General features: G+C 39.2%; 2 protein-coding genes across 9 annotated transcripts; one reads left to right on the plus strand and one right to left on the minus strand.

Annotated features, from left to right (window-relative positions):
- The first annotated feature begins 11134 nt into the window (after positions 1-11134).
- On the plus strand, positions 11135-61538 carry EZH2 (enhancer of zeste 2 polycomb repressive complex 2 subunit). 8 transcript variants are annotated; one of them, XM_064703382.1, is made up of 20 exons: positions 11135-11197; positions 31892-32015; positions 32506-32634; positions 35431-35547; positions 36939-37077; positions 39281-39412; positions 39976-40078; positions 40695-40858; positions 47422-47513; positions 48442-48682; positions 49774-49943; positions 50322-50416; positions 55996-56036; positions 57190-57315; positions 57678-57856; positions 58693-58788; positions 59377-59458; positions 60201-60281; positions 60394-60478; positions 61214-61538. In XM_064703382.1, the coding sequence occupies exons 2-20, from the start codon at positions 31899-31901 to the stop codon at positions 61272-61274; spliced, it is 2250 nt and encodes a 749-aa protein (XP_064559452.1). In that variant the 5' UTR covers positions 11135-11197; positions 31892-31898; the 3' UTR covers positions 61275-61538. The 8 variants fall into 8 exon arrangements, with proteins under 8 accessions (XP_064559452.1, XP_064559454.1, XP_064559449.1 ...); XM_064703384.1 differs by having other exon boundaries at positions 11136-11197; positions 32506-32607; positions 39281-39424; XM_064703379.1 differs by having other exon boundaries at positions 11137-11197; positions 39281-39424.
- A 2012-nt stretch (positions 61539-63550) lies between these two features.
- CUL1 (cullin 1) lies at positions 63551-115571 on the minus strand. Its single transcript, XM_064704985.1, has 22 exons — positions 115483-115571; positions 100326-100618; positions 87837-88011; positions 86992-87159; positions 85861-85911; positions 84847-84937; positions 83984-84147; positions 80579-80741; positions 76869-76999; positions 74063-74170; positions 73853-73959; positions 72694-72742; positions 72168-72299; positions 71517-71634; positions 70506-70582; positions 69628-69759; positions 68734-68826; positions 67511-67558; positions 67333-67415; positions 65889-65994; positions 65021-65134; positions 63551-64090 (listed from the first exon to the last, which is right to left on the minus strand). The coding sequence occupies exons 2-22, from the start codon at positions 100463-100465 to the stop codon at positions 64010-64012; spliced, it is 2331 nt and encodes a 776-aa protein (XP_064561055.1). The 5' UTR covers positions 100466-100618; positions 115483-115571; the 3' UTR covers positions 63551-64009.
- Positions 115572-144179: the final 28608 nt, after the last annotated feature.

The raw sequence follows: 144179 nt of genomic DNA on the forward strand, positions 1-144179 counted from the left end.
TGTCACCCACAGATGGCTCATGACTGAGGGGTGGAACTCATCCATGGACACTCTCACAAAGGTTATCCATGAATGTGAAACATGAGCTGCAATCAAGCAGGACAAGCTTGTGTGGAGGATGGTGTGTGCAGTGTAACCATGGCAGGTTGGTGTAACACACTCCCACCAACCCTCCAGGGCCAGGGCCAGGGCTTACAGCGGTGAAAGCAGCCACTGGATGGCCAGACACAGATCCTGTGCCCCAAGCCACTACTCAGAACACTGTCCTGGGCCTTGAAAAGCAAGGCTTAGGGGTGGCATGATACTCCAGAAAAAAAGAGAGACAATGGGACTCATTTCTGAAAGAACTTCATGGGCACCTGGGCTAAAGAGCATGGCATGGAGTGGCTGTAACACATTGCTATAATGCACCGGCCTCCAAGAAAATCTACTGATACACTGGACTGTTAAAGATGAAACATGGCAACGGATGGTGGGGCTTTCAAACATTGGGACCCACTGATCACTGCTGGGAGATGTGCTGGACATCAACCAAGAGGCGCTGAGCAACTATGTTGAGCATCATTTGTTTCTCTTGGGTTTTACTCCCTACTATCTCTCTCTCTCTATCCTTTTCATTACTATATTATTATTACATCATCATCATCATCACCATTATTATCAGCTTTATTTCAATTCTTTAATTGCTATTGACCCTTGGGGTTAATCTTTTCTTTCCAATTCTCCTCCCCATTCCACCAGAGAGGCAGGAGAGAGTGAGTGAGTGGCTGGGTGGTATTTAGCTGCTGGCTGAGGTTAATCCATGACATAACTTCGTGAAGCAAATGCTCTTCAGCAAACCTCCATGATCCGTGGTAGATGTCAAGCCATGGCCCCACTGCAATCTTTTGGAGATCTGCAAGAATTACATGCAGACAAAGCATTTGCTTGCTCTGTGGTGTAACATTGCCCTTCCTTATCTGAAAAGTTGATCCAGCTGTGGGCAAGGTTTCTGACTCCACATATTTGGCCATCCAAAATAAATATGGCATGAATTAACTCCTACTTATCTTCCAATACTGTATTTCAGTATTGCATTCTGATCATCCAATATGGAATGTACTTTGAAAATAATTTAACTGTTTCACAAGCAAGTTTCCACATATCCTGAGATCTAAAGCCTCCTTTTCTCTTGGCATGAAAAGCACTTTATTAACATTCATTAATCCCATCCTTATTTTGAAAATGTGAGAATTAGCACATGCAAATGTAGTTGCAAAAAACCACAAAATAAACTAAAGGAAGAGTAAATCACATCTGTTCCCTGGACCATCTACTCCTCACACCTCAAGTTCCCAGCAGTTAATCATAAACTGAGGAACTAGACTGAAATAACCTATAAACCCTGTTCTTTGAAACACAGTACATTTCATAGAAATGTTGTTCAGCCTTCTCTATTCAGTAGCACTGTTTGGAATTGTTAGAGGGAGACTCAGAGTCAATTTTCAGTTCTTAATAAAGTGGCTGCTACCAGTGGCCTTAGATAGGAGTACGTGTTTTGATTGAAGAAGAATTTTAAAACATTTTAACCATCAGTTTAAAGCATAGACTGATACTTTACTGTTTTCTATAAAACAGTATTGCCATTTAATACTTTTTCAATAATTTAAACCTTTGTTTGTTCCTGAGTTTGATCACTTTTGTCATGAGACCTGAATGAAATTCTACCCTAGTTTTACCACTGCCTGGATAACTAGGACATACTTATGTGACTTCCATCAGAGCATAAGTCACAAAGTTTTACCTTTGGCACTGGGCTTGAACACACATCAGTGACAATTTTGCTTGTAAAACCAGATAGCTTTTTAGCTAGGAAAACCCAGAAGAATCCTAAAACTATTACTCTCTGTAAAGCTAGCCATGTAGTCTAAGGCATTCATTTCAAGACCAAATACACTTGGAAAAGATGGCAGCATATGCAGAACATCAGCATTTTGCTAAATCACTTTGTTTGCCAAATCATGTCCTTCTCTGGAGGACTGCCATCCAAACCTGGAGGATGCAAAAAGCAAAGGATTCATGCTTTTTAAAGAATGGCAAAATGTTGTCAGATCATAAGATATATGAAAAAATACTACCAGCTGCTCAGTTTACTGAAACATTCTGAGAGAGTGTAGTGCAGATGAGAGGGCAGAAATTGGCTTAAGATCAGGAAATATCTTGTACTGGAACAATCAGCCAACATGCAAGAAAGAGCCTACAAAAACTGTAGGATTAATTATGTAATATACATATGTTTCCTATAAACTTGACTTTCAAATTCAGAATAATTTACAATAATTAAAAGCATTCTCCAACTCAGGTCAAGACATCAGAGTTGTTGAAATATTGGTAGCAACTCGTGCCTGGTATATTTTCTTTGACCTTTTCTGCTACTGGAATTTACATTTTTTCTTTTTTTAATTTTTTTTTTTTTTTTTAGAAAAATAGAAGGATAAGCAAGTCTTCAGGAAGAACAAAAAAACCATTAGGGGAAAAACCACTAAGTTTTTCAAAATTCTACACCATTTCTTTATATCTCCACATCACACCTATAATTTGATTGAATTTCAGCATGGTGTTGACTCCTGTTCTCTTAATTGCATGCAGCTATTGAATGAAAAGTGACAACAGAACATGATTTATATATGACATAAGAGAACAAGGTTTTATTCTGCTTCTGTTTGTGCTATTTGAAGGAATAAGCTTTTAGGGTGCCAAAATTATTGCTAGCCTTGTTAACTACTTTGGAAGCAAAATAGTTGACATAAGGACAGCCAAATCTGTTCTTTTATGAAAGTGTAATAAGACAGAAAATCATTTCATTGTCAGATAATGCTTCAGTTTATACGACACAATTAGATTTGCAATAAACTACAAACAGATTTGATAATGTCACTTACAACAATAATCCTGGAAGAGGCAATAGTGTAGCATTCAGCTCCCTGACACCAACGAGCTGGAAGCAACCTGCCAGGGAGCAGCTGATTACCCCATCCGGAGTTACATGTATGAAACTGAAAACAGACTTTGACAGGCTATGGATCATATTTTTTTTAATTTGTCTCCCAAGTACATAACAAGTTTAGCTCTTGTCTACATGCATTAATATTCCAAACACTCGGCTCATTAGTCTAATCAAGGGATGGGAAGACCACACAAATGTACGGATTGTTCAGCAAGCCTGACCCGCTCATTCACACACATGTAATAGCCCTGCCATTCACTCATGCATAGAAAGGATCACAAAAGCAAACAATGCCGTGCTCACTCATTCACTTAATTAGTTAGTCACTGTTTCACTCACTTGGTTGACTCAGTCCTTCTTACTTACAGCCTTAGAATCTCATCTCACTTTCCCAGTGAGTAATGCCAATTAAAATTCACTTAAGGCCCACATAGATTGAGAAAATCAGAATTACACCCTCAGTCTGACAGATACTAAACTTCATGAAGTAATCCTTCAATGTGACTTGGAGTATTTTAAGATCTTCAGCAGAAATTTAGTGCAGCACAGGCCTTGCCTAGTCTTCTCCTTTTCTCATCTCCAACTCTCTTGCTTTGAAAGCAAAAGATGGGTTTCTGCCCTCAGTATTATTTAAGCACTATTGAGAGCAAAATCTGACTTTTTAAATGTAAATTATAGACAAGGTTTCAACACTTATGTAGTTGTCAGCCATCTATCCTTCAGAAAACATTTCCCAGCATCAGTCTGCATAGACACTCTGCTATTTCATAATTTTCTTGGCTAAGGTCCAGTTCCTTTAATTTCTCTTAGTTGTATGTTTCATACTCATCATGAAGGCTTCAGAGAGGAAAGTTATATGTAACATTTCTAAATTATTAAACCAATGACCTTTTTTGTTCTATGATACAAGATGGATACAAATTCAAATTGGTCATTCTTTCCATTAGATATCTGCCCAGCATTTTCAGCTGACACATAAAATGTAATGTTGTCTGTCAGTCTCTTCACCAAGTCTTGCATCACTGCAGGACAGAATTTAATGTACAGGTCTGTCTGTATTTGTACATGCATATGAATCACTGCAATGGCGATCCTTTCATAAAGCATGGTCATAAAGCATGAAAAGCTTATCATCTTCTGATTCTAGAAATAGATTATTTTGCCAGTAACAGCTTTCTCAGACCACAGAGTATAGTTTTTTTTACCATTTTGATCTTCAGAGATGTCTGTATTACAAAGAACTGCATATTTGGCAAAAAATTATTTAGAAATAATTGGAAATCCTTATACCTAGGAAGTAAACTCACTGACACAATGTTACAATAGTGAATGGGTCTGGGTAATCCCTTTTCTAAATTTGCATTGATTTGTGGAGGTTTTTATCAAGGGCTAAGATTGGAAAAGAAAAAGCCTGGGGTACAAACGTGATAGATATTATGTACTTTGTACATCTCCATAAACTATTGTGAACATTTTAGTTTTATGAATTGCATTATTTTACTAAATGGGTGGATGAGTATCATTATCTTTTTACTTTCACTGTAAAGTCTTTACAGTGAAAGTAAAAAGATACATCTTCTTATACTGATTTTTGATGATATAACTTACCATTCCTGGCTAGATTTAATAGTTTATCAAATCCACTTTCAGACTATAGGCATTCCTAGTTTTCTACCATAAAGGCATTCAGTTTTTCATTGTCTAATCAAGTCTATGTTGATAAACATTATTTTCATGTTTACATTTATGAATTTACCAACTTTGAATATGTCAGATCTTATGCGTATATACATAATATAATGTCCATTATTTCAAAACAGGCATGTAGGTTTGCCTTAAGTGCAAACACCTCCTACTATTTTAGATGTCAGGATTGTGCAATTCTAGGACAGAACAGGACAGGACAGTACCTTTACAAAGAAGGAGCTGAAAGCAGACGTGACATAAATATCAAAGAGAAAACGAGGAGGGGTAAATGATTTCACAACTGCATTTGCTTTTGCAAATAGTCTGACTTATCTCTACATGTATGTTGCGCATGGCTGTTGGAAGAAGTACATTCTGCAGCCAAACATGAAGATTTGATTCTAGCCAGTGAACTCAGTCCATCTGCTAGGGTAATTTAGCCACTGCCTCTGGAGAACTTGGACATATCAGAAACACAATATTCAAATAGAGCTCAGGCTTTTAATCTCGGATTTGGCCTGATGGGAGACCATCATCCATCAACACTTATTGAATACCCACTTGAACCTTTAAATTTGCAGCAAAATTCTCCCCTGTGAATGGCACACTCAGCAGTATCATACAGCTACACTGCCAAAACCACCTGGAAATGGGGCCAGGGCTTTGCAATTTAAGTTCTCAGGCATATGTCTTTGTGGCAATTTTGTGATATTATACCATTTAGGCCTTTAAGTGGTTTGAATATAAGAGTAAATGCAGGTCAGGTAAGGAATAAAAAAGAAAAGGAAAATGCAAGCAGAAAAGAAAAGGAAGAGAAAGTATTTTCCTCACACAACTTAATCAGCTCCTGTGACCACAAAATAATCAGAAGTAGATTATTTGAGGTGAAAGAATTTCCTACAGATAGTCTTAAAAACATTTCCAGTTGAAGGCAGGGGAAGTCAATTAATCCCTTTCACAAACTGAAATGGATGATCACATGCAATAAGCTTCATCTCTGCGTGTTAGAAAAGTTGACGGGAAATCACTTATGCTGCTCAAGTTATTGCATAAAAACTACAAGGGAGCTTTCCTTTCAGTGAAATTTCTGTTTAGCCAAAAGGATACTGTCTTGCATTTAATATAGAACCATAGTTTGTGTCAGCTGTTTGCATCACTCTTACTCCCACTTTTATTTGTCTTGCATCCCCTGTAAAACCTTGAACACAGTATGACAGAGCTGAGGTGGCGAAGCATAGTGAAAACACTTATACCCAGTAAAAAATGTATTACATACCTTTACCATGACACACAAGGCAAACACTCAGTGGAAGGACAGGTAGCTTTCTGTTACTTGGGGATGTGTGGGAGGGGTGTGTATGCTACTGGTGCATTTGCAGAGCTAGGAACCGGCTGCATGCATCACCATTCACAGTATCAGATGCAGGCAGGCCATAAATGGCACAGAAATCTGTGCATTTTCCTCTAATAGTGCTGCATCAAATCCTGGCTCTGTTTAGCAAGGTACTCCCTGTTACACCTTTTTTTCCATGCATGCAGACTGTTTAATTGTCATTGTTAGACAATATGTCCACACTTGCCACCAAACATGTTTGGCACTGAGAACCTCTCCTTTGGTTGGGTGAGTTTCCAGGTACTGGAGCTTGTGAAAAGTGTATCAATTGGACTGGCAGCCACTCCTTTAGTTGCACAGCAGGCAAAGAGTCCACAGCAGGAGTAACCTCTGCTAGCAGGGACCCTTAGAGCATGGTGTGGTGCTTCTTTCAGGGGCCTGCCTTTGGCAGTGGGTCTGTGCTGCTGTCCTTTCCAGGCCCCAGGCCCTGTGCCTTCGGGCCACAGCACCCTACTTTTCCAGGAAGGACTTTTCCTCAGCACCATTGCTGAGACATGGCAGCTCTGACAGACACTGTTGTATATGTCATATCTTGCAATGACTCGTCTCCTCCTCATTTAGCCTAATGAGCACCATACCCATAGTTATGTTGGCCTATTTTCTGATTATTAAATTCAATTCTGCAGAGAAGCATATGGCAAATGGGGAAAAAAAAGAGGTCAGAAAGGATGTGCAAAACCGTTCATAAGGTTGCATTTCTTTCAGGGAAATTGGTCCATAAGTACCAGTAAGATATTAATGTAAAATATTTAAAAATATAGCTGATCTTAAAGTGGCTAGTTACAAAACATAGTCGTTAATTGCTTGTTAAAAGTTAATATAAACTCCCTGCTTTTTTATAATAATGTTACAAGAGGCCAATACTTTAAAAAGGTCTCTGATATGCCATTTTATGATATGCCACTTTATATGCTGATTTCTGTGTAATCATTGCTGTGCATAAGAGATAAATGCCATTACAGATTTAGACTCTACTTACTTTAGATTTTAGATTGTACTTACATTTCCATGTACGTAAATATTTTGTAAAATCTCATCAAATTCACATGGGCCAAAATGCAGAATTTCAGGCACACAACAAGCTGTGGTCTCTAGAAAAGTACAAGGTTAGGAAAACACAAAGAAACAAAGATCACTCTCCTAAACGTTCTACGGGATGAAACACTACTCGCAGCGCTACCGGCTTTGATTGTAGGGCTAGGTGTAACCAGGACAGGGTGTGCATCCTCCTTCCCTCCCCTCCAGCGAGCAAGGAGCTCAGACACGAGCAGGCTGAAGCTCTGGGGGCTGTGTGACCGATCCGTGGGGCCGCCAGCCCGCGGCACGGAGGAGAGGCAGCCCGAAGCTGCTCGCAGCTTTGTTACGCTGCCATTCCGGAGCACAAAGGAAAGCGACGCTGCCATCAGCAAGCCACCAGCTTATCTACAAGAATTACACATGCAGCTACCGGCGTGTCTGCTCCGAGCTGCCGGTGCTGGGGGCAGCCTCGCTGTGCCTCTCCTGAAAAAAAATTGGTGGGCAAGGGGAAAACTGGCAAACATCTCTGGTTGTTCCAGGCCAAGGTAGTTCCCAGACAGGTCTTGCTTGGTTCCCTCAGCCTGATGCAAAAAACCCCATATGATTACGACTACAGGGAAATCTTAGGATAATAGTGCATGAAGAATAATCTATGCTTCGGAAATACCACCTTACTTGAGATATTAAAAATATCTACAATAAACCGCTTAACTGTTAATTTTGCTTTGTAGCCAAATTTTGTTTGTAGCTTTTTTTTCCCTGGTCTCAAACTTCACTCCTTAAAGGGGGAAAAGAGGCACATAAGTACTCCCCCCAGAAGCAATCTTAGTTAGGAGCATCCTCTGATGCTGTCAAACAGTTTTTTTTTAACGTCTAATTGATGCTGGTGATTTAGCACTGACAAATCCTTATTCTACTATTTTAGTCATACATACAATATGAACGAACATGTTACATTCATGCGTTGGAACATAGAAGAAGCTCTTTTACAGTGTGTTAGCTATAAAAAAAGGGCAAATGCTTCCAATAGTTCCAGAAGGGTCTAAAATTAATACTTTTTTCTTGACCCTGATTTTATTTCATTGTCTTATAACACATGAATATTTCTTCAATGTTAGCCAGTTTTCTCAAAAGCACTGTTCCATGCTGCCTCCAGAATTCACTCCTTTGAGAAGGACTCCTCAAAATACCAGGTTTTGTAATTCTTTCAAAAACTGTTGCACTATTTTTGCCTAAAGATCCAATCTGAATGTCTCTGCATAATACAGATCCTTGTTCAAATAGTTGCTCTTTAATCACAGAAATACACCAGAAACAGAAAACTACTTGGCTGGTTTACTCTGTGAAAACAGAAAGTCTGTGAGGAGCTCGTTGCAACATTATCCTGTGTAGAGAATCAAACTCTTACTAAAATTCTCCACGATGTTTGAGGCAGCCTGAACTATGGATCAGGAAACCAGCACCTCATGGGGTTTCTTGACAGGAGTTCATTGCTTTAAGAGCCTAGAATGGAGCCTTGGTGGAGAGGTTGTTTTGTACAGTGCAAAGAAGAAAGAGCAACTCAGTTCAAAACATGTACGGTTTTCTAGTGAGCATCAGTTTCAGGTGTGAATAATCTCCTGTGCAAGAGAGGAAAAGGATGTGATCAGTGCTGAGGTTTAGTTCACAGGGTAGGTTCTGTGATGCAGATCTTTCTACCTTGTGGCTGAGTGTACCTGTTACATTAAGTTACCCCACCCTTATCTAGCAATTGTTATTTTTCTGGTTGTCCAAAACCAGATCTCATGAAATGCAACTTGAAGGATCAAAATAAATTACAAAACCTAAAATGTGAAGGGACTGGGTAGCCATTTTGGTGGTGGCAGCCATCTTGGGGCAGAATAGATTCAAAATAGCTGAATTTCCAGAAATGACTAATATTTTTCAAATGTAATATTTTTGTCAATTGTCAGCCACTCCATTAGAATTACAGGAAGGTTATAGCTATCTACCATGATATGACTTGTAACTGTAACAGGAACTAATTTCTGCTGTATGTTTTTTGCTTGTAACTCATGAAACCCCAGAGATTTAAAAAAAAAAAAAGAAAAAAAAGAAGAGCTACTATTAGAAACTCCTTTTCAAGGCCATGAGGTAAATCAAGAACATACCATGTAGGAATGCCCACACTTGAGACCTCGCTCCAAGTTTAATACACACTGAAGTCTGGAAATTTTAAGCACTTTCACATAGAAAGAGACTATAAAAACACACAAGTACATTGCCTTTAAGTAGAAGAACATCGAGCCTCACTTGGCACATAAACCAACTGCATTATTTGGGGATGAAGGTGCATTTGTGATTTATTTCCCTGCAAGAGATTTTTATCACTTAGGACCTCAATACAATGGCCACTGCTCATTTTTTGGACTTTGACCCTGAAGAAGCACTAAGGTAGCGGCGCTAGGAAGCACAAGGAAAAGGGAAGCTGATATTTGGTGAGGAAGAATGACCGAAACAAGGATGTGTCGATTGCTCCAGCGCACATCGGAATTGGCACTCGATGTGGGACGCATGGGAAAGGGATCTGGTCTCAAGGGAGGTGGAAAGTATCACTGGAAAAGTTATCCTGGCAATTTTATTTTTTCCTGCTGAAGGCGAGTAAAGGTGCACGAACCCTCAAGGTTTAACTACAACCTCGGCAAAAAGATTGATGAGCACGGCTCATGGATTAGAAACGAGGGAAAACGACAGCAACCTTAGAGGCTGGAGACAGCACGTAGCGAGCAACAGGATGCGAGCCCGATGCGGAGTGAGCACTTTGCTGCTGGGATTGATGACATTCCCCACGCCAGGGGGAATCCGCGCTGGATGCGGAGCGGCGAGGCAGAGGAAGCCGCCGGAGCGATGTCCTGAAGGAGGGTTGGCGGCGGTGAAGTTTGGGCGAGCAAAGGTCACACAGGCGAGGCAGCAGCGCTGCGAAGTGACTCAGCCGGCAGAGACATCCGCCGGGAGCGGCGGGGCTGCCCCGCGGGCGTGGGCTGTGCCCAGCCTCCAGGGCTGATACATCCTCGTCCTCCCGACGTGTCACATCTGTGAGCCACGCAAGCCCACGGCGTGATTTGGCAACGTGGGCGCGTTTGTGATTTATTTCCTCCGCGAGAGACTTGTCTTAGTCAGAACCCCCTTACAGTGGCCGTCGCTCGTTTCTGCCCCTGAAGATACACTGAGGCAGCCACAAGGAAGAGGGGAGGTGATATCTGGTAAGGAAGGATGGATGACGGCACTTGTGGAAGTGAGGGTACGGCTCCAGCATATCTCGGAAGTGGCACGGGATGCGGTCACACGGGAAGGGCTAAGTACCCGCCACGAAAACTTATCTGGGCAATTTCATTTTTCCCCGCGGAGGGTGGGGAAAGGCGGGAGTGACCTCCGGCGGCTGAGCTCCCGCGCCGGGGCAGCCACAGGCGGAGCGGCGGCGGGCACGGAGGGCCCGCTCCGGACATTCCCGCCCCCCGGGACCGTTAGGGCCGTTACGCCTCTCCCGCTCTCGGACCGATTCAAACTCGGCAGCGGCGCCGAGCGGGAGCGGGAGCGCGGCCCCTCCCGGTGCCCGCCAATCCTCTCGCCTGCCTCCGCGCGCTGTCCCCTCCCTCTGCCCCTCTCCACGTGAGGGGACCGGAGGGTTTCGGAGCCTCCCCGGCGCGGCGCGGCCCCGGGCCCGGCCCCGCCGCACGGCGCGAGGGGGGCGGGCGCGCGGGGGGCGGGGGGCGGTGGGCGCGGGGGGAGCGCGAGCCCCCCGTCCCCCCGCGCGGGCAGCGCGAGAACAAAGAGTTCTCCCCACCCCTCCCTGCCCCCCCCGCACGTGGGGAGCGAGGCCGCGCCCCCCGCCCCGCCCCCCGCCGCGCCCGATTGGCCCGGCGGGGCCCCGGCCGCGTCCGTCCGGCCAATGGGGGCGGCGCTCGGCGCTCGCCAATGAGCGCGATGGCGATTGGGCCGGCGTGTTTGGCGCTCGGTCCGGGAGGGTGAATCCGGCAGCCGGAGGCGGAGGGAGGCAGAGCGGGAGCGCCGAGCGGAGCTGGCGGCGGCACCGGCGGGAGCGGCGGCGGCGAGGAGCCGGGGCGGCGGGGGGGCGGGTGAGTGAGCGGGCGAGCGAGCGACACCTCGCGGGCTTGAGGCGGCGGCGGCGCCGGGAGCGGCTATTTATACCCGGGTCCTTTGTCATGGGGGAGGGGAGGAGGGGAGGGGGCGGCAGGGAGGAAGGGAGGGGAGGATGGGGGCGGTGGCGGCGGCTCCCGGGGAGCAGCCGCGTCCCCTTCCCGCGGGGCGCCGGCGGGCAGACACGCGGGCTCCCGGCCGGTGACAGCTGGAGGGGGGAGACATGGAGTCTGGAGTGCCCTTTGTCTAAGTTGGCTCCGTCCAGCCCGGCCGGCGATTCCGATCCCCGCCCGGCGGGGCGCACACCGGGGCTGGGGGCGAGCTCGCCGTCGCTCCTCTGAAGGGCGGGGGGCGGCGGGCGGGAGGCAGAACGGGGGCAGACCCGGCTGCGATTCCCTTCCCCTCGTCTCCGCTCCAGCCGGCGGCACGCGGCGGCGGCTCCGGCGCGGGCAGAGGGAGGTGTGCGTGTCTCCGTGTGTGTGTGTCTGTGAGAGTGTGTGTGTGTGTGAAATGAGGGGAGATCCGTGTGCCCGCCGTGGGCAGCGCGGCACGCAGCTCGTCCCTGTGCTCCCGGGAGGAGGGCGGCTGGGACAGGTCCGCCCGGGCTCCCGGAAGCCGGGCCGGCCGGGCGGGGAGGCTGAGCGCGCCCCGGGCGGGCCGGCGGCGCTGGGCTGGGCTGGGGGCTCCCGCCCCGGCTGTGGGGCGCCCCGGGCTCGGCAGGGAGCTCGGCAGGGGCCGGGGGGAAGCTCAGTCTGGCGGCGGCTCCGGCCAACTTGGCGATCGTGCAGAACGCCGTGCGATCCCGATCTTCCCGAGCGCCGCGAGAAAGTTCATCAGTAGCTGGAAATTGTGGGGGTTTGGGTCCCGTAGCGCCAAGCACGGCGACACGGAGCGCTGTTTAAAGCTAGGGTGTCTGGGGAGGTGCGAAGGAGAGTACCGGGCTGAGCAGTCCGTGAGCAGCAAATGTGTGGTTGGATAAAGAAATCGGTGTGTTGTGGCATCATGCACGTGTATTTAACATAACCAGGTCTTCGTGGCGATTCCAAATTTGTTATTCATGCACCAAAGAAAGGCAGCGTGTGCACAAATGTGCGGCAGGAATGGGACAGCAGACTTGTACATTACTCGAGATACTTATTTCTAACTTACAAAGCACCACACTGATTTTATTGGAGCAGGAGAAAAGTTTTTCATTTTTAAAGCTGGAAGTTCAGATTCTTTTTCTCTGTGATGAGAAGCATTTAACAGTTTGGAGAAGCTACTTTAGTTGTAGCAGGATAGGTTTGTCTTTGCTTAAGTCTAGCAACTCCAGTTTCAGCTATTGTGAGTTTGGTTCTTACTAATACAGATTTCAGGGAAGAGTTTTTACCAGCACGTTTAGTGTAATCTTCACATCTAAGTGGGGATTTTTCTCAAAGATAGGTTAATATTTTTTTAGGGTTGGCACATTCAGATTCTTTACCCAATTCATAAAAATTTAAAGGTCATTGTTTGTCCCCAGTGTCTATATCAAATTGAGAGTCTGGGGAATGTTTTTTTTGTGGTAACAATAAAGCATCTGCAGAAGGGTGAGTATTACTAGTACATAGTATAGCATAACTAGTCTCACTAGTGATTATTAAAATGTGAATATTTGAAAGCTACTAAGTCTTTCAGAAAACACACTGCCCGTATTTTAGGAGATGTGGCTCAAAAGTTTTCTGTGATGCGTTGAATGTTTTTAGGAGCTAGTACTTTACAAAGTACTGGATAGAAAAGTCACATTTCATGTTCAGGAGTTTCCTTTACAAGAAAAAAAGAAAAAGGAAAAATATTTTTTTCCTTCCTCCGCCTCCATGAGAAATGAAAGTAACAATTAAAGTTAAACAACCTGTGCAGAAATCTGTGACAGTCGAACGTTCCATGAGATGCCAACTGCTATTTTTGTCTGGGACTTTGGAAGGATTCAAGACTTTAATTTAGAAGGAAAATTGGGAAAAACTTTCAGGTTCTTTCAGAGATTTTTTAAATATGTAATTCACCTTGAAAAGTGGCAGACACTGGAAATCTGCACCTTCAAATAGTCAGAGAATGTCACCTCTCAGTTTAAAATGAGCTGAAGTGGTGGTGTGTAAGCTTAGGCCAGAGACTTGAAATTCAAGCTCAACTTTTTTCCCCCCTGCTGTTTTTTTCCTTTCTTCCTAAAACTGCCAACAAGCTGAAATATGGTGATTTCTTTGAAGACATGCTTTCAAATTGGTTTTTGTTTGTTCTGTAACACTGCAGCCTTCATGGGTGAGATGTAAATGTTCCTGTGCTCCTTCTTACCTGCAAGGAAGCTTTGGCTTAGGGAGAAGGGAATTTTTGTAGTGTATTAATTGTGTGCATGGGCTGTATTAGATATGGAGTGAGTGCAAGCCCCTTTCTGTAAAGAAGCTTATGTCAGAATAAACTATATCTAGAATCCAGTGCAGGCCAACAGTGCTCCCAGGAAAGTTGGTGTGCTCTAAAATTCCTCATGCAATTAGTCAAAAGAAGTGTTCTGTCACCATTCACGAGACAGTTCAGCTTCTGTAGCTGTAGAGATCATGGATGCCTTTTAGTAAGTTCACAGCTGTAATGGTAAAACTGAATAGCAGTTTTAGATGATGGTTCTATATTCATGTGATCGAACAGTGAGAGTTGTTTTTAAAAATGGCTGCAATACTGACAGGAGGCACATTTAATAAATGTCTGCTTTTCGTTTTGTTTGAGGATAAGTGCTGTGGAAAAACTGTAGTGTTGTCTGTCATCTGGAAGTTCTGTAATTCTACTGTTAATACTTACAGATGGATCTTAGCTGACTTGAGGAAAAGTATCCGTGAAGCTTTAGGGGGAATAACGTTTTCCCCAGCAGGGATGCTGAAAAATTTCAGGAACAGAACCAGAACCTGGCCTTTGCTAATCAAGGAAGTTCACTGAGTCGATAAAGTAATTTTGGCAGTATGACTTATCCAAGCAAAATTCACTTTACCCGATTTTTTAAAGAGTGAAGGAAATGGGCTGCATACGGTAAATACAATTCTTAATGATTTGATGGAGGCATTTGCATAACACTTACATTAACAAACGAGACCACTGTTAACATGAGCTGTAGGACAGTAACAGGAGGTTTATTTTAAAGTTGAAGCTGCTTCCAGCCTTCTGTTCCTTCCGTCAGCAAGGTCCATGGAGAGCTGTGCTGGGCCTGTTGAAGTGGTGTCTGATTGAAGACAGCATCTGTAAATGTATCTCTCTATAAATGTATCTACACATTTAACACCTAAGTGTACGACTTGTACAACTGTTCTGGAGTGGCTAAGTCAGTCTTTAAATGCATGAGTTACTCCTGCACTGACATAGTTTAAGGAATAATTTTAGTTAAAGTAGCTATGTCTGTGAGGAGAACAGTGAGGTAAACTAAAATCTTGTATCAAGTGTACCCAAACCAGCAAAATCTTGTATGAATTGTATGCAGAAAAGAGAGGGGTGCTTCACAGGGGAATGGTGACAACACCTGTTACAAGTTAGTCAAAAGCTCAGGTTTATTTTTTAGCTGAGTATATGCCCAAGGGTTTTGTTGAGCTAAAGATTAAAAGGAAAACAATGCACAGAATTACTAAGCAGGTATTCTATCTGTTCTCGCAGAAATCAGTTAAAGACTTTGGGATGATAGTGTGTAGGTCTATTTATGGATGAGGTGAAACTAAAAATAAAATTTATTGAGGGAAGGTTCTATTGTGCTCCAAGCAAGAAACAGGGAAGTTTTCTAAAACATGCTGCTTTCTGTAAGTGATAGTAATAGGCAGTTTGGTTATACACCTAGATTTCCACTAAGATTGAGTCAGGCTGTGGACTTGGTTCTGAATTAAAAGGTAAAGTAATGCTACTAAACTTGAGTAGAGGCAACTATTCAGAAGAAGAGTGAAATGTGTAATTTGCATATAAAATTGACAAATTAAGCTTTCTTAAAAATACTAAAAAATAAAGGAAATTTAAAATATATAATTATTTAGCCACAGGTTTGTAAATTGGTTGTAATTTTAAAATATTGGGAGAGAAGAGGATGTCTATTAATGTCCTTGTTGTGTCCACAAAAAAAAAACAACCAATGACCAAACAACACTCACCGTCAAATTAGTGTGGGTCGTACTCTTATTTAAGAAAGCTTTTGACTACCTGGCTGAAGCTTGGACATAGGATTTTTCATTTATTGTGCCTCTGCTCTGTTTGTAAAAACTGCTGTTGACTTGGAATGATTTATAATGCATTCTCTGCTTCCTATCTAGTGGTAAAATCAGTAGTACTCTTAAAGTAAGAAGGCCATTTGGACATTTAGATACATACTGTGCGTGATCTGAATGCTGTGGATAAAAATAACAGTGTAACGATGTGAGGGGATCAGCACAGTGTTGTCATTTGCTTGAAAATGTGATGTAGTACTTCCAAAGCTTCTAATTGGGGTATATATATGATATCATTAGCAAATGAGGTAAAACTGGTGTCTTACTGTGTGCAAATAAAGACTTCCTTGATACACAATTACAGAATACTCCAGAATTTGCTATTAGTTTTCTTTTTTTGTATATACATATGGTGCCTGCTTGAATAACATTGTATGTGTAATTATGCCAGCAAAGTAGTACAAATTGCAGTTCACATCCTAGGCTTTTTTGGATATGAACTGAAAATAAATCTTTACAGGAGGGTATGATTTCTTTATATTTTTAAATTGTTTTTTGATCTAGAACCAGGCCTATTTCCCTTGTCAGTTATTTGTTGTATCTGGCTCCTTTCCATTCTGCCTTTTACATGGTTAGTTCAGTTTTTCCTGCCATGCATTCTCTATTCACAGCCTGCATGTTCAGTTTAAATCCCAAAGCCATCAGATGTAATTTAAAGAAACAAAGTATTTGAAAGGAAGGAAATTCAAATCTTATAACTCTTATATAATTTTAATTTTTTTTAATGTGTGCTGGTTTCCTTTCTGTGTTTCTTAGCATGAGTGGATCTGGCAAGCTTTATATTTTTGGTGTGTAGTCTGATTTTGTTTTTACTAATAAGAAAAAATTCTAGAGCTGGAATTAATTTTGCTGCTTCTGTAAGAAGTCATATGGATGTGTGTTACAGAGACTTGATTTACCCGTGGAACTGTACCATGGCAAATTAAAGGATTAAAGTCGGTATTGTCATCTTTTTTAGTGTTACAGTATATAACCAGGACAGTGTAAATTGTGTCCTTTGTGCTAACTTCTTCCTGTTGTATGGCCACTAGTTTGTGCCACGTTTCTAGTGAGTTTTTATTGCCAATGTGTTTAGTGAGGAAGAGGTCGACATACATTGTTTTATTCTTAACCTAGTTTAACCATTCATGGTGGTTAAACTATGTTAAGAATAAAACAATGTATGTACACAGTTGCTTTGAAGTGGGGAGATACAAGGTCCCAAGACCTTATTTAGTATTTGCAGTTCTCTTCCACAGCCTAAGGGAAATGTTTTCTTTTTCACTGAAGGGTGATGAAGGTTTTGGGGGTTGCCTGTTGGGTTTTTTTCTTTTACCTTTTTCTGTGTTTTTTTTCCAAGATAAACTGTTTCTAATTCGTTTTCTTTATTAAATCAAGCTTCTGAAAAAGTAGTATCTGTGGGTTTTTTCCTTTCTAAGCAACATCTAATATAATGTGCAGGTGGATTTATTGCTGTATACCTTACAGAATAAGAATGCCATACATTAGATGCAATTATTTTGGGAAATTTTAAATTTTTGTTGTTTAAAATAACTCTTATGATTACTTTCATCATTTGAAGCTCATTTTGGAATTATACAGGCAAATGGCAAATACTAGTTCAGCTTCAATTTGCCAGACTGTTCTACAGTAAATTCTGCATACATGGAAGTATAATGTCTTTCAAAGTTAAGCTTTTAGGCTATTTGCCTAAGCAGGGAAGGAGTATGGAATAACTATTGAACCTGAATTGTTGTGCATCAGGGTTTTTCCTGTGTGGTGTGGTGTTGCTTTTGCAAGTATGGGTTGAACAGAAGAACCTGTGGCTATTTTAGTTTACAGAGTATAAAAGGTGTGTCCACAAAACAAGTTCAGGTGGAATAGACTATGCTCTTCAAATTCTCATCATAAATTATTTTGCCTGTGGAGACATGTCTTAAGTGTTCCTAGCAAGTGTTACTTTTTCTGCCGGATTTATCCAAGATATCAAAAAGCTAAATTTTTAAGAGTTGGAGGTGTTAGGCAACAGAGGTTAATTGGAATGTGTGTGGGAGTCATCTAACTCCTCTGGGTGTCTGTGAATGAGTGTGAAAAGAGAAATTCTGGAGGTATGCATTTGAGCAACTCAAAGGTGAAGCTCAAGTTTTATACATAAAAACTCTTTCTCCTGACAAATAGCCAGGCTTGGTTTGCTGTGAGGAACGTGGGGTAGTTTTAATTGTGACTTGTAAAAAGTATGATCAAATTCGGGCTTGAAACTTTTTGTTGCTGCGGTGCTGCTTGAGTTTTAATATGTTTTATTTGTTTTTTGAGCCAAATAATCTTACTCATCCATGCAAATGTTAGAAATATTTATAGATGCAGATATCCAAGTGAAAAGCAAGTAGTTGCATTACCTGATGCATGGTGTAAGGCTCGTGTTGCCCAAAGTGAAGTGAGATATCTTACTGCCAATTTGGTTCAGTTTTTAATATAAAATATTTGGTTATGGTCTCCCTGTTCTCTCTTTCCCCTCCCCCCACCCGAGTGGACAAGTACTTGAACTTCTTGTTTTTATTTCCAAACCGGTATTTTTCTAAAAGTATCAAATGTTGAAATATGCTGGAAGAAAGTGGTAATGGAGGGAATTCAGAAGTTTTTTTCTTTTAAATGGGTTACTCTTACTCTTTAAGTGGTATTCAGTAATGATTTAATGTCTGTTTTTACTTCTCTAAATCCTGAAGTGGGGACACAAAGATTTTTTTGAAGTGAAGAATAGCTTTGAAAGTTGCAGGCTTGCTTATACAGATAGAACACTCCAGTACGGATTTATGCTTTTCTTTTAAGGACTATCTGAAAACAAATTATGTTCTGTTACTTTTTGTATTCTGCTGTTGGATTTATTTAGGGAAATGTATTGAAAAACTAATTATTTGTATTGAAATCTTGTTTTCTTATAAACAGACGTAACATTTTTGTTTTTCTCTACTGAAGAGAATGAAACTGGGAAGAATCCATACCAGCGTTTCTTAAAGAGTAAATGTTCTAAATGAAGAACTCCCACAAAATGAGATAATGTCAAAATAAATCCGAAGGCAGTGTGCTATTTGGAAAAAAGAAGTCATCAAATTGATGCTCTTCTTCCTTGTCTCATAGATAATCTGAAATAAACTTGATTTCTAGACCAGTGCTGTTGTGGGATCTTGCTCAGGCACTTCATGTTTAATCAACCTATAATTAGTTACAAAAACTTTTAAAATTGTTGAGGGGTTTTGTCATGATCAGATGAGTTCTTGTGGGTTTTCTTAATGATTGTTATTTGAATTTCTGAAGCTGATTGTTTAAGATTATTTTATATGTTAAGGAACATGAATTTGATTATTTTCTGAAGTGCTTCTGGAAGATCAAGAGTTACTTGTAAACTCTGAGCTGTAAAGTTTTTAACATGCTGGCAGATAGAGTAAGGGATGTTGAATACTGGAAGTTGCTTTGCTTTGTTAGTTTTCTAATGCAGAAAAATAGAAGATTCGCATTTAAAAAGAGCAAGAAATTAAATTAAGATTTCTCATGTTTTTCCAGGAAGCAAAAGGGAGTGAAGGACCATTTCTTTCTATTTAATATCCAAGAGCTTATTGACACTTCATTCTTTCCTTTCTTTCTTCCTTGTCTGAGGGAGTTTTTAGTATCTGCCCTGCCAGTATATAGTAATGGTAGAAACTCCTGAGAGGATTTTAATGCAACATAGTGTTAAACTGTGTTAGGGGAGAAAGCAGGAAACAAAATGCTGTAGCAGGCAAACTAATATTTATAATTAAAAAAAAAATCAGATGGGGAGCATCACTGAAGAAAACGTGAATTCTGTGAGCCTTCGAGCTGACATGTTTCCCTCCTGTCTTGTGTGTCAGTAAAACTAAGTGAGGAGAGCACTTACAAAAATAAGTAGTATGAACTGAGCACATCCAGAAACTGATCTGCAGACGTAGGCATTTAGTACTGTCACAAGGAGCTGAAAATTGGAAGGCCTAAGGCCATGGCTCTGTGTCCTTAGGTGGGGCCAGAATGGCTGGATGCTCACTTTCTGCAGTCAAAAGCAGCAAGATATTTTCAGCCAAAGAACTTCCTTGCTTCTGTCAATGGCTGCAAAAATGCTCCTGCTGTCAGGAGGGAAATGATAGCACAGGTGCAAGTAAAAGGGCTTCTTTTTGTAGCAATGCCAGCATAAAGTAGGGGTGATGCTTGAAAGTCAAAGCTGGCGGTTTTTGTCTGATAGGTTTGGGCAGTAATGAGGAGCTGTGTTTGGAGAGATTACTTCAGCTGTTAAAAACAGACTGGAAACAGTAATTGATGAAGGAAAATGTGTGTTGTGATCTAGGCAAGCCTAAGTCAGGAGTTAAATACGTGGAGGGCAAACAGGTGCTCCTACCAAATCTGAACTAATATCTAAGAGAGGAGCATTCTCTAGCAACATCTAGGTGTACAGTGCAGGATTGTAGCTGCTGTGAAATACTGTATGTAATTGTGTTACATACTGGAGCAGAGAGCAGTGACAGCCAGTCTTTGGAATGGTGGTTGGCTGCAGTGGCATTGCTTGGTAGGGGCTGCTCTCTGTTGGCACATCAGTGTCTGCAGCCCTAAGTGGTGTTTCTTCCTAGAATTTGCTTTTTAAAGACTTTCCCAATCTCTTTAAGGTTTTTATTTTTCATAGAATATATGTCCACTCTGAAGTTTTTCATTATGCCAGAGCACTTGTAGTCCTTCATGAAACTGTTGCAGAACATATATGTAACTTAGTGGACAGTAAATCATGTCACATTTGTTTCATGTTTACCATTTGTATCAGAAGTTCTTGTAGAGTATGTATGCAGAAGGGTTCATCAGCCTTGTTCTCACAAGAAGGCTAAAAATCAACCATTTAGAGGAAATTCTGACACGCTGCTTAGCTCAGATTCAAGGTATTACCTATGTTATAATATTTTAATAACCCCTCCAGTGGTAACTAGTTTTGGTTTGGGAAATAATCCTGCTAGTTAAAATATAGCCATTAATATAGTTAATAAGTTAGTTTCATAATAGTACTACTGCAAATAAGTAGTTTAATTGGATTAAATATGCCATGAAACTGTACTCTTAGTTCACTGAGATAGCCACTTGTACATAGCTGTAAGAGAAAAGGCTGTGCACAGTCATTTTGTATATCATAGATGAAGGCAGCACATCATGACCAGGTGTGAAATTGCCACAAAATGGTTTTTTTTTTTTTTTTTTTTTTCTTTAAGCTTGTTTTAAAATTAGCTGAAATTCTTACTCAAAAGATACAGGAAATCATCTCATTAGTATCCTGAAATATGAATTGGTGGCTATTAACTTAAAGAGCTAGTGGGGTAGTAACAAGGCCCAAAAAACACTGTGTTTGGGAAGAAATAATTGAGGTGGTACACATTTCAACATATTTTGGGGAAGCAAATCATAGAATAGTTGCTTATTGTGAATGTGTCTACCACTTGACTCACTTAGTGATTTCTTCTAGAATATATTTAAATTAAAAAAAAAAAGGCGGAAAAAAGCCAAAACAAACCCTGAACCAGAAGACAACCAACCATTTAATATACCAGGATAGAGATCAGCCTTCTGATCTTAAGTATGTCAAGTGAAAGCTAAGGCTGTAGTCACTTTAAATGGCAGAAAGTAAAAGGTCTGAAAAAAGTGACACTTCAAAGGCACAAAGATTGGGCTGTAAGAGAAGCAGAACCCCATTAGGATATGAAGACAACTAATTTGAAAATAACAGCCCTTATATGTGGTCTTTTATTTATTTTAAACATAATATTCAGTTTAAGCATTCTAGTTAGACTGCTTTCTTAATTAGTGAAGAGTTTTCCAATCTTTTTAAATTACAGTTTCAGAGAGAGAGCTGAAAGTTCTAACTGTACTGTTAACCAGATAAGGCATCTTTGAAATGAACCAACACATGGAATAGTAGTGGGAAGGAGTGTGTGAACTAGCTAATTGATGGAGTTTTTAAAGGAGACTAATGTTTCTACTGATTATAAGAATCAGTGATTGTACACCAAACCCAAGAGTTTAGTCTAATTAAGCTCTTAAGCATTTTAATTCACAAATTACTGTTCCTTTAATGGTAGTGTTTTTCACATTGTGTCTGTAACAGATTGAAATACTGAGAGTGTTAGTGCTCATTGTTTTAATCTTTTGAATATTAACTGAAATTTAAAAGGCAAACAAACTCCCTAGCATGAGCTTTAGAAATAGTGTGGTCCTGGTTTTGAGATGGTGGGCCCAGCTGAGAGATATATTGACTTGTAGAATAGTTTTAGATCTAGAAGTCCTCTGATCTAGTCTCCAACTTGGGGTACGCCAACACTGAAATAATATTTTCCAGACCACTTTTAAAATGTTTTCAAGAGTGGAGATTCTGTCACCTCTGTTTAATACATTTCTATGCTGGACCACACTCACCGGGAAGAATTTTCTTGCTATATTAAAATGAAATCCCTTACTGAGTCCTGTCTGTTGTCTCTTGTATTTTCATTTTAGCATAGATTAGCATGTTTCAGTAGAAAAACTAGAACAGTGCTCAAATTCTGTGATTGTCTGGGTTTAGCTCTGATTTGTGTAGGAAAGCAAGTTATGCAGGGAGTTAATTCCATTATGTAGTGGTTGAAATTCTCAGAGTGACTTGTTCAATTTTGATAAGGCCCAGAAACAGACAGAAGCATGACACATTCTTAAGAGTGTGCTCAGGAGTTTGGGGAGCTTACATGTGATATTCTGAAAGAATATTTGTAGGAATAAATAGAATGTGCCTTGAAGCCTTTGCCTTGTGCTAATACTCGTTGAGTGGCTGTAGTGGGATGTGGAATGTACGTGGCAGAATGCAATTGAAGGAACCTACACTAGCTTTTCATCTGTCTTGCACTGGCAAGTGATGTAGACAAGTTTGCTGCTATTGTTTGCCACTGACTACATCTTTTCAGAGCAATCTTTCGTTGATCAAGAGATAGCAGGAAGCAGCTTCTTGAAAGCTACTCCTGCAGAAGTAGTTAACACATTAACTGCATTGATTGTACAAAGTGCTGTAAAGAACAAAAAACTACACAGTGTGAATGATAGGTTTTACATGGTGTGGAAGATAAATCTTCTAGTCTAAGACAAGTGGATGATATGTTGGAATGGTTTGCTTACTTTGAAGAGGAGAGGTTTTTCTCTGCTTTCCTTTGACTCTGGTTTCATGGTTCCGCTTCTTCCTTGCCAGTTTGGATATTTATGATGCCAGCATGAACAGCTTTGGTCCAGTTAGAAAACTGTGCTTTTGAGTGCAGAAAATATGTAATTTGAAGTAACTGATCAGCACAATCAAACTTACCATATTTGCTATGTAAAGTCTGTCTGAGATGCTGAGGTAGTGTAGACAGACAATGAAGAGAGGAAATAAATGCCATTTTAAGATCCCACTTCCTTTTCTGCTTCTAGTTGAGCAGTACACTAGGATGTATTTGTTACCAGCTTCCAAAAGCAAACAGGTAAGTGTATGTGTAAGTGTATGTGCTGTTTAGTTTTGGTTGAAATGTTGTTCTTCAAAGTGAAATTATGTTAGGTAATTACTAATAAGCTAGTAACCATTGTTTATATCAGGAAGGAAAAAGTACACTGGCCTTGGATTAACAGCAATTTCAATGGAGGCAAAATCTTCAGGTTGGTGGTACATAACCCCACAATATTGTAGTGACAGAGTATTGTAAAAGGGATTCTACTAATTGAAGTGTATTTTAGTGTTGCAAATAGTAATTACAAATAAATAGCTGTCACAAGAATAGGAGCTTATTTGTAATGAGACTGCTTATAATAAAAGCAGGACTATTTATAGCAGCAGACCTTCTGCTTTTGGAGCTGCCATATTACCTGGAAAGCCTATAGCCAGCATCAGTCTGTGTTGGTGTGAGGGCTGACACTAAAATGTCTTGGATGTGGTTGTTACCCATGCTGCAGAACAGGTTTTTAATTCTGCTTGCAAGCCAGGGGTTTTCTGCTAATTTGAGGAGGAAAAAGAGGAAATATTCTGAATTTTTACACAGTCATTGCTCCTCAGTTTGGGGTTGGCATTGGTATGTCTGAGGCTGTTGATGTTCTCCTCCTTCCATCAGATTAGTTAGTTAATAGTTTTGTCTTTGATAGTAGCCTGTAGAGGTTTCCATCTCCTGAGTGATCAAGAACATTCTTGCAGAAAGTGTGATCTTGTCAGAACTGATCATGAGTGCTTTGTTAACCTACACCATCCACAGCCACTGATGTCTGTCAGAGTGAGGAAAACGAGATGACATGTGTGGAGTTACCTGCTTAGGTCAGTTAACTGATTTCTTTTAGATACTCCCAAAGAGAACCTGTACTGGTTAAGCCTTTGTAGGCAGACGCAAGCTGCTGGCCTTTATCTGCCCAAAGAGTGGCACGGCTGGCATGGATGGCTTAATAAATCCTTCCTGTTTCTGTTTTTTAAGAGTAATTTTTCTGTCCCAGTAAAACTGAGTATCAGAGGGATGGCATGGTTTCATAAACGCTTGTGTTGAAGCCTGAGCTGTTGCCCTCTCCTGTTTTAGTTCCTTGCATCTTGTTTCTGCCCCTATGTTGCCCCTCTGTCCCTCGTGTGGATTCAAGAATTCATGGCTTGAACACATTGAACAAATCCGTGGCTGCTGAACAAACCGGCATGTGGAGCTGGTTTTGTTGGAAAAATGTATTTAAAAACCAAGTATGTTCATTTTCTGGACTGTTCAGACAGATTTTTTTTTTTTTCCCTGCCTGACCTAGTTTGATTACAGAATCATAAGCACTTAAGCATTCACAGCAGAGAAGGCTGTGTAGAAGTAGCAATGAGTGACCATTGATACAGTGGACAGATGATGTCTTTTCCAGGTCAAACTGACACCAAATAGCATTTGAGGAAGTTGAACTGATGGTAGCATTTGATGTAAGTTATTTCTTGAAATTTAAACTGCCTTTAATGACATAGTACTTCAGCATATGGAATAACAACATGATATAAATTTAATACATAATTATATTTAGGTATTTCTTATTTAAAAATAGGTTGAACTGTACTACAGACTTAAAATACCACATTTCTGTGATATAAAATAGTAAAAACACACTACAGTTTATTCCCATCTATTTCTCTGATTATTTCTGTAAAAGATTAAATGTGCTGTAGTTATTTTTATAAAATATTATTAATAAACTGTATTAATCCTTCCTATGTTGTATTTCAGAGATTTTTCTTAGTTGGTCTAGTTCGGGCTCTGAAATACCCAAGCTGACAGTGGCCTTGGGAATATTTTTCTTCCCATGGAAATGAGAATGTGGTATTTTACATAGATAGGTTTGAAAGAAAACCATGTTTTATTTTGCTTTAGAAAATCCAGAAAGCAGAGTGGCAACTATAAAACTTGTGGTCATATCTTTTTTTGTGTTTGCTGTAATAGCACAGGTAAAAAGCCCTTTGAGTTTCTGTGAGTGTCATTTCCCCCTCACCCACCTACAGCTTGCATAACTTAATGTGGAAAGACTTAGCAGCTCTGAAATCACAACTGAACAGTTTTTCTTATTTAATCCAAAAAAAGAATATATTGGGATTTGAACATATTTTTTTTTCTATGAATCTTGCTGTGGTTATAAAAAAGTTTGATATAACTGTAGAAGACAGATCTGATAGATTAAAGCATTAATTTATAATTTATTTTCAAGTTAGTTTTTTTTTTTTAAGTCTGGCTATATGTATGTGTTTTATTGGTTTGTTTTTTGGTTTTTTTTCAGGTGCTTGGTAGATGTAGCTAGAGTGTTGGAAACTGTTTATTCTGGAAAGATTTAGGACAGGTTCATGGACTGTATTATCTTGTTTTGGCATTTAGGGTACTTGAAACAGAATAGTAAAAGGAAATTTGTAAGTTTCTAAGCGGTAAAGTTTAGTTTAACATATCTGAAAAATAGTTAGCTGCATTTGAACAATCATTTTATTGTGTTGTGCTCTGTAAAATCCTGTAACAAAAAGATTATATTAGTACTTTATGAGGTGGTTTGGTAAAGTTAAAAACTCCAGGTCTAAGCTTAACTCATTGAATTTTGATACTTGAAATGCATTCTTAATGGGGGTATTTGGGTTTTTTCCTTTTTTCTAGCAAGTACTGAATTTTTCTGCAGGCTTGTGGAAAAATGTTGTTAATCCCGTCTGTTGCTAAAATTCTGCATTTTTGGGTTGAATGGGAAAATTCAACCCAAATGTCCTAAATTCTGCTGCCCAAGTAAAAATTTTTTCTGGTTTGTGAATAAGCATAGAAGGGTGTGATGGGGTGCGGTTGGTTTTCTTTGGTTTGTTTTTTTTCCCTTTACGTTCTTTAGTTGCTTGAAAGAGTTATGTATTGGCTTCAGGTAGGGTTTATTATATAATAATTTGTCCATTAGTAAGGTTGCATAAGCTCAGGCTGAAAGACTTGTATGCTGTCTGGATCTGATAACAGCTTACAGCTAAAGAGCATGCCTGCCACTCCAGAGCACACTGATGTATGAAACCAGTGCCCGTTTGTGGTTTCACTGCCTGCTCTAGTTTTTCTCTACTGTTGGCCTGATTTTCTATAAAATTCTTCCTGCTTTATAGTTGTGCACAGGATGTCACATCTGTGGATGGGATCGTGAAACTCATCTGTGTTTCTGAAAACAAGTGAAATCGTGAGTTTTTGTTTATCCTTAGTTGTATCAAGTTAATGAGCTGTACTGGGGTGAAAGTAAAGAGTTGGGAAGGGTGGGATGATGGTAAGGTGCCATTGCTGCTGAGGAAGTTACTTTGTGAGGAACCTTCGTGGTGTAGTGTTAACTCTAGATTAGTGAGGGTGTAGCATTTGAGATGCCAGCTCCTGGAGCCAGTGCAGGCTTTTCCAGCCAGTGGCAGTAGGTCACTGTGCACAGGGCTCCAGGGGGCAGTGCCGAAGGAGGGCTGGAAGGGACATGAAGCAGCACTGTGGTGTCATCCATTGAGCTGGGTCCTGCACTAAAATACATTCCTTTGGACCTCAGCTTCTGAGTGTGGATGCTTTTGGCTTTGTGGGAGATAGAAGCAGTACTTCTCCCCTGCCTGCCCATGCCCCATCTGAATTATTTTATACCTTTATTACTCTCCTACTACTCCAGGCATCAAACAACCCCATAATTACTTATTTCATTATTCTATTTGCATCAGATTTCAAATACAGTTTCTCCACTGGGTTTTATGTTCTCCTTCAACCCCAGTGTCCCCTCACCTCCTGCACTGAAACTGGTGGTTAAGAGTGCTCTGAAGTACTGTATTATATTACCATATATTTAAAGTATGTAAATAACCTTATGAGTGTAGATTAATTCACAAAAAAAGAACTTGTAAATTATACTGTACTGTGCAAAAGATGTTTTGATTCATAAATATCTCCAAATAGGGATCCTGAGTAGTGGGAAGATAATGTAATATTCCCACAGTTTAAAATACTGTGTAATATTAAGCACAATTACAAACTAATAGTGTTCTTTTAAAAGGGCAGGCCCCCTCATTTGTTCTCCCATGCTTCTTAGTTGAAAATTTTCATTAATTTATCTCTTTTCCTGAAATTTGGCATGGTAGCCAGAGGAGCTTAAATATAGTTTTTGACAGCTGTATGACTGTTTGAATAGACTGCCTAATTTAGAGAATTATCTGTGTGCTTGTCTGTCACTGATGGATATTGCCAAAATGATCAAAGAAAAATAGGACGTTGTCTTTAAATAAGGCTATTTCTATGTTCTGTAGGCAAAACAGGAGCAATTTGAGCTGAAATTGTTCTACACTTCTTTGTCTCATTGTGAATCCTAGATGTATTGTACACAATTTGTCTGCTGAAAGTAAAGGTTGCCTGATTTAAGCTTATAGGCATGAATTTTCTTAAAAACTTACTGTAAAGATGTGGGTCTTGTACAGAATTATGAAATGCTCAGCAGGGTTTCTTTAAAAAACAAATGTATATGCTTTAGGATGCTGCCATTTTTTTGATTTTCATTTCCAGTATGCAAGTATGAGTAGAAACTGAAAAGAACACCTATGTCTTTGTTTCTATTTTCTTGTAGGTTTTTCTTTTAAATTTGTGTTTAGCTGGCTTTAGTAAGTCTCATTCCTAGCACCCCCTTATTGTTCTCCTTAAGAGAACAATTGTTATATTTTGTACTTGGTGGGGGTCTGGAATAGCATTGGTCCTCTTGTTAGTGTAATTCTCTCCTTTTCTGTCATAGCATTGGGGTGATTGCCCAGTTGGAATGAGACAGCCCACAGCATTCTCTCTTCTGCAGAGAGGGTCCAGGGAGTTATGGCAGTGTTTCCCTCCTTACTGTGAGTGATGCCAGGTGAGATCTGTCTGGGTTAGCTGAGGTTGTGCGTGGAAGTCATGGAGCACTTTGGGAGAAGAGCTTTCTTTAGAAACAGTATCGCTGCTGTGGAGTTGTGCTTGCTTTCTTTGTATCTCTTCTGCAGAGGCATTGCTCTGCCCGTGAATAACTAACTTGGCTGCTACATAGTTTTTTCTTTTCTGTTTTTTGCATAGAACTTCTCAGGACTTGGCTCTTTGGCAGTTAGATGGTTTCTCTGGACCATTTTAATCAAAATGATTTAAAAAAATTGGGAAAGAATAAGATTTTTAAACAATACAAACAACTGATGGGATTCAGAAGGGGAAATGGGAATGGAGAAGAGGGACAAGGCCTAAGGGCTCTCAGAGTCGGACCATTGCACTAAGAGAATCAGTATCATGTTTTATTTATTAAATGGAAACTGTTTCAAACTGTGCTGTCTTTAGGCAGACTTAACTATTCTCAGACAGATGGGATTTAGTAGCTTGTGCCACTTCGGCTCCTGTAGGGAGTATTCTGAAACTTTATGTGGAAGGTTGGCTAGTTCTGACAAATTGATCTCAACATTCACTAGCTTCTCTGCTCTGCAGTCCTAGCTGTGACTCCCATACAGTGTAGTTTAAGGAAAATGTGCAGGTTTTCTGTCTTACCTAGCAAAGTGGGAATGGTGTAGTCTGTTCCAGTTCAGAGTACTTTCACCAGTTCCACTGGTGTTTATGTGCACAAGAAAGGGATTTGGGAGAGGTTCGTCTTGCACACAGGCTCTAGGCAAGCAGACCACTGGTGGGCTTGAGACAGCATCTACGACCCTGAACTTGCCTCAGAGATTATGTTGGGGTTTCCCTGAAGTCTTTTAATTCTCCAAATTACTTTTGCTTTCGGGGATGGGAAGTAGGGTATAGCACCCTGCTTTCATATTTCCTGGTTTTTGTTCCCCAACACTGGCTGTCCTTGCCTGTGAAATTTCTTATCCCTGTTTCTCAGGTCTAGCTTCTTAAATTTAAAGTTTTGGGGACGACCTTTGAACTGACATGAGAAATCATCAAAGGCATTTGTCTGTAGTCCTCATGTGAAGATTATCAATAGCAGCATGAGAATTAACTCTGTGAATATGCTCTTCCTGCCCTGCCCCCTGCCTTGGTTTATTTTTATTTTGTATTTTCTTCTGAGATTTGGGACACAAAACCAATTGCCTCCTACCACAGTACATATGTTAGCAACACAGTAATTCTACTTTGGTTATGTTAGACTGCCAAAAACATGCAAACACGGTTCACTTGGTTCTCTGCTGCTCAGAGACTGGTAATATATTAATTTTGACAATCTCTGAACATTTTTTACAAACATGCATCCAAGACTTTTTTCCACCTAGATATCATTTTTCTATACTCTCTGTACATATGCTTCTTTCCACCAAGTGCTTTTTCTCTTAATATGGACTTACCATTCAAGATGTAGTTTCTAATTTGTTTATACACATTGGACTTTAATGTATGATGTATGTCCCACTGACTGTTGCACATTAACATTTTGGCTTTATGTAGGAGGACTTTTTCTTCCTGTAACTTGATGTAAGCAACAGTGCAGATTTTTTCATTTTCTATCACATGTTATTTGGTGCCTTGACCATTAGGTTGTCTGTGCTGTACCCCAGACAGCAACTTGAAACTAGTGCAAGAGGAGAGTATTCTTAAAAGTTATGTTTGTTTTCAGATGAATAATCTGAGTGTAAGTTAGGCTGTTTTGAAAGGAAGTACTAATCTTAAGAAGTATTATTTTGTTACCATTTTAATACAACATGTAGCAATGATGTTCATTATTGGGAAATTGAATAGATTGTTTTTGTTTTTGTCATGGGGTTGTATTTCTCTCAGGTCTTCTTGGGACTGTACTTAAGTTGTGTGAAAGAAAGATGGAAATTCTGTTGGGTTTGTCTGTTTGTTGTTCTTTAATCCAATTAAATGTGACTTCTGTATAGATCTGCTTCTGATGAGCAGGGCTTATCTGGCAATCTAATTTCAGTTAAGAAAGCTTTTTTGTAAAGCTGGAGTCATGTGTTATTATCCAGGAAACTAGAATAAGAAGAGCTGTGGTTGGGGCAGTATTAGAGTAAGTAAATGTAATTTGTGTTTCAGTTTTATGGCCTATATTATTTCAGTATCATCAGCTGAGCTTTCATTTATCTTTTGAGTTCATTGATGTTTTTTCCATGTCTTTTGGCTAAATCACAACTGAAGCAATTTTGATGTTCTGTAGTGTTACAAATTGAGATTGTCTGTTATTTAATGGTACTTATTTGATGTCTAATTTATTTCCAGTTAACGGGTTGTTTTTCAGTATTTTTACTTTGCCTAGTTTAATATATGATACAGTGTTTTTTCTATACTTCAGAATGTTTTTATGCTGCTCTTTAATCAGTATCATAGTGCACTTTGAATTACTGATTCTCTTGTCCGTGTTCAAACATGAATGGCCTAGGATTATTTTTTTAAAGTATAATTTTATTTTTTTATCTTTTGTAACTGCTAGGGTTGTGGTGAATGAGGTACAGGTGGGTTTTACTTGCTGTCTTGTACATGGAAGCAGGGTAACTGTGTTTGATGTTTTGTTCTAGATTAATCTCCCCATGGTGAGATAAATGTCCTCACCCTCTGTCTAGTCAGGTGCATCATGTAGGTATATGTATACTGTGTCTTCTTTCCTCAAAGGATGTTTTCCATGATTTGGGTTGGAATTTCTGCTATCTGTCAATTATTTTTTCATCCTAAATCTAAAACCCCAGCATTTTTTCTTGCAAAATATTATTTTAAATCTTATTAAGTCTTGCATGAAAATTAGTTCAGGCTTTTATAGACTTACTACCTTTTTGTTCACTGTAAATGAATGCATAGTCTTGAGAATAAACAGGTTCTGTATTGATTTCTCCCTCTCATCATCATCATGAAGTCTGGTAGAACTCAACTCTGACCTCTACAGAACCGCTGAAGATAGAGCAGTAAGCTTCCAGTAACTTGGACAGAGCAGTGCTTAGGGGAGCTCTAGTGTGTGCCATGAAGGTAGCACTGGGCATTGCATTTGAGGCCAAAGATGACACCTCTGTTCATGTTGATCTGCCTTAATAATTAGAAGGGCTGTAATTGTTTCTGCCCAAACTGATTATGCTTGTTTGAGAATGTTTTAGCCCTGGGCAACTGGATGTTTCAGCCTTTCAGTCCATGTGAATGATATTTTGAGCTATTCAGTGAAATATTGTAGTTTTACAATGCAGCTCTTGAGAAGAAGCCAGTTTTTGATGTAGTGGTTTGGTTTCAGGATGCTGTCAAAATAGTCATTGCCAGCATAGCTGTAGCATACGGTCCTTGATTTTGAAAAATACAGAGCAGATTGGCATATTCTAGCAAGGCATTTGGATTATAACATAAAAATACAACTTCATTGCCAACAGTCCTGTAATGTAAAAATGAACCACTTGGCACTAGGAGGGCGATCAGTAAAGTGGAATCAGTGGGCAGCTTGTGGTCTTATAGAATACTTGAGAAAAGAGCAAAGTCTCTTATTCTGGCTGTTTCAGAACTCGTTTCCTGAATTTCTACAATTTTTTCATGCTTGACTGGCTGACTGGGGGGGACTGAGTACTCCTTGGGGTACCTCTGTACTTGAGGTCAACTCCAGAAGTCTGTTGTAGGAGTTGGTGTCTTAGTAAAGACGACCCTTCCTGCAAGGAGGAAAAGGTTTGTCTGCTGTGAACGTGGTTCTCCAGAAGTTAATTTACAAGGCTGCTTGGAATCTGGATTTGTTCCCTTCACCCTTTTAAATCCATCAGATACCTTTTTGTATAGAGGCATTAGAAGTGCAAATGTGAAGGGTCCACTGATTTGCAATTAAAATTACTGTCTTCTGGTGCCTATCACTTAGATATGTTTTCCTTTTTTTCTCTTGGATTGCAAGTGTGTGATTGAAAGGAATTAGATATGAAAGATATGAAAGGAATGTTGCTTTCCTATCTAATTTCTGTAAGCAGTGGTGTCAGATTTGGTAATACAAACATGCTGGTGTGTCTTGTAGGATAATCATGGGTCAGACCGGAAAAAAATCTGAGAAGGGACCAATTTGTTGGAGAAAACGTGTAAAATCAGAATATATGAGACTGAGGCAGCTCAAGAGGTTCCGACGTGCCGATGAAGTAAAGGTACTTTATCTTTTTCTTCTATTGCTTATTAAGTTTTACAAGTATTGATTATTTTCTCTAGTATGTGTCCTACAGTTAACACTTGCTATAACAATTTCATTGAGTACTTTGTCAACCTACTGAGAGCTTGTCTTCACTCTGTGGTCCTATAAACATGTATGATACATTTATATGTGATTGGGTTGAGAATGTTAAGTATCAGAAGAGGTTGTGGAGAGCTAATATGGCAACTTCTTTAGCTGCATACTCTTTCAAATTTAGAATTTAGTTCTATGCTAAATGTGTGACTCTCTAGTTGTGAGAGCATGGTACGAATTGAAGAAAGAGATAATGAACTATATTGAACTTTGCTGATGTTTAAATTAAATTTATATGTTTTGTGCACTTTTGTTTGTCTTAACGTGTCTGGTTAAATGTCAGAATGCCTTAAGATGCTAGCAGATGAATTTAGAGTCTTTAATTTATTTATAATGCTGTGGTTAATTTTTAGAGTATGTTTAATTCTAATCGTCAGAAGATACTGGAAAGAACTGAAATCTTAAATCAAGAATGGAAACAACGTAGGATACAGCCTGTCCACATCATGACTTCTGTGAGCTCATTGCGCGGGACCAGGGAGGTTGGTTAACATGTGTTGTGGTAATTCCACTTACAAGGTTGTTAGCACGTTTTCATTTTATTACTGCAAAGTTGGCTGTTCTTTATATATATTTTTTTCAGCATGATATGATTTGGCAGCTCAATGTGTTTTGTATGAGTGTCTTAAAGGATTTATTTATTGTGTACTTTGATCATATGACTTCTGCAAAGGAATAAATATGTAGCAGGCTACCTGGCTTTGAATGACACAAAAAAGTGAAACTTCTTTATTTCTGATAATGATTGGACCATACCTCAGCATCCTTTGATAAAGCTATTCTGTCTCTGTGGTACTGGGAGTTTACTCTTGCTCCTCTTGGAGTTAGATTAATGAATTCTTGTGTTGCACAAGCAGACTAGGTGCTAAATTTGGGAAAAATATTTCCATAGTTGTGGCATAATTTGAGCTAAATGCCTAAACCTAAAATGGTTTCCACAGAATTGGTAAGGTTGAAAGGGACCACTGGATGTCATCTAGTGCTGCCTTCCTGGTCAAGCAGGGTCGTCCTAGAGCTTGTTATTCAGGATTGTGTTCTGTGTTGTGGTAACTTCAACAGTGATTTAAGCCCATTCCAGCTCTCTATATTCATCCCAGTTTAATTTACCTTATTTTTAAGTTGCTCTTTAGGCACTTCTTCACACTTAAAATGTTTAAAGATGTTTGTAATAATCTAAAAAACGAATTCTTTTCAGTAGGATGAGAAAGAAAAGACTTTTCTGTGAATAGGTTAAAAAAAGCAAGCCAAAGAACTTCATCTGCAAATAAATTTGCAGTTTCTTTTCCTTAAAATTTCAGTGGAGAACTGGGGAGTGGGAGTGTGTCACAGAGGTGCATTTGTGTGCATGCATGTTCAAATGCAAGGAGGAGAGGACCTTGGTGTGTTATCTTTTAAATGTGCTTGAATATGCAATTGCTCATGTACAGCTCTATAGCTATTGTGTGGGATCAGAACTGATAATAATTGACACAGGTACACATCCAATTTTCACTTTTTTTTTGTTAGTAGAAGATTGTTCCTTTTTCTTTTTTCTTTTCTTTCAAGCGTGGTGTTCACTATTCTTTATGTTAATTTCCTGCCTGTATTGATAGAGCACACTAATTACTACATTCAATCCAGCCTCTGTCTCATGAATCAGAACTCTAATGCTTCATTTAAGGTTACCATAATTTATAGTGAGAGAAGTGAGATGAAAAAATGCTGGGGACTTTAAAATATTACTTTAAAATCTTCTTTTCTTAATATACTGAATTTCTTCAGAGTTGCATAAGACACTGGCTAGAAATAGAAAGGTTGTGTGAGAGCCTTCCCGTGTTTGGTGAAGAGTGCAGGGCATTGCTGGTGACAGTCAACATCAAGTGGAGACCACCACATGCCCTGTGCAGGCCCACCAGACATCAGCCTGAGTTCCATACCAGGACAACAGAGCAGTGTAACTGAGGCTTAGTACCAAACTGAGGCACTTTGACATAGCCCATTTGTCAGCCTGAGACTTCTAGTTCCAAAGATAAAAGTAATTAATTCTTCTACTTTTGTATTTTGCTTTAAAAATACATGAAAAATATGCTAGCTAGAAAATTAAACATTAACCTGAAATGGGAATGAAGCAGTAGCATAGGATGGTGTCTAGAATATTAATATACACAGCAGAAATCTAATTTCATTTGCTGCAGATGAAAAAGAAAAGAAATAAATCTGGCTTGTGTCATTCTGCCGGGGTACTGTCTCTGTATATTGTTTGTTACATTACTTTGTGTATTTCTTTAGAAATGTGAAGCTCTGTTCATCTTTCCCTTCTGGAAAGGAGAAAGATCTTTTGTCTCCACTTCCTTTTTTCCTTTCAGGTAGCTATGATAGCTGTTCTAAACTTTGTTTTACCTACCTCCAAATCTTCTCTGTTGTACTTCCCCAAGCCTTTTCTGTTCCTGTCTGCTTTTACTTGTAACTTTTTTCCCAGAGCTCTTCATACTGCAGTCCAAGTATTTGAGAAAAGTTGATCTATGTCTGTTAGCCGTTGATTATTAGATGCAAGAATAACCTAATTGTTGTCTGTATTTCTATGGATTGTTTATCCTTAGAAGGCTACATAAATCTCTCACTATCCAAAACAGAAGTCCTGTAGCTGAAAAATTCATTGATGTATCCAGAGTTACCTACTAAGAATTAATTTTCATTTTTCCTTTGCAAGCAGTGAGCATAATGAAAGACTTGAGGATAGGATAAACAGACAATAATTGGGAAACAAGACAGAAATTAAAAAGACATATGGAGTTTTTATTTATATCACATGTCTTGCTAGCATTAAAGTAAAATTTTATTTATTTTTATAACATAAATAATACATGATTTCTGCAGTGTATCGATCTGAAGCTGGGGGAATTAACTTGCCCCTCAGATGGTCTGAGTGAATACACTAAGATCAGTGTAGCAGCAGCAACAGGTACTAAATCTGTTTTGAGATACCAAACCTAATTTGTATTGTAGGTTGAATAGTCTGAGTGAAATACTATCACAGCCACTTAATAATAAGTGGAAGAATGCCGTCATGATCTATTAATGAATGTATTGACATAGAAATAATTATTGAGGTTCTTTTCTCTTGCTAAAACCATTTTTCCTATTATGCCTTGAAAAATGGATGTATTTTTCAAAGGCTGTTATGGCTAATTTTGATAAACTCTTTGAATTTTATACATTGTAGAGTGTTCTGTGATTTATTTTTGTTTGGTTTTTTCCTGATGTTGCTATGTAAGTGTAACTTCAACTTCTTATTTCAGTGCTCTGTTACCAGTGACATTGATTTTCCAAAACAAGTCATCCCACTGAAGACTCTCAATGCTGTTGCTTCTGTGCCTATAATGTACTCTTGGTCTCCCCTTCAACAGAATTTTATGGTAAGTTTAAGCAAGTGTAGGGATAAGAAAGGTATGGAGAAAAGGAAGGTGTTAATTTTAGAAGTATGCTAGCAAAATCTATTCCCAATTACCCTCCCTACTTGAGGTGTTGCTAATAGGGCAGTAATCATCAGAAATAAGCTCCTCTAAATAAAAAAAATAGAAAGGTAACTTTGCCAATTGAATATCTGTCCTCAATGTACCTAAGTATCTCCAAAATCTTGCTTTAAAGTTTATTTATCTTTGCTGTAAAAAAGTTATTTAATTCAGGTGACCTATTGTCTTTTGTGACCATTAACAAATGTGGTTTTATTTGAACGTATCAAATTAGTGTAGTGAGAAATGTTTTCTGAGGGATATGAATGTTTTACTGTAAGGCAGTCAACCAACGTATTTGTAACAGAATAGTAATTATTGTGGAATAAAGGGAACTAAGTCCTGAAATAGTCCCCCCACATCTTGGTCATTCTCATATCTGAGTATGCCCTTTTTTTTTTCAGATTAATTTAATTGTGTGCAGAAGCCATAGCATTAGATTTCTGATATAGATATTTGACTTTTTGAAAAGCTTAGCTTATTGCAAGTCCTTGTCACACCATTTTGTATGTGACCACCTTTGCTGACTAGTTATTTTGGTAATAATTATTATGAAGTGGTTTAAACAACAGTTTTTTTGTCAGTGTACATACACAGTTTTTTCACACCTTTTTCTCCTTGCTTTCAATTCAATAGTGTTTGGATATTTTGAGTGGGTACAGAGTCATGATCAGCAGGAAAATTTTTTTTTTAACAATAGAAGGTTCTTTTGTAGTATTGGAAGATGCAGCTGAGTATCAAAGTTCATAAATTCTATTGATTAAACGTGGGAGTATTAATGCATTTAGTCTATATGCCGTCAAAAAAAGGGACAGTGGCATTCAGATTAAATTTTCAGGCATGTTTCTCTGTTTGCTCTTTAGACAACTTTAATTTAGAGTCTTTTTGTACCATATTTTCTTATCTCTGGCCAAACAATGAAAGGGTGGTTCCCATTGTGCTTTCCTACGTTACTGTAAGAGAGAACTGAGAGAGGACAAATGAATTTACCAAATGCAAGCTTCCCAAAGCCAGATAACTTAATGAGTTTCTATATTAGAAACTTCTTGGAAATGCTCTGCTAACCTTAAGATTAGGAGCTAGTGTTAATATTTTGAGCCAGCCACCAAGAATGCAAAAAATTGTTGAAAGTCATTGAGGGTTTTGTTTTGTTTTTCTAGTTAATGGTAAATGTGCTAAAGCAGTGAAGCTAATTTACTGTTGTAGGCAGATTCCTCTAGATAGTGAAAAACAATGCAGAAATGGTCACTTGACAACACAATTTAAAGCGGTTTGATTATCACTGTTGTTCCTAGGTAGAGGATGAAACTGTTTTACATAACATTCCATATATGGGAGATGAAGTGCTTGACCAGGATGGTACTTTTATTGAAGAACTGATCAAGAATTATGATGGGAAAGTGCATGGAGACAGAGGTGAGCCCAAACACTCAGGTATACTAATCATTTCTTCCTATATAAATTATTGCTATAGTGTTGCTTAAGGCCTGATGTGTGATTGTTGCAGTAGTTGTAGAGATACTACTGTATTGTATAAACATTCCTTATTTAAATGTATTGTTCTGCATTTTCATTAGGCTGAAAAGTTTTGAGCAGTAGTGTGGAGAAAGTAAGCATATTAGCTTTTTCCTTATTCCACACAGTGATTCTTAGTATTCAATTGTGGGCTCAGAGCATTGGAATATGATATTGTGATGTGTGTATGTATCCTGCTTAGCAGAAAGTGGCAGGATGATTATGCAAAACTCTGATAATGGCAACATTTGCAAATGTGATTCGACAGAGTAACCTCTTGTTGGTTTGTGGGGTTTTATTTCCTTCTTTTCTTTAAGGAACTTGCTAGTTATTTAAAAACCCCTTCTCTGTAAATCAGCTTATAGAGCAAAGTTGTATCTTTCTGTTGGTACAGAAGTATTACATGTATTTATTCTGAAGGGTAGTTTATCTGTTCTGTGTGGGAGCTGGGCTACCTGCAGTGTAATATCTGTCCCTCACTTTGCTCAAGTCTCAGTGAAGTGGTGACTTTTCACTTGCTCTGGGCTCCCTCAGAACTGGCTTATACAAGCCTCACCTTCCCTTGTAGAGCCTTCTCTTGACTACTGTGATTCCCCCTTCTTAGAGATATTACCCACACACTCCACCCTTCTCTCAAACAGAGAGTAACTTCTTAAAATGAGTCATATTCCTGTTAATGCTGACGCATTTGAGAAAGGGGACCACACTTTTTGAGTTGATTGTGTACCATTCATGAAGTTAAACCTGTGATTCAATAATAAATGCTACTCAGCCCTACTAGACTTGATAATGTCCTCAGTATAGCTAGTGCCTTTGTACTTCATAAAAAACATGGAATGTTTCATGGGTTTTGGCCTTTGGATATTTTTAAACGTTTCCTGATTGCTGATTTCCCTTTCAGAACACTGGTTATGTCAAAATGATGGCATTACTACTAAATGTCTTCTATTATTGATTTAATTTATTATTAAAGGAGTTTAGCTTTAAAATTAATCCTGTTTGAGCATCCTGAGATGCAAGTTTATGATGGCAATTACTGTTATTATGGGTTCTCCATAATAAGTAAAATATATTAGAGGTAAAGGGACTAAAAGAAGTCTCCCAATAACTACTATTGTGTGACTGTAATTAAATGTAAATACTGTGGGAATCTGTAATCCAGAGGCATTCCCATGTAAGAGTCAGAATTCTAAACTAGCTCTGTAATTGCACTTTTGGGAGACAATTTATACTAAGCTGTGTCTGTATATTAAGAGTCTGTTTAAAACATCCGAGTGGTATTTTCATTGTCTTCATAGTAATAAAATTCTTATTTTTTGTCAAGTTATTTTGACATGCAAACCCAGTCCAGGTTCAAAAGGACGGTAATAAGCACTACAGTTCCCACACAGTTCATGTTTGTTGCCTTTTTTTTTTTTTTTTTTTTTTTGGTAAAAATAGTCTCTTGTCAGCACTAACTGTGATTTTTCCTTTGTACAGAAATGCCTTATTGTTTAATCTGTTTTGCAATCTGAGTGTCAAAACAGAATATAATCTAATAAATACATATATGCAGAATATAATCTAATAAATAGATATATAAAATTCAGTTTTCTCTTGAAGTTTTTGTATATAAATGTATTCTTTTTTTATCACCCAGTCAGGGGGGGTCTATTGTGGGAAGTAGATGCTAAGGAACAATAAACCAAAAATCTCTCTGGAGATTCCTTAGCTGGCTAAGGATTAGTTTATAGACTGTCAGCATGCATTTCCAGACTGGCTTAACCCTAACCATGTTGGAACTGGGATTCTGGCATAACATCTCTTAAATAATGGAGCTGGTAGTATTTTTTTATCTTACAAGGAAGAGAGCTTTATATATGTATGTAGCACATGGAGTTGGGAAAAAAAATGTGATAATTTTTCTTGTTTCATTCCCTCTTGTTAGTCTAAGGAATGAATAATGAGCTTTTTTTAACTGGTCTTGGTTTATACACTGTTATTTAAGAGGGGAAAACTATGAAATTGCTTTTCATAAATGACAGCCTTTGCCTTAGTTTAATTAAAATGTAAGGGAGGATTAAAAATACCTGATATGCACCTTGTGTTTTTTTTGTTTATTCCCACTTTTGCTGGATTTCAGAATGTGGATTTATCAATGATGAAATATTTGTTGAGTTGGTCAATGCCCTTGGTCAATATAGTGATGATGAAGATGATGATGATGGAGATGACAATCCTGATGAAAGAGATGACAAGCAAAAAGATCGGGAAGGTAACAGGATGGGTATGTCTATCTGCAGACTTTAGGAATGAAACCCAAAACATTTTGTTTAACCACTCAATAAATTTGTTCAAACCCATCTTCCTATGTGGTAGTTTTAAGATCTAAAGTAGCATAATTTTCATAATTTCCTTTGTCATTTAGTTCAAAATTTCTATTGAGAACACCATGAGAGGCACTTTTGCCAATTTTTGTTTATTGGCATACTGAGACAGTCAAATGCACCCAAAATCAGTCAGGTATCTGTCTAATAAATGCTTTGGTACTCCTCAGAAAATGATGTATCATTATTCTAAAGCAGGCAGAGTTCTGAATTTCCATCTCCATCTGCTGGTGAAATAATGGTTTCTCTGAATTTTACTAGTAGACTTTTCTCATCAGGAAAGATCACTTAACACAGTAGAAATTGTAAGTGATTTGTAAATAAAAATCTTTATTTCCTTTTTACATTAGAATTTTCGTGAACACCTCCTTCCTCTGAGCACCTTCTTGAGGTAGCAAAGAAGCAGAAATATATTTTTTTTGTTTTCCAAATTTTTTTGCTTCCTTGACAGAGAAAGAAACCCACCCACCTCGGAGATTTCCTTCTGACAAGATATTTGAAGCCATTTCCTCAATGTTTCCAGACAAGGGTACAGCAGAAGAATTGAAAGAGAAGTAAGGATATATTTCTTACAGTATATTGCTGTATTGCTTTATGAAACAAAGATTCCTCTATAAAATAAATCCTTCAGTAAATATTGGTTGATTAGGAATGGTTCCCCTTGCAGCTAGATCTGTGGCATTTGTGTAACTTCTGCAAGTGACACTGAAAGAGATTTGGCTCTTTCCCCCAGGTCAAACAATACAGAAGTTTTGTTTATTAGCCTTCCCTTTAAAATATTGAACAGTGGGTGCTTATATGTCTCTAATAATCTGTTATGTTTTGAGGTGGTAAAATAAAAGCTACTGCTAAAAAAAAATCTTATCTCCATTGTGGATGATACTATGATGATGATACTGTGATGATGATACTACTCCTTTTTAATGATACTATGTATGGGGTTGTGATGGTCTTGAAAACAAATGCATTATTTCCTAGTCAATTTGTATTAATGAGTATGGAATTAATAATTTGTTATGTCACTAACAGATTTGCCTTTTTAGCTGACACATATTTCCTAGGGGTTTTTTGAAGTTGTCATTGAAAATGCAGAGTGGTACTGGAATAAAAAACACTTTTGTTTAAAAAAAATTAGATTCAATAAATAACTTCTATTATTTTGCTTTAAAGATACAAAGAACTCACTGAACAGCAGCTTCCTGGAGCTCTTCCTCCTGAGTGCACACCGAACATAGATGGACCAAATGCTAAATCTGTTCAGAGGGAGCAAAGCCTGCACTCCTTTCACACACTCTTCTGTAGGCGCTGTTTTAAATACGATTGCTTCTTACATCGTAAGTACCATTAAAGTGTGCTCCTAAATGTCTTACCTTTTTTTTGGAAGTCAGGAGACTTAAAAGTATCATAAGATCCCATGCAGAAGGAAGGAAAGAGAAGAAAAAATAAAAGCAGGAATATCCCTAAAGTTTATGAAAACAGCTTGTCCATGTTGACATTATTTTGCAGTGGAAATTATACCTCAGAAAACTGAATGCACCTGTGTGGGTGGTAGTTTGTTATCCTTTCTGCATTTAGGACTTTGTATAGAATTCCTGACTTGGACTGAATCTGTAACATCACTTCTCTTTTTATATAGTCCGTAAGAAAATGTCTTTGTTTTCTACTATTGTTTGTGTTACGCTTTCTCAGTTTGTGCATGGAGAATGGGATGTATTTTTCTATTTAAAAATCCTGGTTATTTATCAGACTTGCTTCATTTTCCACTAGGGAGAGTGAGCACTCATGAACAGTTTTCTCTTTTATTCTGCCATGTTACTTTTTAGCCACATTAGTTGTATTTGGTTATTTAAAGAATTGTTTCAGAGTTGAGTTTTAGAAATTGTGATGTCTTTTTCCCAGAACTGCTTTCATGTTGCCCCATTTTTTTGGGCCAACAAGCTGACAAGAACTTAGCAGTGATGTTGGCTTTCACTTGCAAAGTGTGAAGAGATTCTGAAGTGCTACTTGAGACAGTTTTTCTGGACAGAGCTAAATGTAAAGGGGAAACTAACAGCCAATATGAAGTGATTTCAACTTGTAACAGTAAACTGTCATGCCCTCTATACCAAATTAATTTTTGCTTTTGACTTAGCTGTTCATTTGCATGTTCCACTGTGAGTGCTCATGCATGTTCATTTGGGAATCGTTGTGCTTTGTCAGCAGCTCCTCATCCAGCACACATGCAATCTGCCTGTGTTTGTACTCCACACTGAAGGCTTTGCACAGTGCTGCTGCTTTTTCATATCCCTTGGTTGCCTTTCACTTTGAGGAGGAATTGGAGTTGTTCTCAGATGGTGGGGAGGGGAGAAGCTTTTCACTTTCCTGGTTCCTTTAGTACTTGAGCATTTTGGAGTTAGGTCTGTTAGTTTCACTTTCTCCTTATATTCTGTTGACAGGCCTTGCTAGAAAATGCAAAATAAAAAATAAAAGGAAACTGTTACTTCTGCATAATGTTCAAGAACAGTAAGTTTCTGGAGTAAGCTGCTGCCTTGACCAGCCAGCTTCAGCACAGTTCTGCAAAGCTGTAGGTCTTGTGATGTCTTAGTTGCCTGGACACTGATTCCAAGAAGTGCTGTGTGTAGTCTGTAGGACAGGGCAGTGAAGCTGTGTGCTGATTGTTGGCAGTTTGTCTGGCAGGAGTTTTAGGAGTTCTTGACACTCTCAATAGTCTAGCAGAGAGATTGGGTGCCAATTTTGATTAAATCAACAAAAAAGCATTGTCTGGACATAGTGAGGACAGGCTTACTCTAGCAGCACCTCTGAAGACTTCAGATGTTTCTGCTGCAGTGATTTTAGGCATTTTTCTCAATGATTTTTATAAACTTCTAATTTTTCAGTGGACATGGTTGCTCCTCTAAAACACACATATATTTCACTACTCTATTTCGTTAGCCTATGTAGATTTGCCTTTCATGGTCATTTTTGCAGACTGATAGAAGTACAGCTGAAAGGTTTTGCTGACTACCTGTTGGGTACCTGCTATTTTACCAGACCACAGTTTTGAGGCACCAATTCTGAGAGACTTTTTTTTAATGAAAGTGCTGTGAAGAATGGGTTCACAATCTTGTACTTTTTGTCAAGTTCTTGGGTGAGAATGTCCACAGCTGTGTCACTGCTTGAAGGACCTCAGCTCTCATATCAGCTGCATCCTTTAAGCCAGAAGCCCTGTGCCTTCTTTCTCTGTGTTCATAATCTTGAGATAGAAGACAAAGTGTTTATATTAAAATATTGCCTAAGTTCTTGTTGCTGGTGGCTTTTGATTTGATATGTCCCTTAAGCAAGTTGCTGTTCTTTCCAAAGTGGTGTATGTCCAAGGCTTTATCTAAACTGTGCTTCCTACTTAAAAGAGCCCAAAGCTTAAATCATCCCTTCAGGATTTCAGGGCCATGACAGAAAGAGGAATGCATAGCACTTTCACTGTGGAAGCATTTAGGACTTATCTTTGCGTCAAGTGGAGGGTGCAATGAGTGGCTATGTCAGTGCTCTTTGTGACAGCCTGTGCAGCTCTTCAGTTGTCCCTGATGATGATGTAGCAGTTGTCCCTGATGATGATGTGTTTTCTACATAACCACTGCAAGGAGATCTCTGACCTTCGCTGTGTAGGCTCAGCGCTGTACCCTGAATGTCGTAAACTGATGCTTCAGTTGCCACTCCCTGAAAACATACCCAAATTCCACTGCAACAATGACTGCTCACTGCTTTGGATGCATTGCTTCCTTTTCCTTTTGTTTGTAGTTACACCAAGGAAAGAGGATTGTTTTCTGTCTGCGTGTCTGTCTGTCTGCGTGTCTGTCTAGAGCACGGAATTTTTTTGTTAAAAACTGAGAGAGTCAGTTGTTTGGCCTCTTTGTTTTCTGTGAAATTTTGAGACTGTTGGTCAAAATTCACCCAGCTCATAGCTTGGAATAAGTAACTCATCAAAAAAAAAAAAAAATTAAAAAGAATGCTTTGGTTATTGTAAGGCTGCAGTAGCAATTTTCGGTGTCTCTGCAACAATTTAACTTCTATCACATTTCTACAGTTGCCTCTATGTTCTGTTTCCTGCACTTGCCAAGTGCTGTGGGATGATGTCCTGGCTTCTGCAGATGACATTTTTGATGAATTACTTCGGTAATGTGATGGGCTACAGTGATCACATTGGTGCTTTGAAAGGTGTAAATCTCTTCTCTGGAGAAGGAATAGAGAACTAAAAGATAATAAAGGAATTCTATTAGGTCTGCTTTTGCTTTTTGTATTTCCCCCTCTTAGGTTCCATTTTTGTTAAGATTAGTTAACAATTAGTTATTTTGTGGAGTTTCCAATCTTTGTTCTAGAGCATTTGAGTTAAATATAGGAAAAGTTATCATTAGATTTTTAACGTGTCAAGTCCCCTTGACGACCTGGCAATCCCTTTATGTGCAGGTGATGACATAACTGAAAAAACTTGTGTACTTGTGGACTTCATTTGCTGACAGCAAGGAATTATGCCTAAATGTCTGGACTAACAAAGAATTTAGAAGAAGGAAAAATATCAGGTAGGGAGAATTTCCCAAATAGCTTGACTATGAAGCAAATGTACATTTCAGGCTAAACTGTTGCCTGTGTACTTTCACATTATTGAAAATGAGAGTTGAGCCTATTGGGGATGAGACAGATAATAAATCTCAAAGACAGAAAACATGCTCAGAGGCACCATTTTAGAATGATTTCTCTTAAGGAAATCATTAAAGAATTACAGACTTTAGGTGTTAGTAAATTCTACAAAATTTTCTGTGATTTTTCTTCTGAAAAAGATTACTACTGATATTTTAAAAAATCATAATGCAGTGATACAAATAGTTTTATTCTTGTTCTGCATCCTTTCTTTATAACAACCCTCCCAAAAAATACCTCACAATAGAGGTGGTAGATTTTGACTGTAGTTGTCCTTACTGTACCATGTTGGGTGTTTTTTAAATAGTTGAACAAAGATATGATTCTAATTTTAAGTATCATATGTAGTCTATTTTTGAGGTCTCATGAGTTTAAAAATAAAAAATAAAAATAAAGGTTGGTTTGTTTCATTCTATTACAAGTTAAGCATTTCTTCATTTTCTGAAGGAAAACAGTTTTTAACAAACCACTATTTTAGGACCTTGCACAAATTAGTTTGTGAGAGAAATGATTGCATCTGCAAGTGACATGTAAAAAGAATAGATTTGATTTCTCTACATTGCAGCAGTCTGGTATAGATCATGGCTAGCAAATGTCTAAGTGTTCTTTTGCATTGCTGAAAAATTATTTTCCTTGTGGTATGAGGAGAAGGTAAAACAGTTAAGTGGAAAAAAAATCTTGAATGAAATGGTATACTGTGCAAATTTAAAGATGCAGTGTTGAAAAACATGAGAGTTTTCCCCTTCACTTTTGGGTAAATGGCTCCCTCATCTCATTGTTTCTTAAAAGATGGAAAAAAGTGAAATAACTTGGCATTAAATTGCATGGTTTCTTGTTGCTGTAACAAAGTGTAACATATTTTACCTACAGAATACATGAACACTTGAAGGATATGTGAAACATGAGAAGTGACATGGCAATGAAAGCTTTTAACTAATCTGGAGGAAGAAAGAGCACTAATGGCAACAATATACATAAATTACATTCCTATACTTGTTGTAAATAATTTTCCCATATCAATATGCCCATATATAGCAAATTAAAGCTTTTTTGTGTTTCCAGATTTATAAAATATAACATATTTGTCTGGAGAATGGGATGCAATATTTACTTATTGTTACTTTTATTTTATTTGTACCATTTTAAGAAAGCCTTGAAAGAGTACACTGCTTTCCTTGGGCTCCCACCTGCTGCTATCATTAATACAGGCACAATATTATAGAAATTATTATTTGATTTTTCAACTCACCCCCCTTTATGGGAGGGAAACGTGAAGTGTTTCCAAAGTTCCAAGATGGACCTGGTCACCTTTCCCCCTGCTGCCAAAGCAGGTGTTTGCAGAGCTATGCTGCACACCAGACCACTGAAATGAAGTTTGCTTTTGATAGCCTTGTCTGGGAAGACATGAGCTCTGCCCACATGCTTTAACAGGGATGGAAGTGCATTTAAAAAGTTGAGTCTTTGAAGCTTAGTGGGCATACAGAGAGAAGCCTCCAGCGTGATCTGGAAATAAAATGAATAGCAAATGGCTTAATGAAGGAGATGTGTGCAGTGGTGGTGTAGAACAGCCCTTTTAGATTAATATGGGGAGGAGGGGAGGGATTTCTTCTTTAATTTTGAACATATTTGCACTTTTTATTCACTGAATTTTTATAACCTTCACTGTAAGTTACAGTTACCCAACTGCAGATGTTGTAAAACCGCACCATAAGTGCTTCTGCACAGTTTGGAAATTGCACATTTTAAGTTGAGCATCTTTTCTGGGCCTTTGTGGAGCATTAGCAAACAGCTAGCACTGAGTATTCTCTTCTTTTTAAAATTTCAGTCCATTCTTCATTTCTGTTCCTTGCAGTTCTGTATGCCACTGTTTACACATTTAGAAGGAAAAAGTATTGATATCTATCTCTCTCTCCCTCTCTCTCTCTCTGAAAATCAAATTATTTTTTCTTTGAGCACAGACAAGTTGTTTTTAAAAAGACAATTGCAGAAAACTAATGATAGTATCTCAAAAAGCTCCTAATACAATGTGGGAGCATGAATGTATGAGTTTTGGTGAGAGTCTAGTGGCAGGTTTTCCAGGCTTCAGAAGAGCTCTGTAAGAGGTACAGAGAAGCTCCCAAGACTTCCAGAAAGCTGTGAGAAGTCAGTCTCCCTGAAAACACCCTGCTGGGAGACAGGGGTTGCCTGTGAGGAGAGCTGGCTCTGGCAAAGAGAATGGGTAGGAAACTGCCCTCCTGTTACCAAGGTGCTCGTGTTGCATGTGTAACATACCCACCTCTGCTCCCCTCTGAGTCACTGTTCTGCAGCTTTTTCAGAGCTGTGCAGAGTCCCTCAGATACAGGAGCAGACACTTCTCTGCAAGGTGCAGACTTGGCTCACTTATCCAGTGACTGTGCAATGCTAACTTGTTTTTACCCTGCAGCTGGGATACAGGAACTGAATTCTTACATCCTGCCAGCTTAGCTGGAGTGCTGACAAACTAATAGAGCAAAAATGCTTATGTGTCCTTCTCACTGATGAAAATGTAAAGTGGGTCCTATTACCTTTCCAAAGGGTGCATGAGGTTGGATTTTTTGACAAGATAGAAATATAACAACTGAATTTTACACATTGAAGTGATGATCATTAATAGGAGAAGCCCTGAATAATTTTGTTTAACATAACAACAAAGTAAAGTCTGTTCTTTTGTTGGAAAGGGTGTTACACCAAATCTTCCTTGATACATGAAACAAATGTGATGACTGTGTTGATGAAAAGGGCAGAATGGCTTTCAAGTGGAAGAGGATAGATTTGCATTTGATGTAAGGAAGACATTCTTCACCATGAGAGAAGTGAGACAGTGGAACTGGTTGCCCAGAGAAGCTGTGGCTGCCTCATCCCTGACAATGTTCAAGGCCAGGCTAGATGGGGTTTAATCAGCCTGGTCTAGTGAAAAGTGTCCCTGCCCATGGCAGAGAGGAGTTGATTTTTGAGGTCCCTTCCAACCCAAACTATTCCATGATATGTGAAACTTACCTGTGTGCTGTCTCTGTGTATTTAAGTGGTAAGTCATATGTCACTACAGGGGATTTCTTTTATTATTTATTTGTTTGTTTATTCTCTTTATTAGTATTTTATTCTGGTTTTAGTAAAATCTTGGTAACCTTGTGTTTTGGATAGAGTTTGATGTTACATATTTAATATATTTTATATGAAAACTAAAAAATGTGATGTTTTGATTCAACAGCATTCCATGCAACTCCCAATACTTATAAGCGAAAGAATACAGAAACAGCATTAGATAATAAGCCTTGTGGACCTCACTGTTATCAGCATCTGGTAAGATAATTTTATATGTCACAATTCACTGAGTGCTAGTGCTGGCTGCAGTATAGGGGGATACTTAAACTAAGGGCATGCTGGATCTGGGATAGTGCATCTGCTTGTGGGCCATTTGCAGTCAAGTATGTTACCTTCAGCTGCTGCAAGAGAAAGAGTTTAACTTTCAATCATCTTAAGTAGGAATACTTGTAGGTGTAGCCTGAGATATTTGTAGGGAAGAAATATTACTATCCCCTAATAATGGTGTTGCTGCTATTCTGTCCAGTCTAGTCAAGGAACTGCAGCCTTCACTCTTGTAAATTGTATCACAACTAAAAATTATAAAGGTTTTTTTAGTCTGCCAAAGGCTAATTTCCTTTCGGGACTTGTGCTTTTAAGAAGCAATAGGATGGAAATTAATAAAGTGAAATCTTTAGTAATATAATTTCAAATCTCTCTCATAATTCCCCTAAATGTTTTAGTTTGAGAAACTATGCAATTTTCCCATCTGAAAACTTGCTACACTTTATCATACCCCTTTTCACCAGAAAGCAAGTTACGAATGCTTGCATTTTAAAAAATGCAGAGCGTGTATTGTCGAAGTGCCATGTGCAAGAAGAGTTCTTGTGTTTTTATGGGTGTTTTCTGTGGGAAATTCAAATTTATTTCTGTCATCTGGGAAAATAGAAATTTACTACTGAATTATTTTTCTCTTGGCAGCCAAAGTAACAGGTGAACCGAAATACTGACATGAGTACTTTGTAAGTGTAGATGGTTTTCATAGTAGCATCAGAGTACTCGTGTTCATGGCTGGTGTGCCTTTAACTGGAACTTTGGTGCACGTAGAACAGTGGGAAGTTCCTCAGGATGCAAGCAGGAGGTGTTCTCTCACAAGTGGAACCACTTCTGGGTTTCTGTGCTGTAAACTGTGCTGTTGTGTGTCCAGGAGGGTGCGAAGGAGTTTGCGGCCGCGCTGACGGCGGAGCGCATCAAGACGCCGCCGAAGCGCCCTGGCGGGCGGCGGCGGGGCCGGCTGCCCAACAACACCAGCAGGCCCAGCACGCCCACCATCAACGTGCTGGAGTCCAAGGACACCGACAGCGACCGCGAGGCCGGCACCGAAACCGGCGGGGAGAACAACGACAAGGAGGAGGAAGAAAAGAAAGATGAAACTTCCAGTTCCTCTGGTAAGGCTGGTCAGTGCTGCTTCCTTCAATGAGCTGTGGTGCTTGAGAGGGTGAACAGAACCAAAACTACAAAAAAACCAATGCTACAAAAATAACAAAGCCAAAACAAGTCAAACTGCAATCCTAGAAAATGTGTGTTTGGAATGTATGGAAGTGAGTGAAAAGACAGAATAATAATATGAGTGTCTTGGCTTGGAAAGACAGGTGCCTGCTAAGGAAGGCAGGAGCCTCCCCTGAAATGGAGAAAATGAACCCCCCCCTCCTCCAAATTGCTATAAATTTTAATTTAAGAGTCTCTCAGTCAACAAAAATTATGGGAGCAGGAAATAACAGTTCTTTAATAGGGAAGAAAATAAAAGGATAAAATAAACAATGCTGTAAAACCAAAACAACACTGATAGAGTCAGAAACAAAACCTGACACCCTGTTGGTCAGGGTGCTGGTAGCAGTCCAATTGGAAATGTGGCTGCAATCCTCCTGGAGTGTCAGGTGTGGTTCTGTTGGAGCAGGGATCCTGTAGAAAGGGTGTAGTTTTCCTCTGAAGATCCAGTGGAAGTAAAGTCAGCTGCTATTCCTCTGGGAAATCCAGTGGAGAAGCCGTGCAGTTATTCCAGAATCTCCAGATTATATCCAGGTAGGAATGCTTGGCTCCTCCATCTGGGCGGAGCATCTCACAATGGGATGCTGTAGTTCTTATCAGCCATGCAGTGACATTCAGTAGCCTGTTATCAGCACATGTCCCCTCCCCAGGGAGGAGTGATTGTGGTCACTGAGAGAGAGATAAGGCAAACTGCCCACCTGACAAAAGACAGCTGCCATACAGATGGTAATGGAATACATCTTGCCTTGCAATCTGGAACAATGAGTTCAGTCAAACTCTAAGAGAATGTCTGCATTGTTTCAATTTACATGTAGGCCATTAATGTGAGTAGCTGCTGTTAGCTTCTGTAAAAGGCGTGTGAAAATGTTTGTTTTTTCTGGCACTTGGGAAGCAACAAAAAACCTGAGATGTTTTTTAACTGCAGTTAATCTTAATGTGAAGGGCAAAGTAAATTTTGATACAGAGCCTTACTCTCAATTATTTGTTACAGAAGCAAATTCTAGGTGTCAAACACCAATAAAGATGAAGCCAAATATTGAGCCTCCAGAGAATGTGGAATGGAGTGGTGCAGAAGCTTCAATGTTTAGAGTCCTTATTGGCACCTACTATGACAACTTCTGTGCAATTGCCAGATTGATTGGGACCAAAACGTGCAGACAGGTAAGCAGGGAAGATACTTGCTAAGGGTCAAAGTAATTTACTTTTAAAGCTAAAGTATACAAATACTAGTATTGATTACTAAAAGGGAAAATAATTAATTTTCTTGGTTTTCCCAAGAATGCTATGGTCCAGAATTCATACCACAAATACATAGAAGTTAGTTTTAAAACTGTTTTAAAATTAAATTTACAGGAGGTTTAAATTAGAATATCAGTTCTTAAATGACAAAAATAATCAACTTTAAATGTATTGAAAAGAGACTATGACTGGATATAATCTGTAAGTTGTTGGTTGGAGGAAATCATACTAACTTAGAATATGAGCAACTTTGTACTAGTGAGAGATTTATCGTGGATGTGTTATGGTATCTCTTGTTAGGTGTATGAGTTTAGAGTAAAGGAATCTAGTATTATTGCACCAGTCCCTGCTGAAGATGTTGATACTCCTCCCAGAAAGAAGAAAAGGAAACACAGGTAAATCTGTTACTAAATACCCTTAGCATAACAATAAATTGGAGATACAGGGGATCAGAACAGAAAGTATTTTGAAAGAAAAGTTGTGCAACTCTTCTTTTGCTTCCAAAATCCAAAGTTGCAGCAATAAAACAAAATGGTGTTTTAGTTTTAGACAAAATCTTACTGCACTGCCAACTATAACCTTCCTCTTCTCTTTCCCTTTCCTTTTTTTAAGTTCTTTAACAGCCAGGTTCTTGTAGGTGTATTGATGGAAGTAGTCAGAACTGTTTAGATTAGAAGTCACCTATGCAGCTTGTTGCAACATTCAAGGTAGTGTAGAATAATTATTTTTTACAACAATAAACATTAAATTCAGGAGTGTTTCAATAGGATTGAGTAATGATTATATCATACTTTAAAATTAAAACTGATGCTTTTTTAATGATGAAATGTATTCTAGCAAGCTTCAGATAGCAAGTTAGTAGGATTGCCTTCTTCAGGAGGGACTATTCCTTTGTTGCACCCCAGTTTCATTAGCACCTAGAACACCAACTAAAGAGCTAGGTTAACAAGTTATTAGTTGAGGTGAAGCTGCAATGAAGAACAAATGATTATCTGACACAATTTCTGTTGAAATTGCAAAACATTGTGGCTGCTGTCTGTCAATGAAATGCATTTTTCTTTTAGAATTCTGAATTGGAGAATGCAGCTCTGCATTGATTATTTTTATTTTGAGAGATAAGAACATAAGAGATTAAAAGCTGACTGAAAATTAGCAAAAACATTTCTTTAGCAAGCAATAAGTACACATTTTCCCATATAATTTCCTATTTCTCCCTTTAACTTCCCTTATTCTCCCTCAAGTTTGTCCTTCCTCCCTCAAGAACTCCCTCAAGTTCTTCGTCCCATCAGTTCTTGTTGTTTCTGTCTTAGCTTGTCTATTTATTATTTCCAGGCCTAGTGAAATTCCTGAACTGGTTCAAAGATCCTGTTGACATGGAGTAGAATATTTCTGCTTTGTAGGGTAGAGGCAGGCAACGTGAGCTGGGAAAAGACTGAATGAGCATCTGGAAAAGATTTTGTTCTCAGCAAAAGCTATTGATTTTAATGCTCTTGGCACAGTTTTCAAGTGTTTGGGCATTTGGTGGGCTTGGCTGTTTAAATTTAGGTTATTAGCCATGGTGCAAGTTTGGAATATGTAGTTGAAAATTAGCTTGCTGTCAGATTGACACAAATTGCTATAAAAATGGTGCCACTACATCTACTTAAAAGAACAGCTAAAAGGTTCAAATGTATTTTTGCAGCTGAAATGGATTGTATGATTACCAGGCTGACATTGTTTTGGAAGAATTCTCAGACTTTTTTTAGTTTAGGAGTTTTTTTCCCCAAGTAAATGAAAGCACACTCCATTGCATGGGGTTTCTTGACTTTATTTGCTTTTTTTATTAGTTGCCAATATAAAAACTTTATTGGTAGCAATTTAGTTTTGAAATGTCCTTTAAGTCTTTAAACTCTCATTGAAGGAAGGAGATAATTTTACAAATATAATGTCCCAGAATATGTGGCAATCAAGCTGTCTCCATTCTTCTATGGCAGTAGCCTTTTTAAAAAGGAAAGCAGTTTAGCCTGTCTACATCCTTCTGTTGAAGTTCTCCTGCAATCAGCAATTGGGACAACCATCTGGAAATCTTCCTCTGTTTCTTACCTTTCCTTTAGTTGAGTTTACTCACTCTTAGAGTAAATCCAGTCCTAGAGCCAGGAAGGCTTTTCCCTTTTCCCTTGCAGGGCTCTTACCTGTCTGCAGGTTGTCCATGTGTGCATGTGGCTTTGAGCTAAAGCAGCATCACCAGAGAGAAAAGCAGCAGCAAAAAGCTGCTTTTGCTGGCCTCTTGTAACCGATTTGAGAGCAGATAAAGTCTTTTCTTGCATGACTTTGCCTATTTCCCATATCATCTTGGTGCCCTATGAGCATACTAGCTGGCAAGACAGCACCTCTCTTGGATAGTGAAATGTCTTGTCTCCCTTCTTCCTGTGACATTTTTGTTGAGATAGCTGTAATAAGGCTGATCAGGGAGAGAAGGCAACTTCTAATATAGTTATTTTTTGGAGAACCAGTAAGTGTCAGAGCCTGGCCTGTGTATCAGATTAACGTGTTATTTTGAGAAAACTCTGCCTTGATGAGAAATGAGTACTTTGCATAGAAGCCAGTAAAAAACCTGAATGAAGAAAGAATTCTGAAAAGCATGGGTGTATGCTGGAGGAGAGTGTACTTCAGTACTGTTCATTCTTTTATGTGTATATTTTTCTTCCATTGCTGGGAGCTGAGTTGAGTTTGCTTTAACTAATCAGCACTCCTTCCTCTATTTTGGTACTGATTTTAAAGCTGCTTCTTTATTATTTTGGTTTTCCTCTTCTCCCTCATCCCCTATTCAGAGGCCACTTAGTAATTTTATGTGAAAATATTTTATTTTTTTCCCCCCCACTTTCTCATATTCCTTCTCCTTCTGCTGGACTGCTGTTCACTGCATGTGTTTGAATAGCTTATGTAGGTCTGCCAAGAGTTCAGGATGCCTTTTTGTAGGGATTTAAAGTCTAACTGTTACCAGGCAAAAGGTGCACTGAGGCATTGGCACAGATATTCTGATGTGCTGCCGGGTTGGAAGGCTGAGTCTTGGAGTGGTGGGGAGGCTGTGGATAAGGTGATCTGGGAGACTGAAGTCTTTGAGTGATGCCAGAAAATCAAACACTGCAAAGACTCAATGACATATTTGACATAATTGGCATGTATTTTGAGTTTTTAGTGCACTTTCTGATAGCAGAATATCCCTGCGTAAAGCAAGAAATGCTGGAGCAGCTTCTTCCAAAGGGTGCTTTTAGTGCTGGCTTGGCTGACACTGCTGCTGCCCAGAGGCACTGGCAAAGTTTAGAGGTCTAGTAGGTTGTTAGGAGAGAAGAATGATATCTTTGACAGCTGCTGTCATGATGCTTCTGGAAACACTTGTTTTCCAAGCTGGCTTTCCTGCAGATGTCAGCAACCAAATGCACAAATCCACTGGCTTGCTTGGGAACTTGCTATGGAGTTTCCAGTTGGCTTTTTGTAATGAAGCTTCAAGTTGTGAGTGCTTTCTCAACGTTGTCCTTTCCTTGCCTTTGCTTCCTGCTGCATGGGACCAGGCCTTGCCTTTTGCTTCTGTTTGAGATGCAGATTTATATAGAGCAGATACAAAAATGACTCTGCCTTTAGTGTAGTGCTTGCTCAGGCTCCAGCTTTGTGCGCTAACCGGGGGAACTTGAGCGCTTTGTGGCAGTTTTTTGGAAGTTACAAGGCAGTGAATACTCTTGGTAGTGCCAGTCCAAACTCCTGTTGGTCAGTGCTGGCAGCCTGTTGTCTTGTGTCACTGCCCACAGTTCCTGCAGTGTCTCCAGCCCCCCTCTCCCTCCTGTGGCAGAAGTCTCTCCAGAAGAGGGGCAGAGCACATGGATGCCTTTGCCATTGTGACTGCCCCTGTAGTTTTCCTTCTGCTTTGACTTGTTACTATTAATGCTTTCTTGATGTGTACGCACATTTGTGTGCTTTTAAAGTATTAGGAGAGTGCTTACCTTAGGAGAAAAAGTGAAGCTGCTAATTGCTAATGAAAGAGTATTTTAACAAGTCTGGCCACAGAATGCTTTTAAGAGTTTGCTGTGCTGGTAGGTTCTTATTATCTTGCAGCAACAGACAAGTTTCTGTGAAAGACTTGTTCAAAAATATGGTATGTTACATTTTCCAAATACCAGGTAGACAAGAAAGAAAGTAGTTTGGTGTGCATAAGAGTAATTTAAGTCAAAATTGCGCTCCTTTCAGGCATATGGGAAGTGTCCTCTTGCAGAGTCAATGTCTCATAATTCATAAATATATGTTCGTAGCCTTTTCTTCTAGAGTGAATCACTCTTAATAGGAATGTCATCTATTTATTACAGTACTCTGTAATTCTGAGTTTCTTCTTCCCTCTCAGCCTTAGTTACTTGGACAAGTCTGCCTTTGTGGGTTTCTAACTTGTATGGGCTCCTTAAGAAAATTGGTTATTGAGTTAAATCTCACAGTAATGCTTTAGAAGGGCAATTTTATAGAGAATCTTATTTATATGAAGCTGTTGGAGGGCTCTGCACACCATTTAGTTGAAGTAAAAGCTGCTATGCTTTTATGAAAGAAGTAGCAGCTAAAAAGTCCTATTTAAGTAGTTACAGCGGGAGATATTTTTTCAGAGTGCAAACTTCTGAGGAGAGTTGCATTCACTGAAAGGCAGAATAGCTTTTACAGGGTTCTGTGCTGGGGATCTTTTAGTACCTGTGCTCATGAGTGTTTTGGGCAGCTCGGTAAATCTGCAGAGAAAGTGAGGTTGCTTGAGGCAGCTGGCAATGTATTATTTGGCCAGGGAATGAGGCTTCTCCCATATTGTCTTCATGTTGTATCATGACTTCATGATACTAAGGAAGTCAAGAAGTATAAACTTTAAAAATCCTTACTCTAATTTTTTTGTTATGTGTGTTCACTAAAATGAAAGTCGTAACTAAAATGCATAGAATCGAGTAAAAAAATAAAACAATGGATTTCTCCTTTAATTTTAAGGCTACTGCAATGAAAAGTCTGGTTTTCCTTTTGGTACTAAAGGTCCAGACAGGTGCTTTTGCTTGTTTCTGACACACTGTTTATGGAATAGCTGACATTCCCTGGCCAAAGAGCTTACAATCTGAAATGGATACAAGATAAAGGGGTAAATGTAACTTGCAAGAACTTTCAAGTACAGTGAATGCTAACCAAAAAGCATGTTACTCTTAAAAAACACAACAAAGAACTAACACAAACAATAAAATCCACCACACAACAAGAACTGGCAATGGATGTGAGAAAGGGGAGCTACCTGAGAAAGGGGACACTGAAGGAAAACTGTAGGGACATAAGAGAAAGGAGTGTGGGCTGTGAGGCAGGAAGGGGAAAGGCTCAGTGCAGCGCCACCAGCCAGGACAGCTGGGGAAAAATGTCCAGCCAGAAGAAATACTGAGGTGTCCCTTCAGTGTGGCTGTGCCAGGCAGGCACTGTGTCCTGTCAGGTACTTGGAGCCCCTCACGTGAAGGGCAGGACCTGGCTGTGGTCTGTGGGGGACAACCAGAGTGGTGCTGGGGCCAAGCCCTGTGCAGCTGCCCCATTTCTGTGCCCCTGTTCAGGCATGACCCTTCACTTCTGCACCTTCGTACCCTTCCCTCGCTGCTGCTCCTGCCTGCCAGAAGCAGCTCCAGCACCTGCTCTTGGCAGGGCTTCCTGCAGGGGCAGCTGAGTTCCAGCATCTCTGGCTGGGCTGGGTGGGAACAGCTCCTCTGTGCAGTGCTGGGACTGCAGGAATGGTGGGGAGAGGGGGGAGCAGCCTGCAGAGCTCTGATCTTGGCCAGCCCTAGACCAGGACAGGGTGGCTCTGCTGCAGCCCCTCTGACTCGTGTGCACTTAGCAGCTGTTCATGTCTCCAGAAACTTTCCCATCTTTAGCAAGATGCAGCTGCCTTTCCCAGCCCACTGCAGGAGGAGTTCCTGTCAACCTTCTTGTTTGTTTTGTGTTTTTGCAGGTTGTGGGCTGCTCATTGCAGAAAGATACAGCTGAAAAAGGGTTAGCATCTTTCCATTCAATTTATGTCCTGAACTTTTAAGATTCTACTATTGCTTTTTTCTGTTTTGGTTGTTTGTGGGGGGGCCTGGTTATTTGTTTTGGTTTTTTTTAATGTTAGGCCATTATGTATATTCCACGGGGAGCCAGAAATTTTAGGAGAATGAAAATTAAAAACGTAAACTCTCACTTATATGTATTGTAGGGACAAAAGGTACTCTTTGGGTTAAATAGCTTTATATAATTCCATAAAAAGGAAAGGAAGCTGAGTTTACTGTCTTTTCAGTATGGCTTCATTGAAGCACAGGTAAAAATGGTATTAAGGATAAGAGCTGCAGTAAATAGTGCCTTTTTTTTGTAAGCTAGTTTAATTTAGAAATAGTTCTCTGAAAAGTTGTTGAGAATAGTTGGGACTTCTGGCAACATAAATAATTGATCTGTTTGTCTCTCTCATTTTTTGTTGCTGATTGCTAGCTTGAGCATTTTTATAAATTTACAAATTCATGCAAACCCAAAACAAGCTCAAGAGTATTAATAGCAAAAATAATTTATATAGAACCAAATTCTCCTAGCTACTGGATAGGTAAAGCTCTAGACTTGTCCCTGGTAGTTCCTTTCTTGCTTAGAAGACTTCAGCATTGTCTGTACTGGAAAATTGACTTGGGAAAACACAGTGGTATAGTAATAATAATAATAATAATAATAATAATGGAATTACATTGCCAGTGGTACCTGTTTGGAAGTTGACTATTGTTCCACATTAAAAATTGCTTTCAGTATTTAAGCAAATTTACTTTGCTGAATAATATCAGTGCTATTCCAAAACATGTTCAGACAGGAAATGATACCATTGTAGTTTCGTTTCTCAGTTTTCCACATAAACAGCTTTCAGCTCTCAATACTCACAGCAGCTGAGCAGTGGCAAAATGAGGTGCACTAGGAAGACAGCTAATGGTGTAAAACACCTCACTAATGTTACAGTTCTGGTTTTATGTCTTTTGGGTTTTCAACTCCACTTGTGGGTTTGGGTTTTTTGTTCATGTTTGGGCTTTCTTAGTTAAATGACTAAAAGGGAATTTCTGCCTTAGAGTGAGGGGAACTGTATGTTGTTTGTCTGCAACTTTCAACTTTACAAAATGTTGCTATTTTTATTCAGATGGGTCATCGAATCACGTTTACAACTATCAGCCATGTGATCACCCACGTCAGCCTTGTGATAGCTCATGCCCATGTGTAATTGCTCAAAACTTCTGTGAGAAGTTTTGTCAGTGCAGCTCAGAATGTAAGTAAAACATTTTAAAGTTATCCATAAACTTCTCTCTCTGCCCACCACGAGCTCTGTACTAGCAGTCTGTCCGTGCTGCAGGCAGTTACAGGAGCAGCAAATTGTGCCCAACAGTGTGAACATGTTCAGTTAATTTGGCCCTTGTAATTGGCTATTGCATGAAGTCAGAAGCAGCCTTCTGACCTAAAATTGAGGAAGAGTTATTAAAATCAGGGAAGGAAAGAATTTGCAGTACTCCTGAAAGCAGATATCAGTGGCTGTGTTACCAATATTCTGATACACTATAATCTGCACAGTCTTAGTTTTACACTGTATATTTTCATATTTGCTGTTTTTCTGTTCCACCCATTCCTCTGTAGGCCAAAATCGTTTTCCTGGGTGTCGTTGTAAAGCACAGTGCAACACCAAGCAGTGTCCCTGTTACCTGGCTGTCCGAGAGTGTGACCCCGACCTCTGCCTCACCTGTGGAGCAGCTGACCACTGGGACAGCAAAAATGTTTCCTGCAAGAACTGCAGCATTCAGAGAGGATCCAAAAAAGTATGTCCAGAGTTATACAACTTCAGGCCTGTTGCCTGGTCCTAGAGGCGTTCTTATATTTTCAAGCCAGAGAATGGAATTTCTTTGCCTTCATACTGTCAAAATGGAAAAGAAAAAAAACCCCAAACCAAACAGCAAGGAAAGGAGTGGTCACTTGTTAGCTTGCTCTTGTGCTGCTGTTAAGTCTATCTACATTTTGTCATGTACCAATTAGTGTGTTCTGTGCAGCAGAGCAGCAGAATATCTCCTTTTCCCTGTTCAGGCTTTGCTTCTTAATTGCAAATAGGCTGCTGTTTTAAGGAGCTCAACAGTCTTTCCCCAGATCAGCATAAAGAAGTTTATCCCAGAGTTTCTTTCTTCAGTTGTTGATTCTAAGGTATAAACTTGTATACAGTCTACTAAAGTCTTGAAAGCCCATTCAGTTCTGGCAAATAAATCAGTAAGCCAAAGTTTATTTCTACTCTGAAATGTCTTCTCACAAAATAGTTGATTACTGAGCTAATGAGTGGTGGGCTCCTGGCTGCAGACCTTTTGAGGTTGAAGTCTTTAGTAAATGAATTTTTATGTAACCCCCTCATTTCAAGGTGTCTTGGGGTGGTTAAACTAAAATTTTTAGTAGTTTTCAAATACTTGGTCATTTTTCTTTTACATACATCTTCTGATTCACAAGCTGTAATTTTAGTGTGTGTTTGATCATTAGAAGACTCTGGATTTGTCTGCATTCCTGGAGTTCCAACATATGCATTTAACTAAGTGATACAAAACAAAATGGAAAAAAACCTGAACTCAAATCTAAGCCAGGCATATCAAAACTTCTTGGTTTTTCTATTCCACAGCACTTACTATTGGCACCTTCAGATGTGGCAGGCTGGGGAATTTTTATCAAAGATCCTGTACAGAAGAATGAATTCATCTCTGAATACTGTGGTGAGGTAAGGATGGAGAGCACCAGATATGAGCTTAGTTGGTGAAGTTCTGCACTGACAGGGACCAACCATGGGTGCCATTGTCTGTGACCTGGTACAGGCTGTGACTGCTGTCACTCCTCAGATCCCAGGAGCTACACAATTGAAATGTCACAAAAATTTTGAAACAGGTTCTTGTGAGAACGAGAGGCTGGAATGTCCTTTTTATCTTAGATGGAATTTCAGTTCAGACATGCTTGGAATTTGGTGGCAAATTATTTAGTATAGTACTGAAAGTCAGTAGGAGCTTTTGCTAAGCTGTATTCTGCAGCAATAAAACCCCGAGTCTGGTATGCAGCCCTGATTTTGAGAGGAGAAGCAATTCTTGCTTTTCTTCTGCTCTGAAAGAGTTTGTGTGCTAAAAGCAAAGCATGGATGTTTGCTAAGTGCAGAGTGCTTGCTGAAAACAGTACTTGGTTTGGGAATACTTCGAATCCCAGAGAATAGAAAAACTCCCACCTGTCTTTCAAAAGGCTGGGGAGGGGCTGACATTAAGCTGCTGTGGTTACACAATGGAGGAGTGCTTCTCTCTTTTACAAGTGGTGTTTCTTTCAGATTATCTCTCAGGATGAGGCAGACAGAAGAGGAAAAGTGTACGACAAATACATGTGCAGCTTTCTGTTTAACTTGAATAATGGTATGTATGCTTCAGTTGCAACTCTTGGCAGCATAACTAAAGTGTGTATGCTTGGTATTTTGTTCAGCCCTGTTCTTCTGCAGCCTGCAGGCAACAATGAGAACTTATTTCCACCCATCTTTCTCTATCAGTGTGTGGATTCATCCTGCTGATAGCTAGTCTTTGGGATTTTTTCTCTAAATGCTGGTCAGCTAGATGTAGTGATGAGCCTCTTGTACAAGAGGAGTAGAACTTCATGGAGTAAAATTATGTGCAGACATTAAGTAGACTAAAGAATGTAAAAAGTGTTGTCTGAAGTAATTTTACTGAATTAAATAATCAGTAATTTATGATGGTAATTGTGTTGGGGGAAAAAAGCCACATGAGGTATGTAACTTACAGACTGCACTGCGTCAAGCATAAAATACTGGAAAATAGTTGAAATGAGGGAAAAAACCTGCTGCTTTATGTCAGTGTTGACTTAGCATATTTATGGAGCTTGTCCTTGTGGAACAAAGGTAGAGAGGCTTTAGTGAGAAGCCAAGGTGGTGCCCCTGTGGCAGGAGGTAAAGGAAAAGCACAATGTGGAACAGCAGAGTTCAGCTGTTGTAGGGTGGTGGGCCAGCTCTTCCATGGGGAAGATGTGCAGTTATCCTCTCCAGCTGCTAAGATCCAAGCACACTAGGTGTTAAACTCAAAAATGTGTTTGTAGGTGACCCATCCAACATTTGTGGGGTTTGTTGTTTTTTTCTGCCCCCCATAGATTTTGTGGTTGATGCAACACGCAAGGGCAACAAAATTAGATTTGCAAACCATTCAGTAAATCCCAACTGCTATGCAAAAGGTAAGTTTCACATTTACTTGCTTTTCATCAATGTATGAAATACTGTGAGATATTTCTTTAACGTGCATCTTATCATTATTTCTACTAACATAGCTAATTTCTTTTAAAACAGTTATGATGGTTAATGGTGATCACAGAATAGGAATATTTGCTAAAAGAGCCATTCAGACTGGTGAAGAACTGTTCTTTGACTACAGGTGGGTAGATGGATTTCAGGTGGCATTAGCTTTCAGTATCTGCACAGCTCAGAGTTAATTCCTGTGCCTGCCTGGCCCCTGCAGCCTCAGGTCTCAGCAGCTGAGAAGCAGCACTCCCCACACTGCTTTTGTCAAGCCAGATGCCATAGCAAGACTGATTTGAGCAATGCAGCTGGTTAAGAGCCTGCAAACTTGGAAAAGCAGCTTGTATAGAGCAAAGTGTAGTGACAAATGGGCACAGACTTTCTCTGGTTGGGTTACCTTGGTAGCAGCACAAGTTAACTCCCCCATCATTCAGAAATAGGCAAGAATTTCAGAGAATTAAATTTCAGAATTCCTACAGACAAATGCTTGCTAAGAATGTGTCCTTACTGTCCCCTACAATCATCTTACTTGGCAAAAAGCAAACTGTCCACTGGCAATACTGTGTAGGTCAGCCTGGAGAAATGCAGTTGCTTTCCAGTACTGAACATGAATGTCAGGGCTGTGAGAGTCAAGGTGAAAAAGAATGGAATTTTAGTGATTTGTCTCCTTTGATCAAACACATCTGAAAGTAGTTTCTTGTGGGTCAGCAGCATTATGCACCTGCAAATTCACACAAGGAGGAAACACCCCAGCTGGTGGGGAAATGATATATGAGTATTCCAGGCTGTGGTGCCATTCTGTCAGAACAATGAAGCCGAAATGTTCCATGATACTGGCTTTTTGTGATTTTGGTTTTTTTTTTAATTTCAGATATAGCCAAGCTGATGCCCTTAAGTATGTGGGCATTGAAAGAGAAATGGAAATCCCTTGACACCAGCTACCTCTTCTTTTAAACAAACAGCTGCCTTATCTTCAGGAATTTCTAGTACTGTGGGCAATTTTAGAAAAATACAAATGATGCAATTTGAAATTCTGTATTTGCAAAGTACTGTAACAGTAATTTATAGTAACGAATTTTAAAAAACCAACTTTTTATTGCCTTCTCACCAGCTGCAAAGTGTTTTGTACCTAGGAACTTTTGCAATAATGTGGTGTGGTACATTTTTCAACCTTGAATAAAGGATACTTGAACTTCTTCATTTTTACTGGAATTGAGTTGGAATTTTGTGTCAGCCCCTTGAGAAAGCAATGTGAATTTAACCTGTAACTTCTGTGCAAAGGCAACTCCATACTTGTCTCCTTCTGTTACTCTGGGTCAGGTTTAAGATCAATGTGAAGATGGAAACAGTGTGGATGGCAGTCAGGGGATTGGTGCTGCAGTGCCTGAGTGAGACCGGGGTGGTCTTGCAGCTTCTCAGCTCCCTTGGATACAGCCACATCCAAGTTCTCTGGAGGAATGGCTGCAGCCCAGGAACTCCTGCAACTGCCAGAGTAGCTGTGATTTCTGTGACAAACACTGCTTTCAAGACAAAGCTGTGGTACAAGGTGCCGTCACTGTGGCTTCTCTGAAGCACCAAACTGAATGATAAATACAACAGTAACTACACCTGTGTTAAAGAGATGCAGAAGAGAAATGCACAGTTTCCATCCAGAAACATTTACACTGCAGTTAGATTGTACAGGGCTACCACATTTATTTCTTACTTGCTAGTGGATAGAACTCTAGCTTGTGATGTAGAATACAATGCTCAGGTCAAACCAGCTGGAGTGGGAGGGCAGGCACAGGGTGGCATTATTGCCACACTGAGTGCATGAAATCCTGTCCCTGGTGACCAGTTACCTGCTGCACTGAGGGGGCTCCAAGCCTGGGGCTGAGTTCAGCTCTTCTGCTTCCACTCTCCATGTACAGCAGGCAGCTGCCTCGTGCCCTCCACCTTGCTGTTGGCCCAAGTAAGAACCAAGAGTTCATGAGGAAAAGAACAGTCCAAAAGTGTAAGCCTGATTTTCTCCCTCAGGTAGAGCACAACTCCTGCTCTGAAGGATGCACAGTACACAAAGCACTGCTTTAACCAGCCAAGGGCTTTGAAAGGCAGCTCAGAGCAGGTGATTTCTGGCCTTCCAACTAAGAAAGGAGTTCAGGCTGCTTCTTTGTCATCATAGCACACAGATCCTGCTAAAGAAATCTATTAGCCCTGACCTTTCTGCAAGAAGGGTTTACAAAAAACAAAACAGCATCTTAGGAAAAGAAATTAAGAGGCATCACTAGTTCCATTCTTCTAAATTTCCAAAAGCAACTCTGAGCAGCAAGATGCTTCTATTGCCCCTAATGGCAATCTTTAGCTCTTTCAGAACAGAAATAGCAAGCACACAAAATCTCAAGTGCAGATGACACCCCTCTCCTAGTACTGCTCAGATTTTTTTTTTAACCCAGAGTTCAACTGCAACCATTTCCCTCGAGAGAGAAACATTAGCAACACAAAACCTGGCTCCTTTCCTGCGAGAAGAAACAGTGAACAAAATCACAGTTTGCATCAAGGGTAAAATGGCTACAGAAGTTCTTTTCAGGATGAAGATTAGAAAATATAGATTACCAATAGTGAGAGCTGGGAGGATGGCAGCATTTTGCTTCTAGCATATGGAATGCCAATACTCATTTCATAAAATTTTGTGAAAAGAATGGAATGAGGCCTGGTCAATCAAGGTATGTCTAGTAACACATTTAAGTATTTTAATTCCCATCTCAGGTTATATTTAATGGGAATTGTTCTTCAGGAACACACTCAATTTTCTGCTTCACTCCAGTCAAAGAAATGGGCAGCCTAAACCTCCTTTGTTCTCGGCAGCACTTATGCAAGGGTGATGCACTTTATAGCACAATGAGCAATATTAAAACCAGCTCCAAGTTCAGATGACCAAGCATTGCCACAAATATTTTGAGCATTTTCTGTTCTGCATATCTTGTGAAATCATCACAAATTTATTTTCAAAGTGCAGACATTTCCTCTTCAAAAAGAAGTAACATGCACAGATAATGATAGATGACAGTATCTTCAGAGAACAAAATGTTCTTAAAGCACCAGAAAATGGGGAGGAAAAGCAAAACGAATTTCTAATAGCTTTCATAACCATTATACCTTTTATTTACATTTAGAAAGATAAGTCATGAAACTTAAAACAATAAAACCAAATGCAACTTGTACAGAAATCTTTTAAATTTTTTTTATTATTTATCACACATTAAAAAATGAAACACACTATACAAATGGTTTTTCATAGCAGATTACACATGGGTCCATTCAGACTCGCTCTCCAAGTGCTGCCAACATGTATAAGTGCTGCCTGTGATGGCAGCTGTTTATCATATAGCCAATGTATTGATTTAAATGCAGTAGCATGCAACCCTTAAACGAGAAGGGTCTGATTCCTTTCTGTTCTTAAATTAGGTTAAATGGCATTGGTGTCCATATTTACATACTTGAAATGTATCAATCCTGAGCAGTTCTGATGTAAATCTGAGACTGGCTGATGGAGTCCTGGTCTCAGTCATTAAAAAGGGAGGTCCAAATGGCAGCAGGGTGGCTGCTATGAAGTTCTGTCGCTTTCATTCTTTCCATCACATACCTACTTGCCGAGTGTCACACAGTCAGGTCATTGCTAATAAAAATGCTAAGCCAGGTAACTGTAGGTGTCCTTCTCACCATCTACACGTTCCAAGTACTCCTTCTCAATGAGGATGTCGATGCATTTCTGTGGGAGGAACAGAACAGAGGTAAGCTGTGGGACATGGGCATAAAAGCCCTCTCTGGGGTTGCTCCAAACTTTGATTCTGACCCCCCAAGGGAGTTCCCTGGCAAACAGGATGGGAATAGGCAAAGGACACAAACCACAGCAGTTCACTCTCCTCTTTGTGACCACATCCAAGCAGAAGGCTTTGCTAATCCACTAAACTGAACTGCACTTACTGGATGTCATTCCAGGGGTGTGATTGGGAAATCATCAGCATGCTGAACAACTTCATAGTAAGACAGCAAATAAAGAATTACACCAAGATGCAGAGAGCTTATGTAAGGTCATGAAAGAGCAGCAGCAGCAGTGAGGAGCTCTCTGTGTCACTGCCCTGGTGCCAGTTTATGCAACTGCTCTCACTGCCTGTCCTTTGCCTCACCTACAGCTTGGTTGTGGATATAAAACTGCTGGTGAGCTCACTTAAACAAACTGATGAAGAAATTAATATACATAAATGAATAATTAATATAATCAATATAATTATGAGTAAATAATTAAATACAATGCCCCCTTCCCCAACGTTTTTACTGTAAAGGAAAGCAGGAAACTTTTATCAAGTTAACCCCAAGGCTGACTGTTGTCCCACAGCTGGGAGAGCAAGAACAAAAGGTAAGTCTGGATCAAGGGCAATGGTAAGCTGACACTGATGTGAAAAGATGCAATCCAGCTACTATTTTACCACCACTGCCAACAATGTGAAAGATGCATAGTACCCTAAGAGAAATGCAATATTTCTGGTTAAAATATTTCCTACTCGCAACTCAAAAAAATCTGTCCTTGCCCATCCCATCTCCATAGCTCTCCCTTTTAATTCAGAAACAAGTGTTTTGTCTGTGTAGATATCCTCCTCACCTCCTGGAATCCAGGTTCAGAGATGTGGGTCTCACATACCTTAATTACAGGAACTCGTGGCTTGAACCTTGAGGACAGCTGTGTTAGCACTTCTCCAAGCAGTTGCTGGTGTTTTAGAACCTTCCTCATTTTCATGATTCTCACAATAGCAGCCTGCACAGCAAAGTTGGGAAGGTGTGTTTAGGAGCACAGTACCTGTCCCTCTGTGCAAAGCCATGTCACTCCCCTAGGTGACGTCTGCCCCTGCAGAAGGACCACCACCACCTCGAGCACCAGACAGGAGAAGCTTTGCCCACAGTGTCAGCTACTCACAGACTTCAAGGACTCAGAGTCTCCACAGCACACAGGCATCAAAAGTGGTTTTGACACATGAATTTTTAGAACTGTGCTTACAGTCAGTCAGTCATAATAATAATAGCACCAACTGGTAACAAGAGCCACACAAAACTGCTTGTGTAGCAAAAAGCCTTCTTTATATATTTAACCTTACTGTGACACTGTCTTAGTGGTACTTCTGTATTTCCTTCCCCTGCCTCTCAAGTGGATTCCAAATGAACTGATACAAAACCAATGCTGATTTCATACTACCTGGGTATTACTATTTTTTTACTACTCAGTTTTCACCAAGGACAAGGTCTGGTGAACATGTATTCAAGGAACCCAAACACTCATCAACATCAGGTTAGAACAATGTCAATGAACACATCCTGTCTGTAGAAGTGCCTTCCTCCAGTTTCTACTACAGACTCACCTTTAAGAATATTTTAAATAAATTTTTTGAACTCTAATCTAGTTAGACCAATGTAATTGTCTTCTAGTAAAAGTCAGGAAAACCCTACAGTAAACTTCATTAAATTATTACACAGATGTGATTGAGTTCATGACAGCATTCTGCAATAAAACTCACCTGAATCAGTAGTTTCCTGTCTTCCTCTATATTTTTGTGTGTAGTTTCTTGCTCCTGCTTCTGTTCAGTCTTCATTGGCACATTGATGTTTACCCTTAATTTTTTGCTGTAAAGAAAAGCAGAAGTTAATGAACAATTAGACTGGTTAAAAACCTAAGAAACAGAAAAAACACCAAACAAAACCCAACTCCAAAATAAAAGCCACAGCACCATAGTTACTTTACAACAATACAGGACTTTGGTTGTTCTGAAAATTTTAGATGTTTGTATTCAAATTAAAAAAGAATTAAAATAAAAATAAAGAATGCCCATAACCAACCAATGAAACAAACTAACTTTCTGGTATCTCACAGCTTACTGAATCCATCCTAGTGATCTGTGTAACTAGCACTGTACAATTGCACTGTATTTAAAATAGTTCTGTGTGTAGTAAGAAGCTTGGAGTCAGTGAAGGGGACAAAGGAAGTCAATGGAAACAGAATCTGATTTACAGAATTTCTGATTTACAGACAGGATTCTGACTATAATGTGGAGAAATCTGTTTGCTCTGTGGAACTGGGCTCTGCCTTTCTTTCACAGACTCCCTGGCACTGACAGCTGTGCTGAGGTGAGCCCACTGCCACACGTGGCCACTCAAGACAAGGTCCTGTGTCACAAGTGCGGAGCAAACCTCAGCACCAGAGCACCAGGGAGCTCAGCCTGTTTGTTAGCTGCACTGTTATTTATTTAGCACAGTGCTCTCCATCATAAATTGGGAAGCAGCTGCTGCACAATGCAGCAACCCTGAGCTGTTTCCATCACTGCATTAATGCAACAGACCATGAATTCTCAAACCTTTAATTCGGTAAAGGGGGATAGAAAGCAGATAAAGGGTGAGGTACAAGGAAAGGTCTTAAAATGTTTCTTTCACCTGAGATCTTATCTTCAGGAAGCACTGAACTCCTCACTGAATTTATGTGTGTTTATATCTATGCTCTGGTAAGCATGATAAGAAGTACCACAGTGCTGTAAACAGCTTAAAATACACAACTGCTTAAAGTAAGTAATAAAACCTACTGAAAATTGTGTTTATTAAGTCTCCAAATCACTGTATACACCGTGGTTATAAAACAAGCCTGATCTTCTCATGTTAGCAGTAGTGGATGAACATTTAGGCCTTTGACCTTTGTGGGTCACTGGACACTACTGTAACCTTATAAAATATCATGGATTTGCTGAGTGCTTGTGAGTAACAGCTTGGCAAAATGGCAGCACTTGAATGAACTATTCAAGAACTAGACAAAAATTGAGGAACAGAAAGGACATATGAAAATACATCAGGCCTTGACTTTTTTTATGACTTTATGACAAAGTCAAAGCCTAAGAACTGAAATCACACCCATCTCCCACCACTCATGAGCCCTCTCCCTTAATGCTGGTACATATTGGATCTACATTTGCTTACTTTTTGTAACCAAGATACAGTTTTATTAAAGTATCAGGTTTTAACTCCACTTCATCAACATTTGCATTTTCATCTTCCAAAACCTGCAATAAATAAACAAACAAACAAGTAAATAAATAAATAGTCTAACATATTTCACTGTATGTTAAGCAGGTCATGAGAAAGCAAGAGTACTTACAAGCAATTTTGATTTCAAGAGTATCTGTAGAACTTGTGCCAAGATATCCTACAAAATTATAGAAAACATTATCAGTGCAGATAGACAGCACCTTTGTCTAACTTAAAAACTTGAACAAGAATGAACATATTTAGACTAAGAACTAATGAGTGCAGAACACTGCAAAATGAGGGGGCAAGAAAAAGCAGTAAAAACTAAGTTCACAGAAATAACACCCAAAAAGGACATTGTTTTATGACGTATCCCCCCTTGTGGTTGGTCAAATATAATAAAATTCTTGAGAAATACTAATTCCAAACAAGAGATCTTTCCAGTTGCTGCTTTAGGAACTATTTTGAAAGCAGACTTATATGCCTAAGAAATAATTTTTCCCAAACCATGCAAATATATATACCGTGGCAAGCTTAAACTTCAGAAAGCAAGCACTCTCTGCTTTCTGATTAACATATTTTTGTTTTAACAGGGATCAGTTCTGGTTGCTGTTGCTGGTTGCTCACCCAGAAGGCTACTGGCAATATTCTGTGCAGGCCTACAAAGTTGCTCTTTTACCACAGTCTGTAATAAATTACAACCCCCTAAGACTTCTGGGTTTGTTGTAATCCATCAGCAACAATAATTTCTAGGTACGTATTTCTAGAAGTAAAGATCCTACTGAAGAGGAATACCTAACTTTCCAGAAGTCAGAGCAGACTTGATTCAAACCTACTGCTAAAGGTCAAATAAATGTCGAATTGTGGGCCATAAAGCCTGCTTGGGAAGAAAAGTAGGGAACCTTTTCCACAGGAGAGAGCTGGCCAATGAACTGCAGATTTACTATGTTCATGTAAAAAAGCCTTGAGATATAAAAGAATGACAGATGCATAGATCAATCATTAAAGGAAAATGCTGGTTTTGCTAAAATGTTGTCTTTTAACATTAAAATGTATGAATTGAAACACTGAAAACTTCTACCCAGAGCTCAGCAGGAAGCTAGACAATTCACTCCAGTCATGAGCAGGAATGTACATGCACTAAGACTCATCAGAAGACCAGGCAGTTATGATTACAGGAAAGTAAACCGGGAAAGTGAATTGACCAAGAATAGAGCACATCTCTCTCCTTTGGGACAGAAGATGGTTCTGGCTCCAAGCATATGTAATCCAAATTTCTTATGATAGCAGGAAGAGCACTGAAGACCAAAACACTTGCTCACAAGAGTGTGGTAAAACATGCAAAGTCACTACCATTTTTATTTGAGTACTGTCTGTCAGCTGCTGCACAGTGTAGGCATCTTCTGTGTTGTACTGCAGTAAAATTGCCATCTGGAATGTGGATGCCTGACAAATCCAAAAACAAAGAACAGAGGGGAGAGGGGGGAAATCAAAAAATGAGAACTTACAAACACCTTCTGAATTTGAACAGCCTGAAACACACCAGTTAAACACATACACTGGAATATTTGGACAACAGAGAATACCCAAGTGGTGCTAATTACAAAAAAAGAATCAAATGTTGCTTTTACAACCAGAACTCCCCCTTCCAGCATTATCTAAACATAAACCCCAGGATTAGGATCATTTAGCTTGCTTTAGACACTCCATCAAATTGTCTATTATGGCATCAAAGCATTATCCTTGTATTTGCCAATATAGTTTTAAGTTGTTTTCCTCTGTCACTCCAACTCTTGCCCATTTAATCTCCACTACACCCAACACAGACTGCTGAATTCATCCTCACAACCCTCCCAACTCCAGCAGAATAATGAAACCAAATTTATACACCACACAGCTATCAGTAGCTGATCCATCTCTATCATCACAGGGTTAACCTATGATGACAAGGTCAAAGTCTGACACTATCTTGTTTCTTCTCCCATCTACTTTTTGAGATAAAGCAGACAGGAAAGTATAAGCAGCATGAGATCCTAGGAAAAGAGGTTGCATTTATCTCAAAAAATGCTTTTCAGCACCTGTTTAAACCACAGGCAATGTGTTCCATTTTCTAAGTCAATTTTAAACACAGATCTTTAGTATCAGTATAGTAAATAAAACAGACATATATAAAGGTTCTACTGGCTGCATCCAGTCCTCTGAAAACAGCCATCACCAAGTGTTTCCATTGGTATGACTTGTCCGTACCTGTAATGTGTATCTATTTTTGAAACAGTTGGTAACCAATTCCCCTTTGGACAGCTGATACAACCATGTTAATTTTCTTCCACTGTGACGACTGGCATAAAATGCAGTAAATCTCTGATAGCTCCGTTCTAACTGTATAAAAACATGAGTAACAAATAAATAAATAAATAATTATCTACCTTCCTTTACCATTACTAGAACATGTTATGGAATCAAATCTGATCACCCTCAACCACCATGTTGTCTAAATAGCCTGAATGGAAACTCAAAGTATTCAAATTTGGCAGACTGGATGAAAAATTTCCCTCTGTTATAAATTTCCCCTTTAAAATATCATTAACAGCACAAATGTAAACCGCACTTAAGGTTCATTCTTCCTTTTATGAAACATTAAGCATGGCTAGAAAAGCAATTTGTTTTAACCACCTTCATCCTCCAGGTAACAGCATTGAATTTATTTCTCATGTTAAATATTCATGTCTTTTTTCTGGATAAGTACTCAGCAGAAAACTGACTATAATATCTAAAGATTTTACTGGGCAAAGCTGAAGCAATGGTACGAAAAGGTTTCTTAAATCAAGTAAACCCAGAAAAATGTACTAACAAAGATTTGCTTTAGTTGCTGTTGAATATTTTGAAGAAAGATTCATTAACCAGGGAGTTTTCATGGGAAAGATACGAAAACACAGATTTCACACAGTTCCCTCCAACTACCTTACTCAATTATCTTGTTCCAAATATCCTCAGGCCAAAGAGGCAAATATCAGAGACTTTTACAGTCCTCTTTGATACACAACAGAATGGAAGGAGACAGCCTTGTAAAAAAATTTCTCTCAGGATCATTCCATGCTCAGATGAACCAAGAGCAAGTGCCTCACCTCAGATGGCAGAGCAAATGTGCAGGACTGCTGGAACGGCCACGATCCAGAACTCAGCACCTGGATGCTGAAATCCACTGAAAGACAGGAGAAGAGGATCAGCTGCATTATCCCGCTTTCTCCTAACTCCCTCTTCACACACAGTCCCAGTTCTAACACAGACATATTTCTGGCTCATGGTCAAACTAACATGGTAAAAAATCATTAAGCACTATTTTATTTTTGTCAGAGCATAACCAAAGCTGTTCATGAGAGATGTCCCTGCAGTTGGAGAGCTTTACATTTACTGTTACAGGCACTCAATCCTCTCTTATTTGGAGAAGTTATTACTCTGTTTCTATCCCTACAATATGTTACAATTTTCCCACTTCGGTGTTAAAAGAGAAAGTGTTCATCATCACTCCACAGCACACAACTGCAAGAACAGACCTTCACACCTATACTTGTAAGGTATTTTGGTCAAGTCAAGTACAAACAATACAAAAACTAAGTAAAATTTAAACCTGATGATACCCAACTCTAATTGTAATCCAAGAAATATTTATCAACTCTTGACAGAATTTGGTTCAATGTGCTTCAGTTGAAAAGGAAAGCATAAAAAGGTGACAGGGGCATCTAACAACCTGGAAAACAATATCCTTAATACTTTCTCATAAGTCTAAGTATTAAACAGTTAAAAATCAAAACTGTTTAAAGAAAAACATCTCTCCAATCAAGCATAAAAAAAGGAAAAAAAAAAGACGAGACAGTATTCAACTTAATTTAGTTATGTACCTAAATGTGAGCTCTAAAATCAGGAGGAGGCTACTCAGAAAATACATAAAGAGCTACTAGAAGACAAAGAACAGACCTAGAATTTAAAGACCTAATTTAAACATCCCAGCTATCATGGTCAGCACTCTAATTTGTGGCAATATGAGAAAGTCATATATTTCCCTCACACACTTAGTTCTGCAGCAATAAGAGGAAGCTATACTATGCAACAGTAACTTAGGTAAAGGTGTTACTTACAATCTAATGGTTCTGAATTGGTCAGGTGCTTTTTAAACTGCTCATTCAAATCCTTGCTTACACCAATGTCTTGGAACATCCGCTGCAGCTTGGAGGTATACTCAAAACCGCAAGCTTGCTGTATTTAAAAGCACAGATACATCAGCAAGACACATTTTGGACATTGGCTAATGAGAAGAACAAAGTGTTGGAACTTATTTCCTTAACAGAAGATGTACAAAGTTCCATATTTCCCTTACTCAAAGTGCCCATCCGCCCTGGAATATGAGCTTTACCTGCCATTGAAAACTGACAAAAATTTTGTTTAAAATTAAGCAAAACACAATGAAACAGACTACTCAAAGGGTAGTCAACTGTACTTTGCTTAATTCTGCCTAAATATGGTTAAGAAAATTAAGCTACTTTTCAGTACTCATTCCTTTGACTAATTAAATCCATGTCATTCATTTGGCTAAGAATAATTAAGCTTAGCTCCAGCAGGCATGCACTAAAAGTTCCTATGATTTAAAAAAACAAACAAACAAAAACCCCATAGGTTGTGTATTTTTCTGTGCATAAAGTAAACAAATGAAAGGATGCATGTCAATGCTTTCCAAAACCGTGTGAAGATCTGCAAGGCAACAAATCATGGGACAGTCATGGAATACTCACTTTTAGTTTGGAGATCATGCTTGCCTCAGCATCATCACTAGCACTGTTTTGATGCACAAGTCTCTTTGCCAGCATTTTAGCATAGAATTTTTGAAACACATCTTTATCCTCAATGTACTTGAAGACAACCATCTGGAAAAGCCAAGATAATTTGTAAGGGAAAAATATTTGAACATTTGTCTTGTAAAAGATGTAGCAGGAACTACTTGATTTGTACCTAAATTTTAAAGATTGGGAGTTTTTTTGGGCTTTTTTGAGAGAGGGTGGAGGGACTGGTGGAGTTTGCTTTAAATATGAATACTATTTTAAAACAAGAACTGTATATTCCACATGTAGAGTATATTACATATATGTGGATATATAATGATATAAAAAGATGTCATGGAAATTATACATTTTATATGCATATACAGATTAGGCAAAAGCATAACTTCAATACAGCCACTTTAAATCTGCTGTAAGGGGTTTTTTTTATAAACAAAATAAAATAATTTTTATATTCTGTATGTACTTATAGACATCTTACCACTTGATTGAGTGTATCTTCCAATTCTGCTTCTTCTGGATTCTTTGAGCTGCAATTAAAGTAGTGCATTTTTAATGAGTCCCAAACCAGCAGAATTAAACCAACATATGGATGCATATGGAAGTTTTAGAAATCAAAGAATGCAAATTTTAGTAGTTCTGGGATCAAAGGCTCTTTAAAGAGAAAACAATGTAATTGCTCCACCTGTCAGCAATTCTGAGGTTCCCAAATGTCACAGGCTGAATTCCTGGACCATGACTTGCTTGGGACTTGCTGGTAGCCTGGTATTTTTCAGGATTTATGAGCTTAAACATGGACCTCTCTCTTCCTGCTGCTAAATGCTATCTTTATTTCTTATCTTAGGTAGTACAGTGAGAAGAAACCAGCTCACAGAGCTGGGACTTGACTGGGTAAAAGCTCAGGTGGCACCACGTTGTCTTCCTCCATCTCATGTTTGCCCACCAGGCAAACCCCAAATCTACCATGTACACAGTCAGTAGTTGCAAAGGAGAAAATAAACCCTTTGCTGAATGAAAGAGGAGATGGGAAAGAGAAAAGTGAGCAAGGTCTCCCATTTTTGGATTGTTTGGTGGTGGCTTTTTTTCTTCTGCCAAAACAACTAGAAATGGGACAAAACTGACACCAATCCAGTATGAACTGAACTGATATCAACTCAGGGTATGAGCTGCTGAATCACTTAAAGCCAAATAGCTTGAATTAAAATATGAACTATGAAAGGTTAGAAAGCAGTTTTTCTCCTCAATTTCTGCCCAGATAGAAGAAGGTATAGAAAAAACAAAAGGAGGGAAGCAACAGTTTTAATGGAAAAAGGGAATGTGCATCTCTTTACAAGATACAACACAATTTAAGTTTTTCAGTGTAAAAAACCCTACCTCCTTCAGTTTTACTGAAAAACAAAAACTTAAGATTCCTATAAGGCAAGAAAGGTTTGCTTATTTCCTCCACTTTTCCTTAAAAAGAATACCAAACAACACAACCTTTAGGAATGGTCCCACCGAAATTATTGTATCCAGAATTTGATAAAATTAATTTCTTGCAAAGTCAAATTGTGCTTCTGAAGACAGTATAAAACTTCATAGGCTACAACCTTTTAAAATAAAAGCCAACATGAAATAATAATTTGTCTTTGAGGACATACCTTTTCTTTAGTAAAGAGTCACAGTATCGTGCCAGTAGCTCTGGGGATTTACTGGATGATTGAGCCATTTTTGTTACTGCATTATTATTTATAAATCGACCACAAGCCTATAAATCACAAAAGACAGTGAAATTTTGGGAGACAATTTTTTTTATTTTGCATGGAAAAAAAAAAACCCCAAGTCCAGCATCTGCCACTACATGCACTTACTTTGTCTAGTGCAGCCACGAAGCCAGCATCATTGTTGAATGCAGACATGACTAAAGCGTTGTACTTCTTATGGACATCCAACACTGTCTGTACATACATTTTTGGATCCTGCAATAAGGAGAGACTGGATTTTGCAACCTGCTGACTTTCTGCTTTCTACTTCCTCCAAAATGGAGCTATTCACTGATCCAAGAGAATTTGTGCAGAGGAAGTCTATGATGTATTAGAAACATTTTGAAGGTAAACCAGTACCCAGACTAGTTCAGGTCTTATGTCCAGGACTGACTCATGTTACTGCAAGCTTTCATTTACAGCAACCAAAGTGCAGAGTGTACCACATCACACAAAAGACAACAAAGTATTTACTCAACCCTGAAAACATTTTCAAAGACTTAAACTTATTTCAAGTCACTCTTGAGAGAGATGGACAATTATAAAGTGGCAGCTGCTATAGAGGAAAATCTCTGTAGTAAGAATGTGACTGGTGTATATCCAGTAGGTACAACTTAGTACAGACACTTCAATCATTGGCAGCTCTTAAAAACTATGTGCTCAGCACCCAGTGGCAGCCAAATGCCAATAAACATCAAGCTTACTGTACTCAGACTGAGCTCTTTGTGCAGTTACTGATCTTTGCCTTTCAATAGACTGGAGTCAAGGAGTAGGGACAATGATGGGCAAGAAAATCATCAGGCACACAGGACAGCTACTACACAACAGGCTGGAAGACTAAAAAAGGCTAGAAGTCTTCAATTTGGAGATCAGAAGGTCTTGTTGGCTAGAAGTGGAGGAATATGGGCAGGGTTTTATCAGGATCTTGAAAAACATTTCCTGTTGTCACTGAAGACAGACACCATGGACCACCACTCTCATGCCATGCTTGAGACGAAGAACTGAGATTATTGAGAGCTTCTGAGATAAGGAATGCAAGTGGATCTGAAGGACATTCAGAAAAGTACTGATTACAAGGGCTAAAAAAACCAACAAACAAAAGGCACAAAAAGCAGCCAATTTTCTGACTGAAAAGCAGTCTTGTTAATACAGTTAACAGAGACTAGAGCACAACTCCTTCTGCATTGAAGTCTAAAACAGGTGAAATGAGACAGGCTGGTATGACTATTTCTCTGCACTGACTACAGAGAAAGTGAGAAGCATTTGTTCACTTGATTATCTGTTTAGACACAGTACAGGTAAATGAGGTTGGGAAGAATCAATCCTAAGTGTGACAGAGGACTAACAATGCAATGATGAACAGCAATACAGTGGTGTGTGGGATATTGCAAGAAAAGGCAAGATGGTTCCCAAGGGTAACAGCCAGAGATACTGCTGTGAAAATGAAGAACAAATGTGTGGAATAAGGAATGAAAGAGAAAGAAGTGGAAACAAGAAAAAGTGTCAGAGGCAGGAAGAGTTTTGTAAATGGCTGGACTCAACTAATATGTGCAAGTCTTGGACCTCCTCTCTCTGAAACATGAAATAATGCCTGGGGAAAGAGCTTTCATTTTTTTTGGAGGCCTAATTCTTCAAGGCCTAAGCAGGAAAAAATCTCAAGAGTGATGACCACTAGGGGATGTGCAAAGCATGGAGCAGATCTGATCTCAAAATTCACAGAGACACCTACAAATGAAACTGAAGATTCCTGAACTTGCTTCAAGATTACTTCATGATTCATAAAAGATCAACACTGCTAAAAGCTGTGCACTTCAAACGACAGAAAAGAACAACAGACACTACACCACTCAATAGAGATTACTGCTTTAGTATGAAGCTATTTTAAGAACTTCTCAAGAAAGCTGTAAGTACAAATAAACTTTGTCAAAAATCAAAGTTAATCATAGGATCATAGTGTTTACGGACCCACAAGGATCATCAAAGTCCAACCCCTGGCTCTGCACAGGATCACCCTGAGAATCACAGTAATGATGGTATTATCAGTGACAATGCCTGAGAGCATTTGCAAAGCGTTTCTTGAATTCCACTTTAAATAAAATTTACCAGAATCTATATTCTATTCTGATCTTGCTTTGTGCAGTGTTTCACTCCTTTTCCCCTGGAAAACATCATATTGTGCATAAAGAAGAAGGCAGGCAAAGGGTTTAAAAACCTTCATGTTGCCAAGATGCAACCCTAATCAATACAGAATCAAGTTTGAAATTACAGTTATGGGATAAAAATTGAAAAAGCAGCCTTTTCCAAAGATCTGATCTCCTCCTTATATTGTGACCTTTCCAACCATTTCAGTTCCTTCTTCTTCTTCTATTTCTCATGCTTTTCGAAACAGAATAAAGACATTGTCAAAAAACTTAAACCAACAGAAACTTTCTCTAGATAGTCCCATCCAAGTCAGAATTCCTTAAGATGATGAAATAAATGACAGTTGACTGGAGATAATGCTTCTTGAAACAGCGGACTTTCAGGTGTACTTGTATTGTAAGTGTTGGGTGTTGTAATTGCACAGTCAGCTTTCCAAGCAGCATGGCATCCTGACAGAGAGCAAAATCTCAGAAGGAAACTCACCTTCTCCCTCAATACCAAACTGAAACCAAACCAAAAATCCCCACAGCCCACCCAAACCAAATGAAAACAAAAAAACACACCCGAAAGACCCCCAAAATTTAAAGAGCAGAAACAGAGTGATGCAAATTTTGTTTTAAACCTTCTACCAAACATTTGAGAATTGCCAAGCCCTTACAAATTAAATTAGCGAGAGGGAAAACAAACAAACTGGAAGTTTTATCAGGAAGCATTCACTATCCCCTAATGTAAAAGTGCAGCACACAGAGACTTGTTTTAATGGGATACTTGCATTTAGTGCAGCTTCTCCACATTTCTCAATTGCAGCTAGACCCTGATTATGAATGTGAGTTTCCAAAAGTTTTTTCAGCTCTCCAAGGCCATCCTGGATTCGAGATACAAGGTTATACATGCGACCCAAGTCTGTAAAAGAGAAAAAAAAGGAAAGCTAACATCTCCCATCTGTAGTGCCTATTACCTCAATTTCTCATTTACAAGCTGTCAATAGGAGCTAAACATCCATTGTCAACAAAAACACATATGCAACTGCTCCTGTTAAAAGCCAGAAAAAACAACAGTAAACGATTATACAGCAAACCTTTGCACTTACCTGGAAAGCTAACACTAGTTAAAGAGAAAACAACCTGTTATACTTGGATCTACTTTTTACCTTCACAATGCAACCAAATTCAAGAATAAAAACCCACCATTTGAATGGCAGAAAAATTACTTCTTATTTTTAGTTTTTGCAGGTTTAAAGCAACGATTTAAAAATGGTGTTAAACCTCTCTTATTTAAGTAACATTTTGAGGTGCTGCCATGAATTTGAGACTCTTATTAAAGTTACTGCTGGCTGTGCTACAAGTATAACATTTCCCAGCTGACCACTGTTCTTTAAATCTTATTCTGAACAGGTCAGTTCTCAAATATCTAACATTACTTGTAGTCCTTTGTATACCAACACTCATACTTTGGGCAGCATCAGTGGTAACAGTTGGAAATTTAAAGCAAAATGTTACGTGTTGATACGACCATAGCAGGTAAATTGAAACATTATAAATCAAATTTCCTTCAATAAAGCACTGTCAGTAAAAGACCTCTCTTCAAAAAAAACCAACTTTGACTGATTACCAGTAGTAATAATTGTATCTGGAAGAAAAAAGAGGTTCTGAAAAGCATTACAATAGAATCAATGAAGGCAAAACTGCATGCCATTTCACATATGTTAAGGCTTCCTATTAAAATCTCACCAGTTTTTAGCCAAGATTTTCCAAATCTATTAGCAATTTTGGAAAGTCTAATACTGAAGAGGGTTTTGATTTTTACTATTTAGTTTCAAAGGATAGATACTTTGTATTTTCTGAGAGTAGAATTCTTCCAAAAAAAAGCAAACAATGAATTGGCCATAAACCAGGTCCACAAACCTGCCAGTCACCTCTTACAATCTTGCCCTCACTGAACAGGCACTCCAGTCAAACAGTAAACAATCAGATTATTTACTGTAAACTAAGGAGGATATTTCACCTTGTAGAACACATGGAAAGGTTGACAGCTCTTCCCAGGTGCAAGGACTTCTCTGAAGGGCTTGTGAGCAGTTTATTACACCAGAGGATTATCAGATTAAACAAAACAGAGCAATCAATGAGCTGGTGCTCTACCTAACTCTGAAATACAACACAGAGTTTGATACCTTCTAATACTGAAGGGATGACAGTTCAGTTAGGTTTCTGTATAACACTTTCCTTTCCTTAAAACTTTGTCAAACTTAAACTTGCAGATTTGAAAATGAAACTTTTTTTTTCTCTGTGAAAAACCATGATTGCAACCTGATGTTAACTTTTATAAGAACATATGAATAACTCACAGAATTTTAGAAAAAAGTTAGGAAACTAATGCCATGCATAGGTACAACAAGCTGCTGCTGTATTTACCCACAAACAAGTGTTCACAGGTTGGTTTACAAGAATGTCTGTGTTAGGGGGAATAAGGAAGAGATGCTACAAAGTCTCATGGAAGATTTGCATGGTAACTCCACCTACATCATTACAGCCTTCTCCCAATAAACCCAATTATTTCCTACAGGTATTATACTGATGTGAGTATGTAACACATGAGGAATGTGTCCCACAACCTTTATAACCAGTTTATGAATTAGTTGCACAATGGATTAAAAAGTTACAGAACACCAACCGGAGTGGCCTGTAATATGATATTCTCCAACACAGTTTGCATGGAAGGACCTCAAAACCAGTGCATTTTCCTTTCAAGAGCAAAACAATAAATATTTTAATAAAGAGCAACCTTTTATTGTAAGTTTAGGATAATCTACCAAAGGCTATACTAGTATATCACAAATTGGAGAATGAACTGATTAAAGAGTGTGTGATTAAAGAGGGAATTACCAGACTGTCACTGAAAATACATTTTCTAATCTTGAAACCTCATGAATCTTAAAAAGGGCAAGGGAACTGCTACAATTTCCATAAGTGAAGCTTGATAACAGAAGAAAAAATATTTTGAAAAAGAAGAGAAAAATTAGGCATTTTAGAGAAAGTCTAGTTAATCTTAGAAATAATCCACATGAAACTAAACCCAAAGATACAGAACTAGACAGTGCCCAAGACACAAGATAATTCTTTTCGTTTTTACTCTGACAAACTTATGGAATTGCATCACTATGGTAAGTGATTGTACTAAGGGCTCACAAGACCCATGAGCTTGATAAAGTAGGAGGAAAGAATTAAAGTCTGTGAAGGTGTCCTGTGTTCAGAAAAAAATTTTTTGTTCTATTGCTATTTCATTTATCAAAAGTAATTTATTTAGTCATTTCACAAACCAACACCCATTAAAATCTCTTCTAACTATGGAGTAAATATTTATAAACACAAACAACATCTGACTCAAATACTAGTACAGATTATTTACATTTGAATCAGCTAACTTCTGACCTACTAATCATGCTCAATTGCCCTTTTTGATTTCAAAGCATCTTTTCATTATCAACATGACTATTATAGATAGTAATAATTTGTAGTTGCTATTTTAAGAACAATATACAATGAGACAGAGTCATAGTTACAATTTAAATCTCTCAAATGAACAATTTTATCGTTAGTAACTTAACCACAGCATCTCTTTCATTCTGCCCCTTTCATAAGAGCAGTATTTCAGCTATACAGCCACACTCAAACTTGAAATACTGATTTAATTAGTTCCCCAACTGGGAAATCAGAATCATGATTCATCCTTATCATCTGCATGATCCACAGGAATTAGTTCTGGCTGTTATTTTGTGCTCTCTATAAACTCCTGAAGAAACTAATACAAACCAACACAACTGACAATTCCTTAGAGATACCTAAACTCTGATAATCTTCACTTATTTCAGAGGAAGTGTTGAAGAAGTCTTTATGTTATGTGTTCTCTATGACAATATATAAGAATCATTTTCACGGCCAAAATTAACTCATCAATTAATAATTTCCACTCTTTCCTTGTGCTCTATATGCAATATTATGTATTTTATATATATTCTATTTTAAAAGCTACTTATTTGCATCTCTTCCTCTTTTAACATTTCCGATACATACTTCTGAACATTTTGGATTTTAAAATTCTCAGTGCTGACTCAGGAAGATCCACAGATTAAACTGAAAGAGTACTGGTCTGTTTTTCACCTCCCACCTCTCCCACACAAGATTCAGCTCCTGCTGGAAAAATGGCTCAAGTGCTCTTGAAACTCTTCCAGCTATGTTAAGAGAAATCAAACTGTTTGACTGTGCTGTTCTACTTTAATATCTGGGGTTGGGGTAGGGTCCTTGAAGCAGTATCATCAGCCATGCTGATTTCATTAAACCTGCTTGTCCATCAGTTTAGTGACTATCTTCCCTCTCAATCTAATTCCTGAACACAAGACATTTAGCTAGCACCAGATTTTACATTATTCACAATTCATCAGGGAGGAGAGCTCTAAGCCTAAAGCCAGTGTTTGAAACTCTTTACCTTCATTTTTGTCAGCGTCCAACAAATTCTGAAACTCTGTATGAAATATCTCCAGATGTTTTTCGATGAGTACTTGCTCACACTTTCGTGCTAACTCATCTTGTGTGCTCTCATGGAGATATACCTGAACTCTACGCTGCTCCTCAAGGAGGCGAGCTTCAGCCTACGGAAACACAGAGATAAACATGAAACCTACAGGGAAGGTAGAACACAAATCCAACAGCAGAAAACAGAAAACAGGTGACTGTTCAGTCAATTCTTCTAGAAAACAACAAGAAGCAAACTTCTCTCTAGACTGGTGTTGTGAACCACCTACTTTAGCAGTTATTTTTCCAGTAATCATAATATACATTTGGAATTGATGTTTATGTTGATGAAAATACAATGTGCTGTTTAAATGGTGGGGGAGAATCAACAGCAAAACTGTTTTCCTCTTGCTCGTGAATAAGGAGTTTACAGATGGAAATCTGCTGTCAGAAAAAGAGAAAGTCTCTGACACAAGATGCTGGCAGTTTCAGGATCAGCAAGCTCTCCAGCTACAGGGGTACTTTTGTTTAAGACAAACATTAATGTATTTCACGGCTCCACAAAACTAAAAGGCAGGAAACTACAATTTAACACTATGCCCATGACAAATTTATTTGAATAGCCTCATCTACATTCTTACACAGAAAAGCTTCCCAATAAACTACAGCCATTTAAAGTATACTTGCATTTAATTTGGCATATGAGATGCTACATATGCGTATCTTCCTGGCAAACTAAAATTCTAAATGTCACTCAAGGAATAGAACTTATGGCGAAATGTAAAACTGAAATTGTTTACATAACAATTACCTCTATTTCATTTGCAGAAGTGTTAAGGATTCACATTACAAACCATTTGTAACTGCAGCACATTATTAGGGATAAAGGGTGTATGCCTTCTTATCAGCCCGAATTATTTAAGTTAACATCGTCAAGAAAATGGAATTAAGTTAATTCATTGTCTTAATATGCCAGAGTAACAATTAAGCATGAAAGATCATATTCTGGACAGTAAAAAAGGAATAGCTACACTGCAAGTGCACTGCACCATGCATAGACAGCTTTAAATCATCTAAGTCACTGTTAGCTTCACTTGTTCTGCAATGATTTTACACTTAGATCTTGTGAAATGGTCCTGGATTACTGTTTCCTAGAACTAAACCAGTACTGTTCAAAAAATAGGAAATGAAATCAGTAACTTGAGAAGGGATACAAGCTCCAGCTCCAGAGTACTTGCCAGTTTCTTACCAGTAAGGAATAACAACTTCCTTACTTAGAGGAAATAGCAGCAAATCTTTCTTATGAACACTGGAACTACTTAGCCTGTATTTAACCAATTCTGTATTTCTGTAGTTCAGGAAATTCCACCACTTCTGATGCTGCTTCTTAAAATATCCTTACACTTTCACTTTTAATGTTAACAGTCAACTCTCATTGTGAGCTCTTCTATGAAAAGAAATATTTACTCTAACTTCATGTTTCCTTATACTCTCTGTTTTATTTGGTGTTCGTATACCTCCATTTTCCTTTTAAAGTCACATTTCAGAAACAAGGGAAAAATAATTAGTTCACACAACAGTATCTTCACTTGTGTCAACTATAAAGATGAAAAGTTCAGTGGAACACTATATTTCAAGGAACAGTCTTAAAAAATACTGATCTTTTTCCCTACAGCACATCAGGCTATGCCAACTTTACTCATGAGTTCTGGCCTGAGAATAAAAATTCACAATCCTTCTAAACTCAGTAAGTCTGCCTACGTAACCTCATACACAAATCCTAGCTCTAGTTAAGATTTTATTGATTATTCTACAAGACACTACCACAATTCTCCTGTAACAGGGTAACAGTCATGCTATGCCGGTGTGCCCTAGGGTTCTCCAAGGTTCCTTTTTATTTTGCAATGCTATTTATCGCCAGACAGAACTCAAAGTACAGTGCTCCAGTGAGAATGTCAAGTAAGTGTACTAACAGCAGATTACTCTGTTCACAGTTCATGCTTCCATCAGATTACTTGTAAGATCTTACAGCCACTAGTGTGTAAGGAGATGCCAAGAGTGCCCAAATGGCTTCTATACATCTCCAATATATTAATTTGAGCAGATACATAAGGCTACATGCTTTCCTGCTGAACAGCTTTCCCCTGCTGTCTGCTAACTTTGTATGTGCTTTCAGCTTCAAGCAAAGCAAATTGCTGTTTTGTGGATTTCTGAAGCCTTGAGGATTGTTTGGGGTACTGATCAGTTATTTCTACTTGCCTGTAATCTCTAGTTCTTGAAATAGCAATGACCTTCAGACAGCTTCCTACTGCCCTGTACCAAGGAAGTCTGGATGAGCCAGTCATTCAGGTTGTGAATGACTGGAATTCCTCTTTATACATACATTAGGATGAAAGTTAAAACAAGAACTTGAAAGGGAAGTAGCAAAAAATAATTAATTCAACAACAGAAAAGTAAACATAGGTTGGTCTGGTAATTATTGGGAAACTACTAAAGGCACAATTCCTTTTACTGTGTTATTTCTAGGACTTCCCCTCCAATCTTTTTTTTTTCTTGTTGGGTAAGTCTTAACTGACTTTAATGCCAAGAGTTAAGAAAGGATGTGTTCTGTGGTAAAAAGCATTACGCAAAGAATATTGCAGGGAGGGATGTGTACCTGCACATTACATACTTGAAAAGTTCTCTCATTTTTTAACTAAACTGAAAGGGAATAAAAAAGCAGCAATCCAGAAAGTGAAGAAAAGTACTGGGAATAAAATACATGAAGCAGCACTTGTCCAAGGTGGAAGATGACCTATCTACTACAGGGTCAGTAGGACTGACCTAATAACCTGGCCAGAAATAGCCAATGTTTATCCTGCTTGTCCTTAGTTGCCCTGTCTGGGATCCCCAAAATTAGAGACAAGTTAAGAATTTAAATCTGGCCTCTGTTGATGAGAAGTACTTTGTAGGGGTTCATGACACTAAAATATTCTGAGAGAATTAAAGTTAATTAATGATGTATTTCCTTAGCCAGCTTGCTCAGGAAGGTACTTCAATAAAAGTGTCAACACCCTGTTCCTTGTACAGGAATGGTAAACTTGTGGTATTAAAGCAGAATTATTGTTTGGGTGTCTTGAAGTCTAAAAAAAATCTCAATCTATTTTAACTTAATCTTCTCTTTTGACTGTTCAGAAAATTCCACTGAAAGGTGGAATGGAGACAAACTTCAGACCAGATAAACAGAGAAGCAACCCACTACAGGGAAAATTAGCTGTTTCTGTAAAATAACCATCATTTTAAGAAACTGACAATAAAAGCCTAGAATTTATATTCCTTTGTCTCTAAAAAAATTGGTATCCAGAAAAACAAAAATCACAAAGAAGATTAAGTAATTTACCTTCTTCATGTACTCTGTGACTGGGTTCTGTTGCAAGAATTCAGTACTTTCTCGTGTATAAAATCTCTCTGTGTCAGCAAGAAACTGAGATTCAAAGGATTCTTTATAGACAGTTAGTGTAGGTCCTTTTGCAAATGCATCGTCTTCATTCAGCCCCAGCTCCACTAAAGGAAAAAAAACACGATCCAACAAAAAAAGACCAAGAAATAAAAAAACTGGTTGTTATGAAGTGGTCTCCTGCAAATAAATAAGGACACTCCTAACTTAGATAAAAGCAATCAATTGGGACTGTATCAGCACCACTTTTAAAAAAGTACATTGATTTTGCATTTTAAAACTATCAGCACAAGACATTACTAATGTCAACTACACTTTTAGATACATTTCTTAAATGTAGGGTTTGGAAAACTTCACCATTTCAAATGCTAGTTCAGATTCTCCTTTCGCTTTTCCCTCTTACAAGTTCCAGATTACATGCTTTTGCTTTTGTTGATGAAACTAGTCAATAATTTGGATGGCAATGCTCTCAGTATTATACAAAAGGGAAAAAGCAACCCCACTGTGCTATGCAAGCTACCATCCCTACCCACTTCCAGATTTAGCTGCTTAATAACTGATTTGTAAATGATGAACACTCTTGTCTATCAGTTGCACTCTCAAGTTTCACAAACACAGTATAATCATCTGTTATGGTATAAAGTATCAGTCAAATGTGAAGTTAAACAATACAGAACTGCATTTACATTACTGTAAAAAAATCTTTACTGGACATATGAAGAGGTGGGATATTCTGGGCTCTGATAAGGTACACAAATTTATTTATTTTTAAGAAAGTAACAGAATCTTAAAGAAATCACATTTACCATAGGATTGTACAACTCCACTGATCAGCCTTGTATTGATAGTTTCACCATTTCTTTCCTTTTCAATCAATTTCAACACTGCATTTGTTACCTTAGAAAACAGGGATTAAAAGTTAAGTCAAGCACAGAGAAAGCAGAGAAAGCAGCTGGTAGATCAAGCACCATACTTAATTAGGAGTCTATTTCCATATTCAAGAAAAGTCAGGTACCTTGAGAACAACATTTAAGTGAACACAAAGTTCCTACAGAGAATGATACTCCTTTAAGTTATACAACATAATTATAGTCTGATTAGTGGTAAGATGTAGATGTATATTAAAGTTGCTTAGTATTCTTTTTCTTTAATTTCAAAAGAACACCTTCAAAGCCAAACTTCTCTTTTTGTTTATATGTGAAATACAAAACATTGTAGCAAGACCTGAGCTAACCACCTGTTCTTTGGACAAATAATCTGCTGCAACCACTTCATCATGAACTACGGATAAGAAGTGAAATCAACCTACACATGTACCTAAGAATTGTAATGGAATGCCTTGTTTTGTATTGTGCTGATTCACTAATTTTAAACATTTAGCTGACCTGAGTCTCCCAAGCATCAGTGTAAATTTAACAACCCACAGTAAAATCCTGGCCTGTCCCTATCTGTTCCCATCCAATCTTGACTCCCAAACCTTAAGACATGACTGTCATCAGCCTGTACTCCTGTCTAGCTTAGTAACACTGAAATGGCTACTTCAAGTCCCCTTAGCTTTAAAAAAAAAAAGCCAAGGGCACTCTCAGCAGAGAGATAACAGATCAGTCTTGGTATCAAGGTTCAATCACGCACACAAAGGTTTATTCCTTCAAATATCTATCTTTTTTTAGTATCACAAAGCAGAAGCAGAAGGCTCCATTTTATTTTCCAGGTCTGTGCACGCCCCCATCCCCCCAGGCTCCTTGAAGCAGTTATTTACAATATATGAAATTAACCCTATAAAATAACACTATAGTTGTAATATATTAATATACACATACCTGCTTATTTAATGGCCTGAATAAACAGTCTCTCCAGGTCACCAAGGCAAGCTAGAAGGAAAAGAAGGGAGAAGAAAGACAGAATGAAGAAAATATTTACATATACACATATACGTGTAGGGTAATTCCCTATAAGGAAAGCTGGTGTAGTATGCAAACTAATGATAACTTCTAAAACTCTATTTTGGCACACACATTTCTCAAGCAATGAGACTGTTTCACATTAAAATTACAACTGGGTTTACCACTGCCTTTACTATGTTGTTCCTTTTTCTAGCAGAGGATCCACTGCCAGCTCTGGAAACTAACAAAACCCACTTTGAGTGACTTTGAAAACACACAGCTTTTTTTGTTGGCAGTTTCCAAGCTGACATAGTCCCTTAGCATTGCGCTACTAAAGTCAAGAGGAAAGGAAGTAAGGATATCAACTGTTTTTCTACCATATGCAGAATTACGAAGTGAAGCAGGAAAATAGAACAGCACTTTCCTAATGCTTTACCAGTAAGGACAATAATTATCCTATATTTAAAAAAAAATCTTTTAGTTATCTGGGATACAGAAGTACTGTTAAGTTCTTATTTATATTACTTCACACTGCAAAAAAATTATCAAGATCACATATCAATCTTTCAGAACTGCACCAAAATAACTTACACTACAAACCAAATGTTGTCTGAATCTTAGCAGCTTGGATGCAAAAAAATTTGTAGAAATGTATTGAATTCAGAAAAAAAATATTATTTACTGCTTCACTTGGTGTTTGAAAAGCTTAGCTGAATTTTAAGTGGGATGACAAGGCCATGCTGAGGCACACAGATAACACCAAGCAGCAAATTCAGACATTTCAAGCATTCAGACAACCCTCAACAGTCTACTGCTGAAGTTCCAATACATACAGGCAGATTAAACATAAAAATAATACAAGGCAGATCAAACATCTCACAGACGCAGACATTGGAATTTTTACAAATATACTGAGGTAGGAGTAGGGAAAGGAGGGAGAATGCCACTTTGCCCACTTCTACAGAATGTCTATGAACCTCCTACAAGATTCAAGGAGTGATCTATAGAATGATAATGCAAACATGGCTGATGGAATGGACAAATCACTCAGTTCAAAAAGCTACTTACTGAATAAATTTCATATATTCCTTTACGACCTTCATCACACTCACGACGAACCCAATGTCGATTGAGGTAGGCACATATCCCATTCAATACTTTGCTTGAAAACCTATAATCTTCCCACTGTTGAGTGTAGAATTTCAGCACACTCTCATCCATCAAATCTTCACCATCCTGAAATGACAAGTTTGTCAGTACTGTTGTGTCATTTTAAGGTACAACCAAGACATATCAGGGTATACAAACTGACTGTGTAATAAACCCACACCATCCAATGTATTTACAGGAAACACACTGCTAATACATTTAGTTCTACATTAGTAAAGCACAAAGCCAGTATGAGATTTTGAAATTAAAAGGCTGAGAAAAAAATGCATAGCACAGATGAAGCTCCAGAAGACACCGCTGTCCCTCTGGATGCAAGACAACATCCAGCTCTATTAGTAGTTTATTTATTAAACTAAAATAAAGGCTACCATCAGGCATTTTCAACATGACATGCACCCATTTTTTCAGCATTCCTAATATGCTGGTTAATTGCTTGGAAAGTCTAGCTATTCTTGCTCAAGAGTGCAGGACAGCTTCAGATGTCGTGTAACATTACTTCCATAAAACACAGGAATGTTGTTTTGGCTTGAAGAGGAAAAGCAGCTCACAGGTGCAAGCTTAGGGACTGATCTATGTCTGAAGCCAACAAAACATCCTAATGGCCACGGAGACAAAAGCACCTTTTAAGATTATTCAGTTTACTTCCAGTGGCTGCATACACCTCCAGTCTTACTGATACAGCTTTTCTTCTCACCCCGGTTTATGTTACTACAAGTACAGATCCATCTCATACCCCATCTTACCTTAAGGAGATTAGTCAAGTAGTTCTTCAGAAATTCTTTTAGCCGTTTGTACAATTCCAAGCCAACAAACTGAGCACCTCCAGGTGTCTGGCCCTTTTTTGATTTAGAAGGAGGTACTCCAGCTCCCCGTGCTTGATTAGATTGGTGTACACTGGTACAGTAGTTATAAACATGACTGACAGGAAAGTTAAGGAATACATGTGCCACCATAAGATTAAAAATATACTTAAAAAACAATGCTAATTTCAATAAGCTATTATTTATACAACTGTAAATGACTTAAACATAATGCATTACAAGATGCACTAGCCTACATCAAATCAAATCACAGCTAAGAAAATTAAGTAATTTTCAGCAGAATTATCTGCAGAAAAATTGTGTCAGACTGAGAGCACTGCAAGTACTGACCCCAACATTAAATTAATTTAACGCTTACTTACAAGACCATCAAGAAAACAAAGCAGTGGAATTTGCTGATAAGATTATTTAAATGGAATTTATTTGATCTACTATATTGGTCTTCTATAAATACATAAGCTTTCATTTGAACTGAAAGAAATTTCAATACTAGCCTCAAGCAACCTTCAGTAGTTGAAAACACAAGAGAATACTTTTGCATTCTTTCAAATACCAGTCTGTATAAAAGATTTGGCCACTTAAGATTGGCACACAGGACGAACCTGGAAAACAGTAATGGTAAGACACATACATTTAAATGCACACCATAAGATGAGAGTATCTAAAACCCAATTTTAGGCTAGAAGCTAATCCCAAAATTTTAGTGTAAAATCACAGTTATAGAATTGTTTACATCAGAAAAGACTTCTAAGATGAGTCCAACCATTAATATAGCACCACCAAGTCCACCACTAAACCATTTCCCTAATCACCCTAAGGGTCTTTATATACCTCCAGAGACACTGATTTCACCACCTATCTGGGCACATTGCTCCAACGCAGGACAACACTTACAGTAAAGAAAGTTTTCCTAATATCCAACCTCTATCTCCTCTGATGCAACTTAGGGCCATCTCCTCTTGTTCTGTTGCTGATTACATGGCAGAAGGGCATGACCCTCACCGTGGTACAGCCTTCTTGCAGGTAGTTGTAGAGAGCAGTGAGGTCCCTCCGAGCCTCCTTTTTTCCAGGCTAAACACCCCCAGCTCCCTCAGCCTCTCATCATCAGCTTTGTGCTCCACCCTTCCCCAGCTCTGTTGCCCTTCTCCGGATGCACTGCAGCCCCTCAATGTCCTTCCTGCTGGGAGAAGCCCAGAACTGGACACAGGATTCGAGGTGCAGAGTATAGCAGGACCATCACTGCCCTGGTGCTGTATCACACTATTGCTGATACAGGCCAGGATGTCATTGGCCTTTTTGGCCACCTGGGTGCATGCTGGCTCATGTTCAGCCAGCTGGGTGCTAGAGCAGCATCCCCAGGTCCTTTTCCATGGGGCAGCTTTGCAGCCACTCCTCCCCCAAGCTGCAGCACTGCCTGGGGTTGTTGTGGTTGAAGTGCAGGAAGGACCCAGCGCTTGGCTTTGCTGAACCTCGTACCTCGGGCCTCAGCTCACTGGTCCTGCCTCGTTGGACCCCTCTGCAGAGCCAACCCACACTCCAGCAGATCAGCACCCTCAGCTAACTCTGTGTGCCCTGCCAAATCACTGAGGGTGCACCTGATCCCCTTGTCACAGGCACTGCTGAACAGAGCTGATCCAGCACTGAGTCCTTGGGAAGGAGGTTTGCGACTGGCTGTCTGCTTGCTGCCTTGCTGCATGCATTCATACAAATGCACTTGGTTGGGCTGTTGATCCCACCCTCTTTTTTTTTGGCTAGAAGCCCTAATACTTATGTGACCAGGCAATTCTGTGGTTTCTAACACAGGGACCCTTTTTTCTTTGCTGCCACATGGATCTCCATCACCTGCCTTCCCTGAGACATCAGACTGAAGGACCTCACTAGCATACCATGCCTCAAACACTGGCATGCTGCCCCCCTGGTTTTATTCCTTTTCAAATCTCTCTCTAGAAGACCTGGTAACTCTGGTATCTGCAAAGATACGTTTCCCTTTTTGAGACAGGTGTACCATGTCTGTCACCAGCAGGTCTGATCTCATATAAACCTAGCACTAGGTTGTTTAAAAAAAAAAAAAATTGCCACTGACACCAGGCTCAGAGCCACATATTGATCTGCCAGCTCTTCCTGTTTATTCCTTCATCATTTCTTGGAACTGGAAAAGAAAGGTGTGAGAACTACTTCAGCTTCTGATCTCTTAACCAGACATCCCAAGTCCCTGAAGTCTCTTCATTACCTTTAGAGTTCTTGTTGCAACTTCACTGCTGTCTATCTAAAAAGTCTGAGAATTGTCACAGGGTAGGAAGTCTGCTCTTTACATCTTTAAGCCAAGTATCAGAGATGCAGAAGATGACCCTAGCAAGTGGCAGCAATATTTTTTCCTCTTATACTACTACAGCCTGGCAAACTTGCTGTAACTGTTAATGTAACATTTCAAGAACACATTCTGTTCTCTGATCTAAAAAACTCAAATATTCAGGATTCTTCCAAAATAGTAAGTGGAAGTCATATTGTCCCAAACACTTCAAAATAAGAAGGCATCTTTAAAGAAGCTGCATTGAACAAGCAAGAAAAATAAACTAGCTAGGTGTCACCTAGACTGAACTCGATGAGAACTCAGATCTGACAATAAAAATCACCCTAGCGACTCACACAAACAACAATGAGCCAAAAGGAATGAAGCTACTGAGCACTCACTCTTCTACTGCCAGTCCAAGGACAGGCTTTTGAGTCACATCCTTGTTAGAAAACACTGTACTAACCAATCCAGAATGTTTAATTTGGCTTTGTGTTTTCACTAGGTTAGAAAAGACCTTCAAGATCCAGTCCTACCCATGCCCTAACACCTCAACTAAACCATGGCACCCAATACCACATCCAGGGATGGGGACTCCACCACCTCCCCTGGCAGATCTTTATCCCTCAAGACAAGTGGACCCAGCTTTAACCACTAGAGAGGTTTCCTCCACAGCACACCATGAACTAGGAAATGAATATATTGCAGAGACTTGACTTTTATCTTTTCCTTCACAAAGCCCAGCACAATAAAATGGCAAGACATCAGCATAAATAAATACCAAGAAAATGATAAACCACAAATATACGATGCATTACAGTCATTATAAACAGATTTGCTTCTAAGTGGCAAAGCTCAAGAATTGTCTCCAAATATCCAGTTAACCTCCTTGTAATTAATTTTATAAAACACTTCATAGACAAAACATACCCTTAAACTGGGTTTAATGATCAGAGTATCCTGCATGCCACCACGAACAAAGCTCAGGGTCTTCACATCAAACTGCATGGAAAGCATGCTCACAGTCTATATTTACATGCTTGTTTAGAAAGTCATTGCATTCTGTGCAAAGAAGTAACGCTCTTTGCCTAAGATTAACCCTTTTTGAAAATACACAGTGTATGTTTATTTCTTATCTGTTACCTCATCCAGATGCCAAGTAAGTAAATTTCTCACAATGTCAACCAACAACATAAGGGCTTCATTTGTATTGAATTGAAGCAATTGAACTTCTTTAATCAGCCTCTTATCTCTATCAGCCACTAATTTCCTGGACATTAATGATTTCTTCCACCTCCTAATCATTTGTTTGGTCAAATTCCCTGGCACTGTTGCTACTTTTACTATCTACACCTTGATTTCAGAATTCTCTGTTCAAGTAAAGAACAAGACACGGCACAACCATTTTCCTCTAGATATGCAACTTACTTTCTTGCCACAAACAAGAAAAGCAGGTTTACCCGACAGGTTAATTTTAAAATAGCTAATACATAAATTTCTCTAAATTGTTTATGGAAAACCTCTCCTGATACTAGGAAATTAGGGCTGATTCATAAATAGCCCCTTGACAGTCCTGTCTCCTCCTTCCCCTCTCTTATCCCAAATGGCTTTGAGCAAGCCTGAAAATATGAAGACTGTCCAGATGAAGGGTAATTCTTGCAGTTTTGAGAGTACTGCCTGACAAAAACCTTCTATTCATCTCTACAAACAATCAAAACAGCCTTCAGAAAAAGAAAAGGCCAAGATTAGAAGACATAAGCCTTTTTCTTACCCCATATACTTTACTATTAAACCCAGAATTCATTGTAAAATACACACAGAGACTGAGACCTTTTGTCCATGTCCGACAGTAATCACCTCAGAGCTGCAACAAAAGTAATTCCAGTACTGCTCATCTTTACCTTTTATTCTGGCTTGAGATTTGCTAGCCAAAGGGTCCAAGACAGCACTGTTGAAGTGCTTTAGTTTCATTGTTCCATACAAGTCAAACTGAAGTTAGTTTGCAAGTGTAACTCTTTGACATATTCTGCATAAAGCATGCTCTCTCACACTTTGTTTACAATCTGTCCCCCCATCTGCTAGAGCCAGCAACTGACAGAAAGACTGACATATTCAAAACAAAATCAGATTTGTGCTGCTTACAACAAAGTGTATGACAGTCCATCTGAGAATCACAAGGGGAATGCTATGAAAAGAATTCCTAGCTGCAGAAAGCAAAATAAATCCCTCAATGCATGGTGTGCTGGAAGCTATATACATATGCAAACAGCTACCAGGAAACATTTTTGGGGGTGTTATCACAATTCTGTATAGCAATTTGCATACCATAACAAGCAGAGAAGTTAATTCATCAATAGAAAAGTTTGAACCAGAGTGAAGCCGTGCTGATCCCCAAGCTTCAGGCCGCTGAAATTCAGATTTGGCCCAGCAGACAAACTACCTACAGGAGGAAGAGTCAACATCAATTTCCTCTAACCTCTACACCTTCCATACAGTGAAGGAGAAATTTAATTTACTTGTCTAAAATAAATTTGAGGTAGAAAACTTCAAGAAAGTTTATAAAATAATTCAGCATTGTGCTGTTCAAGATGAAAAATCCTTTTCACAATTCTCCTCCAAAAGTCTTCAAAACAAAATATAGCCAAAGACAAATTAATTTTACCACCTCTGTCACCAATATAATTTACACTACTTTTGACAGCCTTGGCTCAGTTTCTAAAGATAGGCAACAGGAAAAAAAAAAAACCTGTGCTGCCACACCCTAATGCACTTAAGGCCTTGTAGCAGATCACTTCCACTGGAGGAAAGGGTCCTAACACACAAGCCAGCGGGAGAGCCTCCTTGCCACCTGGTTTCCAGCAGCACAGGGGCTCATGCAGGCAGGCAGTCATGAGGACTGGGGAAGGAACCAACACTACAGCCAGTGGTGGTCCCTGGCCCCAGACCCTTTGGTGAGCAGATCTGAACTTGTGTGCTCACACTGGGGAAGTGAAACAGGCTCTTCCAGCAGCACTGCATACATTTTTTGAGCAAGTATGCCAACAAAACACAACCTAGAGCATGCCATGGTCAATTCTAATCTACCCTCTCCCCTCGAAAAGTACCAAAGTAATCCATACAGGTTTTATACTCTGAAAGCAACTGCAAACCAAAATTATACAAGAAAAATTATCAGTTGTGTAATTCAACACACAACAAGAAAGCACTCAGACACTACAAAGATGAGTACACATAATTCAGTTTTGCATAAGTCTTAAAGTTTTTAAAAGAAAACAGTTCTGCTGAGGTACTAACTGGTTCACCTTTCACCAGCACAGCCAGACCCTCAGAGTTCTTCAATTTTGCTATGAAAAATTAACATAACTGGAAGAAGTCTGTGTGAGGAACAGGTATGTAAAATTAAAGGAACTGAAAGAGAAGGAGAATTAACAGAATACAGTAGAAAACTACAGTGCAGAGATGCCCACAATAACACAAGCCAAACAACTGTCCAATCACAATTTCTCTCTCATTACTTCTAGTCTCTTTATTATAAAGATCAGTTTTAGACATAAATTTGCTATTTCACAGACCTTAAGCAGAAATTAACTTCAGGCTCAGCAGCTGGCCTGCAGGACTAAATTGAGATTAATTCCACTTTTGTAAAAAAATCAGCATTTTCCTAGATTACACCAAAGGCATGCAAGAACATCATATAGAGAACTACTGCAAACACTGACAGGAAAATTGCTAGGGAAGGCTATAGAAGCTTTGTATTATTGTAGAACCACTTCTAAGACAAACAACACAGCTTATTATATTTACTAAAGAACAGCTTTACATATTTTCTTCAAAATTAAAGCCATTCAAGTCCTTTTAAAATTAAGAAGTTTAGGCTGGATTACCCCAGACATAAGAGAAGAGAAGCTAAGAGAAGTGGACATGCCTACATGACTATAATGTTTTGTGAGTCAAATGAATGAAGGAAATTTACATGAGTTTTTGAAATTACAAATTTGTAAAAAACAAATCACTTTTCGGAACAAGTGCTTTGAGCACTCACTTTAGCTTTGTGAGAAGCAGCAGTAAAACAAGAACTCCAGAAATCTTCATTCTTTACAGGGAGGTATCAGAAAGAGATTTTATCTATGTTCAGCTCATCATCCAGGAAGTAAGGGTTACCCCGACAGAGCCATTCAGAGAAAGCTAACAAACAAAATTAAAAGCTTGCACCCAACCCCACACAGTCACCACTTGTGATTAAGTTTCAATTGATATATTTTGATACATTGATACATTTAACTCTATAGATTTGATACAACTCTCAGCTAAATCACTCCATTTTAGACAACCCATTTTAGTCAGGGAAGGACTGAGGCCAAGACATTGAGAAGCTATTACAGCATCAGCCATGCAGCTGCTATGAAAATCCAGGCATAACTCAGCTCAAACAGGTTTCTACAAGTCTGAGATCAGAGACACTTTCAGCAAAAGCCATCTGAAGACTAATAGATAACTTCTTGTTTCTCTCTCCACAGCATAAACTCAAGTGCATCACAGAGAAGCACTCAGTTACAAGGAAAACACAAAATTTCAAAGCCAAATGCAAAAACAAAGCGTACAGTTTTTATGCCAGGGAGTGTATGAACCTCCATAACTGAGGCTGCTTTTAAATTTCTTTCTTTGCATTGACAGAGGTTGGTTCTGAACAGAATATTATTGGTTACTATAAAAAGCAAGTAGAACAGCAAGCAGTCATTGTGGAAGAGTGCATAAAGAAAGGGAATGATTGTACAAATATAAACATATTCTACCCTTCTTTCAAACTGAAGATGCAATCTTTGTAAATACACACAAATGCATACAATTATATGTACCTTTCCACACAAGAAAAGGTCCATTATGTACCCTTTGAACATGCCAACAAATACATTTACTTCTGCCTTCGTGTTTCACACAAGCACTAACTGGAACATGAGAAGTCCTATGAAATGGGATATTGAATATATGCAGGACTAATACCAGCAGACAGAAGAAGCTGCCTTGATGTATCCAAAGTGACCTCAGACGATTTGACACTGAAGTGAAAGGATAGTTTAGAGTGAGAGAATCTTAAGAGAAAGTGGAACAGCATCTGAGATGTAAATGAGAAGTGCATGCCCTAACACCTCACTATTTTCTGCATAGAAAGAGCATAATAATCTGTGCAGAAAGAAAAAAACAAGAACATACCGTGCTGCCTGGTAACAACAGATTCATGTGATTAGAAAATGAAATATTTTCACAGTTTTAATATGCATCTGCTGATCTAAAATCCTACTAAAATACAGGAATTCAACAAGGAAAAAAGATTGCAATAGAAGCAACTACAAAAGCTCTTGGCAAAGGATGCCAGGAGAAGGGCTTAATGGTTTTGTTTTTTTCTTGGTCAATATACTACTGGTGCTGAATCTACTCACAGGGAGAAAAAAAAGTTAAATATATTTACACTTTCTATTTTATGAACAGACAGATTATCCTGAGTCATCTAGCAGTTTTGAAGTGCAAGCACACTACACTTTATTTAATGTTCAACACAGTATTTTCCTATAACAGTTGCTAATACGTGAGGAAAAAAAATCCCATTTTATAAAATGATTACAGTATCCTTTTCTGATATACAATTACTTACATTTGATCCAATAGTTATTCAGTAGCCACTGATTTGTTAAAATAAGTGAACAAAATTGAATCAAAATAAGCAAGGATTTTTCATAAAATAATGAAATGTGATAGAACAGCATAGCCTTTACCTATCCTTGACAAACTTCAACTCATGACTTTGAAAATATTTACAAATGAGGGCTGATAATGGAATAATATAAGAAACACATTTTTAAGATCCAATTTATTGGTGTAAGACTTGAGCAAATTTTAAGTCATAATAAATTCAGTCATTTTCTTCAAACTTCCACATAAGACCTGTAAGATAACAATGCCAATCAACTACTCAAAGGTATTTTAGGAACCTGTTGAAATCAGAGTAATTTTATGTCTATAACATTTTAAAGACCTTGAAAGCCAATCTGAACACTGCAATCTGGACATTGCAACTTATATCTTAGTTAAACAACCACATCATACCTTCCACAGAATTATGAACTTTTCTTATCAATGACAACATTTTAAGATACTCTCATGCAAATATAAATCTCATCTGTTGTAAATTAATAACAACTGGACTCTTTAAACTCATTTTTCTCAAATTTTCTTAAAATATTAAATTTGGACAAAAAGATTAATCTGTTCTTTATGGGCATAAATTAAGTAGATTGTTTAAAAGAATCCCTAAAAATGCTTCTCAGGTTATGTTTTGTAAATCAGGGCAGTGAAAGCATGAGTTTATGTTAAATATTTGGCATTTCAAAGAGTCCACATACACTAGAGAGAAGCACACCACTAACCTTTCCATTCACCAGTGCTATCTGAAAATTGTTGATGTGTGCTTCTAAACAAAAGTAAGTATTATAGCAAAGTTACTCAGCTCTTTGTCTAAGTCACTGTGAAAAATTACACTACTTTGATACAGTGCAGCACGGTTTTCTGTCATTTTAGTACCTGGCCTGAGAATCTTCTTAAGATACATAAAACAATAAAAGGAACAAACCCCTTTCATTCTCTCCATTGAGTTTCAATGCAAATGTCCAGCAAACCCCCATTCATTCTCTCATACCTTGAGGTTTGAGGAAAATAAATTGCAGGCTCACTATACAATTAGTTTGAAAAATGGACTTCACTTGCTGCCAAAAGAGAAGAAAATAGTACAAGATGTATGAATATTTTATCACTGCCAAATGGAGTTAAGAAGAGGTGGCTATAAAGACAAGTGACCTACAGCACTATAAATAAGTTGAGTAAGAATAATTCTAGTAAACCAAGTAATAGGTTTTCAACCAACAATTCAAAACAGAAACTCAAAACTTGCTATACAGAAATACAGTTCTCTCTCTACAGTCTCTTACAGACTAACTGAAGTTTCCTCCAAACAGACTAAATGCCACTAGGAGATGTTCTGTATACACATACCCCTAAAAACTGACTTTTACAAGCAAGTCCTGTGGATCACAGCCTCCAAACTAATAATCACCAAATGGAAAACGGGGTGAATAGGCCTTCCCTCACAATATTTAGGTCTATTGTTTCTAGAAATCGAGTTAATTTTATTGGCTGTTTATCTTTTCAGCATAAAGTCAATGTTTGACATGTAATTCTGAGCTAGCTTGTAATACTGTTGTCAGATGATGTTAATTACTGTTATAGGAACAACTAGGCTCTTCAGTACTAGAAATTACATAATATCTGGGTAAGGAACAGAAAAACATCTAGATTTCATTTTCAAGAATCTCACACATGGGGGGAAAAAAAGGAAACACCAAAACAACAAACTGCACAAGAAGGAAACACATGATCATTTGATCTCACAAAGAAAAGGTACTTTGCAGTTAAAAGCACAAATAAATCTAAATTACAAGAAGTATGGATGAGGAACTTGGTAACCACCATTCAGAAACAAAATTTTTCCTTCACCTCTTCAATATTCAGATCTAAAAAACTCCTGGAATAATCATCATGTTTCTGCTCCCACTGAAATGAAGGGGAAGAAACCCCACCTTAAGCACAGGCTCCAGCCCGTACAAGAGATGAATTTACTGTTTCACAAAGAGACCGTCTGAACAAAGAAAACAAGTGCAGGTGTGACAGAGGTCTGAAATGCTTGAATTGCATAACTATTCTAATTATTTTCCAGAGGGACTTGACCAAGGCACAACAAAATCTTCTACATCTCCAATCAATTTTGATTGAAAATTGATGACAGACATAGGACTGAATAGGATATAGGACAGATATAGGACTTGCTTATATGCATGGTTCCCCTCTTATAAATTAAAGGGATGAAATGAAATCCACCTCAGGAGGAATATCCTGACAAGAAAAAAAAAAAGGGGGTGGATGGGGAAAGAGAAAGAGGACAAAAGAGGATGAGGAAAGACTAAACTGTCAATTATCAAGACATTCTTGTAAGTACAGCTGATCTTCAGACCAATTACAGCTGCAACTGAAACTCATCTGCAGCTGTTCTGCTTTCCAAACTAAGCTGGTTGATAAGCAAAGCTTCCTGAAATAAACATCTACCCGACTACAAGACTTGCTGTACACAAAGACTGGGCAAATATGTCACAGTTACTGCTTTGAATGGGGTGTAATCTTTTAAGCACAACTTTTGAACACATGTACTTGGTACAGAATGCGAAATGCATTGCTATCTTCACAGGAGATTAAATACACAGCCTAACCAGTACCAAATATTCTGAGTTCTCTAACTATTATGTCCAAAAACTTGGACAAAAAATCCAAGCTGACCACCAAAATTACCCCCTAAATTAATTCACTGAAGAAATTAACATAAACGGTCCTTATTTTTGTACCAACAACTCCTCAAAGCAGAAGCAAGGAGGAAATGAGTAACTAATAGAGACCATATCCTTTTTACAGCTTCATTCTGAGCATCTTTGAGAACATCAGGAGAGGAAAAAAGCCCATGTTTAACCATTACCATTATAGTCAGTACTTAGCCTTCAGCTGCCCTGCTTAACAGAGCTCCTGAACAGGAATATATTAAAGGCACTCAGAAGAAAAAACTCTCAGAGCTTCTACTGCATGTCAAATTTCTCTCAGACATTCAACTTCCACAGAGTTGTTTCACTGAGTCAAAACTAACATTGAACCTAGTGCTGCAAGAAATCACTAATTTTAAATCTTAGGAAAAGTACTGACCCTATACAAATGTTATTTCATCTTCCCATTGCTATTAAAGAAGTATCCTAGAAACACTCAGCAGGCTGCTCAGGGCTTCTCCCACCACAGCCTGGAGCATGGATTCTGCAGGCACAGATAGAAAAGTTTGCACGTTGATGCTGAGATTACATGTACAGAGAAACTTAGAAAGTCCAGGGAACTACAGAATTGACTGGTTTATAGCCTTCAAGCTCCTCTTTCTTTTATAAAAGCTCTGTCCTTTAAAAAAAAATTATTACAGACTAAAATTTTACATGCTGCAATTCCAAATCAGTGCCAGCAACAGCTACAGACATTAGTTCAGAATAATAACTTCATTAAAAAAACCCAACTCTAAATACTGATAGAGAAAAGCAGCAGAACTAAATGATATTAAATGTATTCAGTTACTATTTCTATCAAATATACAGCAAAGTGTGTAGACCACCACCTTTTTAAGCAGTGCTGACTTTACCATGAAATACAAGCTTACAAGAGTCAAGGCAGAACAAAAGACTCAAAACAAAGGTCATGGAATCCATTTACATGGCACCTTATAGGCAAAATAAAGAAGAATTTCCTTTCTAAATGAAGTCCTGAAGTCAAATACCTAAGCTGTAATACAACAAGAGACATATTTCTCCTACATATTGGTTTGAAAAAATCCTTATAGACTACCTGACAGAAACAAGTTTCCTACAATCTTCCACACAGTAGCTCAGTGCATTTGAACAAGGAGGTTAACCCCCTTCCAGCAGCTTGTAACAACAACCAGAATGTATTTTCCAGAGACGCTGGAAAATAACTCTCCAATGCAAGCTAGGAATTAAAGCAAAATCCACTGGAGACATTCTCACTCCAGCTGGAAAATTACACAATCAAGTCAAGAGTAAAGTATTACATAGAGAATGACAATTGAAAAACTTCCAGGTAACTGGACATGATTACCAGTAAGACCTGAAGCCTAATGCCAGAGACTAACAGAAAACGAAAAGGAATTTCTGTTTTCTTTGTGTGCATTGTGGACTCAAAATTCAACCTAATAATAAAATCTCTTTAAACATGTGCTGTATTAAAGATAACAGTAATCAAACCTGAAATACAGAGGTAGCCTTAATAATTATGGAAGCCAGTTTTCCAGATAACAGAATGTTCCTGCTATTTGCCAGTAATATTAAATAGAAAAGGCCAATCTTCAAAACAAAACCATGCATTCTTAGAAGCCATTAAGTGAAATACTTATGGAGCAATTTTCAGTCTAGAAAAGTAAAAAGCTATCTGTAATCTACCAGCAGTGAGAGCACTAGCTATCATAGGCAGTAGGATACGTGTAGAGTTCCATGTATCTGGATTTTGCCATACTTTGTCTGGTGTAAACCTGTTGAATTCCAGCTCTTAGGTCATCCCATATCTGGTCAAGACCAATCTGTTTAAGTCCATGCGGGTTCTGACTCCTATTTGATGACATTTTGTATTTCCTGTAAAGTCTTCCAGTGCAGCAGCCTGAGCTCTTGTTATTCCTCCATCAGAATCACAAGTCAAGTAACATTCTAAACTCAGTTGCAGCAACTCAGCAAGATATTCTTTATGCACAAAAAGTGATGTTTTCCAGGAGGATAACCTGCAACAGGAAAAGAAAACATACACGTTATATGACAGTCTAAATTTATCCACACTAAAGACGCAAAATTTATTATTTCATTGAAATACTGTCGTTTACACAGATGAGAAATCCACCTTGAGATGTGAAATACTAAAACCAAGGAACACAATTTAGCAATTCACCACAAAATGAGACAGTTAGTACCCAGAGTTATCCAAAGGCTGTAGGTATTTAGATGAGTGCGGCTGACAACAGAACTCTAATACTAACAACAAAACACAACAGCAAAAAGCTTTCCAAGCAGCAGACACTATCTACCAGCAAGTGTAAATAGCTCCTCCCCCTTCAACAGTAAAATTCCAGTACTTCTGAGCAACTCTGGGTTCTGTGGTAGCTCATTGTTTAACAAACACCCTAATGGGTATCGAAGATTAACCAGAAGATGCTACAAACAACTTTTTCTTCATTGAAAGAGTTATCAATAACTCTTCCAATCTTGTACTATTACAGGAAACCTGAAAGGCCAAGACATTTTGGTAGCAGAGAATTTTTCTATCTGGCAAGCATATGCTTACAATTATTTCTTTACTATGTAGAAGAACACCACTTCCTTCAATGTCATTTTACCAGCAAGAGAACATACAGTCAATAATGGTGGGAAGAAAGAACTACTAATAGGAGTACACAGAATAAATATTGAATGAATTGTGAACAATCAGAAAGTAAGAAAATGCACTACTCCCATGAGTTTTAAGTGCACAAATGTCAGGACATAGTGAAATGATGGCTACCAATTCATCAGCCTCATGATATTATGGTGAAGGAACACATTCACCTGGAAAGGTCCACTGAAAACATCAAGCAGAGAAGAAACATTTTTTACAGAAGTCCATAAAAATACACTTGCAATTTTAATATGTCTTACCCTCCAAAGCAACAAAATTAAGAACATATCAGAAAATGACAATGTAAAAAAGGAGCCCAAAATAAGAGAGTTGTACTAAGGACCAAGTTAATCTTACTGGAGTCTTCCCATTCATACAGGGAGCCTATAAGAAAGATGGAGAAAAACTTTTTACTGGTACTGTAGTTACAGGAGAAGGGTCAAAGGTTTTAAATTAAAAGAGGGTAGATTCACAGTGGACATAAGGAGGAAATTCTTAACTGTGAGGGTGGTGGTGAGACATTGGAACAGGCTGCCCAGTAAAGCTGTTGGATGCCTGGTGTTTAAGGCCATGTTGAAAGGAGCTTTGAGCAACCTGATCTAATGGATGGTGTCTCTGCCCAAGACAAGGAGACTAGACTAGATGATTCCTTCCAGCCCAAACCACTCTGTCATTCTGCACCCTAGACCTCACTGACTGGAATACTCAAACCTCAGTGGAACATTATGGCTTTCCATTTTTCTACAGACAATACAACTTTATGATAAATCTGTCATCCAAGGTTCATTCCATAATTTCAAGAAAATATAGGCTGAGATCAAATAAACCCTATTATTTGTTCTTAGTCTCTGAGCAGCAGAAAATAAAACATATTCTACAGTTATGTCATAGGTGTTTGTCACAGCCACTTCTAGGCTATTCCATGTTACACTCCAGGCTTTGCAGAGTTTTGAAAATTACATATTCTGTTATACCCTCCTTGACTTCCACCCAGTTATCTGAAGTTCTCTTCTGCCTTTTCTCCTGAACCCTAAAAAGACCAACTGAGATAGAGGCATTTTTTCATTTTTTTCAGTCAGTGACTGTCTTACTACAGTAACACAGAGATTACCTATCCTCACAGTCCTTTGCTTTCCCATTACCCATACACATTTCAATCTCCAAATCTATGTAAAACCACCGAGAAGTATTTTTATTACGTGAGTCTCAGCAACAAGTACTGTCTCATTTTAATCTGACATACAACTGATTATGTAGCTAGTTTTATTTTTAAAGAGGAAACAGTTACTCAGAGAATTAGGTGGAAAAGCAAGAATTCAATCAATATACATCTTAGAAAACACATACCTAAAATTCAACCCTGCCATTTTTGTTTATCTAATCACAGCAAGCTAGTTATTAAAGGCATACAACAATCATGCATCATAATGCTGCAGTGTAATCTAGATCATACCTTGCTTGTATTTAACTTCTTTAATTTCTGGAAACTGAACCTGCTGCAGTACTACTGACGATGGACTTTCAGGACTGAGCAACAAAAGCCAGGAAGAACAAAGGTCCATGAGTGGCCATTCACCTCCACTGAGGGAAATATTCTGTGCATGTTACACACCCACAGTCTTGGACTGTGATCCTAAGTCAGCATTGCAATAAAAGCAAGAAAATGAATTCCATGTCTACAATCCAGGAGAGCAGAAACACTTTGATTTCTTAGATCTGGTACTAAAGAAGACATGGTTCTGAATCTATAATGCCACAAAAACTGCCGTACGTGTGAGAATTAACTGACTGTCACTTGCTTATTAATCTGCCAAAACACGTTTTGGTGTACCTAACACAAAATACTTAATTGCTGTATAAGAGCTTCTAACAAAAGGCCAACCCCTTGCTAGCTAGCAGAAAGCACAACCAGCAGATGTTGAGTTTCCCCTTCTATGATGATGGAAATATTTAACTCTCCTCTCTAACTAAACATCTCCTAGTTTTATGTCCCCTGGTGCATCTATGAATACTAGCTATTCCCAGAATCTTTTCAACTCAAGGTGTTCCTCATTCACCCTCCCTTTCCCCTAAAGGAAACCTCTGTATTTAAGTCAGGATGTAGCTATTAAAAATGCTATGAAAATGAACAATTTTGGGCTTTTTTTCACATGCAGTCCACTATATAAAAATATTATTTATATGTCATAATTCCACCGCAATTGACACTACCTCACTATGCTCTCATTGGCATTCAATTTGAATTTTGCAAGCAAACACATTAATACAGAATGACAGTACCATCTTGCTAACTTCCTAGACTCAAACAATTTACTTCTTCCAGTTAATTACTACTTAACATTAATCAGAAAATAGAGCAATAGATTAATAATTCTATAAGCCACTATCAATTTCTTCCAGATTTATTTATGTGTAGGAAAATAGAAAGGTAATTATTAATATATTACTTTAACAAGAATAGAATTTCAATTGCATATTTATGAAAAGAACTATCCATACTTAGTGGTTAAACTAAACTATGGTATTAAATTTATAGGAAGAGCAGGGGTAACACAAGGCTTTGTTACTTGGCACAGTTGTTATTACACACAAACATTTGATATTCTATTTCACGTGAAAAGTGCTATTATTTGATTCACACACAAAAACCCTTTCCTAGGCCAACAATTCTGAAAGGTCAAATCGAGTCCACAGCAGTTATACTGCATCTCTTCACCCAACATCCCAATTGCTACAAAGAGGGAGAAAGAGTTCCTAAGGCACATTTCTCAGTGCCCAGACTGTGCACAACTGCCTGAATTAAAACCTCACCATTAAGTCATGACCTTTAAATCAGTGAGGTCTCTCCCTTGCAAAGTGCTTTTGGCAGGACTGTGCACAAGCTGCACTTGAACTGACCATCACTGTGCTTTCTGCCCTAACAGATCAGACCTGCTGCTGACCTGCTTCAAGGATAAAATCAGCTGCCTGAGTTCCAACATCCACTCTGCAGCTCTGGACCAGAGAACCCAAACTTCATTATAGCTTCAGGAGCAGCTATATTTGCATGAGAAATATCACCCCTACAGTTTCCAGACAACATATGCACCATTTGATGCAGCAGGATGATAGTGTTCAATGCCAGCCAATCTTTCAAGCCTGCACTCAAGTACTGCAATTAAAACAGTCCAAACAAAGGAGGTAACACTTTTGCCAAAACTTTAAAACAGCCTTGAAGGACTTGTATGTTACTCCCACTTTTTCATTACTTAGGGACACACATCATGATAGATAAACATGATATGCAAAGAAACACATTGCATTAGAAAATACTGGGCTTGTCTTTATTGATAATCTAATAATAGTCTTTTTTAGATATCCCACCTCTTTGGAAAATAATGTGCATGCTGGAAGAGGCCTTCAGGAAAATGTGAAAATTAACCCATCTTTTATCTAAAAAACTTAATGGATCCCACCACTTCTCAGCATCCCAAGCCATCTGCTGGAGTAAACACCTGATTTTTACATCCTAACACAACACAACTTTCAGCTTTACAGCCCCAAGGCCTGTGCATCACCTGTTGTTCTCCCACAACCCCTTATTTCTAAATTACATACTTCAAGATAGTTTACTTCAGTAATTACAGATAGAATTTGAACTTGTCAGCTTCTTGCACAGTAAGAACTCAGAGGTTCAGAGCAAGGTTTCCCAGCTGATGCAAGAGCCCAGATAACACTGTTTTAAAGATGCAATAAAGAGGCACAACCTCTAGACTTATTTTATCTCTTGTCTAACTTCATATATGAGGATGTCTAGCAGCATGAGTTTAAGTGACCAGAGTTAATCCCACTACACCCAAACCCATTTGGGAAGAGAAGCAAGTTTCACTAATAAGCTATGGTGGAACAAATGTCACTAAAAATAAGTTTAGAAACTTCATAATGCTGAAGGTTTTTGAAGTATCTTGACTTCAGCTGATGTGTTAGCATTATGAGCTCTACACTGTAACATTGCTTAGTTGAGCCATAGTCCTGCATGCAACATTATACAGCACTCACATTTCTGTGCAGAATTATTTTAGGCCACTGAAATTAAAGGCTATGAGTAAGGTAGATAGTTTATGCACTTCACACGACACAATTCTTAAAGCAAGACTAGGAACAAGCATAATGTCCTTAGCACTTCACATGCTACAAATGTGTAATTAATCAACATCTGGAGAATTTGCCTATAGCAGACATTTTCACTGTGCCCCAGCAAAATCACACAACTATTGTAAAAAATGGTTATTCTAGAAATCAATACCAGAAGAGAAATACTAGAATTTTTTCTCCCTCTTCAACAAAGATATTTAAGAGACAAATGACAAAAATTACAATGTTCAGTTCCTCTGCATTATTACGAAACACTGAGCTACATGTAGTGTGAAAAGCTTTAGCTCATCTCATTTTCAAGGAAGTTAAATTCAGTTCATTATGAGAAAAACCAGAGATGTATGCATGCACTCATCCCTTCCAAAACTTGTCTTTGGGTGGTAAAAAATTCTGTACAGCACTTTAAAAAAAAAGCAGCAGCAAGTGTGTGTAATTTGGCAGTAATTTAAGACCAAGTTGTGTAAATTTGGCGTGGTTAATACTGTACCTCCCTAACGATGACTTCATTTTGGGCTCCAATGTTCTCCCCACGCCCCCTCCTCTGTGTTTTACAGCTCTGATCAATGATATCTAACGCACTGTAATTAATACACTCCTACATTAGTTCATGTGCCAACGATACAGTTGCCAGCTGAACAAATAAAACAAAGCCTGGACATGTTCTTCACAGCTAGAAAAACTCTAAAATTCAATTTTATGTTCAAATTTAAACACAATATATGTAAGTAACTTGGAATTGCAGTTTTCACACTTTCCTAATTTACTTAAATTATCCATTACTGTCTTCACTAAAAGCCTTTTTAACTCATGTCGTTTATCTGTATGCCTGAATACAAGGATTTTTCTAAAATATCAATAACTATTCATCAGAATAAAACCAAGAAACCTGGAGTGTGCCACTTTTTCTCTTTGCCTATTCTTTTACCAGCTCTTTAACATTCTTTATTTCTTCCTTACAGCTTTACCTTTGTTTTCCTTGAACAAACAATCCCAGCAGCGTTTGACAGGTATCTCCCTTCAGTAATGCCACAGCTAATACAAAAAAACTCAAACAACTCACACCATACTCTAACATATACATGCTGCCTCATGAACAAAGAGTAGATCTAGACTCAATAAGGTTTGCTGCCATATTCTACCCAAGCCAACTCTCCCTTCTGCAACTCTAGCCGAAGTTAACTCTGGTCAATATTTAGAATCCCACAAACAATAGGTTTTATGGTTGTTTTACTGCATCAACATCAATTTGGAAAACAGTGCAAGGGACTACATCCTTAAGTACTACATAGGTAAAACATTTCAAGTTTTGGTTGGCCATCTTCAGAGAGAGTTCGCTTTGCTGTTGATGAAATAATCCTTATGTAGAAAGTTTGCAGATTGCTCCTAAACTGAGCGTCCTTTCTAACCTAAGGTCTTGCATATTCCTGTGTCAAAACCAGGACACAGACCCTACAGTATTTTTTAACTGAACAGTTAATGTGCTTCATAGCTTCTTCAAACACTCAGTTTTACATCTTGGAAAAAGGAATGCTGCAGATAAGGAAAAGAACAAAAAAATCCAGTCAAGATATTGGTGCACTGAAGAGAAGGAAGAAAGTTTTACAGAAGTGTAGTGGGTTTGTGTGGCAGGCTTTGGTAGTGGCAGGGGGGGTTACGGGGGTGACTTCTGTAAGAAGTTGGCTGTAGCTCCCCCCAAGTCCAAGAGAGCCAATGCCAGCCAGCTCCAGGATGGATCTACCACTGGCCAAGGCTGTGCCAACCAGAGATGGCAGTAACATATTAAGAAGGAAAATAAATTATTGCACAGATGTAATTGCAATCAGAGAAGAGAGGAATGAGAATATGTGAGAGAAACCCTGCAGACACCAAGGTCAATGGAGGATGAGGCATCAGAGCAGAGATTGCCCTGCAGCCTGTGAAGACCATGGTGAAACAGCCATGCCCCTGCAGCCCATGGAGGACCACAGGGATGCAGAGACCTGCTCACAGACCACAGGGGTGCAAACTTCCACCTGCAGCCCATGGAGGAAACACATGTTAGAGCAGGTGGATGCCTGAAAGGAGGCTGTGAGCTCATGCGAGTCCCATGCTGGAGCAGATTTCCTAGCAGGACTTATGACCCTGTGAGGTACCCATGCTGGAGCAGGCTGGGCCTGAAGGACTGCACCCTGTGGAAAGAGACCCACATCAAAGAAGAGCTGCAGCCCATGGGAAGGACTGATGCAAGATAAGTTTATGCAGAACTGTCCCTCATGGGAAGATTCCATGTCAGAGCAGGGGAAGGACTCTTCTCCCTGAGCAGTGGCAGAAACAGCCTGTGGTGAACTCACCATACCTCACCCCTGCCTCCGTGCGCTGCTGGTGGGGAGGAGGTAGAGCCAAGAAGGACAGAGAGGTGGGGGGAAGGTCTCTTAAAAATTTGTTTTACTTTTCATTAACTTGCTCTGATTTTGATTAATAATAATTTCAATTGATATGCCCAAGACTAGTCTGTTTTGCTCATGATAGTAATCAATGAGAGATCTGTCCTTGTCCTTATCTCAACCCATGAGCCTTTCATTGTATTTTTTCTCCTCTGTCTACTTGAGGGAGTGATGAAGGGGCTTTGGTGGATACCTGGCAAGCAACCAGGTAAAACCACCACAATAAGAAAAAGAGCCTTGAATATTCCCACTTTCTCTCTGGCTTTAATCATATATATGATACAACCTGCATAAACCCAAACAAAAAACCAAAACAAACAAGAAAGCAAAAGACTAAACAAAGCCCAATGAAACCCAAATAAACATAAATAATGAAGGACAATGCACATGAAGATGAACATCTTGATTCAGTCAGGAAAATGCAGAAAAGGAAAATGAGGGCGGAAAAGCCATGAAATTTGCTAGATACCCCATGTTCCAAGCAGAAGACAGAGTAATATACCCTGTTTCCTTAGAAAAAAACCCCACAAAAAAAACCCCAACCAAACACCACTGCAAAAAGCCACAAAAACAAAACAACAGCAGCAAGGAGTTAAATCCAATGCAACTCAGAAAGAAAAAACACAGAAGGGCTGGAACACTGAAATACCTTGGGCCAGTTTAGAGACCTTAATGATCCTGCAAGGACAATTCTTACTCATAACTGTTTTCCCAAAAGACCTTACCAGACATCAAAACTTCAACTAAATCCAACTTAATAAGTTAAAACATCATAATCCTACTGATCTCCACCAGGAAAACAGCGTTGTCTTACAGCTTGCTTCAGACACAGCATGCCCTCCACCAGAATATCCAGGGCAAGCCTCTGAACTCTAACACAAATACCCCAAAATTATAGCAGAACTCAATGCACCACAACATACTTTCACGCTGCCCTGTTAAAGACACAAACAGGAATTTTCACCTGCAATAATATTTCCACAGTTTTTCCATGCTCTTGGAAGGCAGCAGTTCTTACCAATAACTTTAAAAAAACCATTAACATGTTGCCAACAAGCAAAAACCAATTCTGGCTGGAATCTCTTCCCAACAGCCTGCTAATTTTACAACTTCTTTCCTCTTATTATTTGTGCAAGAGCTCAATTGATCAAGGCAATACAGTTTGCCACTTCAATTTATAAATAAAGATGACGGTCACACTGATTAATCTTGCAAATGATCTGATATTTTCAGACATTTGAATGTACTACAAGAGTACAGCTTAAATACTGAGGAGTTTCCTCCCATAATCACCTTCATACTAATGTTTCATTCTGAAGTGACAAATAATCAAGGACTGTTGCAGTTACTTACATTCATTTCCTGCATGTGACAAAATCACAACCAGTGAAAGCCACTCCCTCTTTATTTTATTTTCTTTTTACATTGTGTTGACATTAGGTGCATGGATACATGTGCCAGTGATCTTGATTCCTACTGTGGTGTAATGCTGGCAATGAACAGCACACCTCTCATATATTTCATTCTAGATGCCTAAACACAGTCAGCCCAGAAAAGAATGAGAGCTTTCTCATTAAAATCTAGAAAGGGATTTGTATGTAATTCTTCTGGTTCAACTACAAAGTCTGAATGCTAGCAGCCTTAACTTACAGTAACGAATTTATACCTCACAAAAAGTTAGTTCTGTTTAAATTTAGTATCATTTCAGCAAATTATTAATCAGTTTTGATCTCTAATGACTGCAACAGGCACCCTTGGTAGAGAAGTGAAGCAATTTAACTTAATTTTGTAAAAGTTAAAACTGCCACACATCCCTAACACCCACATTTAAATCCTCCTTCTTATTGATTAAGCTTGCACCATTAAGTTTTAAAGCTAAGCCTGCAATAGAATCTAACAAAATCAATTGAACTACTTTGGGATATAAACTTTGATTTTATACAACTCCTATTACTGACAGCATCCTAGTATAGGCACACTTTCAGAAACAACAAAACTTCTTCAAAGTTATCTCTGAAAAAAAGAGTAAGAGAACAGTCAGTTTTCTTTAAAAAAAGCAAACAATCTAAAAAAGCATTTTCAGTTGTACAGTGAAAAGTTTATCCTTTGGCTACCCAGAAGCAAGCAGAGCATTTGCCCATGAAATGATTACCATGAAAAGCAAGATGAAAAGCAAGATGAAAATGAACTATTTTCTAAAATTCTCTTTTTTCCCCTAATTCAGTCCACCAAACTTTAGATAAAACTTCCAAGTGACAGTCTCCACCCCCAGTGAGACTAGAGGAGCTTGCAAATTTACATATGAAATTAAGTTTAAATTACAGAGCAAAACAGGGTGAACTAAGGTCACACCACCAGCCTTAGTTCTGAACTCTCATCCACATTAAGATACTGTCCAACCTGAAACAGAGAGGAACAAAAAGCTAAGTTACTTCAAATGCATATTAAAAATACAAGAAGTCTCTGATTTCAGTTATGGCTGAACTAATAATCCAAATTTTTGTACCTCCCTGCTTCAAATTTTAAAACTTTTTTCTACTGTGTATATTAATGAATCAAATACATCCGGGTCCCAGTAGCAAAGCCACCAGTCTCCAATAAAATAGGAGAAGCATGTGCATGTCTTCAAAAGATAAGTACATTATCAGAGCAGAGTGAGGAGCTCCCTGAACTGCAGGAACTTTCCATCACCATGATCCTCACCATCCTACATGTAAATCCATTTCTTCTGCTCAATAACACCAAGCTTGAAACATACAGCAACACAAACTAGAGCAAATCTAATGAAATCCAAAGACAGAGCAGAATTTTATATCAACTTTAGTTATTCCTAATTTAAAGAAAAACAGAAGTCAATGGTATTGAACTGATATTCACATCTAGTGCATAACTACAGAGATGTCAGCGAAAAGGTGTTTTCTTAATCCTTTATACTTAGTGCTGCTGTCAAGCAATGCCTTGTACTCACTAGACCAAACTAAAGCAGGGAACCTTCTGATTCCAAAACCAGAACAATCCAAAGGGGAAGAAAGAGAAATAATATAAATTTTTTTTCCCTTAGATTTTGGAAGAACATCACATTGAAGTTCCAGTGCTTATTCAAGAACCATGAAACGGTTTGGGTTGAAAGGCACCTTTAAACATCACCTAGTAACCACCTGTCTGCCACAGACAAACATCTTGCACTAGATCAGGATGCTCAAAGAGCCATCCAACCTGGCCTTGAACACTGCTAGAAATGGGGTTACACACACAACTTCTCTGGTTAACCTGTTCCAGTGCCTCACCACCCACCAAAGTAATGAATTCCTTCTTTATAACCATTTTAAATCCATCCTCTTTCCATTTAAAATTTATGTCCTTTGTCCTGCCACTACAGGCCTTTGTATAAAGTCTCTCTCCATCTTTCTCATAATCCCCCTTCTTTATACACTGAATGAAAGCCTCAATAAGGTCACCCTGGAACCTTCTCTTCTCCAGGCTGAACAACCCCAACTCTCTCAGCTACAGGAGAGGTGTTCCATCACTGATCACTTCTGAGGCCCTCCCTGGGCCTGCTCCAATAACTGCAGGTCTTTCTTGTGCTGGATGCCACAGAGCTGGATGCAGTGCTCCAGGTAAGAGTCACGAGAGAACAGAACAGACAGCGAGAATCACCTGCTTCTTTTTACAAGTTCAGGATACTTCTGGCAAAGAAAGTAGCCAAATTTTGGAGACAAAGAGACACGAAGTATGGCAAAAATTTACATATGACTCTACACCCATTCCTTGAAGTGAAAAATGAAATTACTGTTTTTCTATTTTCACAGTAGCCTTCATTAATTTTTCTAAGGTTCATAGTTAAAGAAGGAGTTGAAAAACACTACATTAAATGGTTTGGTTCAGTTAAAAAAATATGTATTTGACTTGTATCATTTATAAGAAGAGGTAAGGCAGCAACAGGAAGAGGTTCTCTCTTGTGACATCAGAGGTTCTGTGGGTAAAGAGAAAACTGACAGAGAACTACCCACTGGGACACAGATCATTTCCTAAAGCAGAGCTCTTTCCAGAAGCTGGGATAACACAGGGAGTGTTTAAATCTGTGGTTACATTAAAGGCTACAAGTTACAGCACTACAGCAGGGCACATCAGCTCAGAGCAATTTTATTACCAAGTCATTTAGTCATGTCTGTAACAGGTCTGGACTGCAGCGCTGTAGAAACATGAACAGCCAATCTGTTCCTGTTCTAGTAGTTCTTCTACTGAAAAACCTACAACTCCTACAATAAAACAGTAAGTTACTCATGTAGACAAGCTCAACATGTCTCTGTAATTTTTCCAATAATTATATTTTCTTACTGAAAATTCTCCTTTATCAAGCAAGGGAAACTCAATGGTCTCCATAACAAACAAAAAAAATAGCTGTTTGAGTTTGCATGCTGAATAGATTATAATTTGTAACCAGACCTCTAAATGTTGGTTCCAGCAACCACTTCTTACATGGAGATAAGCTTGAAAAATACAGTTAACTAAAACTTTCCTATTAGTGTACTCTTACCTAAAAAACATGCTAGCACCTAAGTATTCTATTTAAAATGAGATCATGCATTCCTAAAGCACATGCAGAACTTCCAAGGCCAAGTTTTCCATACTCTTCTTTCTTCCAGGTCTGTGCAGCAGGAAGACTGCACCAAGTGGCAGGCTGCTATGACTGCCTGTGCACATCCTCCTGATATCCCATCCAAGTGGGACATCTGCCCTGTTTTCCTTCTGATGCACAGAGACAGACCCTGTTGGATAGCACAGGAAGTACAACAGCAGAGTGGGTAACACACTGACCTCTCACTAGGAAATTTCTCACTTCAAGCTCATAATACAAATTTTTGATGTTGAGAGTGGTGTAAGTGCAAGTGGAACATCTTTAAAGCTGTTTAATTCACTAGAATTTTGATTAACTAAAAAAAAAAAAATCAAACTTCAGTGGCAAGAGAAAAGATTCCAGGTATTTCCAATCCACGCAACCACTGGCATCTGGGATATGACTCATCATTAAGTTAGGTCCAACTGAAATAACTGTAACTACACAAAACTAGGCACTATCTAAGAACCACAACAGATGAAAAGCAGTACTCCGAGATGTTAACACACAAGTTGTAGGACAATACTTCTCAAGCTGAGTACCTGAGAACTTTCTCTAAGGATTCACTATTGTTTTCATAATAATACATCTAAAATCCAAGAGCTTGCACCAAGACTACAAATAAGCTAAATCAAAAAAGAGGCACCCTCAAAGCAGTATCCAAATGAGGGTGTGCATTCATTTATCTTAAATGAATTTAGGTTGTTTAATAAAGCAATAAAGCAATGTGATTTTCTCATGTCAATGGTTCGAGCAACAGGCCCAAGTTTTAATGCCAGTTCAAACCAGCGTACAAAGGAGCAAGGTGGAAGAAGAATCATTTTGCTAAACCACCACCACTTCTTTGTCAGTCAAACACAAATGCTTAATTTAGGTGACCAACCTAAGACTATTTTCTATGTGATCCCTGGATAAGCAATGGAAAGTTTCCTCCAGAGATGTTGTTAAAGCAAGGCACTGAACTGAGATTCTGAGTCAGGTGCACAAATTAATCCTGAGATCAAATGTGCTCACCATGCCTCCATGGGGCAAGTGTGTCCAGTGCTTAAACTGCACCTCAAACGTGGTCATGAGGTGACTTTGAAATGCAACTGATCTTAAGAACCAAAGCAACTAAGACAGACACAAAATAAGAAGTTGAACAACAAATACTGAAAACAAGAAGCTACAGAGCAGATGTAAAAGACTTCTTTCTAGTCAAGTCACCATCAGAAACACAAAGTGCTGATGCCACACAGACACGTAATCATAAACATACAACATTACAGCAGTTCACTGTGAGTAAAAACTACGTACTGTGGTACCTGCATAGTATCTTGCTACTTCCTCAAAGAGGAGGCATCCCAAATACACTCCATTTCAACTAAGCACTAATTCACAATATGGTATTACAAACATTATTTAGCGTAATTCAAGCTATGTAGCCACCAGGTATGTCTGGCCCCATGGACTATTCTTCCCAGTCCTGCCAAAAGGATTTCCAATAGAGAATTTTTTCTCCCTGAGTAGCATCAGGGCATGTGTCTGTATTAGGGCTGAGGTACGTGATTATATATGAACACATATACCAAGGGAAAAGTTGCTGAAGAAGTCAGTAAAAAAATCAAAACAAAATAAGGTAAAACAAGTAATTAATCTCTGCCCTTTCAGTGTTTAACTCTATGCCAGCTGAAACCAGAACACAAGTATTCAGATAACCTAGGGTAAAATTCCTTTCTCCTCAAAGGCATAGCTAGAGGATTTAAATACGAAGTGGGGGAGACAGCATATGAATCTACAGAGGAAAGGAGTATGGGCAAAGAAAAAAAAGAGCATTAGGTGAGACCACAAAGAAGGTTTTAATGACAGGAAAGTAAGATCAGAAGGGAAAAAAAACATGAAGAAGGAAATGGTTACTGGGCAGAAGAAAACTGGAAGGGGAAAGGTAACAGAGGAGTAATGGCAGTGCTGGAATATAACTTCAAAAGGAAACAAGAAGGATGAGGAAAGGATTCCAATCAGGACACACTTAGCTTGCATTGGCAAAGTTACTGGGAAACAAATGAGCTGGTTATTTGAAACAAAAAAATGCAAGACTAGTCATCTGGATGGAGACAATAGGTACACAGACAAACAAAAGGTTACGGGGGCACCTTCTCTGCTAAGGCCACAACAGTAGGTGGCAACAAGGGGAAGCCTGGCGCACACTCCTTGAGAGCAAGAGAAACCTAGAGAAGTTGACCGAGATGAACTATGGCAAAAATCCCCCAGCCACAACGGTACTGAGAGCACTAGGGAATGTCTCTAGGTACAACCAAAAAGCTCCTAGACAGACCTGAGTATCACTAGGGCTCTGGGGATTGCTGGCATGAACAGGGTGAAACGAAGCAGCACAGGAAAGGACAGGCAGGACAGAGAGCAGGTGAACTCCCCAGAACAGTGCCCGGTGAGGTTACGGACAAAAGCTCACAGGGAAAAAAGAGGGCAGAGGCGTGGGGGGAGCAGAGCCTGGGATGGCTGGGGTGGGCAGTCCCGGGGCCGAGGAGGGCACAGCGAAGGCTGCGGGAGGACGGGCCCGAGGTCTGAGAGCCACCGGGGCGGGACGGAAAGGCTGGGGCAGCCACCGAGGCGCCCTGGCCATGCGGGGGCCGCGGTCACCGGGAAAGGACGGGGACGAAGGGAGGGAGCGGGCAGCCCCCCGGCGGCCGGGCAGATCCTGCGGGGCCGGGCAGCCAGCGGGGCGCTCCCGCACCCCGACGGGGGCGAAGCGTTCCGAGTGCGCAGCTCGCGGCCTCCCCGCTCCGGCCCGGCCCGCGGCTCCGGGGCCGGATCCACGAGCGGGCCGGGCAGCCACCACCGCCGCCCCCGCGCTCCGGGGCCGGTAGCGCGCCCGGGAGAAGAAAGGCAGGCGGGCGGGCGGGCCAGGCCCGACCGCCCCTTCCCCCGTTCCCCGCGGGGTGACTCAGTGCCGGGCCCCGCGCCGCCGCCTTCGCGTCCTGCCGGGCCGGGCCGGGCCGGGCCAGGCCTCGCTGCGACACAACGCCGCGGCCTCCCTGCACTCACCAGCATCGCGCGTCCCGCAGAGTCAGGGCCACGTCCGCCCGCCCCTTCCGCCTCCGCCGGGCCCGGATCCGCCGCCGCCGCCACCTCCCCCCGGCGCGGCCCGGGGATCGTGGAGGCGCCGCCCCTCGCAGCCGCCCCGCCCCGGCTCACGGCGGGCGGGGAACCGGGGCTGCGGCTGCCCGCGCCGGCAGGGCCCGGTGGCGCTGGGCCTTGGCCTCGGCCTCCGGCGGAGCCTGCCCGCCCGCATGAGCCGCTCGGCGGGAGAGGCCGGCCGGCTGGCCGCCATCTCCTTGGCTGCCAGGCCCTGCCCTGCCCTGCCCTGCCCTGCCCGAGGGGTCGTTGCTCCGACCCCTCCCCAAGTTAGTCCAGTGCCAGAAGAGCTGAAGGATGAGCTGAAAGACTTGAGAGTGATGGTTGATGAAAAACTCAACGTGAGCCGGCAGGTGTGCGCTCGCAAGCCGAAAAGCCAATCGAACCTGGGCTGCATCAAAAGCAGAAATGGGCCGGCAGGGCGAGGGAGGTAATTCTGGCCCTCTACTCTTTGATGAGACCCCAGCTGGAGTGCGGTGTACAGTTGTGGTGTCCCCACCATCAAGGGGGACAACAAGGACATGCAGCTGTTGGAGCAAGCTGAAAGGAAGCCTCGAAGCTGATAAAAGGACTGGAACACCTGCCCCATGAACCCAGGCTGAGAAAGCTGCGGCTGTTCAGCCTGGAGAAGAGAAGGTTGTGTGGAGACCTCAGCAACCTTCCAGTTTCTGAAGAATCCTAGAGGGAAGCTGGAGAGGGGCTCTTTGTCAGGAACTGTAGTAATAAGACACAGAGTAATAGGTACAAATTCAACAAAGGGAACTTTAAGTTAGATATTTGGAAGAAGTTCTTTACTGTGAGCGTGGTGAGGTGCTGGAACAAGGGAATAAGTTGTCCAGGGAGGTTGTGGATGCCCCAACCCTGGCAGTGTTTAAGGCCAGGGAAGTGTCCCTACACATGGCAGGGAGTGTTGAGACTAGATGATCTTTAAGGTCCATTCCAAACCCTTAACATTCTATGATTCCATGTGTTTCAGAATGACATGATAAGACTTTCCCCCATCGACAGCTAAGCAACTGTTTCTGCTAGTGTATTTATGAGAAACACAGGTTTCTAAAGTGTTCTGGGCACAGTGAATGGCAGCACACCAAGTCTGGGAGCCCAAATGGACGGTACAGTTGTGAGTTAACAGTGTGTCTTTGTCAAGCGAGTGTTAAACCAAACTGTGAAGCTCCTCTGAGTTATTCACATCAGGAATCATTGCCTCTAAGTGCATGAACATTGCCTTGAAAACTTTGATTAAAGTGTGGCTTTTGTAAGACCATAGAAATCTTTCTGTGAGTTTCAGAGTACTAAGAAGACAACTTGGAAACAACACTGCAGAGAGGAGAAGAGGGTAGGAATTGAAAAAAGGAAATTACATAGTTAATCTATGAGCTGCTTGGAAGATGTGTGACGGTATTTGGTCTGACTTTTTGAGGGATACGGAGTTACATGGACCTGTTTGTAGTCTGCAAACAAGTTAAAGCAGAGCTACCTACTAGATAACTTAAATCTATGATAATAAAACATAAACCTCCTAGCAAATTTGCATCACTTATATGTGGATTGGAAATGGGGCAGTTATTTTTTCTTTCTAAGACTATGAAACTGATGATACAAAATCATGCCAAAATTAGGACAGGTTTCAGAAAAGTAGTATTTTGGAATCAGTTCTGTCTTGTTTATTCCTGAAGACTGGAATTATATTGCTGGAGCAGTGTTGTGAAGAAAAAAAACAGAGTTTGTAAAAGATGTTATAAAAAGTACTTATCCTGTATACTAGTATCAGCAGTTAAACCTATGAAATTCAGCAGCTTCTTGGGAAAGGAAGGAGAAATGGGGAAACAATAGGAAGAAACAGAAGATTTCTTTTCTTTGCAAAATGCTTCACTTGCATTCTGGTTCTACCTGCTGTTCGCCTTTTCTGAAAATTGGCCTTCTCAAAGCTAATGCTCCTTAGTCATGTTGGTGCTGGAAAAATTATTTCCCTGTATAATAATGCCTTCCCATGGCCCAGCCTACTGAAGTGGACACAAGCAAAGTCAGTGACAAAGCTCTTCCAATGAGACAGTGCTGACTAAGGAGCACTGTCTGAGGAACTGGTTTAATGTGTAGCAGGGACACTGTCTCAGTCAGCTGGGTGGCATCATGACGCTTACATTTTGCTTATGTAGGTGTACTTTGCAAATACCGTTCCTGGGCATGACTAAATTTCTGGTTTGCTGACATACATGAGTTGTAGTAGAGGACAGTTTGTGTGAGTTGGCATCAGCGTGGCTAGTTCTGTGTGGTGTGTTCAACACTGGGACAGTGAGGGCAAACAGAATAGTCTGTGGGGGACAGGAACCAAATCCAAAGGAGGGTGGTCTGATCATGAAAAATAAGAACTGATTTTTCAGTCTTGGCAAGCTATGTTTTGGTACTGTATTTTACAGCAATTGTCTTTGCAAGAGGTAAAGGCATCATTGTTTTAAAGGCTAAAACAAGGGGACACTAGAGCTATAGATAGCAAGAAAACTGAAAGAGAAATGACCGGAAGGGAACAAACTAAGGGGAGAAAGAAGACCTGAATTGGCACCATCTTGCACTAAACTGTATTTTTTTTTTTAGCTTTTGTGATTAACTGCAGTATAAGCCTGCGATTGACAGTTTGGAGTATCAAAATTTGTTTATCTTTTTCCCCAGGGCTGCATTATGATTTGTGCTCACTTTATAGAGGCAAGGCACAGTTCTCTGATTTTATTCATGGTAGTGGTAGCTGAGTTGACGCTCTGTAAAGGTAGGCCATCAAAAAAGCTTCACTAGACAATTTGGACATGATGCATAACATGGCTCCTTCATACATCCATTGAAAGAATTCCAACAGCAGGGTAAGTGATCACAGAGAGAAAAGGGAGCTGAATGCAAGGAATTGAATGCCAAAATACCTGTTACCAAATTACTCATAGCATAATGGCTCATGCATTTTAAATTGTCCAATGGAATTTATGTACTTTTCGTGAAAGAAGTTTCCCCTAGAGACTGAGGCAGCCAGAATTTCAAAGAAAGACTTCATGAGAGAAATTCAGTCTTTTTTTTAACTAAAATGAATTTGCAGTGCTGCTGAGAGAGGCCTGTTTTCAAAATAACTTGCAGGTCTCACACTTGTTGCATCAGCAGTGAATCAGCATACACTAAGCAAGAAAATTATCCTGACAATGTTTGCTGTCAGTTTAAGTAGGTAGCTCCCTCAGCAAAGAGGAAAAGCCTGAGTCATTCAAAGACACAGAGTTGCAGCAGCTGCTAGTTTATTATTACTGTCAGGAGTCTGAGCTGATTTGGGGGGATACTTTCCCTGCTATCATGTGCAGTGATGGTCTGAAAACAGTAATTAATTATATCACCCCCTCCATGCAGCCAGGAGGACAGGCTTAGTATAGGGACGGTAGATGACAACCAGATTTGGTAAAGGTTTCCTGGGTGTATTGAACATCTCTTGCTTTTTCTGGCAGATTTGTTTTCCTTGGTGTTTTGGTAAAGAATGTTTGGCTAAGCTCCTAAGTGGTAGTTCTCCATTTAAATGCTTCATTCCAGATTTTGAGTTGAGCCCAGTGTGCTCCCCTAGCTCTGAGAGCCTCTGTTTTTGAGCTAGTGAGAGGCTGCAGGCATGTTTTTCCTCTTACTGTTTCTTGAAAGGGTTGCAAACTAAGATACAGGAAATAAAAAGCAACATGTTTGGGAAAGGGATATATAGTTCTGTACAGTATGTGAGCACACTACCAATTTCTTCAGCTTTTTTGTTGAGTAGAAAATTTGAGTTTCAGGATTTTCCATGATTGCTTGTAAATCAGTCTTGGGCTCAGTCTGTCATGCACATTTGTATAAAGTAATTGAGAAGAGATATCTTCTGTGCTTCCAAATTCAAAGGTACCCAAAAGAATCTGTGAATGACAGATGATATTCCATTGTTCTGCTGCTTCTTGTGCTGTGAACCTTTGTGGGAAGGTGGAAAACATTTTGCAGAGATCAAATTGTTCTTCACAAAGGCCAGTTCCTGCATATGTCAGACAGGTAGTGCCAGGCTCCTGTATGGAATAACAAGGCAGCCTAGGAGGGTTCACAAACATGGCAACCTTTGGTTAATCCGCTCCTTTTATAAGCACAGGTCAATGTTTTTGTTGTCAAGCACTCTGGTTGTATCACCAGCAGGAACAATACAATGTGTGTACAAATGTGTGTATAGAGGGCACAGGACCAGCTCTCCTCAAGCCTTCTGTCTTTTTTCTCTTCTCTGACAGGTTATCTGTCACCTGAATGATTGATTTTTTTAGCGGCTTGCAGCAATCTGAATTCCAGCATTAGAGCAGAGAAGAGGAACAGAGGAAAGAAAAGTTGAGTTAGAAGGGACTTACAACCATATTTTGCTCCCATGAGCACTTTGGCCTAATCACTTCCAACAGTTCTGACCTCAAATTGGGATGTGGAGATATTATGCACAACAGGATCACAAGAAGTGAAGCATCATTGCCCATCCAGAGCAAAGAATATTAATGTCTCTTTAGGCAGAAGGTGAGCAGATAGTCACCTTGTTCTCAACTTTAGGATATTTAAATTCCAAAATGGAGAGTGTTTGTTCATACATCTGAAGGCACACACGTGCCCTGGGAATTCATAATAAAAACAAGATGGTGGTAGTTGTTTTTTTTTTTGTTTGGTTGGGTTGTTGTTGTTTTGTTTTGTTTTTTTCTTTGCAGTAATTTCTAGACTACAAGCTTTCAATCAAAAATGGTCTATTAATGCCTCTGCTGTCTGCTGTGGCAAATAATGCACTGATCCACTGCCTTTTCTTTTTCCATCCTGTCCTTCATTGGGCTGAAGATTTCTCTTGGGCCTGAGATCCAGGACTTGGCATTGGTTTAACTCCTTAAAGCTCTTTCTTTGTAGGAGTTTTTACAGACTGAAAGACAACTTTGGTTATGCTTCTCTTTTTTTCTTTTTTAAATTTTGAGTAGCAGCTAATCTGCTGCTAATGTAGCAGAACTCTGTTTCATTGATCTTTAGTAAAGCTAATATTCCTTTTGTTTGTTTTCTGTAGTTATTTGATATTTTGTGATGATGAACATGCAGTTGTCCACAGATACAGCATGTGTAATGAAGGACATTGATGTTCTGTATGAACATTTTTCATAAAGGAACACTGCTCTTTGGGCTTAACTTGTTTCTCACTATATTTTTACCTGAGGGAGGGAGAACAAGGAAGAGCAATGTCACAGAAGCAAGCCACAACTCAGCTTTTCACACTCAGCAAATTCAAAGCAAGAGTTTATCCTTACTGCATTCTTCCTCAGGCTGAAACTTCAGACCTTCCAAGGCTCACTCTCCTTGGTTTGAGCCCACTGAGATGCTTCACAGGACACATTCTCTTGTAGGGTATTTAGATTCTCTCTGATCAGCATTGGGTCTAACCTCTGTACACAGAATTCCTAAAAGCAGGAAGGAGCTAGTAAGGAGCATGGCAGGAGATTTTTCGTAGTGTATTTAAATACTGACCAGCTTCTGATTTTTCCTTCAGTGCCATGATACTTTAGAGTTTATGTGCTTAAGTCTTATGATTTAGGTCTTGTAGGGGTTTTTAGTAAGAAAATAGGTGGAGAAAATATTTGTATGCTAACTTCTCACTAGCTTGACAGGTAAACCTAGTGACTTGTAATATATTAAATATATGGGTACAGATTGCAAGAGGGAACTTTGAGTGAGGTATTAGGAAAAAGTTCTTTACTTTCAGGGTGATGAGGTGCTGGGTTGCCTAGGGAGATTTGTGCATGTCTCAACCCTGGCAGTGTTCAAGCCAGGTTGGATAAGGCCTGGAGCAACCTGGTCTTGTGGCAATTGTCCCTACCTATGGCAATGGGGTTGGGAGTAGATGGTCTTTAAGGTTCCTTCCAATCCCTTAACATTCTGATTCTGAAACAATTCCTAAGAGAACGATTTGTAGTAAGTTAATGTGTTCTCTGTACATGTCAGTGCATGGCATCAATGTAAGATGGCAGGAATGGTAAGGAGACAGGTGGTTTGTGTGGTCAGTAAATCAGATGATACCTGAAAAGGTGTCTGAAATGTCGCCTTTGCCACAGAAATCTCTGCAAGTCCCTGCTTTTGATATTTGTGTTGTGGGTCTGTGGGTACCTGTGACAGTGGCAGGAGCTCCAGCACCTCCTGGGGTTCTACAGGCTTTGGAGATTGCTCTTTCCATGAAAAGACCCTTGTTGTGGGACTGACAGGCTCACAAACAGACATGTCAGCCAGTGCCAGAGGACACCGGTCCTTCACCTGGCACTGCAAAACTCAGCAGTGCTTCCCTTTACTGAACATGCAATGTATTTCTCTAACACAGAGATTTCAGCCCTTTGCCTCTTTTCCCCCATGGCCTGACTCTTCTCCCAGCAAGGGGGGTTACTATTTCTTGAGCCTTTACTTCTAGGGTTGACCCTTCCCTTTCAGTACCAATTCAGAACCTCTCAGGAATTGGAAACCAGCTGCTCCTTCATGGCTTCTGTTTGCTGCCTTTGCTTATGAGCAGCTCTTGCAAGAGCTGCTGCTGCTGCAGCTTCCTCCAGCTTTGCCTGGATGCAGCTCTGCTGTCTCCAACTGATCCTCAGCACAGGCCCTCCATTGCACTCACCAGTGCTGCTGGAGTGTGAGGTTTGTTTGCACCAGCTCAGGAGCTCACTGGAGGGATAGATACAGGCATAGGTGTAGATGTGTGCTTGTGTGCCTGCATCTTCCTGGTTGTTTCTAAGAGATCACTATGCTTGTTTTGTACCTGGAGTGGGCAGAGGCAGTAGCATTTTCTGCTGCTGATTTCAATGTGAATAATGGTGTTTTGCCTAAAAGAACAGTTTGTTCAGACAGACACAAGTTTTTCCTCATTTCAGATAGGAATCCATCCGTCTTCAGTAGCTTACACCAACATCTTCAGTGACACACTGGCTGGCTATCCCTTTTCCCTCATAGACCACTCAAGAAATAAACCTTATGGAGGAGAGACCAACAGTCCTTATGCATTCCAAGGGTGTGAACAAACTTGCTGGGGTGATGTACTCTCAAAGTCACAATCTGTACCCTCTGTACAGGACCCTTTCCTTCAATGAGATTTATCTGAGTTGTTTTAAACTGATCTACACAACTGAGTTGGTTATTTGTTTTCCTTGAATGTTGCAGGGAAAACCTGTTCAGTCCACATGACTTAAGGCAAATGGGATCTGAGTGCTTTACTGATCTGTCAACAACGTGAAATTAAGCAGCAATCTGTGAAGTGTGTTGCATTTGAGATCAGCAGTAGTAATACAACAAGTAATACAAACAAGTAAACTAGACATATACTCATGTTAATGAGCACCAGACAATTTCTAAACCCCTTCTATAACAAAAGCAGAAGAGATTTCTGAAGTGCTCCAAGCCTTTCCATAGGAAAGAAGTGGATTGTGTAAAGTCCTGGTAAGAAGTCATTTATAGCCATGGTATAAATTCCTTTCTTTAAATAGTCTGGATGTCCAGAAGAATTTACAGGAATGCCTTGCAGCTGTACACAATGCATGGCTTCCAAGGGCAGGGATGGCCTCCTGACCACAGGGACTTGGTCTCTAGACTTTAAAGGTTCAGTAAAGTCAAAACCTTGAATTTATTTGCTTTATTGAGGTAGTATAATCACTAAATGTCCAAAAATAGTTTATGTGATTCTTGTCTAGATCAGACAGATTTTAGTGGTTTGCCTAATGAGAGCTGCCAAAATGCCTTTAATGTGCCTTAGAAGTCTGAGAAAAACCTGATGAGTCTTTATAGCTTGAAGACCCATTCTGCTGGCTAATAGCAACTACCTTCACATCATTGCAAGAAAGTGGTAGACTTAAACTCAGTACAGCAAGTAATGTTTTATCCTAACTCTCTTGTTTTTTTCAGAGTGAAGTACACAAAATCCAGATAGTTACAGATGATGTACATTTTTTCTTAAAATGGTAAATTACAAGTCAATTTTGAAGGAATTAAAATTGCTGTTGCAAAATAAGCCAAGTACATTGTGTTGTTTATGACTGATGCTCTTAGTTATTTGTCATTATGTTTGCTTTTTTAATTCAACAATATACAGAGGATTTTGTGCATATCATTGCAAAATTAGCCCACTTCTCTGGATAATAAATGCTCTTATCTCTTTGCTAAACAAAAGACTACATGAAATGAATAATAGTAGTATTAGTATGGGAAAAATCTAGTGCTCCAAAAAGCCATTGTAAGTACACTGAGCAATAATTACAGTCAACAATGCCTCCACTTCTTGAAATTTATCATAGGAATTGTGATAGCACTAAACTTGATTAAAATCTGGGACAGTTTAGAATGCCATCTACTTAGAGTCATTACCAAAACACATCTACCCCCATTAGAAATAAACACACAAAAAAAGCCCCAAAAGCTGAAAATGTGCTCATTTTCCTCTGGTTTTGTATTTTGGTTTCTGGAAACAAGGTATTCCCGCATAATAATAATAATGATGATGATGATTATTATTATTATTATGATTGCACCTATCTGTATGAGCCTCATGGACTTCAGTTATACGAAATAGCAAGACAACAAAACAAAATGCTTTGTCAAGGGCTATTGAAGTGTTTGGGCTCGGATGCTGTATCCAGGGTAAGTGTTATGCCACTACACACACCCCTCGGCACTATGCAGGTCAGTTTTTAACTCCTGTTAGCTTTCTTTTTTCTGCTGAAGACACAAAATAGTGTAAATGTTGACCTTTTAACACAAACTTGGCAATATGCTTGGGAAGGATTACTTATCTGTAATATCATGGCAATTTTGTTACATCAGAGTGTGAGACTGATGATCAGAAAGTACACTACTCCCACCTCTGCACCAGTTAAGGCTATCAGTCAAGATCACTCTATGTCAGTAAGGAAAATAATGGTAAATAATACCAGTGATTCCCAAGGCAACTAATCCCTGGGGGACAACATATGAAAACATTGGAAATAATTCTAATGACATCAAAGTCAGTAAATCATGCAGGTGCTTTGTACACCCTCACAGTACACACAGTTCACAAGCTGTAGAGTTATAGGCCAAACACAGACCAGTTGCTGGACTGCAGACATTTTTCCTCTGTTCTTACAGTAAACATGATACTGATCCTTTTGTTTCCATTCTGTGTAAGATGACTTGATAAGCTGGGACTAATAATTACCAAGATGCTCCAGACAGTACGTGCTGGTCTTGCTACTTGGGGTTTTGGGGTTTTTTTTGTGTTTCCATGTTCAAGAAATGTGGCCTATGGATTTTCTAAGAATATTTACCATGCTTTAGAACACATAAGTGAATAAAATGTTAAGTGTGACTTAGTTTTCCATGTGAATAATTTTGGTTTTGCCAACTATTTAACATCAATGTCATTGGTCAATGTCTGGTAGTAGTTGATGCATCACTGGAGTCAAGCTCCACCACAAACCTCTATGTCCTCAAGCAGGGCAGAAGCTTCTGAACAAAGCTTCTGTGTACTCAAGCAGGGCAGCAGGTGAAAATATGTTTGAGATGCTAAATATCACTCCTCCTTGACACAAACGTGAACAACTTTCAGTTTGAAACATCCTGAATACCAATTGCTTAATATTGGAAAAGCAACCAAGATTTGTTTCAGTAGCAGAAGACTACCATTGCCAATGGGCTCTACTATTACAGAAATCTCCAGAACAGCTATTACTGTCCATATAAAGTAGACACAGAGAGATTTTTAAGTGTGAATCTACGTTCTTGTACCTTATTTTACTGAAGTATTGTTAGTTATTGATCTGGTTTTCAAAATATTCAGAAGCTAGCACTTAGCAGAACTATTAGTTAATACTTGTTAAACTAATCTCTAGTGAGCCAAAAATTTTCATTTGCTCAGTAAGTGACTCAATCCCTGTCATTAAAGCCTCTATTACTTTGGAACTGTGATCTGTTCTCACTTCTGATTAAGCAAACAGTAAAATTATCCTAACTTGATAAAGTGATTCATGTATCAGTTGTTTTTTTTCAGAGCAATATTGATCTCCCTTATAAAAATCATGTAAAGTCAAGTGTCTCCTATTTTGTAATGACCCCTCAATTTTTATGGATTTAAGGAGTGCTATGACAGTATTATTACTGTAACTGTCTTGTATTATTCTCATTCCTCCTTGTTAAGATTTTGAGAATCTACTTAAAGGTAGGAGTTACAGACCTCTGCAGATCTTCCCCTATTGAGTTTGGGCGGGCATTTTTGCAAAGCATTACAAATTACTTAAAGACGCTCAAGTCCTGGCAGCTTCACATTGCTGAGGCTGCTCAGAAGGCTTGTGTGATGTGATCTTTTTCAAGGACATATGGTGGCTGTTGTTTTTGTTTGCTGTCCCTGACATTTCTACCCTCCAGAATTCCAGGCATCAACAATCACTCTCATTAAATTCTTGCTAAATAAAAGCTGTAAATGCAGCAATGGGAGGAGATGATGGGTAGGTGCTGAGCTCTGACTCCAGCACAAGGCATAGTACCTATGTGCCATTAGGCAGTGAATAATCTGCATATGTGTGGGGGCATGTGGTGAAGAAATGGGACTCCCTCCCTCTCTGTTACTCCCATGTGCTGGTTATTAGGATATTTTCACCAAAGAGGTCATTAATGGGCCAGTGTTGCTCTACTGGAACTCAGTGGTGCCCAGAATAGATGGTGCCTGTGCTTCCAAAGATAGTGGATTGGTTGAGGGGGAGGAGGAGGAAAGGAACCTTTCAATAGTGGTATCTTAACAGGCATAGTTTCTATTTCAGTATAGCTAGAGTGGTTTGAAATGCCCCACTTTTAAGCTGGAAGTATATTGTATAGCATAGAACAACTCTTCAGAGCTGAGTTAGGTATATTGCCTCATATTTGTGCAGCCAAACTGCATATAGATTGACTTTCAGAGGTGCTGAGGAAATCTAAGTTTCTGTGCCTGCTGTTGGTTTTCAGCACTGAAGGAGCTTTACAGAAGTGCCAAACAATTATTGCTCCAAGTTTGAAAATGTGATCCTTTATGAAAAAGCACAGAAACCTAGCAAGATTATTCTTCCATGACTTCATGAGCATAGTCCTTGGTTGCAGTGTGTTCCATATAGCTGTTGTGCCTTTTCAACTCTGAATATTGCTGGTGGAAAGTGCAAAATTCTATTAAGCAAGTTTTTATAGCAGCTCATGATGAATTGAAAAGACTTGATTTCTCTTAGGGGTGTGAGCCAGAGAAAAACTGATCAGTGAAAGAAAGAGTTGAATACATAGTGTTAGTTGCAGGTGCAGTCTGAATTTCTGCAGTATACATATAAAATACCAAAAGTATTTGCAGAAATATTGCTTAACAGAAAGCAATCAGCTGGTCTGATTGAAGCCATCAACATACCAGAATAAACCAACAGCAGGAACATCACAGCAACTAAAAAAGCATGTTAACATTGCTGTTTAATTTATAAGATCCTGACAAGAGAGAATCTAAGAATCATTCAGTCATAATTTTGTGCAATTCTCTTCAAAGTGCATCCATGTTGTAGGGAGGAACTATTTTTGTAAAAAACTGCAAGAGGCACTGAAATTTTAAGATCCTGTTTTTCACATCTAAAGATGAAGGCAAGTACACAGGGAGATTTCCCAAAACACATAGGTTCCAAGCCCCTCATGCATTAAAAGAGAAGTTAGGCATGGACATGGTGTTAAAAATACTACTTGAATTGTGATTTGCAAGTTGAAATAGATAAATTCCTTTTCAAAAGCCTGCAGGAACTGATTCCCTTCCTCTCATTTCTTTCTTTACTAGCTCTACAGAATTTGCTCGGGGAAAAAAAAAAAAATAGAGAAACCTTCAGTACTGAAAGCATTTGAAAAAAATATGGTGAGTCAGAGGAAAAATGTATTGCAACCATTGGCAAGTGATGTACTGGTAGATGGAGGCAGCACAGAGAATGGGACATATTGAAGTAACACAGAATTGTCCCTTTGCCTGAATTGTAACATGCTCCCAGCTGGCCAGAGATGGGCAAGGAGCTGGTATTTAACATCACAGGCCTTTCAGTACCTCATACAGCACCAGGAGCTGTTCACTACCTCTGTGTTTAATCAAAGCAAAAGCAAATATTTATGAACTTAAACACCACAACCTGTGCAGAGATTACTAGATGCAGGAATGCATTTCAGCAAGGACTCATCTACTTTGTGAATTGAGGTTGTTCTCCATTCTATAGCTGTCAATGAACTGGGCAAGTCTTTAACCTCTGTTCTAACCAGTGATTGCTGAGAGTTTTAGGTAAACAAGTACCAGTGAAAGCTGAGTGTAGGTGCAGTACAGGAGAGACAGGCACCTTACCTTCATGCTACTAAAATAATGTAAAACCCACTGACCCTGCCCAACGATGGAGGTGCTCGAGCCCTGCTCTTCTCCTACCCTGTTCTAGCTCTGTGAAATGGCATCCAAGCCAGGAATAGGAAGGGCGATTCCTCACCAGAGCAGGACAGATATTGTTGGCTGTGAAGTCACCCACATTTTTTGTTTTCATGGGCAATTTTAAGCCTTCTTCACTTGGTTATGAACTCTGGCTCTTGTGCTGGGTCTAGCAAAGTCAGACAAGAAAACAGTGACATCTGGACATGCCCAGGGAAATGAAATGCCCAGAGAAATAAATATGCCCAGGGAAATAAATATGCCCAAGGAAGAAATTTGTTTGAGACAGAAGAAGATAAAAAATTATAATATTATCTCAGAAAAATACTGTTTCTGCATTCATATTATATTAAATATTAACATTAAAACTATATAGTAATATTATTGCATTAATAATTCCTAATGTCAAGTTTCTTCATTTTTAAGAACATGTTTAAATTTATTAAATTATTGTTGCACAGTAATCACAGAATCCGCTGCAATTACTTTATAATATTGTAACATCCATAGGTACTGAACAGTCAGGATTTTATCTCTGAAAAGCTGAGGAGTCCCAAAGCCATTACAGCTAAAATGTGTAGTAATCATTACTTTTTAAATAAGGGCCAATGTCCTTCTTTGTAACTTTCTCAGTCTTTGCATTTCTATCATTAAAAAAGTAATATAAGTCACCACAAATATTTTCTTTTTCCCTTCTCTCCATTTTCTTTTGTCTTTCTTTACTAATCTATTTCATGACCTCATTTTTTTTCCATTTAAATCGTAAATGTTTTCATAGGCTATGTGACATTTTCTGTTAAAAAGCAAAGCAAAGCAAAACAACAAAACTAGTTCTGGCCATTTGTCCTTGATTTTCTGGATATTTTTCATTTCTGAACTTTTCTTCTTTGGTATTTTTTTGCCCTTATGAAATTTGAAATTAACCTTTTGCATTTCACTCATTCATATTTATCTTTTCCAGTTATCAGTGTCTTCTTTTTACTGCCTCTTTAGTCTTCCTAACTTGTTGTACTCTGTCTTCTGTCTGGTTTACCTTTGAGAATCATGAATGATAACACTCAGAACACAACGGAAAATGTTCAGGTTGACTTCAAAGACTGAAAGACAATCCTTGGAACATGAAAAAGAGAAGATATCATTGGTGTGAAGGATAGGCTCAGGGGACACTTTCAATTGATCAAAAAGTCCTTGATCTTGGAGAACCACAAGCAGAAGATTAGCAATATACAAATTTAATGGATGTGCTTATCAATGCCTTTGGTGAATCAGGTTAATACCTGTAGCTCTATTCTACAATTAAACACAGACAAGAAATATCCTATTCCTGGTCCTTAACTTGATATTCATCTAGGCTTTATAAGCTTATATAACATTTCTCAAGGGCAAATTTCATCAAAACAGAGAACAAGATTTACAAACATGAATTTCTAATTGTGCTGAGATGTATCTCCTTTTAGTAACCTAAAAGAAAAACAGCAGCCTGATTATCAGAATTATTGAGTACCCACAGTTTTTGCATAGCTTATATGCAGCAACTAAACTCAGTGGCTCTGGCAAACAGACCAACTTTATTAGAGTATCTAATGTCAGGCCACTGGTTTTGAAACATTTATCTGCAGGAGGTTGGTACAAGTTGCATAGAAAACCTGGCAGAGCCATCATTCCAAATGTCAACTCTGTTCATTAATCATGGGTCATCCTTGGGTTTTTTAAATATACATAGTGCAATGGTACTATGGTAGTCTTACAAAATACAAACAGGCAAATAATTTTGTATGTGGCATGCCCAAGTTTTCATAGAGTGCCTCTGTCATAAGCTCTGTTTCATCTTGCATTCCTGCAGATGTATCATTACAGAAGCTAGAGTAACATACCTGGCAGAGGCCTTTAAGGATGTGGCTGGGTCTGTTTACAGGTTAGCTCCATATAATCTGAAAGCTGGATTAAGTCTATGCATACACAATAACCTCTTTTGGCAGTGCCTAGAGCTGGCATCAGTAACTCCTTCAAATTCCTTTCCAGATCCAGTGAAGAGATCATGTCCTTTTATGAAAGGCAAAAGTGAGGTCTGGAGAAGTGGGGTGGTTATTTTGATCTGAACCTGCTTGCCCTGCTGCTGCTGGGCAGGTCTTTGGCCACGGTGCCTGATCTCAGCAGGATGACTGCCCGGATAAGGCTGAGTGGCAGCAGCAGGAAAGAGGCCAGTATGGAAGCAGGAAAGCTCAGTCAGGACTCAACTGCCTTTGATGTTGCAGCCTCAGGAGAAGAGGTGCAACATTTCTGGGGTTCAGCAGGGACCTGTGTGAAGCCTACCTGTGGAAAAGGAGGGAGAGAGGCAGCAGAGGTTGTATCCTTGCTGGTCAACAATGGCATGTCCACTAGCAGCTGTGGGGTGGAAAGGAGGAGCTGACCCAACCTGAGCTGATTAGGCTGTTCAGGGGGATTGAGACAGCAGGAGGTGCGACTGAAAAAAAGACTAACATGTGAAAATAGCATCCTATTAATTTTAACTGGCTTTCTAATCAGATTTGCTGTAGAACAGAAAGAACACATTCACTGCTCGGGATTATCTTAAATCAATTAAAATAATGCTTAGAAAATACTATGAAAGATGCTTAAAGAAATTGCATTGTTCACCTGCAAGATTCCTGTCTGTTTTTATCTTTTACAGTGGTTTCTGCATTGTGATTTAGAAATGGAAAATTATGGATTTGATGTGATTTAGATATGGAAAATTATTAGCATAAGTTATATATGGTCCCCCAGCTATGAGGATAAAACTAATGGCTGTTCTGGGGTTCTTGTTTTTATTAGCAGGAGTATTTTGTAACAACCCAAGCATCCTAAGCAGGGCAGATACTGGGGATGCTATCATACCCAAGTAACATGGGACAGACTATGACTGTGATCTGATTGCCACTCTAAGCCTTGGCTTAGGCCATGACTTAGATGTTGTGGCTTTGGTTTTGCTCCCTGCCTCTGGAATGTTGCAAATAGAAATAAAATTAATCTTATAACTTCAAATAAAAGCTAACATAGAAACACTGAGGTCCTAAAGATATATATATATATATATATATATATAGATATATATATATATATACACATTTCATACAATCTTTCATGAACATTTTTGTCCCCACAAAGACAAGCTCCAGCTCACCAGGAAGGTCACAGCTGGCTTCTTCAAGAAGAAGATTGGTTTGTTCTTGGCTGTTTCCTCATAGATGCCAACATTTCAATAAGCTCGTGTTTAACAGATTTGCAGACAAACTCTTTTCTTCCCCTTTGCCCTTTCCTTCCCTGCCCAGCTGCTGCTTTCACTTCACAGCAGACATGATGCTATGTCCCCAGCTGGAAATGGGAAGTAAAATGACCATTTTAAAGAGGTGAAACAACCCACATACTAGACTGTCTCCAAACCTCTGTGCCCCACAGTGGTACCTGAGACATTGGCAGTGTCAGCTTTTTCAGCTGTTTGGTGTTTCTAGGTCAAGTCTGGCTCAGCAGAGGCGATTGCGCTGTCACCCATGGTGAATGGTGACCTATGACAAGCAATAACCTGGTATGCAGATCTGTTTTAATAGATCTGGAAAGCTCCTCAAGTGAAAGACCTCAGGGAGAGGGAAGATATTCCAGATTTTTTTTTAATGGTTCTCATTCTTGAGGTTTTGCTATATCTAAAACTGACCTTTTCAGTTCCCCAATTCTAATAGCATATGTTGTAACCACCTATAAATCTGATCCTAAGGAAGAAAACAAAAGGAAAACACACTCATAAAACAGAGAATAAATTAATGCCTAAGCAGTTTAAATAAATATCATGTTAAAATAAGCAATTTCAGGTATCATTCTCATGGAAAAGTTTTTAAAGAGTTCAATGAAACTGTAACAGTGTTATCTCAGTAATAATTCAGTTCATTTCTTCTCAGTATAGCAGATCTTTTGAACATAAAAATGTCTCCTCACATTTCTAAGGAAAGATCAATAAAACTTAAAAAAAAGAAAAAAAAAATACCCTCACCGTACACACATCTCAAGTTCTCAAATTAAAAAAAAAAAAAGAATTTTTTATCTTTATTGCACAAAGACTTTCAAATACATTTTCCTAGAAAATAACATAGTCAATTAATCCAGTCAGTTGCACAACTCAGGTAAGTCCAGTCCTTTATATGATGAGTGCACCAGAAGGTATTAGCAGAAATGAACATGCCCCAATTAGAGTATAATGAAAGCTCTTGATGGTCACACTTTTTATCACAGAGCCTTCAGTGTGTTTCAAGGTGCTCTAGAAGTTTCTATGTTCATGTTTTAGTTGCATTTAGGAACAGACACCGTTTAATTTTTTTTTTCAGTTAATTTGTTCAAGAATCACTGCTCCTTAAGTTTGTATAAGTATCCGTACAGTTATTAATTTAAAAAACTGCAAAAGACTTTATATATTGTTTTTATTGTTAGCAAATACTTTGTAACATATAATTTTCAGATTTAAAAAAAAAAGCCAACCTGTCATCCTTAGTGTCATTATTTTTATTCAATCTGAAGATTATTGACTTCCACACCTTAAACCAGGTGGACATGATCCATGATGCACAACTGGGTACTGGAAATCTTCTTTCTTCATGTCACTTCCAGATACTGACACAGGAAGGGAAACTACAAAAAGTATTCTGATGAAAATAATAGATTAAAAGACCTCCTCTTGACATAGGGACGGGAGTGAATCAAAGTCACTGCCCTTAAAATGCTGTCAGAAAATGTAACTGGCTAAAAAACCATGAGCCACTGCTCCATTAAAGCAGAACAGTTTGGGGAGGAATATTTTCAAGTCTCCACACTTCATATTTGGTTGCAATTTAATTTAATTTCATCATTTAACAAATGCTAGGAAATGGAAGTAATGACCTCAGGCATGTGTCCAGCCAGCCCCTGGACTAGGGGGATACTGGCTGCTGCTGTGGCTAAGACCAGCCATGGATATCCTTTCACTGTCCCCTCCTGACTTCTGACTGGAGACCTGTCCCCTACAACTGTTAGGACCTATAAAAGGTCTTATTTGCCCCATAAATTCATCTTACTTCCTATCTTGGAAGATAAGATGTGGGCTTTTTTTTCTCATTTATCCAAAAGGATGAATTCTCAACAACAAGTATAGGTGAAAGGTGAAAAAAAAAAGCAATTTTGATGGTGCTCCCAATGCAAGAGTTGCTTCTTAGGATACTGTGTAAAATAAAAACAAATCAGCAGCATTGTTGATAAAATAAGTGTTAATGTTACATATAGGGCAATTATTTTCAATTATAGATGCAGGGAAAGACTATGATATTTTTCAGACAGAGATATGGGTGTGAGTATATGTGTAGTTATCAGTTAATCATTTTTTCAAAGTATTTTTCAGTCTGCCATGAAAGAACAGAAGATGAATAGAAAGATGATCAGCAGGGAAAGGCAAACATGGACTGACTTCCAGCTGTTTCTTGTAATAGCAACTGTTGGTCAGATGCAATTAATATACCTGTATTTTGCGAAGGCGCTTCCACAGAGACAAGTAGGATACTCTTGTTTTAATTCTCTCAGAGCATAATCTCCATTCTGAGCTGGCCAGAGTCCCTAAATGCAATTTAGGTAAATACAAATCATAAAGATTTTTTGTTAAAGTTATGTATGTATGTATGTATGTATTTATTTATTTATTTATTTGTTTGTTTGTTTGTTGTAGGGGGATATCCCAGAAGTATGTTATTATATTTCTTCTTCTGAGATAGAAGGAATAATGAAGTCTTTCATCTCCTTGGGTAAATTCTTTGGTCTGGCAACAGGTAGCAAGAACTTCTGCTCACCCTTCATGTACTCTGCACAGCAAATACTTGCCTTCAGAATGAAGTAGCATCAGTACCGGGTGTTTTCAGGTCATCGTGTGCTGCAGAGGACAAGAAGAAAATCCAACCCATGGGCCATTCTGCAACCCTCTTCCACTTTTCCTGGCTTTGTTGACACGAGATAGAGCACATAAAACATGGACCCTGTTTGCAAAATCCATCATGGTCTCTCTTTGGTTACTGCTGCTTGGAAGAAGTAAACAGTTTTCCCAAACCCACAGGAAGCTTCTCCATGAGGAATCCAGGGCTGGGTGAGAAATGAGAGGCATTTTGCTGATGTCTATTGTTCTGTTGGCAACTCATTGTCACTTCATCATTCATGCTATGTTTAACTGTGGTTTATAGATGCATACAGAGAAACTACCCCTAAAATTACCTTAGAACAGTAAGTACATGGCTGGCTGTGTTATTGAGAAACAGATTGGATTAGCAGCAGTGTCATTTGGTTTAAATGAAGCAATAGGACTGATGCAAAGTATTAGCATAAGATATTACCAGCAGTTCTGAAAACAAAACTTGACTGTGCTAAGAAAACCGAAAGTCTGGGAGTAATATTTTTACAGTGGGCCAGACTTGCCTGCATTGCATCTTCTGGCTGAGCAAAAGCTGGCTTTGAGGGTCTGTAATAGGAATATTGCAATCTCCAGAGCACTGTTCTACAAAGTGTTTTTTTCATCACTGAGTATGATACATTGCTTTTGTTTATGAGATCTTTTCCTTATAAATATTTGACTGAAATAGTCCATTCTGTACCAAATTTTTGTGTACATGTGCAAGTGCCCAAATCTTCCTGCACATGTACACACAGAGATATGTTGTATGCACACACGAGGACACACACAGGCTCACATTATAGACACGTACTTAGAATCACATATGGTTTGGGTTGGAAGGAGCCTTAAAGGTCATCTAGTTCCAACCCCCCTGCCATGAGCAGGGACAACTTCTACTAGAGCAGGTTGCTCAAAGCCCCATCTGATCTGCACTTCTGATCGTTCTTCAGCCGGAATATGTTGCTGAGGAACTCAATGGTGGTACAGTGTAAGTGGAGGTACAATTTAAAAAGAGAAGCCAAACTGATGAGAGAACGTCATGGGTCACAGCTTGGGCATTGATGAAGATTAGGCATGCTGTAGATTAGCTGAAAATTGTCCAAGTGCCAGGAGTGCCTGCTGTGGAAACTAAAACCCTTCCATAAAAATATGGCACTACCTCTTGTTTGCTTCCAGGAGCTCTTTATCAACAGCCCTGGTCTAATGTACTTAGCAAGATTACCACACATTAGAAAAATAGCCATCAGACCATGGCTGAACTACTGTGGTATTTGCCCAGGGGGTTCTCTTATGCATCATTACAAAGGTTAAATAAAAGTCTAAGAGAGGATGCACATTGTTCACAACCTTTTCTGAAACTTCTTCAAACTGTTTGGAAAGTAACAACAGCCTGATAACTTCTACACCAGCCCATCTTTCTAACCCCAAAGGCACAATTTGCGTAAGAGTTATCTTTACAGAATAAACTAGAAAAGAAGCACTCCCAGGCAGCTGATATAATCAGGACAAAATATCCTTGCAGTTCCTGAAATGCGGAAGGCAAGTTACTGTCTGCTTTAGATCTTGTCTTCAAAACATTATATATTTCCTTTTCAATCACAACCCATTCCCACAGGAAAGCACAGAGGGGATGAACTTAGTGCAAAAGTTGACTTTCTGTTGTGACAGTGCATGTGGGTCATGTACCTTCCCTAAAGCTAATCCATCCAGAACTGAAAAGCATTTTATTTCTCAGAAGGACTGGTCCAATAAAAGAAGGCATACTCAGCAGAAACATGGTGAAAAAGCTGATTCTATGAATTTATGGACATTTCTGATATAGTCAACTATCAAAGAAACATTAAAATACAGTAAGTATGTCTATAAATAATGTAACATGATGTAGCACAACATAGCATAGCAGAATCAGAGTATTATATTCATACTATATAATATGTAATGTAATATGTGGTACATGTGGTATTCAATATGCTGTATATCATACACATCTTCTATTGCATACTATAGATATGTGAGTGTGTATATGTAATATGTATAGATACACATATTTAATGGCAGAATCAGTTTTGATTAACCCATCACTCCTGCCCACATCCCTCTTTTCCTGGCAGTGCTACGTTTTCATAATGACTGGCAAGAGCTTTTGGTGCTGTAAGTGTGAATTCAGCTATGCACTTGTGATATATTGCAGGAAAATTTCTAATACTTTCAGTAATATTAAAAAAATATACTTCTAAATGAACTTTTATGCTGATTTTACATGTCTGTATTAGCAGTATAACTGGAAAATAAACCCCATCCTGGAGTCACTTAAAAATATTCAGGGATTATTAGGTACATGTATGAAAGCTAAATCAGGTACTTTTTCTTCAGCTTATTAGATGTTCATCTACAGTTTATAGTACTTGCTTTTAATGATTTTAATGCCGTTTTTTTAATCCTAATACTAGCACTTAACCTCCATCCTGTAAATTCTCTTAATTGTTTGAGGGCAGAGGAAAAGTCCTTTGAATGTAAGACAAGCACGGCACATTTAAAAGCCAAGCGGCAGGAGAAATAATTGAATTTAGCATGAGCTACAGTTTCTAAATTATTGTGTGGTAAATCACAAAAAACCCCATGATAGCTGCTCAATAATTCATTCTTTGACTGCATCCACATAGCACACAAAATATTTAGTTCATAGATGGCAACAATATCTTGTGATCTTTGTAGAAATACAGTCTAAACTTACATAGTTGGAAATAATTTACAGGCTTTGGAAAACTGGCATTGCAGAATAACTATGTTATAGATTTAAAAAAAATAGTAGAAGTATCTGTGCAGAGGCAGGCTTTGAGCTTAATCTCGAATCCCTCTCACTTCTCTCTATGTTCCCCTGAGTCCCAGGTCAGCTAACCAGGTCATCACCCAGGTCAGTGGTGATGCTACCTGTAATGCAACCTGTAAGTTCAGGATGACTGTAAAGCTTTGATACCCTCTAAAATTATTAAATTATCATAGTTATGAAATTATTACAATGCTTTTGTGGAGGCTGGTGTATATTTACCTTCTGCATGTGTAAGAACGTGTTTTTATTAACTCTCAGTCCTGTATACTTAGGCAAGGACGCTGAACTCTGACTGCATTCTTATCATGCTTTTTGTTGTTAATAGCCATGCTCCAGACCAAAATAAGCCCTCAGCTACACCCAAACACCTTTGCTCTCTGTGTTAGCTTTGCACACACCCTGGCTGAACCTGCACTTGGGCAATTGCTTGCAATTTTCCTGAGGAGCCGCAGGAGAAAGTTAATGCCCAGCTTAACTTTGCCATTAAAAGCAAATGTGTGATTTAGGTGTGATTTCCATGCTCTAGAAGCAGAACAGTTGCTGAAAATTTTTGTCCTGTGATTTTACATGGTTGAACACAGGATAAATCCACACTTCTGGACAAATTTTGGCATTACCATAATCGATTCTCACTGCTCTGCTTATGTAAATCAGTCATCACAACCAGTTCAACCAGTCCCTTGAGACATCCCTTTACATATGGAAGCGAGAGTCTGTTGGTGCATTTCCACATCAATTAAATAATGCTCTGGTCAGTCTCTCAGATCACCTGCCATGCTCTCACCTACCATGACTGCCTTGCTCTGCCACCTTGCCCAGGGCTGGATCTTGAAAACAAGATTCATCTGAAGATGACCTCAGACTGCACTTTGGTTGTACTCTGCAAGCCAAGAACATAAAACGCAATGGCTCATTTCCATAGCCATCAGAGCAATTGCTTGCTTGCTGGTTAATTTTGTCCAAGTTCCTCTGATTGCTGGAGAGAAAAGATAATAAGTATTAATAAGTATATTTTGTGCTTTGTGACCTACTTGGTGAGACAAATTTGAACCTACAACTTCCTTGTGCTGGAGGTGAGAGCATGGTGGAGTAGGGGATGAAGCAGCTCTGCAAATATTTGATATCACTCCTTTCTGCAAGAAAATGTGATGGTTGGAGAGGATAAACTGAATTTGATAGTTCATTAAAGCTTCCTAATATGGAAGTGTTTTAGAAGGCCTAGGGATGAATAAAAGGAAAAAAAAAAGAAGAAGGAAAGCCAAGGAAATGGGCTTGGGCATATGCTGGACCTGACTGTGGCTGATGCTCTGAATGTGAAGACTCATCAGCACATTCATCAATCAATTGTAGAAATCTGCTCAAGGTTCCAAACATTTAATGTCATGCTGTGGATATCACCCAGGCTGGGACAGCTGTGTCAGGACAGCCCAGGAGTTCAGGGCAGGTAACTTCATAATTCCATGCAAAACATCATGTGGATGTGCCCAATGACTTGATTGCTGCTGGTAACCAGTTTATCTGTGTTAATGGCTGCTCTAGGTATGTCTGCACATACTGCCCTGAAGGTAAATAGGAGAATAAGAAGGACAAAGGTAGGAAGAGGAAAGCTGGAAGCAGCATAAAATCCTCTGAGGATTTTTAAAATATGGATTTATGGTTTCAGAGACCTTTGTTGATATGACAGAGTATTTCCCACTGTGGTGTTGCTATTTGATCCTGCCCACTTGGTGGGAGAATTTTGGTTTCCTGTAGGCCACCAAAGGACTTAAGTCTTCATATTCCACTTGCACTTATTTATATCAAGTGCCTTGGACACTTTTCTTTTATTTCTTATTTGGTTCTCCAATGTTGCTGTTGAGTAAGAAATGACACAGATTCACCAGAGGGCTGGTTTGCACAGCATCTCAGCTTTACTTTGGATTCCCCTTTTTATACATTGTACTGATACAGATGGACCTGATTAGTCTAATTAACAAAATGCCTTTCTTATAAACAATCTTTGAGAAAAACAAGAAAACAGAGAGTAAGAAAACCACACCTACATGTTGTTTATAATAAGCTATCATTGTTTATCTTCAACTCCTAAAGTCTCACTAGCCAATTCTGGAAAAACTTACTTAGTTTTCTTGCTCTCTGACCAGGTTGTCACATCCACAGTCTAGAGCAATAGAACTCGTCTCCCTAAGGTTTAACAAAACATAACTCCTTGGTTGCTCAGAAAAAGTCTAAATGGCAATTGCAGGGAAGCATTATAGAACAGCAACTCAGATTGCGTTATGTTCCTGTTCATGTTACTATTGTCAGTGGGGCAGAGCATTTCTAAACACACCTAATCTGCATATTCATCTCCATGGCCCATTAAGGCAAGTCAAGGAAGAACGAGCAAATACCATTGATTTGCTTGGGATTATTGGTCTGAGGAACTCAGAGACAACAGACCCTATAACTAAGGATGTCCTTCTGTGCCAAAACAAGCAAGTAAAGCTTTCATCCCCTCAGGATAGCTGAAAGCAATCAAAAGGTGCATGTTGTGACAAGCACCCAGCAGCTCAATCAATGTGTGCGCAGGATAGTGGATGAGCCATGAGAATGGCTCTCTTCCTCAAGAGGTCCCTCTTCGTCCCTATCACTGAAGGCTTCCATCTGCAACTCAGACACCAAATACTCTTGGGACAGGAAAAATAACATGGTGGCAATTCCATCCATAGATGCTTGCAACCCCTGGCCCACTCTGTGCTTCTTCAAATGATGTGTACAAAATGCCAAATGAACCCCTCAGAAGATACCACCTGAGGGACACAGGATTTCTCTCCCTATCCAGGCTGGTTTTCCTCCTGTTGTAGCCAGCTTCTACCAGTGGTAGAGCTTCAGTGTCAAGCCTGTAAAGAATTCACTGCTTAAGCTGCCACTTTCTTTCCCATCACTTGAATGGCAATGTACCATAATCAAGAAAGCAACACTTGGAGCTGCAGGGGGTAATTGCTGGAATGAATCATTGTAGGGTAATTCTGGGGGAACCGTTTCCACCTTTTCAAGCTGTGAGTGTTGTGGGGGCCAACAGAAAAAAACAAACCCCAAACAACCTGCCAGTGTAATTTTCCATATACTTCTGCGAGTGCAAACACCAGGTTTTTGTAAACTGACAGCTTCTGAAAGTTCTTGGGACTTTAAGACAAGCTGAATTTTCTGCCTTCATGACTTTACTGAGGAAGGGGAAAAAAGACCTTCTCCCAACTACAAAAGTCTTAAATCCCACTAGATTTCAGAGCTGAATGCAGTTTGCTGTGTTTTATCATGCCTTATCAATTCATCAACTTTGATGAAAAGTTTTCTTTCCCCACAAGAGGCAATGTAATCTGCTTCTTGGATGCCCTGGCACTTGTCCCAGCAGCCCTGCAGGTGTTGTGGGAGGAGGTGAGCTTCCCCTTGGTGGGGACAAGCTGTGCTTGGTGCTTCCACATGCTCCTGGCAGAAAAGCAGCTTGTGGTTTGACAGAAAGGGCCTGTGGGCCTTGTGCTCTTCCCCAGCACCAACAACCAGCCTGACACAGCAGGCAGGTGTGGTGGCAAGGGACTGCAAAGAGATGTGCAGGTCTGGAAAGAGAGTGAAACTTGGGGATATTCAGTTCAGAAAGTGGGTCCTTCATTTTCTCCCCATAAATAAAGCTTCTGTATATATAATCACAGCATCAGAAGTCTGGTTCTCTGGCTGCTGCTCCTGTCTTGTCACTGCTTTTCACTGCTGTTCACTTTTCACAGCCTGCACAGAAACATCTGACTATGAAATCTGTGACTAACACCTTATTTTTTGGGTACACAGTGCCATCTAGCCCCTGACTAAATAAGTTAGAGAAGGATTTTCAGAGTTCCTGAAATGCTGTTCATTTTACAGGGAAAGCTGCAGGAACAGCTTCTGTTCAGACCAACATTCAAGCCTTGCTGCACTTTCCTCCTGTCCATAACCCATCCAATCCCATCATCTGCTGGCTTGACTTCTACTTCTTGCAGGTTACCTGCAGAAAGCTCCTTAAAGTTCCTTTATCTCTGTAGCTGGCATGTCACTTCAGCTAGTGGCACACATTTGACCAAAACCAACCAGTTCACCTGCTTGGATGCCCCTTCCTACCTGACTTCACATTCCCCTTTTAATCCTCCTCCTAGGACTATTACCAGCCTATTCCAAAGGATTAGCTGGCATGCTCTGGTGGCTGGCTAGACAGCAGTTGTAATCGGCAAACTGCTTGAAACCTGTTACATCTCTCAACAAAAATAGTCCATGTCTTCTCAGCATGCAGCAGATAATCATCAGGATGACAGCCTGTGGCCTTGTCATGGTGTGGAGCTGAATAGATGTGCTGGCAACTGAAGCAAGAAAAAAGGAGAGGAAGGAAAGGAGGGTCTTGCCACTTGTTGCCACCAATCCTGTGCCTTCCTGCAGCAGCCCAGGAAAGCCTGCCACTCAGCAGGGATGCTCCTTGGGCACCTTCCCTATGGCACTCTGTTTCTCTCCTGGAGTCCATACGAGGGAGAAGCTCCCCTTCCCACTGGAGCAGCCATGACTGTTGCAAAATCTGGGAGGCCTGCCCTGCTAAGCACCTAAAGAAATTTTTATTACCAGGACACTGAACCTGGTGAGGATTTTTTATGCCTGGGCAGATGTCAGTGGACTTTTGTTACATTTTTCTTCCAGAGATTTTCAGTGACAAAACTCCATTCAATGGAAACCGAATCTTGTCCAGAAAATGCTGTTTTGAATGAAGCTGGCTTGCTTGGAAAATATTTTGAATGCCAAATTCTGCCTAACTGAGAAAGTTTCCTTTCTGCCGTTCTTTGATAAGGAATGTAGTTAGCATTAGTATCTGATATCAGCTGTTAACTCCGGGATTAACATTTACTGAGGTAAATGGGGCAGTTCACACATCTCATCTAAACGAGGATGTGTGAAAAAATCAGGCTGGCACTAGCTACAAGCTAATCATGCTGGTGAGTGCTGGTGCTGGTTAGCAGCTCCACTGAGGTGCCACTTCCTACCCTCCATCCAGTTCCCCTGCCAGACACTCCTTGCCTGGGAGAGCAGCTTTGCTGCACAAGAGACTCTTGGTCACACACATTATTTCTCCAGTCAATAAACTTTAATGTGGATACTGATTAGGTTTTTTAGGGGTTGATACAACTAAGGGTAGCAGAGATGCTGATGTGTTTCCTAAATGCAGCAGCCCTATTGCACATGCAACATATCTGGGCCTGAATGGACCAGTTCTCCTCCAGTAATGAATATGCTATCCAGATTACAATATTATGTTCTTTGGGCTGGCAGAATGAGATAAAGTGGTTATTTATGTTCTACAATATAATGGGAAAAAAGGAAAACATCTGCATCTGAGTATCATTGTTTCAAAAATCATATTTTAGGAACTCTAAGATAATAAATCTGGATCCATCATGATTCAATAACAGCATGTGATGCATGCTTCTGATATGACTGGCATTTAGTTATTTTTTCAACAATTGCTTATGTAAGAGCAACTATATGAAATGTATGTACTTTGAACAGAGAACTCAGAGTATGCTGATTTAATACACAATTATCTAAGCTTTCCAGTTAGGTGGATAAAGGACATTTTAAGATCCTACTTTTTGTATTTTCCTCAGGCAACATACAAAGATTTCCTCCTCTTTGCTGGAGGTGTTTGGCAGTAACACCTTCCTTATATGTGAATGTGGAGTATTTCACACAGGTGGCTCATGATCTTGTACCATCACAGCTTCAACAAGAAATGTGTAACAACTACTAAAAGTACTCCAGGTCAGGTGAAAAGTCACTCAGTGCCCAGCTTGAGCTAGTCTGTAAAAAAAACCCCAGTCCACAGAAAGGCATTTAGTGGTGCTTTAACATGTGAACAGATATTACACAAGATGTATTTATACAGATTTCAGTTTGTCATTTGCAGACAGGCAGCACCAACCTTAGTTCAACACCCTGGAAACCCCAGTAGGTTTTTCTTCCAGCCAAGAAGGGAAGATAGAAGAAGGTGTAATGATACTGTGACAAGCTTCAGAACTGTGAGTGACTGACAATGGGGGCATAGAGGCAATTTATGGTCTTTATGCTTGGCTGCAACCTGCTATTTGAGCAGCGTGCCAAACAGCAATCCTGAAGCCTTCCCTTTCACATCTGTGCTTCAGACAGCCAATGTCTTAAATGCTGTAGGTGTACCATCCCACAAAGCACATCAGTGCCAGTTTCAGCTTGCCTTGAGATGATAAACTGGAAAGTAACCTGAGAACAAAAGAAAAAAATTGTTTTCAATGTTGTTGACAGGAGAGCTGTAGCACTGCTGGGAGTGCTGGCCCCTGTAGCAGATCTCCCACCTTTTAGATCCAAGAAGAATCTAAAATGGTCTGAGATGCCTGAAGTCTTCATATCATAAAGCCATCTTTGTGCAGGAAGCCATATCCAGTACCCAAATTTGCTGTGCTTACACATGCAACTTGTTCTTGTGAGCAGTAGATGGCACTCTTTGGATTAAATTGCTCTAAGAAATTTTTATATTAATAAAAACAGGCACATGTACATGCACACACAGACAGAAGAGAGAGAGATTTTTTTCAGAAAAATAGATACAACAAAAATCTGTTTATCTGAAATTTTACTTTAGGCACTATTCAAAAAAAGCCCAAACAAAGTGAGAAAGAACAAAGTCTAATCTAGTTTTCAGGATTTTGCCATTGCACTGCATGATTTCCAATGTTCCCATCTCTCTTTTTAACTCCTTAGTGTAAACAGACACCTTCTCTTTCCATCTTGTCTTCCAATAACACCTTTCAAGGCTGCTAAATTACCTGCACAGATGAAGATCCAGTGCCAGCATGAGAACCAGCCTTTATTACAGCTTTTCCCCAATCCCAGTATAATAATGGGATGGGATGATAAATTTTCTCCTACTCTTTTTAAAAGTGGGAAGGCACAAACTCACAAAGGGCTGCCTACATAAAGCCTGTCCTGCTTGGTCTTTGCTTTCCCATCTCCTGTTTTATTTTACTTTTCTGGACTCCCCAATGAACTCCTTGGAGGCCCTGCTGTTTTGATAAGGTGTAGGGGAACTCCAAACTTCAACCCTTGCCCTCTGTGCTCATAGAGGAGCACTGTCCTTGTTAGAAATCATAGAAAACTAAATTGTGTGTTGCTTTTACCTGGCTTTATTTGTTTTGTGCTGTATTGTTTTGTTGGTTTTGGTTTGTTTTTTTTTTTTAAATTTCATTTTTATTCCCAAAATTCTCTTTTAAGGAGCTTTTCTGAATTCACAGCAGAATCCCACCTGTGGAGCCTTATGACTCTGCTGAGCTCGTTGACATGATGAGATATGCAACTGATGCACTGTAATTCCTGTAAATCCAAAGAGC

The sequence above is a fragment of the Zonotrichia leucophrys genome, chromosome 2 (assembly GCF_028769735.1).
Source record: "Zonotrichia leucophrys gambelii isolate GWCS_2022_RI chromosome 2, RI_Zleu_2.0, whole genome shotgun sequence".
In the NCBI taxonomy this organism is placed as follows: Eukaryota; Metazoa; Chordata; class Aves; order Passeriformes; family Passerellidae; genus Zonotrichia; species Zonotrichia leucophrys.

Coding starts and splice junctions, on each gene's coding strand:
- CUL1 (XM_064704985.1), bottom strand. CDS start 100,465: ATGTCATCAAATAGGAGTCAGAACCCGCATGGACTTAAACAGATTGGT. Junction 70,583..71,516: donor CAATTCAGAACCATTAGATT/GTAAGTAACACC, acceptor CCTGTCTTTCAG/TGGATTTCAGCATCCAGGTG. Junction 64,091..65,020: donor CACGAGTTCCTGTAATTAAG/GTATGTGAGACC, acceptor TTCCTCCCACAG/AAATGCATCGACATCCTCAT.
- EZH2 (XM_064703379.1), top strand. CDS start 31,899: ATGGGTCAGACCGGAAAAAAATCTGAGAAGGGACCAATTTGTTGGAGA. Junction 57,857..58,692: donor TTCAGAGAGGATCCAAAAAA/GTATGTCCAGAG, acceptor TCTATTCCACAG/CACTTACTATTGGCACCTTC. Junction 60,479..61,213: donor GAACTGTTCTTTGACTACAG/GTGGGTAGATGG, acceptor TTTTAATTTCAG/ATATAGCCAAGCTGATGCCC.